The sequence below is a fragment of the Nesoenas mayeri genome (genome assembly GCF_963082525.1).
Source record: "Nesoenas mayeri genome assembly, chromosome: 17".
NCBI lineage: Eukaryota > Metazoa > Chordata > Aves > Columbiformes > Columbidae > Nesoenas > Nesoenas mayeri.
In genome coordinates, this window is record NC_137565.1 from 9,004,271 (window position 1) to 9,115,613 (window position 111,343).

Genomic DNA, 111,343 nt, shown 5'->3' on the forward strand with positions numbered 1-111,343 from the left:
CTCTCTTCCCCCTTCTCATTTGTTTCCTTTCTTTCTTTTCCCTGCTGTGAGTCAGATTTTGAGAAAGATGAGAATGTAGATGTGAAGGAAGAGAGCAGCCCTGTCGTGGTCAGCAGCGGATTCCCCTTCTGGGTCTCGGAGCAGACCGGCAGCCATGCCTTTCCTGCAGCATCGCCTGTGCCAGCTGACCAGAGGGAGGGTCTGGCCAGAGAGCAGCAAGTGCCTACACCATCCTACCAGACATACCGGTGAGCCCCACCTCCTGGTCCTTATGTGCAAAGCCACCGGTTGATTGGTGGGATTCCTCCTCCTCTACTGGGTATTTTTGAAGAAAAACAGCCAGTGGGAGTGCGGAAGGATGCGTTGCTATTGATCAACATGCCTTGGGTGATAGGTGCTGGGTTAACGTAGAGATATCTCCACAACAAAGCCTTCTGCTCTTTATTTACCTGTCCTGAAATGCTCTCCCAGGCAGCTCTGTGTACCACTGGGGTTCCCTGTCCTTTGAAGGCAGCGTGTTGTTGGAGGAATGGCAGAACTCCAGTGACTTGTTTTTTTTCCCTCCTTATCATTTCAAATTCAGGTATGAGTTGTAGTGAGCCCAGACTAGAACTGAGCCAGAACTAGAGTAATCTGGGCTTACCCTCTCTGACATTTATTTGTTTCTGTGTGAGTGACAGCGAGGCTTGAACTAAAATCCACACTAGCAGTAAGACGCAGCAGTAGGCAAGGGGAAGAGGGCACGCTCAGAGCTCGCCCTGCCTCTCCCCGGGGGATCTGTGTGGGTTTTCAGTGGTTTTCTGCTGTGGTAGGTCTGACTCGCTCTTCTCTCTGCCCTCGGGGATCAGGTTCCATGAAGCTGGGGACAGCCAGCAGCTTCCCACCCGCGACGCCACCACCTTGAACGAATTCCGGGCAAGGTGCCACCCCTTGGATCTCGCCACAGTGCCCGAACACGACTCCAAACAGCTCCCAGAGGGCTTCACCAACCTGCCTCCGCTCCCCCCGCCCCTGCCTCCTCCTCAGGACTACACAGGGATGGTGAACATGGCTCTAGACTCTGTCGGGAAAGCCGGGGCTCGAGCGCCCATGTACAGTCCGTACGGCAGCGAGCAGGGCCTCGGGCAGTGGATGGTGCCTTCCCACAGCCAGTACAGGGCAATGAGCTACTCAGCCTTCTCCACGGAGTACAACGCACAGGGGGCTCCAGGACATGCCCACGGGACCATGGCGGAGTGGAGCCAGTACCCACTGTTCCCATACGCCTGCTGGTGAACGGGGAAGACCCTTCCCAATGAAAAGACTGAAAGAAACTTGTAAATGACATGATACTTGCTTGGGAGCATTGATCTTGAAGCCTTGTCTACACTAGACAAAGATGCATTGCTGCAAGCGGTAGCATGGGACACCTCCGCTCCCTTGTCTCCTTGCACAGCAGCCTTCACCATATTTCACAGGCAATGGCTAAACTGGTGGCTGCCCCAGCCATGTCAGCGTGGGTCTGTCTGAACTGATGTGTTCTGCAGGGTGTATTTCTTCCAACAGGAGCAGGAAACCACAGGAGCTGCAAGAGCAGTATTTAAACGGCTGCTAAACTCTTGGTCCCAGGCTATTCGCGTCTCACGTTTGGCAGTTTCCAAAATCCTTTCCTCCAGGGCTTGTGTGCAAGGAGACAGAGGCTGAGGAGTTTCAGTAAGCTGTCCAGGTGGCCAAGCTGTAGAGAATTATTGCAAAGACAAGCAAAGCAACCAATCTGGGTGTCCCCTTGACAGTTTCCTCACTTAGTTTAGTCAAACAAAAGCTGGTCTTGCTTTTCTTCCAGGAGCATATGAGAGTAAAATACACAGCAACACCTGCATGCCAGGAGTGCAGTGGTGGGTCCCACAGGCAGGGAAGAGTTTGTCCTGTGCAGGAGAAGCAGCAGCAAGGCTGTGTGTTGTGTCTGCATGTCCCCTGTGCCCATCCCTCTCCCGTCACCCCTAGAGTCAAGGTTAGTGAAACGCTCTTCTTTCTGCTGGTGGTTACGGGAGGTTGTTCACAGAACGTGGGGGCTACTCTGGGGGTTTCCAAAGGCCTGTGGGTATCAGAAAGAGCCAGCAACAGTGGCTGTGTCACTCTGATCTCTTCCTTTTGAGGGAAAGGAAATCTCTCACTGTGAACTTCTTCCATGGTTAGTTACCAGAGCAGTTTCACCTCCCGTACCTCTGGTCCGTCGAGGGGAGGAGCTGGACGGCCTGGGAGCAGCCTGGGCACGGCCTTGCACAGAGGATTTATCTTCATCTTCACATTAGAAGGGGGAAGCATCTCCGTTTGCCCAAGTGGCGGAATGGAGAGGTCTTGTTTGAGACAGGCTCTTTGCTTCTCAGGGAGAACAGATGGGCTGCTAGGTGTTATTTAGGGAATGTTTTCTTGTAACACTTCAAGTAAACTGCTGTGTGGCCTGTGGCCATCAGCAGGCAGTGAGGTGTGTCATTTAGCATGTGTGCCAGATGGTTTTCTCAGTGTGTGTAGCAAGATGCTCTCTATGAGCAGAGCTGGGCGGGTTTGTGACCACTGGAGCATCGTGTCGGGCGTGCAGCGGCACTGGGAAGGGCTGTGCACGGGTCTGCTCGGGCACCGGGTCAGCACTGTGTGTGCACAGCATCGAGGTGTCGAGCTGTGTTTGTTATTGTTAAAATTACTTTGGAAAGGAGCCCTACAAATTCATGAAACTCAACTACAAGGATGACTTCCTTTTTAAAATAGTTTCTGCTAACAGCTTTTGTACCACAATTATGATCTGGACAGAGCAGCCAGGCGCTTCCCCTTGGCTTCGCAGGGCGGGTGTGAGATGTGCACTGTTTAAATCAAGGTCAGGCTCCCCCACGGCGTATGTGCTCAGTACTCTTAGCCTCTTCTCTGGCAGCACCCTGACCAGTAGTCATTGGTACCTGCTGTGCATGACACATGTGGCTGCGAGTGACTCACTAAAAAGAAATCTAGTTAGGGAAAAAATGTGGAGGAGATTGTTTTTAACCCCAGAATATTGTGATTTCCTGCTGTCCAAATGACAGCTGCATGAAGGTGGGTCAGTTGTGAAAGGCTGTCCTCTGTGGATGAGAAAAATACCCTGTCCCTGACCATTACTATTTGATCTTCCACATCATGGAAGTGGGATGAGAAGCCTGGATAGGGCGTTCGGTACCGTGAGCCCTGTGTGCGGGGACCCTGGGGGTGCTGTGTTGTGCCAAATCTCTGCACTCCACCCCGCCGGTCGCTGCCAGCACCACGCTAATGAGAAAAGAGAAAGTCACGCACCCCCCCAGCTACAGGTTAGATCTCTTTCTTTATTTTTGAAGTTGGGTTGTATTTCCCTCTGTCACAGGGTGCTAATGAGGATGAAAACCACGCTGTGTTGAGTACGAGGAACTGAGGAGATCTGAGCAGCACAGGGAAACCCCTTTGCAAATATGATTGTAATGTTATTTTTTCCAAACCTTGGGAATAGCATTGCGAGTGCTGCTGCCCCGTGAGCCTGTCGCCAGAGCGGGTTTGGCAGGCGGCTCTGCACCGGGGTCAAAGACTCAGCCTTGTGCCTGGGACGAGCCATTCGTTACTCATCAGCCTTCTGTTGCAACAGGACTCCTTGCCCTTCTTCAGTGAATCATCCGGCTTATTAGAAAAGTACCTTTGCTTTCCTCGCCTGCCTGTCTCTGGTTAAAGACTGCGGCTTGGCTGGTTTGTGAAGCCTTTGGATATTTTGCCCATAGGTTTGTGCTCTGGGCTCTGCTGCCGCCTCCTCACTTTGCAGTTCCCGCTGTCTTGTTTTCTTCAGCTGTGGCATTTAAAAGTCTGTATGAGCTTGACTGAAACACTGTTTTTGCACGCATGTGAGATAATGTAGTGCCTCTCTGCCAGCTTCAATAAAAGGAAATGAGACATGCGGAAGGCAGGCCATTAAGAGCAATAAAATAAACTTTAAAGCGTGGGTTTTGTCCATCTCTTTCAAGCACACCAGTGGCTCCGCTTTAGTCGTGTTACCTGGGGCCAGTCTCTACATGCACAACACGCTGCTGATCTCAGCGTTCGTGGTTCTGTGCAGCATGTTCAGTGAGCCCCAGGTTATTTGCTTGCATCGCTAGGTGTGACTCAGGCTCTTGCACTATTTGCAGCAAATTGTTTTATTTTCTCTGTGTTTTCTGCTCCTCTCCTGCAGGTGAGTTACATAAGGATGAGGGCAAATGGCCTATAAATGGGATCTAGGTAAATTTCCTGTGGGAAATAAAGATCCTGATTTATTTTGGTTTCTCCTGGTTTTTGCAGCCTTGAGCCCTGTCTGACTGCCTCAATGCAGATGGGAACGGCAGAAAGTGCTTTCTTGCCAACGCTGCAGTTTTTGCACAGACAGAGCTGTCTCTGCCAGCAGCCGCAGGCTCGGGAGAGGCACCTGTGACGCTGCTGCCCTGCAGCACAGCGGAGAGCCCACCCCTCCCTGTGCCTCCCAAAACGTGGGGTGAGCTCTAGGGGTGCAGGTTCCTTCTTGCTTGGCCCAGGATGTGTCCTCCGTGTTTGTCCCTGCTTGGTCACCTTCTGACACTTCAGAAGAACCGACCAGCTGGTTTCTGTAAGAGTTTATCTGATTTCCGAGTGTTGGAGGGAGAGATGTGCTCAGCTGGTGAAACCCAGTTTGCTGTGTGGTGCCATCAGATGGGCATCCCTGGCCCAGCTCAGCCCAGCGGCATCACCGCTCACTGTCACCCGCAGTGAGTCCTGGTGTGGGGCAGGGTCTGTGTCCCCCCGGGAGGCTCTTTGCCTGCAGAGAAGCACAGGGACGCTCTGGGGAGCAGCGTTTCCGTGCCCAAATAGGCCGGGGCACTTGAATCACTTTGTAGCTGGACAGCTGGGCTCAGCTGGACTCGTTGCTTCCTTCTGGGTTGACCTGAGTGCCCAGCATGGAGGTGTCTGTCGTTCGGTCCTTGGCGAGCCTGCCAGGAGGCTCCTGCAGTGCGTTGCCGTGGTCAACATAGGCACTGGGTCACCTTAAGCGAATGCAAGCACAAACACCCTTCCAGGAATAACAACATTCTTCAAGTCAAATGTTCTTTTATTGCAGAGCTTAAAAGCCACTTAATTTGTGCGCCCAGGCTTGGGATCCCATACGGAGCACGGAGCATTTGGCTGACAACAACAAACAGCAGCTGTCACCCGCCATGTGGGGCTGGACGAGCACGAAGCCAAACACCCCCTGCCCGGGAGCTGCAGGCAGCTGCCAGCCCCCCCTCATCAGCTGCCAAATGTGTGGGGTGCAGGTGTGTCCACTTACCTGCTGCCTCACCCTCTGCCTCATTTACTTTGAAAATGGCCAAGAACAAAGAGAGGAGGGTAAAACTGTCCAGGCTCAGCTGTGAAGGGAGGATTTCCCCAAAGCATGGGGAAGGGGTGGTCTATGACACTTTCCCCTCTGCCCCAGTGATCCCTGCCCCACAGCCCCCCGGAGTGGGCTCAGCGGCACAGCTCTGCTGCGGATTTGGTGCGGTGGGGGGTGCCTGGTTCTGCCTGTTTCTGTAGGGCTGGGTGTTTGGTTCCCCCGGCTGTGAGGAGCAGGCGGGCTCCTGGCTTGGCTCCCAGCAGCTCCAGGTAAGCTGGTCTTGCTGTTGTGCTTTGCAGGGAAAAAGTGAGGCTTGAATGTGGCTTTTAGACGTTACAGCAAATCTTGCTTGCAGGCTCCCAGGACGGAGTGAAGCAAGTTGGGAAAGCGTTTCTCCTCCGCAGCCGCCGTGTGCACTGCCCAGAACAAATGCTGAAGTGTTCTGGATACCTGGGCCCGAGCAGCAGCATCAGGCAAAATTTTAACCAAGAACAAAGCAATTCTTCAATACAGGGGTGAGGAGAGCTACTGTAGCTCACCTTGATTTGGTGGTGTTCCTCCTTTGTTTTTCCAGGTTATGTGGGTCTGTTTTATGGCATGAAGTACTTTGCTGTAGTGTGCTGAATTGCCTCTGACACTTCTCTAATTTTTCTAATTTCTACTTTTTATTGGAATGTGCAGGTGTATGACTACGGTGTTCCTGCTCAAATAACCCCCTGCTCGGTGAGTGCAATGGATGGATTTAGTTTCCATCTGCTACAGTTTTTTGGGGAAATACTGAGATTTTTATTTCTTCCTCTCCTATTTTTACCGAGGAGGGAAAATTTTGTGCCTTTGTAAAGGAGAGCAGGGGTAGGTAGCTGTCACACACCGTCAGTCACTCGGCCAGGTATAAAACCATTTTGGTATCTCTGCTTTGCATTGAAAAATAAGACTGTGCGTGTAAACAGAGCAGCTGTTCACAGGAGGGACCCCCTGGGTGCTGGCACCCTCGCTCTCCAGCCCCATCCGTGGGGCTGTGAAGCGCCAGCACCTGGTAATCTGGGTTAAGGGTAGGTTTGTATGGAAATGCTGGTGCAGAGCACAGGGGGATGGGGCAGGCCTGATTTCTGTCACACAGCGGGGTCTGTCCCTGTGCTGGCTCTGTTTGCGCTGAGCAGCCAGCCCTCTGCTTGCTGATTTTGACTCTTGTTTCACTGTCTAGAAGGGGCTCTGTGGAGACAGAGCCATCCAGAGCACCACCCACCAGTATTCAGGTGAGGGGGAAATGGGAATCAGCTGCAGATGCAAAGTCAGTCTCCCTACATCCTTCAGGGCATCCTCATCCATCATTCTCCAGGAATAAGAACAGTGGACAACTGAGCGGTGAAGGGATATGATCAAAACCTTCCTGTTCACCAAAGGGGTACGCTGAGCATCGCACTGACATGGGCTGGATGACTCTAATGTGCTCCTGTAGAGCCCCCAGGGGCACAAGAACATTTTGGAAGTGGCGGCTGAGCGCGCTGGGCGGGACAGCGAGGCATCCAGCTCCTCTGGCTGGGCTGGCAGCACCAGCGTTGCGTGCGGCCGTGCCGCATGTTTCGCATCTCTCGCCTCATCCTGCCCGTATGTCTGTTAATGGCCCTGTCCTGCCTCCATCCTCAGGGACTAATTGCCTCACACTTGAGCAAATGTGCTCGTTGTTTAAAAGGGGTCTATTGATCTGTGCGTATTCCCGAAAACCTCACAAGGCCCTGTTTCCTTTGAAGTGTAAAAGCATCTGTCTGTCTCTGCTTCTCCAGCATCCTCTTGCTCCATTTGCATCTCCTCTCTGGCTTGCAGGGGCAGCCCAGGGAATCCTCCCCGCCGGTTTGGGCTGCTGAGAGGGCTCCCTACTGCGGGAAGATGGGGCTCCAAGGCAAATTGCAAAGCTTCAGTCTAGGCCAGGGGCTGAGCTCAGCTTGCAGCTCAGGCTGCTGAGGATCGAGCTGTTTCTGAAGGCCAGTTTCCAGCATTCCAGACTTTGGGAATGCTCTCACTGCATGTTTATCTGTGGTGGGTTTGTTGATTAGGAAGGGGAGGAAAGAGCAGAGCCCCTGGCTTCTTCCCACCATGGTACGTAGCTTCTTGTACCAGGCAGCTCTGGTCAGCGAGGAAATAATATCAGACCTGGATTGCTCTGGATAATTCGCCATCCAGGAGCTGAACTGGACGGGGTGACCAGCACCTGTGGTGATTTTCTGAGCAAACGCTGCTGAAATGCAGCTGAGCCCCTGCTCTGCGTGCGGACAACTGGGCCTGTGGTCTCCCCATCCCACGGCCCCTGGGCAGTGGGACTGGCCCTGGACAGGCTGCTCATCCCCACTGGGGCATTTTCATGTGGACACAACCCTCCAGGAATGACTGAGCTTCTGGAGCCAGGACTGAAAGCTCTGACGCTCCTTGGTTATCGCTGGTTTGGTGGTGAGAGGCCAGTACCGATAAATCCAGGCCTGAATTCCAGGGGCTGCCTGCAGCCACTGCGGCCCAGCACCTCCCAGATGGTGCGTGGGGTTTCCAATTTCAATGGGGCCTCAGGGGAGCAGCAGTGGCACCTCACTGCTGGAGGCAGTAAATGGGCTCCCATCTGGTTTTAATGATCAGTAGCACTTCGGTGCTTGTTTATTCCCATGTTTTATGCTTCAGCAATAAAATACTGCTTCAGTTTGTTCCATCCATGCTGGTGCTGGATGGAGATGAGTTCACAGCCTCTGAGAAAGAGGTCCCAGCGGTATGCAGGATGTTGTTTCTTTTAGACATCTGGGCAGCATCAGATGATGTAGTGGCAATTAGTTTGAAATACAAGTGTCGGTGGGCAGTATTGAAGGTAGAGTGGGCAGCTCGTCGTGTACCTAGTGAAGAAGTCTTGGTTTGGATTAAAGGAGACTTTTGGCTGTGGAGCTGTGCTCCGTGCTGTCTCCCACAGGGTGGCACGGAGCTCTGCTGTCGAGTCCAAACGAAGTTAGTCCCAACTTCAGAATGAGGTACTTGAGGAAATGTTAGTCCCAAAGTGCTGCCCATGGTGCTCACCCAGCTGCAGGGTCGTGTTTTAACCCTCCCATCCTGCTACAAGGATACAGTGATGGTGGAGAGACCAGAAGTGCCAAATCTTGCTGGCAATGGGGCACTCAAGGCAGCTACGGCGAGGCCGGCAGTTGTTGTAGAAAACTCTGTGCAGTGAACACATCTAATATGAAGTTAAGGATGGAACTGTTTGTAAGGGGCTGCTGGGATTGCTGGGGTCGCTCCCTCAGGCCAGCACACTTGAATCATTTTGTATCATTTGAGTCATTTTTTCAAATGCTAGTTAAGCTTTTCAGCACTTCTAAACGTGACTCTGTCCCGTGGGGTAGGTGGGGACACTAAGGCAAGGAGAGGTTAAGGACAGTAAACCACAGAGGGGAGAAATGGGCTTTGTCTCCCTTCTGACTTTTATAGAGACCTGGAAGCCTTTTGCTTTTCCATCTCCCATTTGTCTTCTACCTGAAAGGCAGAGGAACAGTCTCCTCCACTGTATTTCCCAACAGTTATTCTCCATAGAGGATCTTCATCTCATACTTCTCAAGAGCACTGATCTTCAGCAGAGATTCTTTTTCCCAAATGTTTGCCAGGTCTTGGAGCTATAGGTGGCAACTAAAGAGAGAAGGATTTCAACAAACTAATTAACCCCCTTTCAAGTCGTTCAGGGTCCGTTCCCTTGGTGCCACTCATGGTGCATTTGTGCTCGTTCTCCCTGGAAGGTCTAATGTCGGGGGAGCAATTAAAGGAAACTTCTCTTAGGCTGCTTTTGTGCCTCAGGAAGAAGGAAGGTGAGCAGCTGCCGCTCCATTTGGCTGTGGTTCTCCCCAAGGTTGGACATCCAGCCACTGCCGGAGCCAGGGCCGGGCTCCCTGGTGCAGGTTTCGGGCTCGTGTACACTTGGAGCGCTGAGATCTGTCGGGTCCTGGCAATGTTCAAAGCAAAACTGATCCCTCAGACGCCCAGGTGCCCTCCAAAATGGGGCTCTGGGTTACACCAGATGTGTCACCTCCAGCTTCCCAGACAAACAGGGACATCATTGTCGAGGAAAGGGACTTTTACAGAGCTGAGCGGGTTTTGCCATCATGGTGTCAAGACGGGCTGTCTGCTCCTCCGCAGGCCGAGCCTCCGGCTTTCAACTGCAAATGAAGCAAAAGGCAAAGTGTTTACAGTGAAACCCCCTGGCGCAGAGCTGGCTCTGGGCTCTGGGCCCTCGGCTCACGCTGATGGTGCAAAAGCTCTGGGAATCGGCGCAGGGCTGTGGCACAGCGCCCTGGGAAGGAGAAATCCGCAGCCCCGCGGCTGCCCCAGGGGCCTCGTGCAGCTGGAGCCGAGTGGGGCTCGGGGTGGCGGGAGAGAAGCGAGGGCAGACGGGAGCGGGGCACCGCGCTCATCCTCACCCCGCTGCCAGCCCGCGGTGGGGCACGGCGGGGAGGAATAGCACTGGGATTCCTGGGATTTGGGGTTGGGACGGCCTTTGAGCTGCGGCACGAACTCCTCGTGTCCAGATTATAAAGTACTTCACGGCGCTGTCCCAATTGCCTGGCCTATTAGTTTTATGGAGGAGGATATTGTAAAGATGCAGTTGATCTCCTTTTGCCACAGTCATGAAACTAACCATAGCGGGGAAAGGCAGGGCGGCAGCGGGAGCCCGTGTTTGGGCACGAGGGTCACCTCCCTGTGGGCTCCTGGGCATGGTGCTGTGTCCACGGTGGCTGCCGTGCGTGGGTGACTTTGGTGAGCAGAGCCCAGCCTCAGCCCCCGGACACCCTGGCGAGGATGAGGATGGAGCTGGGCGCTGCAGAGACAGGGGCACAGTGCCACCCAGTGACAGCGTGTGACCTGCGAGGGGACAGCTGGGGCAGCCTGCTCTGGGTTTGCTGCAAAGCTTTTGAGGCCTGGAAGCCCCAGCGAGGTATCAGAGAACGTGGAGAAACCCAAGAACTGGTCCGCGTTGCTGCTGCGTGACTGGAGCTCCTGAGGGGCGAAGCTCCCGCGGCGCCTGAGCGAGGGTTTCGCGTGACCGGTCTTGTCGAGGTGCTGACGGAGCCGAGTCTGCGGCAAGTTGGGGCTGAAGCAGCTCACGTTTCGGGAGGGACGCTGGCAGCAGGACGGGGCAGGAGGAGCTGGTTACCCGGGAGGAGCTGCTCTCGGCAGGGAGGACGTGTCTGTGTGTGGGGAAGCACAAGAGGGCTCCGCTCCAGGGCAGCGTGGCCCGTCCCACATAGACCAGGCTGGGAGCCGCTCGGCTGGACTGGGCTGGACCCCTTGTGTCCAAGTGTCTTGGGCGTTAGATGGCAGCCGCGCATGGTGGCTTTCTGACTTGCACCCCAAGGTTAATGCAGGACCTTTCCTCCTTTCTGCCCAAACCCTGCCAACATGCCCCACTGGATCGAGCCCTGTGTCACGTCCCCAGCCTGCAGCAAGTGCCAACAGGCAGCTTGAATGGTGGGGGAAAGGAGCCAGGGACAGCGGGGTGCGGTGTCAGCAGCTCCCGAGGTGACTCCCTTTGCTGTAAATCGCTGCCCCAGCAGTGCCCGGACACGTCTGCAGCGGGACCGTGTGTTGGAGGAGGCACAGAATACGGCTCTATTTTGGGTGTTGACTACAGAGCCCACGGAGCATTTGGCAGCAGGGAGGGGTGTTAAACCAGCCTGTCCTTCCCCAGGTACATCAGCTCTTACCTCTGCTCCCCTGTTTTCTGTCGCTGTTTCGGTGCCGCTGGACTGCGACATGCGGCTGAAACCAGGGCGCTGCGGCGCGGGAGGCGTGAGCCCTGCGTGTTTGACAGACGAAGTCCAGTGCCTTTCCTGCCCTCCCAGAGATGGTGCACGCTTTCTGTTCCCAGGCTGCGCTCCGATCTCTTTACTTTTATCTATTTAAATTTAGGCCAGCGTTGATCCACAAACACCGCTGTGGAGCTCTGGGACGACCGCTGCTGTACAGCGCAAACCCAGCGCCTTGTCGCACCCTTGGAGAGCTGTTCCCATCCCATCGCCTGCCTCTGCCTCGGCCAGCTGGCCACCAGTGATGGCGAATGTGGGTCACCCAGCCCCATACAGGCAGGAGCCACTACTGACCACTGGAAGTAACCTTAGTGTTGCTGCTGGGGTGCGTCCTGCACTTTGGGGTGACTTCAGTCTAAGGTTTCCAATAGTGCCAATATCCTGCGTGTGTTGGTCAGACCTGTGTTAGCAGAATCCCTGACTGGAGCCAATTTTAGCCTTTCTGTTTCAGATGCAACGTGTCCCACATCCAGGCCAAGGTGCTATTGCAGGGAAATTATCTTTGTTCATTTTAGATCAGTTCTCCGAAGTGCTGAGTAGCCATAGCTATTCCAGGTAGTTGGGGGCAGTGGGAGGCGTTTGGTCCCTGAGGGACACGGCTCTTTCTTACGTTAAGAATCCGATGAACCGCGTGTTCTTTGTGGCGTGCAGCGCATTGGGCTGGGTGCTCAGTGGGAACCCAGCCCAGCGCTGTGTGTGCCAGTTGTCACTGCAGACTCGCAGCCAGATCACCAGCTGCGACACCTGGAAAGAGAAAAGCTGTTTCTCTTTGAGGTCAGTGGATTAATGGTATCACTGGTCACAAGATGAGGGCAAAAAAGAGATTGGTGTTACAGAAATGGATTCAGCATGTGGAAGTCCCAGTGAGAGTTCCTGTACTACCTTATAATCCAGATCAAATTAGTAGAGTAACATAAAATACCTTAAAAAAACCATGGGATTAGAGTCTGGAAATGCACAGGCTCATTACTGCACTGTGATGAAAAATGGGCAAGTTTGATTTTTATGTGTTTAATGCCAAGGATAGTGAGGGTGTGCTCGGAGGGCGGGCTGGCTTTGTCGGTTCTGTCAGGACCACCCGGGGGTCCCGCTGCCTGGCTGGGCTGCAGAGCGGTGGGGGGGCTGAGCGGGAGCTGAGTGCCAAGAGTTTCAAACCAGCTCCTGTTGTTCACTTATGTCAGTCCCTTCTGTCTTTCCAAAGAACGTCCTCTCCTCTGACTTGCTGGTCCTGCCAAGTCGGCTGAATCTGGGGTGCTGGGGCAGCCGGGGATGGCAAAGCAGCTCGTCCAGCGCTGCGTGACACGCAAGCGAGAGCGGCTCTTGCCCCAGGGTCTGTGAGAATTCATTGGTTAATGCAGGTCAGGAAACACAGTGCAGCGGAGGCATTAGTGGGATCCTCGCCTTCTCTTGTGCTGTGCTGCTTAGTTTCTAGACTAAATGCAAGTGGAGGATTTTTCAGTGCTGACTTTCAGCTGCCCTTGTTGGACCAGCCAGGACGCACAAAGCAGGAGCCTGTTCCCTGCGGAGACCCCCGATTTAGCTCTGATCCCGATTGTCTGCTGTGCCAGCGGCAGGTTAGACTAATAACTCGTGCAGGGAGGGTTCTGGTTACAAAATGCCTGGAATGAAGCGAGCAGGTGCTGGGGAGGTTATCTGAGGAGACGGCTGCGTTAGTTCTGTGTCCTCCCTCGCTCCCCCGGCTGCCTCAGCGGCGTCGCGGGTGACATCTCCTGCAGGTGAGGCTGCGTGTGCCGCACCAGGGGCTGCCGGTGCCCCCAGAGCAGCTGTCACGCGGCTGAGCAGGGGCAGCAGCTCAGCTTGTAGCTCCCAAAGCTTGTGCTGGTATGGAGACAGGTCCGAGTCCCGGGGTGGGTGCTGGGTTCCCAGGCTGCTCCAGTGGGGGGTCCCAGCGCACTGATAACCTGACCCAAGGTGGGCACACAAGTCGTGTTAATGAGCTACAGTAACTGGTGCAACTCGGGCTGTAAGCGAGCTCTCCGGGCTCACATTTCAGTGCAGCAGGCTGACTTTGGGACAGCTGTGATGGTTTCTTGCCCTGCTGCAGGCCTGTCCCTCTCGGACTCGCAGTCCTGCTGCAGGAAGGCTCAGCTGTTTGCTCAGTGACTGCCACAGTTTGCAGCTCGGGGTATTAAGGTAACCTGAAATTGGAACTGCTGTACCTTACCCTGCTGAGCTGTGACTTGTGCTTCAACAGCTGCTACGAGAGCAGCTGATCTGCCCCCTAGAAAAAGGCAGAGGGGACAGCAAGAGACAGAAAGCGCTACAGCTGCTCCAAGGTGAGCCGTCCCTGATGGCAGATACAAACCTGAGGAGCTTTCCTACGTGCACAATCACACTATCATAATAAAAAATTACAAGGAAACATGTTCATTTGCTGTGACACCATTTTATTTGAGCATATTTAGGCACATTTCCTGCTGGTGTAAGCTCAAGCAAGGATACATGTGGTTGGCTCTAAAGGGGTGTTTGTTATTCTACTGGTTTAGAAATAAAACCTTTTGATTAAATTAGGATGAGAAACTGGTAAACCCAGCTCATCACAGCTAGCTTGCACGTAAAAATTACGGCTTACACTGCCTGTTGTTGGACTGACCTAACTAAACTAGTTCAAATTTAAATTAGTGAAAACCTGCATGCAGGTAAGCCAGAAATAAACCCAGCTTGAGTTACTGCTTGTTTCTAGTTACCTTTGACTTTTTGCTGAGCCAGTTTGGCTGTTGCGGGAGCTTTAGGTACAAAACCCGAGTCCTGACTGCAGCGAGAGGGCTGTGCCGGCCCTGGGAGAAGCTGAGCGTTGGGAGCTGCCGTCCCCAGCTGGAAGATCACCCAGGAGGTCAGTGTGAGGGGTAAGAAGCCAGGGAGGGAGGATGAATGAGCTGTGGGTGCTGGATGGCTGCACTGCTGGGATTCACACGAGGGCAGGCAGGAAACAGCTGCAGTTTAAAATGCAGAGACAAATCCCAGTCCCTTGCAGCCCCCTCTGACTGTGTACTTGTCACTACTGGTAAATGAAACGTGCCATGGTAAAGCAACCCACTCCTGGTGCAAGTGGTAAAGGAGTCATTTCTGAACACAGTGTGAGATAAGGAAATGTAGATTGTTGTGGCCTCACTTCAATATGAAGTGGTACAGATTTACACTTGGTGACACCTGATGCATTTTGAGGTACAGATAGTTTTTCCTGTACAGAAGACAGGCATTCCAAACCTGCCCAAGCCCCCGGCTATGAAAGCACTTTGTGTCCCGCTGCTTAATAAAAGTGGCTGTAGATGCTGCAGTTCAGTGTCAGAGAACTCTGGGTGTTACCAGCACAAAGCCCAGCCCAGGCCCCTGTCTGATGCAATTGCTGTTCCTGCTCCACCCCTGCAGCACCATTTGAATCGTACGCATCTCAGCACAGGCAGGAACAGGCTGTAATGCAGCGTGTAGGAAGCAGACGGCAGGTATAGCAGGGGATGCTCAGTTTTGCTACTTAAATAGTAAAGGAAGAGCTACTGAAGATGTCAGGAGGAGCTGCAGTAACCTGCTTGTACATCCAGCTGATGGCATACACAACAGTTTGAAATGGGGTTATCAGGCCTGCTACACGTGCCTTCCTTGTGCTTGCTTATTTGAAATACTACGGCTTTTCTCTGAAATGTAACGTGCTAAATGTGACTATTTGATGATAAAACGCTATGCAGAGTTGGCTATCAACGTTTATTAACATAGCAGGGAAATCTGCACTCCAAAGACGACAAACACAGGCTGTGAACGTACCCACAAGGAGTCCACGGAAGCAACACAAGCTGTTTAGACTTTGCCTTTGCAGCAGCTGAGGGTGCAACGTTCCTCTTCAGTTTTTCTCCTACGTAAAATCGTCTCAACTTTCAACCCATTGTTAGTGATTTAACTGAATGATCCTAAATATTGAAGAAACTGAAGTTCTAGTTTGTGCTATTCTTGATTCGGATTGACTGTAAAAAGGCATATTTATTTAAACAATAACAAGCTAAACTCAAACCATGTGCATGAACCGGTCATTCACACAAGCACCATCAAGGGTATCCCAGTAAACGAAGGCTGTGGTTCCTAGAGACCTGTAGAAGCCTGGGCAGAGGAGCAGTGTTAATATGGTGACAGGAAGAGCACTGAAGTGACAGGGCTGACAATCTGTGTAACCAGAGATGCATCTTTTTCAGGTGACTCTCCGGAGCGCAGCAGCGGAGTCTGAGAAGAGGCGTGAGGATGGAATAGGAGAGTATCCGTTCAGCCTGGAAACAGCGTTTTCTCTTGCTTAATCCTCCCCTGGATTCTGGAAAACTTGGATTTGCACTGTCACGCACCACAAACCAGGGCAGCGTCATGACAGAGTAAGGACTTAAATGCTTTGCTGATATTGTCAAGGTTTTAAGACTAAAGACAACAAATAATGCTGCAAGTTGAGGCAAGTTTTATTTAGACTGTACAAATAGGGCACTGGGAAAAAAAAATAACAAACAGTGGCTTGATGTTGGGACCAGTTCTATGAAATAAGTGGAGTAAGAAATTAAAAAGGCACTAATCTTAAGAAAAGACACTCCATGTATTCTAAGAATATAATTCATTTAATACTGTTAATCTTATAGCACAAAAAATAAAAGAAGCTATAATCCCCCAAAATAAACTTTAAAAGCTTACACTTAATATTATTGCCTGAAGATCATGGTCTTTAAATTACATATTGTGTTTTAAAGTTTACACAGTGAAGACTGTCTCAAATACAAGGCCACCTTTCCCACTGCAATAATTGTATCCTTGTCCCAAAACACACTTTCATTTAGCACAAGTAAACAGAAAATGACAACTACACAAGAATGCTTGCACTGGTCCCCCAAGGCAGTCTTTTAGGCAGGTCTCACTTTCAAATGCAGGTTTTGAGGAAAATGCTTGAAAACTTGACTAGAAAACAAAGGCAGCCCACTCATTCCCCGGATGTTAATACAATATAAAAAGTTACTTCACAGGCACATGAAATGGCACAAAGAATGCTGTTTTTCCCTTTACAAAAATAATGCTCAGGCTCTTCAGAGCCCCAACCCAAATAGGATATTCCCTTTTGTTTATTCTTTCCCAATTTGTAAACAATCATGAATTAAATTAGCGCTTATCCAGTGATGGACACTGATTAAAACAGGTTTCATTTAACCTTTCAGACTGGTCAGAGGCTTTGATGTCTATATACACGTGTACACAACAGAAGGAAGTCGAACAGCCTTTCAGGATAGTTAACTACTGCAGCACCAGGTAATTAAACCAGCTCCTAGTTCAAAAGCAAGAACAACTTTAATGGTGCATAGATTGAAGCCATCACTTGTAGGCTCTCATGCTTCATATTAAGTATTACCTTACACACCCAAGGAACATTTACACTCAAATTTAAGAGGCTTCATAAAGCAACGGCACACATGTAAGCAAGCAACAGGCGACTGAGGATCCGGAGTCCGTCAGAGAGAAACACAACTGATCAAATGCAGTCTTTGTAGGAAAATACTTGTCTCGTAGTAAAACAGCAAAGACGCACTTTGAAGCAAGGTCACGATCAGCTCGGGCTGGGCAGGATGCTACACTTAAACCATTTAACATACCTGACCCGCACCGCTGCGACTCAGAGAAACACTGCTCATCTGTGGCCTCAAACCAGGTGCACAGAAATTTAAGAATTTCTGTCTTTGCATCAGATGCCACTGCACACAAATTTTGCATAGTTTTGAAGGTAAAATATTTTGCTTTCCTGCAGTATCAGAACATAATTAGACCTAAAACAATGCTTGTGTTCAGAGTGTATACCTGATTCAATGAGGGGATGAGTCAAGACATTTATTTCAGTGAAAAAAAATCCAGGTTAAAAGCCGTGTTCAAGATGTTGAACCTCTCAGTATTTATTTACCATGCAAAGGAAGAATTCCACAATCAGTCTTCTGAAGAGCTGCCTGTAACTAGGTCAGGTCTGAAATAAGATTTCTCTGCAGCAGACTGAGTTTAGTGCAGTTTCTGTATTCGAAAGATGACTTTCAGTAGTACAATTATGTAGTAAACTTACAAGTATCTAGTTGGGGCACAGAAAAAGCATGACCTACTTTAGTTGAGAGAGCTGCATAGCTTTTCCTTGCAAGACAAAATGTCAGTGCCTATTGTCAAGAATTACTCTTACAGCACCAAACACTTCAGTCAATGCTACTCTACTTCACAGTTAATTTGGTAGTAAAATGCTCTACAAGAACTTCTAGGCTGTCAGCCACTTGATCAATACTACAGAAAACAGCTAATAGATGAACAGACAGACTTCTTTTAAAAAAAACCGGCATTTTGAATGTCTTGTTGCAAACACCATTTTTGCATCTCATCAGTGCCTTCCAATTAAGGATCTCGTAGCACTTTCACATGAGCTAAAAACAACGTGCTTTTATTAGGATCAAGTGACACAAATCAACAAGAAAACATGCTGGGACTTAAGACAACAACTTTTATATAATTTGACATTGATAAGAACTGGTGAGATCCTGCAGGTGTCTGGCATTTCTCATTTTGCTACAACTGACAGCCTTCCAAAGTTGAAAAATGGGGGCTGCTGTTTTCCTGTCAGCTTCCACAACAGACATTTCTCTTTAACCAGGCCAGCTGAAAAGGGAGGTTTTGTAGCTGTAGTCTTTGCGGGCGCGTATTCTGTGAATTCGGTGTTCACTTATTTTTAAAAGAGCATTCCAGTTCACCTACAAAACACATTTAAAGAAGGTGGCACAGGATATCACTGTACGTAAGTTCTCATAGCCTGTACACAGGCTAAGGACCTAACCTGTGGGGCGTGAATTGTACTTATTTACCTGCAGCCATATAGTTCCCTACTGTAAGTACAATTACAGCAGTATAGCTTATATACAGAAAAAGGAAAAGAAGCTATACTGATAATAGACACCTTTGTGGCCTCCTCCAGCCTGAGTGTTAATTTCTCACATGGGGAACCCAGGCAGCTGATTCCAATTAACCATTTTCTAGAGGATGCTGGGAGGGGGGCGGGGATCTGGGGCATATATAAAGCAGAGCCGACTCAGTTAGAAGGGTAAAATAAAGATAGCATGCAGAAGACTTGGGATGCAAGCAAGGAGGGGGCAGAAATAAGATGAAAGCAGCTCTGGAGAAGAAGTACAGCAATGTGGAGACACCCTGGAAAAACGGTACTGTGTTTGAAAACAAGCTTTCAACGAGCTGAGGCTGGCATAGCTAGGAAACTTTGGAGAGATAAGGGAGCCTGTAGAGAAATGGGTATAAAAGGTTTATGTTTAAATAAGAGGATTTTATCAGTATTTACTAAGTTCTTCTGTCCCACTCCTCTCCTACCTCTCCACACCATGGCAATCTGATCCATCTGTCTACCAAGTAACAGCTCCGTGACAAGCACGTCTATACTAGTAAAACTACACTTTTAACACTGCAGAAGAGCTGTATGTAGACCAGGCCAAAGTGTTTCCCTTTAAATCTAACTTTCTACAGTTAGTGCTTGCAAAAATCAACAGAAATGCATTAAGTATGTCAAAAACAGGTTACAAGTTTCAACCCCTCCTAAGTTTCCTTATAAATAAATGCCTCAGCTTCAATACAGCTCAATCAATGGTTATTTGCATTTAACACACACTGTTTCAGGAAGGTCAACAACAAGCTTAAGAGTTAACAGAAAAGAGCAGCTTCTAATACAACTGCTTAGAATACATAAGCTTCAATTATTGTCCTTTAAAGAGACCATAATTTTAAATGTACTACCTTAGGACAGGTTCTCTTAAAACTAAGTCTTCTTCAGTCCTAAAATTGCATTTTTGTTGTTGCTTTTTGTTGGACAGTAACGCACAAGTTGCATGTTTGATCTAAGATTAGGGCTCTTCCTACTGAGCAAGCCAGAAAAGGTCCGTGGAAGTCTCAACATGAAAGGTTTTCTTCCCATACTTCTCTGCTATATACCAGTTCAGTCTTCTCCAGCTTAAGGCCCAACAGAGTTTTAAAAGTGAAATTAAATTCTGGATGATGTAACTATGGTATGAAGGTCAGGCAGTGACTTCAGTTGTATGTATTCCAAATGTATATTAAAAGAACCGTCAAACTGCAGCAAGCTGGAAAACGGGCAATGCTAGCAATGTGCCATTAAGTCATCATCCCACCTCAAACAATGCTAACGGTAGCCAGGAAAATGAAGCAGCAGTGTAAATTGGGCAGAGGGAATCATTCATTCTCATCAGGGTTTTGAGGGTCAAATATTTTGACATGCGTGAATGGGAAGAGCCCTTTTCGACCGTTGACTTCTCCTTCCCACTGACCGTTTATATTCATCCTTGTAACCTTCACAATATCTCCAACCTGCATAATTAAAAAAAAAAAGTTATCAAACATGGAAATCTCACCTCCGATACTCTGAACTAAATGTACATTTACATATTCAGGCAAATTGCTGGACTACACTTTTTCCTACAGGAAAGCTTACACCTTCATGCAGCCATATATTTAGCTTAGATATCATTAACATCACAAAGGCCATAGTTGCAATATCCATTCAAAAGAGCACAGTACTCATACTGATTTTAGCATCAGATGACTTATTTCGGAGGAAATTTAGTTTTTCAAAGGGAGATTCCTTTGGCAAACAAACCATTACTTGAAGCTCTAGTTCCAACTACCGCAGTGCAAGAAGCTTAGGTAGTTCCTAAAATAATGGTACACTTCTGGAACAGGCAAAAGCAATCTCAATTTTATTTAAAGTATTAGATATACAGATTCTAGCATTATTTGTTGTTTTCACCTCTACTTCCTGTCAGTGACTTTGACAAAGGAAACACGACATGTCAGACCTTTCCTACCATAATTGTGTCTCTTTCTATTTGGCAGTGGAAGATGAGAAGAGCTAAACTATGATCAAGAAGAAACATCAGCCCAAATGATACTAAGTTATATTCTTACTGTAGTTCAATGCCTGTACTTAATTTGGATAATTTACAAAGCAAAATATCCAATATGACGAGCAGCATTTAATATCAGCTAAATAGTAATTTCTCCCTTCAACGCTTCAGAATAGCTGAACGTGTGGTCTGTTGCAGCAGCTCTCTGACTTTACACCTCCCTTCCTGTTTACTTCACTTGCTCTGTGGCAACTATAGTAAATATTAGAAAAGTGACACTAGCAGCAAATAACGAACTTCACAAAAAGTAGAACCAGCCTATGACTAATGGCCAACAGTTCATAAGTTTTCTCCCTAAACTAGGCCCAAGCTCTTCGCAGTTGAGTCTCAGCTTACCAAACCACTTCTGTGAAATCCAAAGCTTTCATCTTCTTATTTAAGGAAAAAACGGATGTTAGTCCTGATACAGTGTGTGTAACAATTTGTCTAGGTTATCTGAAGAGTATTACAATTTAGAACTGATGCAGATAGTTTAAGGACCCTGGTCGAGGGCCTCAGATTAAAACTTTTCACGTAAGACCTGTATATTTTCCATTAAAGAATGAAACCCTGAGTTTGCAAAATAGCGTGTGTCACTAGATGATCATAAGCCTGTTTAAACCAGTTACCATTACTCCAATAGATTTTTTTTTTAAGATCACTCAGAAGCAAGAACCCTTAGGTGAAGATTAAGATACTATAATAAACTCCTTGGCAGTCACTCTGTGTTATAGCTCTTAACAATTTTCAAACTTTGAAACTCTTTGTAGGGATTTGAGCTTTATGTTGCATGTTAGAATGAAATTAGGCATTTAAGCAAAATGTGTTGCTGCTCCCTCACTTTTTTCTCCACTGCTTGTGGGACTGACTGTATCCTGTCTGCCCCTCTTCCCCCTTCCATTTGAAACTGTCACACTTGGAACAACTGTAATTTGGTGGTTTTTAGGAGAGGAGAAAACCCTCAGAATTCCCATAAGTTCTAGGGATATAATTGAGACCATGTTACTTTCTTAAATATAGATATTTTCTTATGCCATTCCTAAACTCAAACATGAAGCCAGTATATACTATTCAGTAGTTATACACTGCCCATGATGGTTGTCACATACATATAGCATTAATTTGACTGGTTTTCATCTCTTCACATACTAGTGCAGCATGCTTCAAAAACTGTGTATTTGCTAATAAGCACAATTTGTCAGACTTTTCACTGAATAGAAAGCCCACAGAAAGCTTTAAACAGTAACAAGATGACCTAAACAGGAACCTAACAAATGTCTCTTTAGGAAAAGCCTGATAACATCTATAAATACTCAGTGTTACATTACATTACTAAATTTAAATAACCTTTGAGGACAGATTCAAGTACCAAGTTTTAGACCCAAATTCAGGAAGATGCAGCCAACATAACAACAGTTAAAAATATAAGAAACTGCATTTGCACTGCACCCGAAAACCAATCCACTCTCAAACACTTTAATTTTATTCATGAAAGAAGAAAACACAAAACATCTTTAGTACACTGGATCAAAAACACTGTCTTGCATTTTCTGAGTCTGACAATTTAATTCTGCTCATGTGCCATAGAGATGAATCCATTATTTATTTTGAAGCTCTAGAAAAAGATATCCTTCAATGTGACTTCGAAAGATTTCTAGCACATAAATAGGTTTGGGAGTCTTGCTTCAGCTAAGTAAAAAAAAAAAAAATTACAACATAAATGTGTTGCATTGCAACAAACTACTATATAGATTAACAATGTAAAATGTTCTTCAGGCAGCTGAGTGGGCAAAGTTGCTACAAATCAGTATCTAATATTTAATACACTATTTTTTTCAGAGAGCTTTTTAAGCCAGTCAGAAGGATTGCCTTATGATTAGGCACAGGACAGAGTCAGGAGACCTGGTTCTATTCTCATCTCTGCCACAAACTTCCTGTGTGACTCTGGACAGCTCATGGCCCTTATCTGCAAATTAGGATAATGCTTCCTTAGTCTCAGCATCTCTCAGATACGTTAATTCCCTTGTAAAGTACGCCAGCATCACTGGATGGAAGTATCAACTGCTGAAATGAGTAATACTCCTGAAATGCAGCCATTTGGTTCCACCCAAATGATAAAAATCAAAATGTATTTTAGATGGCATCCTTTCATTATGTCCCTGTTACAGCATGAATTCAAAGCCCTGGGGAAACAAGCCATGGAACGTGCCAGTCAGAAAGGTTACTTCACTCACTCTAGACTCTTCCATACCTGTCTTCCATTTGAAGCTGATTCACACACTGCAAAAGATTTCCTGCATGCCATTTTAGTCACACAGTCAACCAATTCAACATGTTTTACAGATAGTCCAACAAAGGTATGTTAACAGTTCTATAGCTGGTAGAGTTCTGTAACATAAGTTTAAGGAGAAAAAAATGCATTACAACTCTAAATCATCATTTTAGTCCACTGGGTCAATAGCTATAGAAAACATATTGCTTTTTGGAATTTATGGGGTGTTGAATCTTGGCCATTACCCTAATTAGTGTAACAACTCACCTTCCTTGGCAACACTAATATTGGTACCAAAAACTAAACAGTTGTTCAGAGCAGCCGGCTGTTCTGGAGAAGAACAAACAAGGCTCAACACTAAGAAATTACCTGATATCCCACTGTCCCCAAAAGGTGTAAAGCTGAGCTACAAAAAAGAGGCAGAGTTTAGTCACACTGCAACAGGATAATGTGACACTGAAGTAGCTGGTGCTTTATGTATTGGAAGATTCAATAAACCAACAGGCTGAAAGCACAGCTTAATTGTCCTTCACTTCTGAAGCTGTGTGCCAGAAGACTAACAGCTGATGCCCAAACCTGAGAATCAATCAGTTCAGAGGACTTTCAACCATTCTTGAGACAGGAAAGCAGGTCAAAAGGTAGCACAGAAATGTTGAAGTCCTAGATACTGTTAATCTAGCCTCATCTAGGAACAGAGCAAAACAATACAAATTTGCATGTCAAGTATAGCTAGGACAATTGCCAGAGCTGGGGTTGCAGCACTGTGGCCAAAGTGCTGCTCTTCATTAAATGATGGTAGCCTGTCTCCATCTGATGAAGCTCGCTGTCATGATTGTACAGAACTCAGAAAGCTCTAAGCTCCCACAGACAATCATTCTTCAGCCACACTGAATCTCAGTGTAGCACAGGATCTTGTCTAGGTTATCCATATCGCTTTCAGTTTCATCTGCAAACAGTTCTGAATGTGCCTGTGTATTAAATTGTGAGAGACTGAGCACTGACATGATGAGAGCCATAAATAACTTTGACTGGAAAAGGAGGAAGTTATAAAAATTCAGACTGCACACAAAATATCCAGAGTAATTGTCTGTTGTACTTTCAAAGGTCACATACTGAAAAGCTGGTGCATGTCAGCACAGACACAGGAATCCTGCTGCCAGTGTCACTTTCAATTCAATAGTTCTCAGAGCTAAAGCTGCCTGATCAACACTGCACACAAGTATAGGCTCAATATTTTGCTTAAAATCTACATCTTGTGGGTCAGATGTATTTTAATGTTTAACACAGCTTGGCTTAAGAAAAGCACAATGCTTGTTGTCTAGTGAAAGAAGTAGCCTAATTTCCTAATTAAGAAAGTTCAGCTACTAGCACATTTTGGCCTACTTGTCTCAACTTGCCTTTGAAGAGGAAAAGTTAACTGTAACCTAATTGTAACAAGCCCAAGAGAAATATTGTAAGTCAGTTATAACTATGGTGAATGGATATTTATTTCACCAAAACATGTCAGTGACAGGTTAACTCTGTACAAGCAAACATACATGTTTGATACATCAAGAACAGATAAACTAGTTAATACTGTAATGCCAGCACAGGTCTAGAAAAAGCCATGATTGGTATAAACACTTTGCTATAAAAATACAGTGAAGCTCTTGCATTGGGGAATAGTGTGGCCAGCAGGACAAGGGCAGTGACTGTCCCTCTGTACTGGGCACTGAGGAGGCCACACCTCAAACCTGGGGTCAGTTTGGGGCCCCTCACGACAAGAAAGCGCTTGAATTGATGGAGTGAGTTGAGAGAAGGGAATGGAGCTGGGGAAGGGGTTGGAGCACAAGTGTGATGGGAGCAGCTGAGGGACCTGGGCGGTTCAGCCTGGAGAACAGAAGGCTGAGGAGAGAGCTTCTTGCTCTCTGCACCTGCCTGAAAGGAGGTTGAAATGAGTGGGGGTCAGTCTCTTCTCCCAAGTACCAAGCAATAAGACAAGAGGAAATGGACTCAAGTTGCGCCAGGGGAAGTTTAGATTGGATTTCGGGAAAAATTTATTCACCAAAAGGGTTGTCGGGCACTGGAACAGGCTGCCCAGGGCAGTGTCTGAGTCACCATCCCTGGAACAGTTTAGAAGATGTGTAGATGTGGTGCTTAGGGACATGGTTTAGTGGTGGACTTGGCAATATTAGGTTCATGGTTGGACCTGATGGTCTTAAAGGTCTTTTCCCACCTAAACAATTCTATGATTCTTGTTTAAAAAAAGATCTTCAGACTCCATAACACTGTCATGTCAAGTCTGGAGATGAACTCTAAGACTACTGTTACTGCCTTCAAAATGATCTAAGACACTTAGTACAGTGTTTGCAATGTATTTAAATACCGTTTTTCAAACGCATGGCAGCCGTAAGTCTAGTAGCTGCTGCTGGTCTCCAATTTTCTGGTTCTTTACACTTTCATTTAGTTTTATAAGTGAATTTGGAATTTGTTGTTCACGTCCTAAATCAGCCTTCAAAGAGTTGGCTAATTTTTAAGGGAATTATCCACCGTTACTTTATCTACTGACTATGCTGGACATAATGAACTTTGTTGTGTAAAAGTTAGCAATCAATCCAATCAATCAGCTACTCTGGACCCAAACAAGATGTACCAATTATCAAAAGATAAGCTCCCTTGAAGTAAAGCATGGCAGGTCTTAGTCTGCTGGGCACTGTATATACTTCACATGCTGGTTAGAGCACGCCAGTTTAAAACAAGGTTTCAGCAGCATATTATTGTTAACAGGCTGGCTACAGAGCTACAAGTTATTACATGCTGAGAAATTTTAAGCTAGACTTTGCTGCTTTGTATCACAGTAACAGTGCCAAGAATCTCTGCTCTTACAAAATTCATCACCTTATTAAAAGTGCTATCCTGTATAAGCTTTGAACACAGGACTGCTCTCCTAGTTTTCCCAACGAAAAGCATGACTGAAGAACAGCAGTACAAAACTGTAATGTATGGTTCTAGTCCAAATAAATACAGGACACTGTATCCCTGTCCTTCATATTCCTTCCTCTAGAGCACCAGAAAAGAAGGAAATTGCTCCTTGGCTAGAAGCACACAAGTAAAGAAACAGATCTGGGTGGCTGGGGTTTTTGTTCTTGTTTTGTTTGGCTTTTTTGGTTTGCTTTTTTTGTGTGTGTGTGGTTTGGTGGTTGTTGTTGGGCTGTTCGTTGTTGGGATTTGTTTGTTTGTTTTAATGCAGTATCCATGAAAATATTTCACACATTAGTAGAAAGTTAGTTGTGATGAGAAACTGCAGACAACACTAAATCCGCACTGCCAAGGTAACTAACTCAACTGACAACAGTATATGTAAATCTTAGAAATTCATTTAATCATCACAGGCTTTACTAATTGTTCACTGGTGCAGGGAGATGCCCACAGTTATAGGTATACCAATTGTATGCTTTGAAATAGTAGCTATACTTAAAACTTTTATTTTAGGCTACAAACAGATTGCTTTTTTTTAATTTTAGAGAATAAAGTAGAGGATATAATGAAGTAGGACCAAGTCAACATTTAGATGTTGGTCACATCAATAATACCAATATGAATGCTACATCATTTGAGGCCAGCAAAGTCCAAATCGTAGTAAATGCTACATTAACTAGTATCCTTAAAGGAACAACATTGTAGTTGCCCTTAAACCGCCACATTCTAAATACTATTTAAAAGTTAAACAATCATTTTTCAACCAAACAGATTTTGTTTCAGATTTCCAGTAGAATATTCACTTGTTTTACAAGTTACATTTTTCATATGAGAAATTAACAAAAAATAAAATTGTATCTTCCTTACAAAACAAACTTCTCTGTATAGTCTATGAATCTTTCTTTTCTCAAACAAAACTGATAGTTTCTGTAAACAATAGTGTGCAACAGAAAAACTGGACTTGCAAGCAGACAGCTTGCCCCATTTTCAAGCTGAATCCAGGAGAATGACATCCCTCCACTTAAAAGGAAGTTGAGCAGATTACTACGCAATAGCTTTATTTACTCCAGATGATATTCTCTTCCTTTTAAGTACTGTCTGTATGCTGACCACACAAAGCTAGAACCAGCAAACATATTTTGTTCTCATATTGTTTTATCAGTTTAAATGAGATCACACAACCAGGCACTGTATAATTGCACTAACAAGTGCTCTACCTGTCCAAGCTGAACTGTCATTTAGAGTACACCTATACTAAGGGGGAGTGCTGTCAAATACTATTATTTTCAAAGAACACCATTAACTTTCTTCACCAAAACATTCCCATAACATGTTCTTTCTCTACCACTAGCTAGTTCAGTGCTCTTACAAAACAGAACCTTCGAATGGTCCAGATTATTTAGTGACATGTAGAACCCTAATAAGGCTGGGATTAAATACATCATCAGGGCCCAGCAGGTGTGAGGCAATCTGAAGGAAGTTCATTAAAAGAAGCTGGATTTTTTTCCTTCAGAGTAGTATATGTGACAAAAAAATATTGCTATAATAAGGTTGCTAAAGTTCCCTATGCATGGATATGGAGAAGCTGTAATCACTGATTTTCACGAAAATGTAGATCACATCCCAGAATTCTCCTTCTGAAGCCTCTTGAAAAGGCACAGCATGGTTAAGGTGAGCTTGCAAAGACTACATAGGAAGACAAAATATGCCAACAAGACACAAAAGACACAAAAACATGAGACAGTAAGTGATTAGAATTTAGTGGAAGAGAAGCATCTCTCAAACAAAATTTGAAGGTTCAAAATAATTCAAACCTACATGCTGGTCAGAGAATTAATCCTACTGGTATACTACAGTAGCTAAAATGATGGCATTAACTAGGTCACAAAAGAGCAAGTCAGAAAAATCTATTTGTGAGGGCTATCCTTCCAAGCAGTTCTGCTACTCTGCAGCAAAGCAAGTTGCCTGAAGTAATTCCATGACGCATCGATAACCTAACAAAATCAATTGCGTGCCTTGCTTTGTTTTCAGAAGCATGAGTAGTTTTGGCAGGAATCTTCTGTACAGTGCAGTTGGCAGTGAATTTACACTTTGCTCTATAATAACTTTCACACACTGTTCACAAATAACAAGCTGCTAGTCTTCATAAGGCTCAAGAAAAATCCAGTGATACATATTTAACTTTTAACCCTGTAAGAGTAATAACCGGTAGATGTTTTAAAAATACAGGAGGAAAAACATTTTGGGAAACTATTATGAATAACTGGAAGTCACAAATATAACCTTTCAGATTTCAGGCAAAAGCATCAGCTAGAGGTAACAGCTTTAACTTGCAAAATAATTGAGCAAAGGCAACAGGAAAAGTTCAGAGGTATTTTTAAAACCATTATTATTTTACTTGCTAAAATGCTCTTGCTTCCTTTGGTTATTGCCTTGCATTTGCTCCTTGAAGTATTATAGCTTGTTCACATTTCATCTTTGAGACTGGTACTTTTTCCAGGTGAGAACTGGGTTAACTAGCCTTCAGCATAATCTAAGTGTAAAGGTAACAGTCCCAGTGTTCTGGATGTAGCTTTAAAAACTTCTTCCAATCCATCATTTACGCAGGTTAAACTAGAATTGTAACAGGAATTCTTTACCATCTAAAGAATAAAGCTCTGAAGTCTTGAAGACATACCTAATAAAAAAATGCTTTGGCAAGCATAGGAACTTATTAAAGGCTCAACACAAGTTTAGAGGCTACACTACAGCCTTTCATCGAACCCCCTCGCCTCCAATTTATGTCTTAAGGTTTCTCAAATTCCACTTTTGAAAGCCAAAATATAAGAGACTACAGTACTTCTGGACCAGATACTCAAGTGCATCTCATACTGCACTCAAGGATCAGAAAGACAGTGTTAATCAGCAATCCTTACCTTTCTCTGAAGGATGCTACTGCCAGTTCTCAACCTGAAATACTGCAACAGTTAATAAAACATCTTTTTCCTTCCCCCAGATTAGGTGGAGAAGCAAAGTCATCCTCTCACTAGCACTTCCACAGCACGATGTATACACTCCACTACCCTTGTAGCATATTTACACTACTGAGTAGGCACAAAGAGAGGGTAAATTCAGGTCCTGAAGTAACCTGGTCACTTTCCTCTAAGGAAGTGGTTCAGATGAAGCAATTTTTGTAGTTCTTTCTTCAGAATGTAACCTAACTTCTTCTCAGTCCTCTAACATAGATATGCAGACTCCATATTAAGTCAACCGCACCATCTTTGCCACTGACAATTTTTAGTTTATCATTTTACAAAACAATCAAAAACCATAACACTTTACAGGAAAAACTTACCTCTAATGCCAGTGCAGTCTTGTCATAAGCACAGGGTACTCTCTTTTGGATAGCTTTGGCATAGACTGGTCCATTCTGTGTTGATGGTAGAGGATTGATCACTGCTCCAGGCGTACTGGATACCGTGGGAAGGGGACTTGCGGTTTGAGGCTGAGCATAAGCATGGGCAGGTTCCGGAATACCATAACTGTTGGAATTCCTGTTTCCGTGCTTCCCATGAGAAGATCTGACTAGCTTTTCTACATAAGGAACGGGAATCATCCCAATCCGACCATCCTTGTTTCTGGCGCTCCACCACTGTTCTTCTGGCTTCTCTATAATTACCAGTATCTCGCCCTTTTTAAAGGGAAGATCCTCAGCATCGTTGCCAGGAAAGTCATAGAGAGTCCGAACATACTCCACATTTTCTTCTGCAGTGGACAAAGCAGGAGCAGATCCAGATCCCATTGGTGGACTTGGATACCTGAGTTTAAAACAGATTTGATGTTTGGATTTTTCATCAAATAAGACTATTTTCACAGCAATCTATTTTCATCATAAATTGTAGAATTTTATTCAAAGCAGCTGTCAGAAATCTTAATGTATACAGGCCAAAGCAGATACTTATTATCTAAGCTATGATAGCAAGAATGCATGTCATTAGCCTACTTTGATTCTCTTTTACTACTTGCAAAATAAGATGGAAGTCAAATCCCTCTGATTTTTGCAAGATATGCTAGAATCCCTAAGCAGAAAGATATATGCTTCTTTAAGACACTCTGCTGCAGCCAAAGCTGGGGGAAAGAACCCTTTAGAAAGCAGTCACTGCATAAGCAAGAGCTCAGGAACATCTGCAATGATGGTCAGAGCTCATTATAGACACAAAACAAACTGTTTTGCAAGTTTAAAATGTCATCTCCAAAAGGTGAAAGTGTTGTATGGCTATGTACCATTAACTACTTGATCCTACCACAAAAACCACCTCTTCATACTGTACTTTATGAAATTTAAAGAATCAACAACCTTGAAAAGCACAAGCACCTGAGTGTGATGTTCCCCTGAAAATGCCAGAGAAATAAGAATCAGTAATTACACTTCTAAAGCACATACCTTCAACCTCTATCCTAAATCTAGTCCATTAACTAAAAATAAATTTAAAAAAAAATCCGGAAATGCTCCCTCTCATCCTCCCTCTTGCAACAGGAAGTCTCTTTCAAACAGAATTTCAAACTATCAATCATGCCATTGATTTTTCTAAAAGAGTTTAGAACAAAAATCATGCTAAGGAAAACCATCGAGTCAATTTCACTTGTTGCTTTATAAAAAAGCTTGTCAATTCACAGTAGGCTAGATCACATCTGTCTCTGTATGCTGAGAGAACAATATGCAACCAAAACCTTGAAAATAAGGCAGTATTTAAATGTTCATAGAACATTTCACACAAGACTCCTAACAAATACCAAGTGAGCAAATGGAATGAGCTACGTTTTCAAGTGTTTTGAGAAAGCCAAGTCAGTCATTGTCATAAAGGATTAAGTTTTTTGCATCCAGAAAGGCACAACAGTACCCAGGCTAAGGAGAACAGAGCATAAAGACTGCTTCAGTGTGGACTTTTTTCCTCCCACCTGTCCACAAGTTTAAACATGCACATAACACTGGGCAGCTCCATGTTCCTGCAATGGTGAAAGTTGTTTGGGTTTTTTTGTTTGTTTGGGGTTTTTTTTTGCATCTACCCATCTCTCTAGCCATAGCACCATCACTACCCAGAAGACTTCTCAGCCTTTGAGTTCTTGAAGCTAGTGCTTCCTGCTACATCCTTCCCATCACCTGGCAGCTTTACAGAAAGACTTTCCTTGACCACTTAAGTCTTCCAACTTGACAAGCTATTGTCAGCCTTTGATAAGTTACTGATTGTTACTAAGAACTGCCCTATGCCAAGGTTAAATTGTGACTATAAACCTCAAAGTTTTTTTTCCCCCCTAAGAACTTGGTAATCTGCAAAACACTGTAAGATTTTAAATGGCAGAAATCAGACGTGAACCAATTTGAATTTTCTTCTCTAATGTGTCACTATTTTTCTAGCTTTTCTTTCACTTCATTCTATCCAGAAAGCTCAGACATTTTGAAATAAGATACTGGGCAATTTTTAAAATTAATAAGGAGTATGTTCTAGAATTCTTGATAAGCAGCTTACTGATGCAAGTTGCAGGTATGTCCCATATTGGGAACAGGACAAAGAATGAGCTCATAGCCAATTCACATTTTCCCATCCTCCTAGAATAGCATTTCTCAGTGTCATGTATGCAGATATAGATGAACGATGTCATAACCAAACTGTGAGAAATAAATACATTTTTTGGAGGTGGAAGTGCCACTCTAGAAGTTTGGGAAATGCTGTCCTAGAATGCATTAAAGCTGACTTAACAGCGTGAAGCAGTCTAACCACACAAAGGCCTGCTCTGTCGTAATCGGTGTGGATACAGGGCCAGACAGCAACTTAAGCTCAGAGGTTGTACTTCAATCACTGAGACCACCAGTGAACCAGATTCTCAACCATCATATGAACAGAAGGACAATACCAGAAGAATAGGTTGACACAAAGCATGACCACACCCTCTCACAAGGCAATTGTAACCAGTAGGAAAGATGCAGAGGGTACCTTCACACGTGCCTACAGGCACTGTAAGGCCAGGCCACACACGTTATAGGGATGATCTGACTCAAAGAGCAACCCGTAATGGTCACTGAGATCCAGAGTGCTAAGATAGCCCACTGTTAGAAACAGCTTCAAACAAGGGCCATAAACAAATGTTTCCCTAGTACACAGAGCACGGCCTTACAACTGTGAGGATCCTGGAGCTGCTAGGCTGGACTTAGGCACCCCCGCCTCGCAAAGCTGGCAGGGGGTGGGGCGGAGGGGGTGGCACTCACCTGGGCGCAGGCTCGATGAGGGTGGTGGTGTCCAGGTAGTGGATCTTGTAGAACTCCAGCAGGGCGGGCAGATGCTCGAACTCCTGGTCGCCGATCTTAAAGCGGCGGTTGGGCAAGGAGTTGATGATGTAGTGGGAAACCCGGGAGTTCTCGGACACCGAAAGCACGTAGTCTCCCGGGCAGGTGGACGAGTCCCGCACCAGGAACATGCCGTGCCGCTGCCCCTGCAGCCGCGTCTGCGCCTCCGCCCGCGACACCGGGCCCACGTACCAGCTGGAGCGGTCCGACGAATCGAAACGAGCGGCGGAGGACATGGCTCCGGGCGGGGAAGGGGAAGGGAGAGGGGGAAGGAAGGTGAAGAGCCCGAAGGCCCAGGCGGAGGAAGGGACCCGGGGAAGAGAAGGCCTGCGAGGCGGAGCGGGCTGTGGGAGAGAAGAAAGCGGCGAGCGCCCGGCCCCGCGTGGAGGAAGCTCCGGGAAAGGGGGATGCTGAGAAAGAAGCTCCGTGCCTCTGGAGACGGAGGACCGAGGGGCGGCTGGGGTGGGGCTGGCCAGACGCGGCGCTCAGGGCCCCCGAGTCTCCCTCAGCGGCGGGGTGTGCAGGGCATCCTTCCCGCCTCTCTCTCGGGCCTGCGGCTGGCGAAGAGCGGCGGCGGTTGACAAAGACAGGCGACCTGGCAAAGGGGCGAGGGCAGCCTGCTACGGTGCCTCAGCGTCGGAGCCAGTCGCGGAGGAGGCAGAGGCGCCGGGCTCCCGCTTTCTCCTGTCGGTTCCCTCCCCTCTCAGAGCCGAGCACCAAAATGGCGGCGGCGCCGGGCGGTGGGAGTTCTCCCGAGACACCGCCCCGCGCACGCGCGCTGGGCTCCCGCCGGCGGGCGGGGTGGGGGTGACCCGGGCCGTGCCCGCCTCAGCGGCCGGGCGGCCGCGCTGGGGGAGGCGGCGGGCTGGCGGGTTCCGTGGCTCGGAGCTCCATCCTCGCGTCCTTCCCCGGCCCCTCCGGGCTCGAGTCACCCAGACCTGCCCCAGCGCGCGGGGTGACCCCGGTTGTGGCGCGGATGAACTTGTTGAGTTAGCGGGGGTGCGGGCCCCCCGCGCCTGCCGTAGCCCCTCAGAGAGCGGAGCTGTGTCCCCACACACCGCCTCCCCGGCGTGCTGCACGGACGACAGATTTACCACAGGTCGCTGCCAAAAAACCCTGCCTGGTTTTCGGGCTGAGGGCGCCTGAGGGGAAGCCGCCAGTGTACCCCCTCCATCTTCTCCCCACCCGTCTCTCAGCCCGTCCCGTCCCCGCCGTGCCGCTCTGCCCCGGCTCCCCGGGCACGTCCCGCTGCCCCCGGGGTCCCGCCGGCCCGACCTCGGGCCTCCCTCCCCGCTCCGCAGCTCCAGGCAGCCTGACCGCGGGCAGCTTGGAGACCGAGAGCACCTTCCCCGCGGTTTTATTGTTTGATTAGTTGATTACATTTTTTTTTTAAGGAACAAAACGGACCGCTGCAATAACCTCTGATCTCGAGATAACCTCCTAGGCACCCAACGAGACAGCTTCCTGTGTTCTTATGGCCTTGTTCCCAGATATCGGGTCAAAGCCCCGTCTGCCTCAGGGTGCAGGCTTGAGGAAAGATGGTGTTGCAGCCGCTGAAGAGGAAGGAAACCCCGGAAAGGACTCAGCAGCCTCCCGGGCAGCGCCTGGTGCGTGGTGCAGCGTGAGCTGTTTGAATTTTAGAGGGAGGTTGGCTGGGTGACCTCAGGCCGGGCCTTGGCTGGGTGACCTCAGGCCGGGCCTTGGCGCAGTGACCTCAGGCTTGGCCTTGGCGCGGTCCCAGGCGCGTTCGGAAGGGCTGGCGGTGGCCATCGGTCTGTCCGGCTGCAACACGAGAGGGCATGAAAAACTAACTGCGCTAATTCCCCAGGTGTGCTAGAAACCTTTGCAAATAGTGTGATTTTAGCACAGTCTTGTGACTTTGTTTAATTTGTGCTTTTGATTTTGTTGGGGTTTTTTTGTTTGTTTTGCTTTGAGGCTGGCAATGTGGAATGAAGCAGCACTTGAAAGCAAAAAAACCACCCATTTGAAGTGGATAAATAGATTTAAGATGACTGTCTTGAAGTGCCTGCCTGGACTGTTGTGGGGTCTTATTCCAGCTTTGCTTTTCTTTCATGCTCTGCCTTTTCCGAAAGCTCAGTCACAACACGGTCATTTTTTTCTCTTTGTTTTTCTTCCTACGTTGGCAACTAGTGTCAACTTGGTGTTTGGATTGGACATAGGGGCTGTGTCTCCATAGACATTTAGCAGAGTTCAAATAATCTAAAACGGAAGACACATCCAGTGTCATTCTTATATTTTACACAGTATCATCCTGGAAAGTCTCAACATCACTAACATGAAATGATCTTAAAGTAGGCTCTGAGTACAGGTATCACTTCACCAGCTGAAATACAGCTGTCTCCTGGGTGGAAAACAACAGCTGTTTAGTCATGGACAGCAATACTAGCAGAATAGCAGACCCAGAGATGAATAATACCATCTGAAAATTCACGTCTATGCAAAAATAGTTCATCCATTGTTAGGGAAGCCTATTTAGTAGCTTTGATCCATTTCTACTGGTTTAAGTGCTTGTATCTGCCAGTGAAATCAGTTTGAAGCACATATGGGCTACAACAGCTCGTGAAGGTTGTTACCTTTTCTTCTGTCATTTGAACAGGTTTGGATTGTTTTCTGTTTGGCCATGGCCAAAATACAGATTAAAAGATAGTACTTGGACTTGCAAGAACATGCTAAATAATGTTTAAAAAATATTACAAAAGCCACAAGTTAGCAGCAGAATAAGTAACACATAGTATATAAAAAGGAAATTAAAATTCCTACTGCTGCATTTTATTGAATTATAATTTTTGTTATAATAAAAATCAAATATATGCCAAATACATAGTGATTTTGCCTCCCTTTCATATGGATAATACTAACATCTTCAAAGAGCTGAAACATGTCAGGAATAAATAGTATTTAATTATAAAGCATTTTTTGTGCAGTATTGCATGGGGCTGGACTGATGTCGGAGAACCAGAACACCCACGTTCCCATCTAAGGCACCGCGGAGGTTTTCAGTTTGGAAGGAGCTGCCAAAATTAGCTGTTCAGAACTTGTATTCATGCAGGGTGTGTGCATCTTTCAAGTAATTCCCTCCTCAGTTTCAGGAACTGTGGATGAACTAGACCAGATCTTCTAGGTAAACGTCCTACTTACATATCACAAAAAGGTGGCTTGTTCAAGATCATTAATGTTACCTGGTAAGACTGGGCTTCAGCTTCCTAGACTACAGACAATCAGGTGTATTACATCCATACAACTGCATTTGGTTTAGGAAGATGGATAAATGTATGGTGCCTTTTTATTACATATAAATTCATTTATGCTCTTTGTCTTACCTGTTGGCAGCTGCCACCCTCAGAGCATGGCCAGATAGTTATAGCACAACTGAGGAGGTGGGGAGCTCTGAAAGTGCATCAGCTGCTGATGAAATAAAAACTCAGTTGGCAGAATATTCCCCTGAGAAGGTCTCATCCCTCTTTCCCCATTCCCAGCTGCTCCTTCGTTTTGCCAGAAGCTTCTGACCCCATCAGTTGGGCTGAATGCCAAAGAAATTGTACATGTGGCTGGTCTCTAAGTGAGGAGTAGTAGATTTCTGTCAAGGGTATAGAATGAGAATCCTTATTTGTTTCTAACCAAGCACTGGGTATCGTTCCAATGCAAAATTAACAACCCTAATTTAAACCATGAGGAAATGGGAAAGGATGTGTTGGATTTGGAGGTGGACAGCTGGAGAAGAAATACGTTAGTGAAAGCAGTTATGAAACAAAAACTGAAGCGATCATAATCACTTCTCCAAATGTGGAAGTCTGAAATACTTCAGGATACAAGTCCACTAATTACAAATCTAGCAAATATGCCTGAACAGCTTTACCTCTGTGCTGGCAGGAAATAGGAAAATAGATCATCAAGAAACCTAATTATTATTCTTCTGGACTTCCTAATGTATTGGCGGTTTAAGTGTTGGTATTTTGATCGCTCAGTTCTGGAAGAGTTGTTTGGCTGTTCTCTGACAGACCAGAAATAACTTAAAGCTTTCTTAGTTCATTGTCCATTGTCTACAATGACTTGTGCTACACTGTCTCTGAGGACTCGCTGTAAAAAATTAATGCTTTCTACTGTAAGATACAAGACCGACATATTTAGGAGATTAGAGAATTTATATTAAAAAAATAGCCTAAAAATATCCATATAAGTACATGTATTTCTTGAGATAACACAAAGTTTAAGTGGGCTCCTGAAGGCTGAGTTCCCGAAGCATCATTCTTGATAGGGAAACTATTGATAATTATAGCTCTGTGTATCAATCTGTAATATTTCCTGCAATTAATTTATAGAGGTAGCTAGGAAACAAGAAGAACAAAGTGCTTTATGTCTGCTGAGTTAGATAAAATTGCCAATTTTAAAGCAAAGCAATTTTATTATTGTTTAGCCTATGTGTTAGTTTGAAAAGGTACGTGCTGGACTAAAATGAGCTGCTGATAAATTATTAGGATGGTTTGAGCTAAAATAAACTGTGTTTTTTCACCTGAACAAAATACATGCAAGTAAGATAGTGCATACCATAACTTTCAACAGTCAAATTATGCTCAGATGAAATTTTAGGGGTGAAAGCAACAGAAGTTTTTATCAAATCAAAATATATAATACCTACCCTTAGGTTTAGTTTATGTTACTTAGGGGTATTATAACAGAAAAAAAAAAAGAAGAAATAACAAACCAAACAACCAACCCCTCTGAAAGGTAGGTGATCTGCTTTAAGGAAAAGTAGTTTCCTTGTAATTGCATTCTAAGCCTTATATTGATTTGCTGTGCACAGCATACAGCTGCAACATTTAATAAATAATGCAATCACAGCATTCTTATAAATGGAAATACAGATCACCTGACTATCTAAAAATCAGTATTCAAACAAAGAAAGAGTGATAGGGTAGAAGCTGGAAAAAAAAACCCAAAACAACGCATGAGTGTTCTCAAAAAGTTTCTTTAGCTTAATAATTACTCATGCATATCTTATATTCTCCTATGTAATCAAAGAATTAGCCTATCAGCTTGGTTATTTGTAATAGTAAGTAATACCCTCTAGTGGTATACATAGGAAAATAAGCCAGACAATGAACGAACACTTTTTTTTTTAATTGTGAAAGAGGCCAAATAACATTTTCTCTTGTAGAAACATAGGGTATCTCTGGTCTGTTGAGGAGTGGAAATGGAAAAATGCAAGCATTAGGCTTAAGTTAGATGTCTGGGTTTAATTAGAATAACTGCATCTAGACTATGACCTGGACCACTAGAAGTCTTGAATCACTGGTTGTTTGCAGACAAAACAAATTGCCACTGCAACACTCGAAGTCTGAGTGTTTCTAGTGATGTCCAGGTCAGAGACACCTGTCCTTACGTCTGATGGCTATGCTGCGTTCCTACAGGTTAAAAGGAACTCTGTATGCAAAATAGGAATATTCACCAGTCTCCAATTTTGCAGTGTAATAAAGTCTGTATTTCCAGACTCCACATGCAGTTCAGAGTTTATTATCAAAAAAAGATTTTCTGAAGAAGCTCATAATTGGAGTTTCCTGCAGTTACCAGGTCTTTTACTTGCCAGTTGGCAAAGGTTCAGGAATTGAGGTGAGAGCTGGTTAGTGTTAGGAAGAAATCTAACAAACGCCCCCTTTACCAAGAAAAATCAGTTGGGCTTATTAAACAAAGTGTGCAAAACACTCTTGAATCTTTTCCAGAAGCCCAGACTACTAATGCAGAGTCATCTAGCTCTGTTCTGAAATCATTCCTGTTTTCATAAACAAAATATCCCTGTGTAATGGTGATATCCAGCAACTTCTTCCAGTTCTCTAAAGTAGCATGTCAGTGTGCAGTATTTGTTGTGATGTGATGATACTTGACTGGTATCATATCATTCTGATTGTCACTTTGGTTTTGTCCTTCTCCTGCAATCCCATTACAGCTACAAGACTTAAAAGCTCTTGGTAGTTTGTCATGGGTTTTCTGTGGCACTGATAACTTCCTGCCCCTCCAAGAGAAAGGATCCCATACTATTCAGGCATCGCACTGGTTCAGATTTTAAATCAGCTTCTAAACTAATGTTAAGCAATATGGTGATCGGAAGCCAATTATTTTAAGGCCTCTGGAAGGATTTACTATGCCTTATCTTTCTCAGCTGTAGTAATTCTGTATTATGTTCCTGGCATTAGTTCAGCTACTGCAAGGCCTTGGACCAGTGTAATCTTCAATTCCTCTAGTTATCTCATTATTATTTTTTTTTTCTTATGCTGTGACAAACCAATTCCACTGTCTTTATCCTCTTCTAAGGCATATAATGAAATAGTGGAAAAAAATTGCCCATCTCCTAAGCTGGTGAAACTTCACTGCTGCTAATGTGGTACTATAGGACCTAATTAAGCTCAGTAACTTTCAGACTCCCATCATGGTTAATAAAACTGAGACAGTAGTTAAAAAGTTCTGACAAGGATTTATTAATTTATGCTTCTGAACAAATGTGTCTGACAGTTGAATGATGAGATTGTCATACTCTGTACAGAGGGTTTTTTCTAGAAATCTTCTTTCCACTGTGTTGACAGAACTTGCAGTATAGAAGTTCAGGAGTGGGTGTCAGTTCCCAAACTCTAACCCAGTTACAAAGATGGCTGCATGCCCAGATGAGATGAAGGTTCAGACTTACTCGCTACTGTTCCTGTTTCTGTATGTTCAATCTTGCTGAAAACCCAATCAAGCTGTCTGACACCTGGCACAGGAGGGAGACATGAAGTGTCACCTTCCTGTGCTAAGCTGGCTAGGAAGTTTTATTACTAAAAAGAAAAGGAAAAAAAAATCTCACAAAGCTATTTCAAGCTAAAAGCCGGAAGGAAAGAAGCTGGTCAAGCTGAGCCTTCTGTGCCTTTTTTTTTTTCCTGTCCATGCTGAAGGTTGAGAAAAATCTCCTTCAAAGGAAAAGAACCTCTGTCCTTTAACTGGGGGGGGAAATGGCAGTTCTGTGGTTACTTTAAAAATGCTGCTTTCTGGCAGGCAGGCAGATACTGACTGTAAGTGGCATTTTGTGCGGAACAATTGCAGATCGGCAGATATTGACTGTGAATGGCATTTTGTGCAGAACACTTATTTTTGAAACCTTTAAATACTGATTTATGTATATAGGAAAGACATATAAAATCTCTAAATATTTTCTCCAAGCCTTAATTTCTTCATCCACTGGCAAAAAAATAAATAATAAAGTCTTCTAATCTTCACTTGAATTGTCAAATTCCTCCCAGTCTGATACGCTCATAACTTCCGATGGAAAGTCAAGGTGATACTTCACGCGGTCTGCGTGCCATTCTGAGAACCATTTCTCTGTTTCCATTAAAATAGCCCTGGGCAAAGTGAGGACGCAGGCAGCCATCCCAGAAATATCATCCTCCAACTGGGGTCCTTCCTCCCAACAGTCTCTCTCTGCATCGTAAATGTGGACATAGTCCATGCGGATTCCTCTGTTGTGGGATCTGCCTCCCAAGACATAGATCCTGTTGTCTAGGACTGCAATTCCTGGCTCTCCATGTCCTGCAGGAAGCGGACATACATTTGTCCACTGATCAGTGCTTGGTGTATAGCAGGCAACCTGTGAAAAAAAGAGAAGAGATTAGCCAAAGATGAACTTGTATCTTAGTGACAGAGCTTGGCCATATGGCAAACTACGTATGAAGCCATGCGATATCATCAGTCTTTTGACAGGGTGTTGATAATGGAGAGAGCATATTGCTGTGTAGTAGAAGTACAGTACTCAGCAGAAAAATCTGCACAGTTGCCATATAGCTTTGAATCACAACTTCTGACGCTGCTGCTGGGCTAACAGCTGTATGCCATTCAAAAAATGTACACAAAAGTGAAAGAGATGGGGACGCATGGTAATATAAGCTCAGACATAATGCATCTGTTTTCATTAGGAAAAAATGTGCTGGAATGTACAAATATGACAAATCTGCTAAGCTGTCTCTGCACCATATGTTGGGAAGTTTTAGATTTCACTGGGTACCTAGTTAGATAACTGCTTCTCTTTGTAAGCACCTTTTTATAATTCAGATACACTTTTCAGCTAGATTTAATTCTGCCATCTTCATTGGCTTTACAAGAGCAGTTACTTTTTGTGTCTTTTTTTTCATGTCTCTAGCAGTTCTAGAAGCTGGAAGAAGACTGAAGAGAATTCTCTTCAGACATCACTTACCATCAGGTACTGTGTATTTAATTGCATTATACAATCATTATCTAACATATCCTTAATAACTCTGTCCAGCAATTACACATTGGTAATCTAAGTCTTCAACTTAGAAAAAATTGCATGTGAGAAGACAATGTAAAGTAAATTTAGTTGATGTGCTACTTATTGGGTATGTGTACACCAGTGAATGTTGTCTATCAAAGTTGTTTTAAAATTGATAGGAATTCCAGGTGCTGGAGCTTTAATTCATTGTGGTTTAGGCAATGTGTTCAAGACAGCAATAAATAAATCATTGCAATTGAGTGGGGGAGAGCTGGTGCAGGAGCTATGCTGGGCCATTTTATTTGCTTACTTAGTAGCAGAAAGACATTATAACACATCAGAGTGCAAGCATCCATAAGAAAGACTCTTCCAGGAAAGACACAGGTATGACATGCTCTCACCTGGTGAACATCCCTTCTGTAGCCAGAATCATTATTGCTACCTCCAATCACATAGAGCTTTCCCAGCAGTGCAGCCATCCCATGCCAAGCCCGTCTCACTGGACCATCTGCTAAAACTTCCCAGCGGTCAGTCTTTGGGTCGTAACATTGTAGCTCCTTCAAATAGTCTTCTCCTCTCCTCCCACAGGTAATATACATCTTCCCATCCAGTGCTGCTCCAGCATGTGCGTATACCTGTATCACCACATGGGAAAGCAAGAGGTTGAGGTCTGGATTTATGTATTTGTCCCGGTTTCAAAGTATTGAATAGATATTAAGGGAGTGACATTCCTCATGAGTTACACAGATATCAACATCTGGAAGGATTTTCTTATAGACAGTTCCTTTCTAGGTGATTAATCTGTACATGTGAATTTCTGAATTAAATACACTAGATTTTCTGAAGCTTCCAGAACTGCAGTGGGTTCTCATTCTTTATTCTTGCTTGGTTAGAATATAATTCATACCATTACTTTTCTCCCTAGAATACTTGGATACCTTTCTGTTTGGAGATTTTTCTTATACAGGCAGTATTATCAGGAATGCAAGTTATCCTACTTAGTAACACTCAACTGGATCTTATGTCTTTATAGAAAGACTCAGCATTGACACACATTTATTATTTTTGACCTCACGCAAGTTGTTTATCCTCTTCTGCCTCTGCATCCCTCTTGTAAAATGGCAGTAATATTTAAATTTTTAAGGTGTCCTGAGATTCTCAATTGAGAGGCATTATGAAATCACAAATATTATTTTATGCTTGTCACTTGACCCAAAGCTTTTAAAAGGTGTGGTAGAAATCAGCATAGTTTCTTGAAAGATTACGTAGGATCTTAGTTTTCTTCCCCAACCAAGAAGGATAAATGGTACTGGTGACACAAGATTGCTATTCACTCACACATTTCAAATGAGTAATGGTCCTGTGTTAGCTGACTGAGATGTGATTCTGCATCACATAAAGTATTGTCACCAGAACTTGTTACCCGATCCCAGTTGTGTGTCCAGGAACTAAGCAGTCTATGGAAAATGATGTGCCTTCGTACTGGGGCATTATCTCTTCTGATCAGGAGTAAAGCATCTTGTCAGGACTGTGGCTCATAGTTTACCTGCCAAGGAGGAATGGGAGCTTCCTGTTCCCAGAGGTTATGTGTTCAGTCTTGAATCATTTTAATGATTAAGACAATAAAGGTGCATGGGAAAGCAACAAGCAAACAGGAAAAATAAGCATCTAATCTCAAAATGGAATTTACATATATTATTATTCTATGTTCTTGATATTCATTTATCCTGTATCCAAAGGCTACTGCTTCCAATGTGAATATCAGCAAATTTAAAGCTACACATGAGAAAAGCATTTAAAAATATGAAATCAGGAACTGGGGAACTGTAGTAGCATGTGTGGCTGAAGTACTTCTTACCTCCTTCTTCAGAGGTGTGACATATTCCCAAGTGTTGCTTTTAGGGTCATACCTCTCCACTTCCCTCAGGTCTTCATGGTAGTCTCGGCCTGCGACGGCATATATATAGTTGTCCACAACACAAACACTGAGGTCAGCGTGCTCTTGCTGCAGGGACTGGATCTGGAACCATTTGTTGTGTCGTGGGTCATACCTTGTATTAACAGAAGAATGGGATCAAAGAAAGTTATTCATACAGCCACAGAATCATTGCTGGAATACCAGACAGCACCACAGATGTGGGTTATTGTACTGCCTTTGGCTGAAATTGAGCTCAGCTTGGCCTGTCAGCATTTTATTACCAGCAAAGTTGCTTTATTCTATTTTTAGAAGATGTATTTTAGCTGATATAATCATGCTATAAAAGCCTACAGTTTCCATTATCTTACGCACTGCTGTCAGGTTATGTATCAAAGTCTCTGTTTGCACAAAGCCATTCTACAAGGTAAAACAGTCTAAAAATAGCACAAAGACTGAATCTCGATCTTCAAGAGTCCAAGAAAAGCTTAAATATGTGGTGGGTTCTTTGATTCTTTTCTCTAAATATCTGCTGCTCAAAGTGAACCTCATGATTCACTTTCAGATCAAAATATCTCTCTGGTTTGGAAATTTTAGTTAAAGAGAAAATTGGTTTTGAAGAGAAACTATGCATGCCATAAAATAAGGGCAACCTAGCTAAAACTAGTAAAAATGACTACAATGTAAAGACAAAATGGTTTATATGAGTTTTGTGATGTAATGGGCATTAAGATCTAAAACTGATCCTTCCTCCTGCTCTTTTCCCTGGCACAGAAGCATATAAGAGGACCCTGGAATCCTGCTATTGTGCACACAAATTCTTGATAATCAACCAGTAACAGCATTTTGTTCAAAAATCACTTTTATTAGCTAAACCCCTTTGTATTGGGACCAAAACTACACACAGAGGACTTCTAGAAAATACTAGTTCAAGAGCATCTAGACAATCAAGAGTTCTAGGGCATCCTAGTTCATTATGGCTTCCCACAACTTCAATACTTGCCTGCTTCAACAAGGCAGGAAGGTACCATGTGAAATGCTCTGGAATGAGGAGCTGTTTTTACCCTGTCAGGCTTGGCTTTGTCCCACAAGCACTGCTGGAAGCTTCCTGTTACTATGAGGCTCATTTCTTTATGTCTAGTTTTCTTTCAGTGAGACCCTTGCACGGTTCCTAATGTTTTGGCTGGCAAGCGCACAGACTGCACTACTGGCTTACTGATTCAGAGATGGGCAACAGGGTGGTAATAAAAATAACAGCAGGATTATCCTTATCTTACCTCCAACACCTTGACTCTGCTCGAAAACCACTTACATTGTTGTCTCCACCAATTAAATATACAAAATTATTGAGAACAGCAATCCCTTGGTTGGACATTCTGGGAGCCAGCGCAGCTGTAAAGTGCCTCCACTCTCCCAACAAGGGGTTCAGATACTTGGCTTGATCACTGAGGACAATGGATGGCGTAGAATGCATCCCTCCAAATCCCACTACACACTGGAACTCTGATCTCAGCTGTGTCTGTGAGCTCTGAAGCATTGGCTGAAGACATTCATTCTTGTGGTACATTAATGCATCTGCGACAGTGTCTTTTAAAGGACATGGACTTAATTTGTCATGAAGTCTTTGCAGGATCTGGGGTTCCATCAGAGGAAAACGAACTGTCTCAAGTAGCTTAAGGGGCTCCATCAGGGAGACCTGATCTGTCTCCAGTTGCTCTGGAGAATAATGATAAAAAAGTGCTCCATCATAAACTTCAAACTCATAGTTAACCTCCAATCGGTTGCTGCTGAGAAGGGAGTAGACTTTCTGCAAGGGTAGCTGTCGGTACACTTGTGTCCTTGAGAAAGCTGCAAAGTTCTTCAAAATGTAGGAGTCCAGCTGATCACTCAAGTGTCTCAAGTCATAATGGTCAGCTAGTTTGTATACGTCGAGGATGTTCTCTTCATCTACCCAGGACATGAGAAAATCACAACAGAACTTAATGACTTCTGGAATCTGCAAGAGAGACAGAATTTTCATTTCAGATACTACTTGTCTCACACTCAAGACAGATGACAGAAGCCTGGGATGACTCTTAAGGAAGTTGTGCACAAGATGACTGCTCTCCTCACAGTCTGATCACCATGTTCACTTGCACCCAATTCACCTTTCTCCAGAAAAAAAGAACAACTCAACGTGGGTGTGCAGATGAATATAATACAGATCTTCTGCACTTAGTGCAGAAACCTTAGTGGTCGGATTTCCTCTGGTGCTGGGGTCAGGGGAGGTTATATGCCTGTGGACTCAGTCTGGGGAAGATCTTGGCAGACTTGAGCAGCACAACAATTTCTGAGCAGCAAGCCCTGTCTTTTGCCATAGGCCAGAGGTATTCTGTTCTAGGGAAGCTTTTATACGCAGATCAGTGGAAGTGAGTGCTGTATAAAATGAGAGTATATATAAGGAATAAAGCCATTGGCACAAATAAGATGTGCACTGTTCCTACCCTCCCATAGTTAGTTCCAGTGGATACAGCATCCCAAAGAAAGTCTCATCAGACCCATGCTCTTTTTCACCCCCTAACCCTCCATTTAACAAGAAATCCGTGTTTACTTTTTCTTTCATTGTTGCTTTTTTTTCTTGCTTCTTTTCTGTCACATCTCTCAGTACCTCACCTGAAGCTGACAGGCTGCAGCTAAGGTTTCCTGTACACTGTTCACACTGAGTTCCAGCTCAGAAGTATAAATGAAGTTCAAGATTTTACACATTGCATTGTAGGAGATGCCATGGATATGAACTTCTTCTTGTTCCATCTCTCTCAGTCCTCCTGCAAACATTCCTCTGTAAAAAAGACAATGGCACATGCTGTGGCAGATTTGCATTGAAGCTATATTGTTTGGTTATCTTGCATTGTCCTGGGAACATAAGAAATATTCAGAAAAATAAAAACCTAGCCAGACACTTGTACGGGATTGCCTCTTCTCTAAGCCAATATACAAAGAGTACAGGCCTTTAGGATGTAATAAAGTAATACCTTTCATTCTGCAGAACAATAGTAGGGGCCATCTGAAAGGTAGGATTTGCGGCTGAAGGACTTACATACAGACCCAGTACATATGGATGGTCAATGGGCAGATACTCTGCATGTGGGGGAAGAGGGAAAACAGAGAAACTTGGGACTGTAAGAATTTTTTTCTAAGCTAGAGCAATTCTTCCTCCCGTTATGAGTTTATCTGAATTGCCTCGGAATTTGTTTGTTTGCGCTATGAAAATAAAGTCAGTTCAAGAAACTGCTAGTCAAATTGACCAGGGAGTGCCTGATTTAATGGACAGCAGGTCACACTACAGGCACCAACAGAGGAGTGACAGCTTCCAGTGGCTTTTTGTATATTATGAAGTGATCACCACAACGGGCAAATATTACAACGCTAAGGATATGTTAAAAGCCACCCAGAGTGCATTTATGCAGAATACACCTGTTCAGATAGTTGCTCCTCTATATATACCTCCAAGTACTACGTGCAGTGAATTTAGTGGAGGTAAGCTCAGTGTCCTGGAACAAGAGCTTTATTTCTGTAGAGACATAACAGAGAGGTGAATAAAGCCATACTTAGTATTTTGAAATACATTCAGCTCCATCTTATGGGTCTAATTTTACATCCAGAAGCCATGTGCCAAAACAGTACATTGGATGTTGCAGGTTTGAGTAACATTCAGACATATGGATGTTACTGCTGTACTGAAGTGTACCTGAAATAGTCACAGGATGCAGCCAGAAGGATGCGATGAGCCTCAATAGGTTTCTCTTCCACTACCAGAACTACATCGAAGAGGATGCTGCTGTCTCGGAGAGATACCAAGCCACTGAGCAAGGCCTGAGAGTGCTCTGCGCTGCGGTAGGTGTTGCTGGTGCGCTGCTGAAGGGAGGGCTCGAGCTGAGCTTTGTGTGGCTGAGTCAGCTCCTGATCCTCCGCCATCCCAGGCAGAAATGCTCAGCCACCAGCTGTAGCAGAATGAAATCTGTGAGACAACAGAATCAGCAAAGGTTTGTGCCTTTTGCTTTACAAATAGTCCTCTGAATTCCGCCTATCACAGTAAATAAATCAAACCAACTCCTCAGTCAAAGGACAGACAGTTCTACCCTGCAGAAATTATTGAGTCATGAGACTGGAAATAGACAGGTGTATATCAGCACATCAAATTGGTAGAACATGTTTTTTCAAACAGGTATTCTGACTTTCGGGTTTTCAGTCCAGGCATCAGAGGATTCTTTTCTTTGTTAGCAAGAGTTTCACTTCCCAACTCACTACAGAAAGAACCCCTTGTTTCCTTTGCATTTCTGCATAATTTGTAACAAAGAACAAAATTGACATAATTTTTGCCAAATTCCAAGTGGGCTAATGTACTCAGATAACTTTGCTGCTATATAAACTGCACCTTCACTCTTTCTCTTGATATTTTACCCAGAATCTGAAAGGTCTCCTCTCTCCCTGTCTTTGCTTTTTCATTTTCCTTAGCGGAGCACATTTCCACCTATCATCCTATAAAATACTACATGAAACTGTAGGCTTCAAAGTCAGTTTCTTTATTGTGACAGCTTCAAGCTAGCATGCACAACTGCTTTTCACTTCACTGTGGTTCCCGGCAGAGAGGGTATTTCCTCCAGTGTAGGCACCATACAAGGCCTATTCTGTACCTTTTCCTGAGGCTGCCATTGGCACTGGAGAAAGGTCCCCTGTGACACACGTGGAAACGTGTAAAAAGCTGTCTGGAAGTGATTGTGTTTCACGTCTATGGTTAAGCTCTCAGAATCTCATGAGCCCTCTTCTACTATCCTGTAATTTACCCTTTCCATTGTCTTTGAAGAATGTGAGAAGTTGCAGCAGTCAGAGCTCATAGTCTCTATCCAGTTGTCAGAGCACATTAAGAAAAAAACCCACACATAAGCAAAAGGAAATAACCTGGCTGATACAGCTGCGGAAGACAGTTGTAACAGGTTCTCCGCCAGCAGCCTGGGAAACAGCTTAGTGGCACAAGGGATGGTCACAGGGGGTTAGCAGCAGTCAGAGAAGCAAAAGCAGAACAAACCCAGTGAACCGAAACAGACAATGAAGAAAGGGAGCCATTGTTTAATTGTGCCAGCCATAGAGAGCGAATGCAGCATTGGAAATCTCTCGAAGTACTCAAGGTATTGTGTGTGATCAGTGAGGAAGGAGCTTTCTGGATGACACCAAGAAATATGAAAATGTTTATCGCTTTGCCTGAGGAAAGTTACCCTACACTGTCAAAAAGAAAGGGAAGCTAGGTGGCATTGTATGGTAAATGTGACGAAAAACAAAACTGAAAAGCATATTAATGGTGTTCTGCTCTTTGCCAGCAAAACCAAATCAGCCAGCTCCAGAAGAGGAGCTCTGATAGGACAGCATTCTAGGGAGCACAGTCAGGTTGATAATACAGGAGAAACTCTCCATCATCAGCTGAAGAGATGAGTAATGGATTATTTTTCATGGCAAGCAGATGCTTTTCCTAGAAATAAGATGACTGCTTTTGAAGCAGACAAAACACTACTGTATGATTTGAATACTAAAAGTGATGGATTGAGGCAAGGGAGATAAGATAGCATAATAAGAAAGGCAAGTGAAGGAGTGTTTCTAGTTGTTCATCAGAAATTTCCCATTTCATTAGAAGGGAATAAATGCAGCAAAAACAAAGTAGGGTGAGGTATGGTCCAAATGAGGAACAGATTCAGATGAACCAGATTAAGTCTGTTGATGTGGCTTAATGTAGTTAACAATCCAGAACTAATGCGGTTAATGCTCCAAAAAAGGTTACATCTTTTCAGCTACTTGGAGAGCTATGTCAAAATAAGTCTCTTTGAGAGTAAAATCATTGCATCACAAAGCAGAAGTAAATGTAACAAATGAACTGTTTCCTGAACTCAAAGACTTCTGTTGGGTAAGGCAAACAGCATGACCTTTGATACAGTATTATAGTGTGTCATACAGTGTAGTCGGTGGAAGAGAAGCTAGAGAGGAATAGGTGTGATATATTAAACTACACAGGTCATTGAACACATGTAACAAGTGTTAGCAAAGAAATGTTTTGTAGGAGATGTGGCTTCCCAAGAGAGATGGAGGGTAGAGTGGGAAACCTCTATAATTATGCCACGCCTTTACTACCTTTAATCCAACTGTAGATGGCTACTATTCAAAATACATTCTGCATCCAAATAATGTTAAAAAGGAACAGAAAGGGGGTGAAGCTTCCAGCAAGCAAAGCTCCAGAAGGGATCCTATCTTACCAGTATGGTAACTGGAACCAGGAACATCAAATAGTATTATGAAAAAGAGTAAATAAAAAAAAATCAGGGATTCTGAAGCCTGCATGAACATTAGTATTTGCAGAGCTTTCAGTGACAAATGGGGCTGTCTCAGAGGTCTGCAGGGACTTTATCTCACTGCTAGGTCTACTAGATATGGACTGGAATTATCCCACAACTGTTGGCAATAGGTGAACAAACCAGCCCTTCTAGCAGACCTGTGGTAAGCCCAGTGTGGTCAAACACAGATGCTTGGAATGGCTGAACTATCCTCTGCAGCTGATTTTTGGCTGGTCAACAGCTGAGCCAACGAGTATTTTGCTTTATTAATATCTTCTGAATTTTGGCAGCCCCTATTTCTTGTGCTCAACTTCTGTCCCTGGGTTGTATCTTGGCTGTCACTGGTGAGCTGGACTGTACATCAACACGAGAGCTGCCTCATGTGTCTGGAGCACAGAGCCACTATGATATGGAAATTCACCGCTCTCTGTAGCAACCTGTGAGTATTTTGCCATCCACAGTTTTCTGCTGCTAACCAGTTTGGGGTGTATAGGTTGATAGTGATGACTCTCTGCAAAAAGCGTAGAATGCTACTGAGCAGGTACCTGGTCTAAAACTTGCCAGCACTCATAATCTCTTTTTGTACATGGATACATGAAGTTTCTCAGTTATACTGTGGCTACTCAGAGAACCTCTATGCTGTCATGTGTACCTCACTACTCTCCTAAACAGGGCTTTAAGTATGTGTGTCTGTTGTCATAGTTTTAACCAATACTAACTGACTACTCTAGAAAAATTCTTGCTGTAGTGATTTTCATTAATTGTTGCCAACATATAAAATTGCAGGTGAGTGCTTGTGATATTAGTCTATGATGTCTGACTGACATAGGTGATTAAGTCCTCTTCTTTGAGCCAAAAGCCAAGGAAAGCCTCTTAAGTCCTACCTAGGTAGTCTTAGGAGGTGGTAGAAAAGACCTTTAAGACAAAGAAGGGTAGAAGCTCATGGGGGATGGCCAGCAAGATTCATTTAGCTGATTACCGAGTGTGCTCAGCTTTGTAACAGCTGTACAAAGAGCAGCTGGGCTTGGGTGGGAAGTTACAAAAAGTGGTCGCTGAAGTAGGGTTAGTGGGGCTGTGTTGTGGGCTGCTTTGAAGGAAAAGTGGGGTGGTTTTCGCATTTCAGTTTTCCGAATTAAATGTGCTGTGCTTGGTGAGCTGATAGTTTTGTGTACTTCTCTGAGTATTGTTCTAAATTCTGATTAAAATTCGTTGGGGAGGGACACTGGAGTTAGTACCTTGCTTCCCAGGCTGTGTGCTCTGTGTGCTTTGTGCCTTCATTACTGTCTAAAAATCTGGTAGCATAAACAGTGGAAGTGCATAATTTTGGGTGGTGTACCAGTTGGGTGGGGGAGAGGTGACTGTTAAGGTATTTAGGAATCATTATGACTTTTAAGTGTCCATCAGTCTTTAAAATGGCAAAGAAATTTATTAAATAACCTCTGTATGTTGCAAGCTGAAAATAATTTAACCCCATCTCCTCAAACTTTTATTTTGCTTATTAAAAAAAGGCAAAATGTAGCACAAGCAGTATGGTTCTGAATGGAGAGACAGGTTTGTTGAGTCTTTTGCATGCTGCAGAAAACCTTCTGTTTACTGTTTTTCCTTCCTAACCACTTTGGAACTTTACTAGAGACACCATTTTCACAGGCTGGAGTTTCTGTCCTGGTAAATAAAGGAGCTGTACGCAGGCCCTTGCTAATGTGAATGCACAGTCCCTTGAACTACACAGCCAAGTTCCCTTTGTCCTGAGCCTCTCTGCTGTCAGCTTCTTGCTTGTAGGATGTTCCTCAGTCCTCTCCGTCCTCTTATTTCTGTTATTGAGAAACTACCTCTGTGACTGAGCCAAGTTCCTAGAAACCTGAGTAATTTTTGTTTTCCTCTCATCTTGTGCAAGTTTCTCTGTGCTGGTCAGCTGTTAACAGGGGGATTTGGTGGCTGAGTATTGCAGGCCTGACCCTAAGGTGGAAGAGATGAGGGACTCTTTCTGTTCATTGTGCTTCTTTAATGGCAGTGAAGCTAAAAAGTGGTGTCCCATGTGCTGTGGGTGCTGCCTCCAGAAACAAGGGAAGGCAAGTTCTTGTTCCAACCACTTTGAAACTGCAGAGAAAATTGGACTAGAGATTTTCTTAACTGGCTGTACAAAGTATTTAAGACTGTAGATAAGTTGATTTGCATTTGTGTTTTAGAGGACAAGGGTTAAGGTAATGATTAATTTTAGGGTATTGAGTGCCCAGCACATGAAGAGGAAGGAGGTGTATGAGCTGCTCCAGTAAAGAACATTTTGGGGAGTGAAAATTCATATGGCGTACAGCACACTCTTCCTCAGATGAAGGGCAGAGTCTTGCTTCACTAAGAATATACCTGAGTTGTACCTGAGAGTACCTCCAGGCAGCTGGGTCAGGGCATATGTCCTGGATGCATCCTGCTGCCATTATAGATATACTCAGCCTTTTTTCTCTGGTGAGATATGCACTGATCCTGTGCTTTAAACATAGTGTAAATAATTTACAGTGCTGAAGTCTGTTATTGGTATTGCATGGTACGAAATACACCTAGATAATTATTCACCCCTTCTGTAACTAGCATCCATGTCATATAGTGATGCTAACTAGTGTGTGGGTGGGTTGTTTATTTTGGTTTTTTGTGCAGTTGTGCTGACAGCCTTGATTCTCTACTGTAGAGAAATGGCTGCATACAGGAAAGATTATCCAAGTTAGTTTCTATGGAAACGCAGACATTTTTGTATTGAAGCACTCATGGCTGTCAGTTACATCTCTACAAAGAGGTGTTTTACGCAGATAGTGATATTTTCTTGTGCATCAGCTGTGCCCAAAATAAACTAGAACTTGCTGGTGTCGGGTATCCAAATCTGTTTAGCCTACTGTCACATGGACAGGTGGTTCAAGCTTGGGATGGGTCCCATGCTCTCTTAGAATTGTGGAATAATTGAGGCTGGAAAGAAGCTTGGGAGGTCTCTAGTCCAGTCTCCTGCTCAAAGCAGCAAAAACTTCAAAATTAGGTCAGGATGCTGAGAGCCTTGTCTAGTCAAGTGCAGAATCTCCAGCTTCGTCAATAACTGGAAAGCTGAGTGCTTAACCATCATTTTTTTTTTTTTCTTTATTCTGTCTGAATTTCTTTTCCTGCAATTTGTGACACTTGTCTCTCACCCTTGGCACTGTGCACCACAAAGAAGAGTTTGGCTCTACATTTTTCTGTACCCATTAGATAGTTTAAAAAATGGCAACTGGCTCTGCCCTTAGCCTTTTCTTCTTTATGTTGAACAAACCTTCTTGCCTTGCACGTGCTTCTGTCTCCTGCCCTGGACGGTGGTCCTCTACAGAACTCACAGGCTTTTCTTTCCACATGGAGCTCAAAGCTGGGCATGGCATTCAGGTTTTGTGGGCTTATAAGTGCTGAACAGAGCAGGAAATAATAACTTCCCATGACCTGGGTATGCTTTTGCTAACACAGCCCAGTACAAAGCTGGCCCCTGTTGGAGGAATCATTTTCCACTTGGCTGCTAATCAGGATGCTCAAGCTTTCTTCTTGCAGAGCTGACTTCTAGCTAGGCTTGTCTCCAACCCACTCTGCTATCTGGAGTTACTCTGATCCAGGTACATGACTTCACTTTTGCTATTAAATCTATGTGGTTACTCTTGGTCCACTCTTTAAGTTTGGGGGACCCCTCAGCTGCAGCTCTGTCCTCTTTCTAGCAGGGCATCTTCTTCAGAGCTTTTTCCTAATACAGAGCAACCAGTGTGGCTTGCTGATTGTGGTCCAAATAGATTAGGCCATTAGAAGGCTTAGTGCATTGAAGGAAGTTTAAAACCTGTGCCCTAAGGCTTCCCACACCTTCCTCTCTCCATAGGGAGTAACAAGAATTAGGATCTAAGCCAGGCTTCAGCGGAAAGCCAGACACGAGACAAGACTAGAGCAAAATGCTATGATAGTTATCCTGACTCTCAAAGGTTGCAAATGCAAATAAGCAGAACCTGGCTATGTACCAGCATTTTGAAAGGGCAGAGGGCACACAAACAAATAGATCAACTAGTCAGGGCGCGTACAGAATGGGGAGGCAGCTGGATGTCTGCCAAAATAGTTCCGAAGACAGATGTGATGCCACAAACAAACATAAATTAAAAAGCAAAACTAATATTCATTCTAACTGGAGTGCAAATACTGGAATAATTCACCAACTGTATAATAATTTGTAACAGGCACTTGTAAGCCTGTTTGCTACACAGAAGACAATTGAGTTACACCATTATGTGTAGACAAGACTTAAGCCAGTTTCATGCTTTTTGAAGAAAATGGGAAGAGCGGTAAAAGATAAACAGAAGCTTTGCCTCAGCAGTGCTTCTTTCAGAATGATCCCACTACCCATTAACAACTATGTAAAAATATATAAATATATATTCCTGAAATACCACTTCACTTTAGAAACCTTCTACAAATACAGGAAACAACCCAAACAACTCATGTTGACCAAGGCCCCCACAAAAAGAAATGCAGACATCTGGTAGTGTATAATATCTCAGCATTAGTTTTGATTACTCATCAAATGATGAGATGCTTTTGCTAGGTCTATACACAGCAACTCTTAGAAAGCCCCTCAAAAATCCTAAAGACTTCTATAACAAGAACAACGCCTTTTAAAAATTAAGCTTCTACACAATCGAGTTATCTCAGTAATAACTGTGCCAAAAGTGACAGTTTATAAATTAGTCAATGTTCCATGAACCTTGAGAGACTCAGCTAAGTAAGACTTGAACTGGCTTTGTTGAACTGCTTAAACCACATCATGAATTTTTGGTGAAAAAAAAACCAGAAAGTAATTAATTCTGTGCCAAATACAACAACTAAGTGACCTGGAAGAGAGCAAAGGGTTCTTCCAGCACGTTTCAACTCTGATTTCTTTACCAAACATGAATTCATTCATATTATTCACCACATTAATTTTGTTTCTGCAGGGATCTGTGGGTTTTTTTCTAGTTTCCTCCCTGTAACTTACCCACCAGGAACACCGAATGAGGGGTTTTCTCTGCATGCAAAGGCAACTTGGGAGTTGTCCATCACCAGAAGAGACAGCCCGACTCTAGACTAACTCTGCGATGAAGCGGTGGAAGCCGGTCCAGGCGCACCTGGGGTTTTACTTTCTCTTCCCCTGTTGCAAACGCCTTTGCAGCTCCTGTCACCCGCCGTCCTGCTCGCTCATCCCACCCCCGCGCCGGCAGCCCGGACCGGGGACGCGGGGCTTGGCCTCGACCTGGACGGGGCATCTCGGGGCTTCGTGCGGGGCTTGGGCTCAGCCCCCGCCTGGCTGGGGCGGGCTCGGTGGCGCCGGGGCTGCTGGGGCCGCAGACCCCGCTCCGGTGCCCGCACCGGGCACCCCCTGCCCTCGGCCCCCGCGCCCTTGCCCGGGCATCCCTGCGGCGGGCAGGGGGAAGCGGGACACCGGGACAGGATCCTGCATGCGGCCCCGGGGCTCGCCGGGCCCCCTCTGCGGGAACAGCTAACGGGGCCGGCTAGGGGGGCGCCGCCTCCCCGGGAGCACCGGGTGGCCTCACCGGGGGCCCGCGCTCCCTGTCCCCGCTCCGCCGCCGCCCCAGACACCTACCGAGAGCGGCGGCGGCGGCCTCCGCCTGCGGCTTCCGCCTTCATGTGCGACCCGGAAACCACGGCCACGCGCGTGACGCGCCCGCCCGGCGAGGGAGGGGCGGCCGGAACCGGGGCGGGCGGCGGGGGCGAGAGTCCCCAGGGTCACCCGGTCACTCACTAGCCCGAAGGGCCCCGGCGGCCCTGCCGTGTCCCTGGGCGCGGGTGGGCCCGGCCGTGCGCAGGGCTTGTCGCCCCGCAGCGGGGCCCGGGGCTGCGGTGCGGGTACCTGGCGCGGGACTACATGTCCCAGCGAGCGCCGAGCCGGAAACTGACGCGAGGGTCGGTGGCGCTGGCGTTGGGACTTCATTTCCCACAAGCCTTCAGCGCGCCGGAACTGGGTTCACGGCACTTCCGGCGCGGCGTGCGGAGGAGCAGCGGCGGCGGGGAGCGCGGGGGCGGCAGCGGCGGCCGCAAGGATGGACGTGACCGGGCCCGAGACCGACTGGCGCAGCACTAACTTCCGGCAGAAGCTCGTCAGCCAGATGTGAGTGCGGGGCCGCGGCCCCGGCGCTGGGTAGGCCGCGGGCGGGTCTCGGCCGCTGCCAGAGGGGCTCCCGTGCCCGTCCGTGCCCCGGTGGCTTGTCCCACCCGTCCCCGCGCCTCTGCGAGCCCTTTCCAGTCCTCACCTTGCTGCCTGGGTTCGCCCGGCGTTTCCTCTCCCCCGGGCCCTTCCGCCGCCCCCTGTGCGGGGCCTCGTTACCCAGGTCCGCCCCGACCCCGTGCGGGGGGCAGCCCGGCTGGTTCTCTGGCGTCGTTCCTCTGAACCTCCTTCCCTTTCACTTTCCTTTTCCCCGGGAATACCGGTTTCCTGCCCCGCTGGACAGCATCTGCTGTGAGAGCTCCGCTTTGGCGGTGTCCGTGGCATTGCCGAGTTTGACATGTTCCATCTTAGGAAACCCACACTTATTATCCTGCATCTGATTTATTTTTCTTTTAGGGAAAAAATGGAATAAAAATATCAGTGACTTAATGTTTTGGTTATTTTGGACAGGGATTTGCTTTCTCGCTTCTAGAGCAAACAACATCAAAATTGGCATCTATCTGATGCTTTAAAGGCTGGTTTTTTTTAAAAAAAAGTTCAGCTTATTGCCTTTTCAGTTGTCCTTGGTGAAACAATCACTTTACTTGAATTACTTTGCTACTCTGTGTGTTCTGTTTTATGGGAGGCTCTTTTACTCTACAAAAGATGGCTATTACAGAAGTGAAAGCACTGTTCAGTGCTTCTGAAGTAGTGTTGAAATCCTTACTTATGTATGCTTGAAAAGCTTGATCTTACCTTGCTGCTTATGAGAGTCAATATTTGGAAACAGATTGTCTTTTTTTTTAGTGTATGTAAGCGGTTTACACTGTTTAACTGTGTGTGGTTTTACTGCCTAGCTGTGGGCTTTATTTACAGTGCTGTTTCAGAATTAAACTGTTATGATATTCATTAAGGAAATATAATGATATGTGTCTGTTAGAGCTGTGCAAACTGTCTTGGTGTTCAGAACTGATGTTTTGCTTTCTAAACTTTCTGCAAAGTTATCAATCTTGTTAGATTAATCCCTTGCCTTTTCTTCTCCTCTTCTACTCCATCAAAACAAGCAAACAAAAGTACTCTTGAATGCTGTGTAGGTTGTTCCTAACAGTTATGAAAATACACTGTCTTATATTTATGTATATCTTCCAGTTTATCCTGCAAATAACAAGTGGTGTTTCTCAAGGCAAATATTAACACTTGATCTTAAATTTTAACTTAAATGTATGGAACCATTCACATAACTCATTTTGAGTGCCTTGTTACGGCTTCTCGATACAGAAGTGTTAATTTGTTGCTATTTCACACTTAGGTTTACTTTACAACACTGAATTTAAGTTTTGAAGGTTTTTTGGGGTTTTGTTTTTGAGAGGGTGGTGTTATGTGGAGGAACATTTTGGGGTGCTCTGTGGTATCCTAGTGTGTGTGTAAGTGGTCAATGTGTATGATGGGGTTGTCACTGAGAGAACACTGCATTTAGTGATCTGAGGAGCCTCCTTCAGTGGTAGGTTGTTGTGTGACTGCAGGGCCAAGCGGGACTTTAAGACTTGCAAGATCCAGGAAAGCGTGAGCTCAGATCACTGAGTCAGGCAGTAGCTTTGGCTTCTCCCAGGTTGTTCCAGGAGACAACCATGATGTAGGAGTGTGACTGTACACTTGTGCTTGCAGGGCACCCCTTTATTCTGGCCTTTACAGGGAGCAGGCGCATACTGGTGCCTTGGGAGTCTCCTTTCTAAAGGCCTTTCCTTAATATGTTTTTAAATGTTGGTTTTGCCTGAAGGCCAAAAGTGAACTGGGTTGTGTGGTGATAAACTCAGTACATGGTTGTGTAGGGTTCCTGCCCCAGGCTGCTTGTAGGTTGTATTAGAAGGAGTCGTGTTGAGCGTAGAAAAAGGATGTAACTTCAGTAGTGTGATGGTCTGTTAATTTTGTGTTCAGTTTTTTACTTGAAATTTGGAAATGTGTGTTCTCACTTAAGCTAATGCTTCAGCTAGATTGGAAGAAAGCACACGTGTGAGCAGAAATAAGCATGAGAATGCGTAGAGCTCTTGAAAGAAGGTAGAGATGAAGACTGAGGAACAAGCAGGCAGGAGATGAGTGGGTCAGCTAAAGGTTTTTGAGTGATGAGGGGAAAGAAAAAAGAAAAGGAAAAATCACCTGCGTTGCTGGTCTGTATGAAGCGCTTCACAAAACCAGTTCTTAAAGCAGCCGTAATGTTCTATTCCTGCTTAGGTTGTCTGATGAGAATTCAGGTAAAAAAGGCCAAGAAGGCAGATGTTTCTCCCTTCCTGGGATGGTAGAAAGCAAGGAGTTAGTTTTAGAAGAATGCTTATTTTGACACAACCATGAACTGAAGAAGCTACTACCTCTACAATATCTCTTCTTTTTAAGTGTTTGGGTGCAGTGAACCTGATGGGGAAATTTCTGAAAGTTAAAAATAACTCAGGAAAAGTGGTTATTTTTAACCTGGGTTGTTCTTCAGTACTGCTGATGGCACAGCCACACAGACAGGTGTACTGGCATAACTTGGAAGGGAGGCTTCTTTCCTGACCGTCTCTGCTGGAGGATGTGCTTGTGAAGCTATGAAGGGGTGATGCTGTGTGCAATGGGAAGGGTTGTTTTTTAATCACTGCAGAACTGGAAAGAACAGCAATGCTAGAACAAGACCTTGAGGAGGCCGGACAGTCCTTTGCTTTCCCCTCTATAGCTGCAGGTGGTGTTCTGGGGACCAAGGCCCTTCAGGCCCCTATGTGTTCTGTCAAGCAAGTGTGAATAAAGTCATGTAGGTGATTCCTGGTTGCGTGTTCTGCTGGTCTGGGTCATTATGTGGGTATTCCTGCACTGAGGGCTGCTATTGATGAAATTTGTTATGTCTGATCTGCAACTAACAGAAATATTGTGTGGGACAGCATCATGTGCACAACGCCAAGTGATGAAAGTTTAATATATTTGTCGGTGTTTATTTGGAGGCTTTTAAACCTTGAAATGTGGATAGATGTGGCTAATGGCTTACCAGCATGCTTCAACCCCTGCCTCAGTTGTTGTTTTAAGCAGGAATGGTTTGTTGAACTGAGTGTCTTAACGGTCAAATAGTCTATTTCTTAAAGCAGCATTTGGTGATGTTCCGTGGGTTGATGTGGTGTTGCCCCTGGAACTCATTGCCCTTTGGTTTCATTGGAACAAGTGATTCATGCAGTGGTGGTGCGAACTGGCCAGGGGAGCTGGGACAGTTTTGAAGAACGTGTTCTGCAAGTTTTTTTCAAGTAGACCAGCTGGCCCCAGTGAGAGATTGCGTGTGGGGCTGGAAACAAGCTTATTGGGAATGGAGGGGAAATTCCTGCAGCTGGTAACAGTGTTGAATGCTTTGTCTTGTGAAACTGCAACTTTGAGTGTTCTGCATGAAATGAAAAAGGCAGAGTTTTAATGAGTGTCTTATGATGCGTGTAGTAAGTGCTTATGAAGCAGATAAAGGTTGAATTGGCTGGTACCATCACGTTCTTAGAGTTTTGTTGAGTCTGATGTTCTGCAAGGATGTCATACTTTATTTGGTATCCTTAAATATGTGCTGAAGCGATGGCTTTTTGTTTTTTTTAGTGACTTTCCCAGTCTTTTAATGTAAATATTTTTATGTTGATTGCAGATGAATATGTAAACAAAGAACAAGTAGTGTGGTTGTTTTCTTCCTCTAGTCTAAACCTTTGGAGTGCTAACAGATATGCCATGGAGCACTTGGAGTGGCACTATTGGTAATGCAGATCTAGTAATTATAAAATCTTTTTTGTGTTCTATAACATCAAAAGGAAACAGTAGATACATATAAAAGTAGATAATTTCTTTGTTGTGGTTCCTGATACCACATTGATCACTGTCTGTATCGCTGCCACTCAGTACTACCTACATGTCACGTCCTTTGCTTGCCTCTGCATAATCTCTTTCTTGTTTTTCTGCATGCTCCTGAGAAGCTAGGGGAGGGTTCAGAGAGGGGTGTGGATTGACAGGCAGCCTGCCTGGAAGGAAAAGCATTGAAGAAGGGAGGTGTCAATAAATAATTGGATATAGCTTCTTCCTCTGTAGCAGAGCTCCTTTATGAGCAGCTCACTTTAAAGCTTGTTTCCACATAGAGGAGTAGTTATTCTGCTTCAGTTTAAGTAACAATTGTCATGGGATAAACCTCATTTTTTTGTGTCTACAGACCACATGAAGAAGTTATGATGAGAGAGCCTTACATTCCATTGTCTGCTGCTCTGCAGTCTACAGCAGGTTAGCTGGATGCTACTAGTTTGAAAGGTCAGGATGTGAGTTGTGGCAGCCCAAGCTCCTGCATTTTAAGGCTCCAGCCTCTGCTCTTCTCTCTTCTGTGGCTGTGTTACTGAGTTAATTCAGGAAATGGAACCAGTTTATGGCTCATGCAAGCACCGCTGCAGCTGCATAGGGGGTGCTGGAAATTCAGGGGGAACAGAACAGCTCCTCTGCAGACTGGCTGCAACTTTCAGGGGTCGCTACTCTGCCACACATGTAGTGTGGGGTAGCTGCTCATGCAGCAGCAGTTACTGGGATATAAGGTGCTGAGATATTAATTACAAGGTGAAAGTATTTCCTGGTAACTTGTTTGTGGAATTAAGGCTGTAGCTGCTGGGCTGCTTTACAACAGAACAGGTTTTGCAGTGAAATGAGATGTTTCCGAGAATGAGAATGACCAGAGGATTTGCATAGGGCACTTGAGTGAACTCATTTTAGGATGGCTTTACCTTGTTGCATGTTTCACAGTTGAGTTGCATGCTACTTTTTGATGTACTGAGAATACCTCTTCTTGTTTTCATCTTGCCTGTTCAATATCTCATCCAGAGGGCAGATCTCAATCCATTTTCCCAGAGTTGTGATGGAGAAAGGACAGCAAGTCTGGTAAATGGGAAAGAAGAGTAAAGGAATTGAAAGCTTTTTATTACCAACCCTTCTCCCCCCAACACCCCCTAACATGTCAACAGGGCATTCTTTTCATCTTATTGCTTTGTCTCCTGCTTTTGTTGATTGTCTCCTCCCTGCCCATCACTGCAGCTCTTGCTCTTTGTCCTGATCGGTGCTTCCACTTGTTATTCTCACTCATTGTTCAAACTTCCATACATTTAGGCTTTTTTTTTCTTTAATCTTCCACCTTATGTTTAGAGGATTCTTTTGCTAGGCAGGCTCAAACCCATTGTTCTCCAAACATGGATTACATTAATCCTGTGGTTCAGCTTTCCTAAAATGAACAGGTGCTGCTATTTTGTCAAAATAATACATCAGGTGGTAAAACAATGAGTTGCGTAGCAGTTCTTTGATTTCTGCAAAGAATTTTTGTTGGCTTTTTTCTCTCCATAATTTGAAGACATTTTAAAGAGTGGCAAGTGTCAGTTATATATGTTGTGTTTGGTTTTTTGTTTGTTTTAATCTACAAATGAGAGTGGAGTAAAAACCTGTTTTACAAATCTTCCTAACTACATAAAGCATTTTCTGATGTGCTTGATTAATATCCAGCCTTGTTTTTTCCTCTTTTTTTCAGTGATGAAGCTATGAGGAAGGCTGGTGTTGCCCATAATAAATCCAGCAAAGATATGGAGAGTCACGTGTTTATGAAGGCCAAAACAAGGGTAAAGCATCTCTATTTGTTTCCAGAGGTTACTGAGGTGTCAAAAGAAGTTTAGAACCGTGCACAGAAATAGCAAACCTAATGCACTTAGTTAACTGTCTCTGCTTAGAGTACAGTTCAATTTATGTGTGCTTCTCTTAGCCTGAGGGGAAGTGAGGTGTTCTGCATGCAATACATGCATCAAACTGGACTTCAGTCCAAGACAGCTTTGCTGATGCTGCAGCATTGAATGCATATATGGGACTACACTTAAGACTTATCTGAAGACTTGCGTGTAGTGAATTGCATAGGATTTCCTTGATGTTTGGAGTAGGATGAAGGGAAGTGCTGTTGCCTCTGTGAAAGTTTGGTCATCATGTACAATTCTAGACTATCCCAGTGTAAACTTCTTTCCTGCCATTTCAGCCCTGGGCAGTTTCTCTTGCGCATTATGAAACACACTAATACGATGCTGCAAAGAACATTTGTCTTTTCACTTCTGACACTTCTATCGTATGCTAGTCCTCAAAGTTTTTAACCTATTTATAATACTAACTTGTCTTAAAAAAAAGTTGTTGTAGTATGAATGTGCCATAGTTGAAGAACTGAAGTAGGTCAATGTAGCAAGTAAGCAGTTTCAGTCCTTAAGAAAAAGGAATTTGAGTGGATAAGAGGTAGAAAATGGGTGTATTGGTTTGCAATTATGTTCACGTATCGTGATCCTATTAGTGTGACGGTCACAAAGGCTCTTTCCAGTTAATTTTGTGGTTTCTTGGCCTTCTTGTACCATCAGCCAAAATGTCTTGTTAGTAAAAAGGTTCACAGTTAATGAAGAGGCTGTTCCTTGTAAGTGAACTGCTCTGGAAGGTTGAGAGACATAAAGTAAAATCTGTTGTGTTGAGTAAGAATATCGAAGGACCAGAAGGTCATAGGTGCTGTTTTTATTTCCTATGGTAAAGTACTTATTTTTCACCTTTAGGAGGAATATCTTTCTCTTGTGGCCAGACTTATTATCCATTTTCGAGATATTCGTAAGTAGTTGTTTGGTGTGGGGTTCTTTTGTTTGTTTTGGTTTGTTTGTTTGCTTGTTTTTTTATGTAGCATTCTTGTTACCAAATTGGCTTAGGTTAAAGTATTTTGTTTGAAATACAGTAGACAGTGATTTTTTAAAATTGTTACGTGAATATGTTTATTGTAGTGAGTATATCTAAGGTAATTAATTGTTCTTCCTTTGCAGACAACAAGAAATCTCAAGCCTCAGTCAGTGGTAAGAGCTCCTTTTCTTTAATTTTCTTTCTTTCTTTCTGCTTTTTTTATTCCCTCTGCCCTCATTTCTAAATAGAACAGCTTAGAAATCAGGGCTGTGGGGTACTAGGAATACCAAGGCTGTGGATTCCCTAGCTGGAATATTAAAGTTACATGGTAGTCTTGGAGTTGTTCAGTGATGAGAGCGACAGACTTGGGCAGTGTTTTGGATGTAACACAGGAGACTTATTTGTACTTTTGTTAGCTCACAACACTTAGATTCTTGAAAGAACAAGAGTGACTGAAAATAATCTGCTGAGCAGCCCAGTTTTTGCCCTGGTACCAGCTTTGGGTTCCTCAGTGTGTTGCATCAGAGGCAGCGCTGTGTTTGTGGGGTGTACACACTCCGCTTCTGGCAGAGCTCAGATCTGATCGTGTTTTCTGCCTCTGTGCTAATTCTTACAGCCGTGGATGTTAGGAACATAGCATGATCCTCTGTTTTTATCCCTTGTAGGTTGAATATGCAGCATCTGCAATTAACATCCACCCTAGACAGTTGGAAGTTATTTTATAAGTATTCTTAAGAAAGAGGGGATGTTGTGTTCTGTACATGATTAATATTGCTTCTGCAATAATGTGTTTTGCCCTCTTGAATTGCCATTCCCTCTTTAACTTCACTTTTCTGTGTGCCCAGGATTCAGATTATGACAATTGTCTTGAAAGGCACTGAATTTATCCACTTAATCAATCAATGTGATGTTATGGGGGAAGCTGTATAGCAAAGTCCTTCCTCTGGTCTGAGCAATGCTTCTCTGTGTTGACCTCAGGAGGAAGAGACCGATTGGATCCACAGTGGGACTCTCTCCTTGGGTTTTGAGGTTACAAGCTGTATATCTGCACAGAGTTATGCTGGCAGCTTGTTTTGACTTGCATACCAATTCAGAGGTGGCTAATAAGTTCCTTTTCTCTAATGTATTTATAATCTATGTGGAACTTCGCAAATCTGAAGCACTTTAAATAATCTCCACGCTATTTACAGAAAGGCAAAGATGTACCAGAAGCCTCCTGTGGTCTCACAGGCAGAGCAGTGAACATTAGATTCTCAGGGTGTTGGATCTAGTCATGGTCTGACGCTGACAGGTCAGAGGGTAGATGATGGAGAACAGAGGATTTTGGGGAGACAGTTGCATGGCTTGCTGCATATTGGTAACTGTTTTCTTTGTAGATCCGATGAATGCCCTGCAGAATCTAACCGGGGGTCCCCCGGCAGGGGCACCTGGAATGGGCATGGCTTCCCGAGCTCAAGGAGCACCCATGAGTGGGATGAGTGGCCTTGGTCCAATGGGGCAACAGATGAGTCTCCCAGGGCAGCAGCAGCCTCCTGGAACCTCAGGAATGGCCCCTCATGGCATGCCTGGTGTCTCTACGGCTACTCAGCAGAGTAAGTGTTTGGTTTGCTTCAGCCACTGAAATTATTACATGAGCTTTTCAGTCTTGTCCACAAGGAAAGGGTGCTGAAGAGGTTTCATACTTGTGGCAGAATCAGCCAAGTGAGCTGCAGGAAGAATTTATTTCAAATACTGCTACCTAATGGGACAGGTGTCTTCCTTAGTATAGTAAGGAACAGTTTAGCTGTTGTATGAGCAAATGCTTCTTTCATCCTATAAGTTGTCAACTTCAGAACTTTGTTTTTGTAGAGCTCACCTGTGTTTTCTGTGGGTACAGTGCTTCCTGCTTATGTCCTCTGTGCGTATTTCGTCTTGCACGTTTTTACATTCTCTGCCTAAGCTGCTGATTCAGTATAGGCACTGAGAATTTGAGATTGATGGTAGGAAGTGTCATGAATTCTGCTGTTAATGTGCCTCATCCATTTGAGGAAGCAGAAGTGCAGGAAGCAATGTGTTGCTTATGAAGAGCATTAATACGCTTTATGGATTATTTTCAATTATTATAAGTTATACTGGGTAATTGTCTCTTGCACTGCTTGGGTCTCATGTTTTAAGTACAGTCTACCTTCTTTTTAGCCCAACTTCAGCTTCAGCAAATAGCTCAGCAGCAACAGCAGCAGCAGCAACAATTCCAGCAGCAGCAGGTGGCTTTGCAGCAGCAGCAGTTCCAGGCCCAGCAGTCCGCCATGCAACAGCAGTTTCAGGTCCAGCAGCAGCAGGCAGCAGCAGCTGCAGCAGCCCAGCAGCAGCAGCAGCAGCAACAACAGCAGTTGCAAGCCGTCCAGCAGCAGCAGCAGCACATGCTGAAACTGCAGATGCAGCAGCAGCAAAACCAACAGCAGGTGATGACAAACAATTACAATGGCAATTGAGGTGCTCTGTGTTCAGTGACTTGTCCAAGTGAGAATTTGACTTGCATGGAAGTACTGAATATCAGCACTGTTATTAAGATGTTTCCACTTGGGATAGGACTTCAGCTTAGACTTTCAAGTAATCTATCTCCTCGTATGGCTTCATGGTGTCCGTTTGTCACAAGGTGACTCTGAGAGGTGTCACCTCAGAGGGAGATGGAAGGTGACAGACCTCTGCAACCCTGGGGAGCTCAACAGGCCTTGCTTAGGATCACTATTTATAGGGTCATGAGATCGTTGACTTTAGTCAGTGGTTTTCCTCTCTGGCCACACTGAGGATGAGGTAATATTCTGGTGTTTTCTACCCTTTGTCTATGTCCAGAACTTTTCTGATTGTATAGTTCTGGAACTGTCTCATTGGGCAACGATCCAGGTAGCAGGTGAGCCACAGGTGCAGCAGGCTGTTGGGAGTGACTGATCATTGCTGCCTTTCCAGGCAGAAGGAGGTCTTTTCCCACACAGCAGGAGTTCTGAGAGCATGGAGGGGGTGCCTTAGTGCTTTGACTCACTGCACTTGCATAATGGGAATTGTCCTCCCCAATGTGCCTGACCTGCCCTGGTATTTAAGTGGCTGGAGGGGGGACATAAGCCATGGCAGTGAGTGAATAAAAAGGTTGGGCTTTCCCTTTGGGCTTAAAACCTTAGCCTGATATATTAGGATTTGGTTTGCTCTTGGTTTATGCTATAAAAATAAGGCTGCTATTGCATTGCTGGAAGCTTTAGCATCCTGGCCTTTCCTGCTTTTCAGATGCAGCAGCAACAGCAGCAGCAACAACTACAGCGAATTGCCCAAATGCAGCAGCTGCAGGCAGCACAGGTTATGCAGGCACAACAGCAGCAGCAACAGCAGCAGCAGCAACAGCAACAAATACCACAACAACAGATACAGCAGCAGCCACCTCAACAAGTAATGCAACAGCAGATGCAACAGATGCAGCAGCAACAACAGCAGCAACAGCAGCAGCAACAACAACAACAGGTTGCTCAGGCACAACAGTCTCAGCTGCCACCACAATCCCAGCCTCAGCCCCAGCCCATGGTTTCTCAGCCACAGGCAATCTCAGGACAAATTCCTGGTCAGGTTATGCCTGTCACTCTTACACCTCAGCAATTAAAAGCAATGCAGGTAAGGGCTACTGACCAGCTGAGGGTTGGTTCATTATCATCCTCTAGAGAAATGAAAGAAATTCTTTGACTTTTGCTAATAATGGAGTAGGAAAAAACATAGCTTATTAAAAGATCTGTAGTTAGCATGGTATGAGTATAGAGGTTTTAAAGGTTTATGTCTGGGCCTGCTGGTAGAGAACAGTTCTGCATCCAAGAGTAGGACTTCTGGAAATCTGTGAAAACCATTTATGAAGCTGATATTTTAAAATAATTTATTGACTTGCTCTTGAATGAACAAGTAAAAAAGAAACAGAAACAAACTCTGGGTAAAGAAAAATCACCTCCATGATATTTGCTCTTCTAGAACATAAGCAAGTGCTTTGAAGTGTCTGGTGCATGTCACTGGAGCCAGTGTTGGCTCTCTAGCATGCTGGCTTTGCTTCTGCTGCCATGTGTAGAGGTTTAGTCAAAGTTCAAGATACCATAGTTCCTGCTTTGAAGAGAATGTGGGCGAGACAATAGTTTTACTCTGGATCTCTTGCAGTGTAATCCTCTTAATGGTGCAGCTTTTTGAACTGTTACATTACAGTCAGCACATATGTGTCATTAAGCAAAAGCTCAGAAATAATCCAAAGGCCTGCTTTTCTTTGGGCCTTGCTGGGGAGGAGTGGAATGTCAGCCACACTTGAGAAATTATTGACCCCACATGGATGAGCTGGTAAATCTACTTTATGCTCCTACCAGCCTAAGCCAGAAGTTGTTAGATGTCATGTACATCACTCTGCCAGTCATAATGAATGTATAAACATTTGAAATGCTGGGCATTGGTGGGTGCTTAAAACAGTTTGCTCGAGGAAAATCAACATGTATGTGGTTAACTACATTTATCAGGAAGTTGAAATATCTATTCTTTTCATAGGAAGACCTGATAGTGCAGGGAAGTAGTTGCAAGAAGAAATCTAATCTTGTGTGCATAGTCTACAGCAAGACTATTCTAAATGTTAGAAACATGGGAACTTGTTTTGATAAAGAAAGCTCAAAAACTCTAGAAAGAGCACGTATGTGAGGCTGATCTTGTCTTCACACCATTTTGCATGAGTATAGTTGATACTAGTTGAAACAGAAGTGTCACACCCTAATCAGATACGTATATTTACTCCATTCTCCCTTTTCCTACTCCAGGTAAGAGCTCAGCTGGTCCAGCAGCAGCAGGCGGCAGCAGCAGTGCAAGCAGCTCAGGCCCAGGCTGCTCAGATGGGAGCGTCAGGGCAGGTAAGGGCCCAGGAGCCAGTGTCACTGTTACAGGCCTGTAGCAAGTGCACGCTAGAGATGAGCATGGAAATGGGTTTCTGGTGTCTTTCTGATGAGAGATCTTGGCGTCGGTCGTCGCCTTTGTAAAGGGGATATGGGCTTTTATGCTGTTTCTCCTTTGCCTGGAGTCAGAGGCAGGATTTCGTTGACAACCTCCCTGTGCATGCTCTCTGTCCCAAGTAGGTGAGATTGGCCTGTAGTGACACAGGAATGCACATCAGTAAGACGGCCCACTGTGGTCATGCTACAAATTTGACTGTTGGTACCCGGAGTGTATCACCTCTTCTTTTGTTAAACTTTCTTAGGTGACTGCTTTGTTGTGTAAACTGATTTCTGTACTGTGAATCTTTGCCTGCTATCTTTACTCACATGTGATTTACCTTCCATCTCCATGTATTGACCATAAAAAATAGTATAGACAATGAAATCTCTTTGCACTCCCCTTTCATTCCTTTCATCTTTCATTTTTCATCTGAGTGAAATGGGCAGTAGATATAGATTGCTCCTATTCTGGATGTGAATTGTGAAGAGCAAATGGCATGTGTCTCAAGTGCAGAGTTACATTTGAAAGAAAAAGTGCTGGGTGAAAGCTTATTGTCTTACAGTTTTCTTATCCCGCAATACACTTGTAGCCCAAGTGGTTGTTCCTTGATGTGTGTCTGGTATGAAGGAGACATGGGCAAAAAATTAGGAATGGCTTGAGCTGAACGTTTCATCCCATTTTCCACAAGCATATGAAATAGTCTTTCGTGGCTTACCTCTGTAGTGTTTCATATTGAGGCATTTTACAGACATGGGTAAGTACAATTGTCACCACTTTGTAGATGAAGAGGCTGAGGCAGACAGATGAAATGATGTCGTCTAGGATTAATGCCATACCCAGACATTCCATGTCTGCACACACCATTTTCCCTTCAGTGCACAAGTAATATTATAGATTCACTAAGACACTTGGGCGCTTTTTACATGGACTGTGATAACAATTGGTTCTTCAACATACATCTCCCAGGCTTTTACCTGGAATAGTGTCTGGTACCATCGTAACTCTCATGTGGCCAGCATCCCTGTTGGTGGCCAAGTTCTGTTTCTGTATTGGTCCTTTTGTTTGTGTCAACGTAGCACAGGATGTAAAATCTGAGCAGTGGTAAGTAAAGTTGGTACAGTACTGGCAGCAACACAGAATTCTCTTTCTACGGTTGAAATGTGAATTAAACCTGCTGTTTCTTTCTTGGATAATTTCCAGGTGGGAGCTGCAGGGTCTTAGGCTGACTGGAAGGAGTCTCTGACTTTTCTTCTTTTTACTAACTTAATGGTGCTCTTTTCAACTCCTAAGCAGATGGATTGTGCATATGTAGAGTCAACTTCATTCTTGCCCCATTTAGTAAGTTCATATGCCAGTGGCTTAACAGCACAGTGCATTTGAAAAGATTCGGGTGATGAGATGGTTGACAGCAAGTTTTGTATTGCAGCGTTATTCAGACATGTAGTAAACTCAGGAGTTGCTCATCTGTCACGGATGGAGTTCAGAAAATTCCACATGCAGGCTTTACTCATTTATGTTCATGCCATTGGAATATGAGTCTACTAAAATTCCCTTAATGCTGTGAAGTCAAGTAATTAAATGGGTTTTTTGTACTTGTGTAAATATTTCTGTATTTAATATTTAGTTTCAAGATTGTGGCTGTGTACAGTATTACAATGCAGCTTCAATGTTGAGAGTGTGTGTGGATTACCTTAAATTTACAGGATGTTTCTTTTAAGAGTAGAATTTGCTTTGTATTTAGTATGTTTTTTACTAGCACTGACATTTTAAATAAATCTACCTTGATTTCTTCATTTGATTCAGGGAGGCTTTTGTTATAAACAAACCCCTTAATCTTTGCTTGTTACATTTAAAATTAGTCTCTAGGGGCTTTCAAACTGGGAATTTTCATTGATATGGCTGCTTTTATTCTTTTTCCGTAAAGTTTCTGTTCATCCTTCCTACATAAAAATAAAAGCAATCCCATGTTTAAACATGGATCCATGTGAGTTTTAAAGCTCTTCTCTGAAGTGGTAAAGACACGGTGCAGCTCATTGCTACCCTGCTTGGGTATCTAGTCCTTGTGAGCATGTAACTCACAGGTGAAGCTGGTAAATAAACAGAGTAGTGTCCTAGTGACCAGCGAGTGCTGCACAAGTGCTTGCAGCACCACAGGAAAATCTGTAATCAACCAGAGTTAAGTATAAACAAAGTTTAAATCACCGTTCAGGTGCTCAGAATGCAGATTGGCTCTTGCTCTTTGAAAGTCAGAGCTGCCTTTTGCGGAGTGACGGTGACACAGTACTTACATGTGCTTACCAGAAGCTGCAGGTTTATGGAATTCTGAATCTTTCGATTTTAGATGAAAGAAAAGTACTGGTGCAGGATTCTAATTGTTATCTTCCACCTAAGTTTTATTAAAAAAATGAGGTTTGTGTTTTATAGTAGAGGGAAGCTCTCTTCCTCTGCTTGCTCTGTGTTTTTATGGGGTAAAATTCTGTAAATTGAGGTAAACCAGTTTCACTTGTGGAGGAGGATTTCCTTTTGGTTTAAATCTTTTTTCCAAAGTACTTGAACACATCTGGTTGTCTTCTGGTTTTAGATTGACAAGAAAACTCCTTCATGGATATATTGCTTTGCATAACACAGCTGCAATCTTTGGAACCTCCTTTGGAACTCGACTCCTTTGTGAAAATGTCACAGGTTTCATAAATATAAATCAGCTGGACAATGAGAAAAAGAGATTACTTTTGTTAAGAGAGTGGAATTGGTGTCACATTACATATAAACACTTTCTTTCCAAAGCACACATTTCAAAAAACAAAATATCTAAAAAAATCAAAAGCAGAACAGTGTGCATGTGCGTACACGTTTGACTAAACACAATACAACAAACAGCTGAAAGCCTTTGAATCAATGAGCTGGTGTTCAGTGGTTTGCCAGACACTTAGGTTGTGAATAATGCTTCTAATTTGCTTGACCTTGGAGGAAATCATCTAAATCTTCACACTTTGGTGGTGTGGCATGAGGAACAGGACCAAGATGGGGTCACCATAACATCCCTGGGATTTCACACCCTCCAGAGATCCGTGTGCATTCACGAGGGTCTAAGATGGGGTGATTGTGCCTGGAAGGATATGTTTGTTTGGTTTGCCTTTTTTTTTCCCCACCCCCTAGCAATTTCCCTTTTTTGTTTTTGTTCGTTAGGGTTGTGTTGCTTCACCAGCTCTCATGTTGATACTGTAGCTCTTCACGGCACTTTGTAGCATCCACCTGTGCTTTGTGCCAGTGCTGGGTTGTTGTGTTTGCTCGTGGCGGCTGTTGCATGCTGTATGTGTACATGTGCATGTGTGTGTGACGTCTGAAGTGCTCTCATTTGTTTCCCGTTTGAAATCCTGTCTCTGACCATCCCTCTTTGCCTGGATGGAAAGGGACTGCATTGCTCTGATGTTGTGAACTAACAGCTGTGCTGAACTTGACACCATTTTCTTTACCAGTTATTGCTTTCCTTTTTCAGTCTTGCTATGTTGTATTTAATTTTATTTATTTTTAATAACTGTAAGCACATGCATTTTCTGACTTTCTAGAGACATGTTGCTGGCTGCTTCAGTCCATTTACATAGAATGCTAAGCAAGAATGCCCCCAACCATTCACTGAAAGGAGACTTCATTAGCTTGTAGATTAGTTAGGACCTGTGTAGGTTCCTTGGCAATATGATGCTGGAAAAAAAAGTAGCCCAGAGGACTTTACTGTGGATCTTTGCAGTACCAAACACAAGCTCTTTTACTGATAGGTGGGTCTGCCCAAGTTACCTGAATACTGCCTCAAAAATATGCTATTTGCTGTAAAACCTCAGAATACATGCTGTAATATCAAATTTTAAGTAACAAAGAGCTATACAGATATATGTGATTTAAATCAATGTTGCTTGTGCAGGCTGATGGTTCTGAAACGCACTCTAAACACTGCAGAGTAGCATAGTCCCCAATACTATTCTAAAATGCACATCCTAATGCTAACCTTCATCACTAGTCCCAAACGATTGTACCTCGGTGTGTGCTCAGTTTAGATGTCTGGAGAGTCACATAGCGCATGAACAAGCTTGAGGCAGACTGTGATCTCAGGATATCTCAGCACAATTTAGTAATAGAGGAATGGTAATTTGTCAAAGTGATGGAAATTACAAGGATATATTTGACTTATTCTGTGGGTTATAAAAGGAAGAAAACAGCTTTTTCAAACCCAGAAGTCCTTTTTGTTGTCTTTGGCATTATTATAGTGTCATAGGTTAGGCTGGTCTGAAGTTCTGCTCGCTGTGAAGCATTCCAACTGACAGTTGCTGTTGAACTGTCTGACAAATTCTTTTATAATCAAGGGTGACGTGTGTAAATTCTGCTAAATCCTTTGAGCCCACAGTGGGGGACAGCACATCAGAAACCTGTGGCATTATATAGCTTCTTATATGGAGCATTCTTGCCAACAGTCTTGGAGTACTTATTTCCAAGAATTCTCAAAATTGAAGATGTTATGCAAAATTAAGGAAAGGCCCTTCATGCAAATGATAGTATAATCAAGCCTTGACACATTAATCTGAATCTACATATCAGCTCCCTCAAGATAGCATCTAATAAATTCTAGGTATCTAAAAATGGATAGAAAGGGTATAAAAAGGAGTTTGATTTATAAGATAGCATGCTAGGTTAAGCTTTAGAGAAAAGCTCACTAACCTTCCCTTCATGCTCCCCTTCCCCTAATTCCTGGAGGTTGCATGTGCTTCTCATCCTGCCAGTGCACTGCATTTCTTGTTTTGCGATTACTTTTGTCTGTTGTCCCTCTGTCCTCAAAGATGATCACCGCACCTATGGCCCGAGGTGGGATGCAAATAAGACCACGGTTCCCGCCTACCACCGCTGTGTCTGCTACGCCGCCAAGCTCCATTCCTTTGGGCGGACAGCAAATGCCACAGGTATTTACTGAGTCAAAGCACATTGTGTCAGGAATTGTGCAAAGCATTCAATACGTGATTGTATAGCACTCGCTTTCCAGCGAGGGGAAGTTCACTTTCATCAAACAACTAACTTGCTGTTGTTATGCAGGGTATTGGGCTGTTTAGGTTTTTTATGGATCCTTTTAAAATAATAGGTCTTCTGAAAGCGTGTAATAGCAAATAAAGCATTTTTAAAGTGGCATAGATCTTTATTTTAACACTTAAAATGTTTCCATGTTCATAATCGATTCAAGTTTCAAATGAGAACTTTGTGGTTTCTTTTTGATCTTTGCCTATACTCCACGAGTGTGCATTTATGAGAGTGTTGCAAGTCAGTACTGCAACGTGCTCGCCGAGCTGTGCTGGTGGCCTTACATATAATGGTGTTTATGCTCTGTACAGGTGCTTCTTTCATTAATAGTGAACTTGGCTCGTTTCAGTTTGAGTAGCTTCTTGGCATGGTGTCAGGGGCCAAGGAAAACAGAGCTGTTCTCTTCTTTCCCGGTGGTGTAGCTGCCAGCAGGATTCCACTTGTCCCTGCATCAGAGCAGAGCCCGTGCGGGCAGCCTGGCAGTGGCTGGCCAGCTGCTGCTGGAGGATGCGTGAGGTCAGAGCCTCTGCTTGGTGCAGGTCTGCATCTGCTGAAGAACTCACAATCATGTTTTGCAAGCAAAATGTGTCATTCTGGGGGAGCGGGAATGGGGAAAGCAAGAATGAAACAGAACTGAGTTCCTACCAGTAAGTCACAAAACGAGGCACTGCTCTGCTCTGCAGCAATTTGCTGAGCCTTACGCGATTGGTGTTGGTTTAAATATGTATCATATTATGATGGCGGAGCAGCGTTCAACTGCATTTTTCTGTTAGTCATGAACCTCATGTCTCGTTCCTCTAGCTGCTAATTGTAAAATCTAATACCAAATGCAGTTTTAGTTCTTAATACTGCTGCATTTTGTTGACAGGTTTAATGAAAGTTTCTTCACTCTTTGCATTTTTGTTTCCTTTGCAAGCTTGTCGTGGGGCTGCGGAATGTCTGAATCTCTGCTTCCTAGTGCTGCTGCATCAAGTTTAGTAGGCACAGCCTTTTCTTCTCAGGAACTTGCTAAGGTAGACACAGTGACCAGAAAGATTCTGCAGACCCAGGCAAACACATCTGGTTTTGTTTCTGGTTTAAGATGGGTGGTCATTTCAGTCCGGGTCATTGTTTATATGTTAACTGAAAAATAAACCCAGGCATATCTGTTGACTCAGAAGAGAATTTACTTTGAGCTTTATTTGCTCTAGCAGTTTATATTGAGAAAATCATCTCCCATATGAAGTATTCACAGTGTTTGGTTTGATGAGGCCTTCTGACAGATATTGAAGTATTAGACTTATATTTAAGATTTGAGTAATAATAAAGACACGTAGTTTAAGCATTCAGTGCCATAGGCTGATCTTTTTAGTGCTGTCATGTTTGTGGTTATTGAGGAGCTTTGATTTCTGACACTATGTGGGTTAATCATGAAGCACCAATGCTCTCAGTAGCATGCCACGAATTGAGAAACTGATGTAGAAGACTGAACAATTAGAGAGGGCAGTAGAAGAAAGGAAATTCCTTTATGAACAATGATGGGGGTGAAAATGGCTCCTAAGCAGGTGGCGGGATGAGTGAGTCATGGTTTAACGGTGGCAGGACACATGTTTTGAAAGCCAGTCTGACATGTCGTACACTTAACAGCTCTGGATCAGCGTGAATCTCTAGTGCTGTCTGCCAAAATACTTTGTTCAGGTTCTAGGTGAATTAGAAATTAGAAATGTTGTCATTTTCACCTCTTAATTTCATAAAATGCTTAAATAATATTGCCTGTTGGATATGTTATAACTTCTTTGTCATCAGAGCCCTTGCAATAGAAGCCTTCACAATAGGAGTAAAGGGCTGTAGCATCTATCTGGTTATTAGTCATGTGAGCCTGTCATGTCCTTGACAGTATCAAAAGTATTATAGAGATGGTGATAGGTAGTTCAGACTGTATTTTCTCTTTAAAAAAAGAGTCCTGGTATTGCACTGAAGAACCTCTTTCAACAAAAAGACCAGATGTGATACCAATACTGTGTGGCTATTTACTTTTACCCCATATGACACAAATGTCAGTCTGTCCAGTTTTATCACAAGGAGTCTCCTGGTCTTTTGAATAGCCAGAGAATTATAAGTGACTGGTTTGTTTGTGCCTGAGTAGTCACCAAAGATGAACTACCATCAGTGGCACTTTTTCAACAACTATGAGAAGTTTCATATGCCATGTTTGGATTGGCTCAAGAAACCTTCTGATCTTGAAATGTTAAAAGATTAAACTAATTTGATACTTAGCTTTTGCTTTAGCAATTAGATAACTGATATACTAATACCATTCTCCTGTATTTCTAGTGTCAAAATCTTCAAGTTCTGTCTACAAATTTATTACAGTCTGCAATAGTATGACTGTCAATTTATTGTTGGCACAGAAATCTTCAGTAAATTGAAAATACAGGAAAAAAGTAAGACTGAGTTGATATTAAAATAAAGCAAGTGATACTGGCATCACTGGGAATATGGAAACTTGCATCTGAACTTAGTTGAAGCTCTACAGAGTTTCTGTTTTGTCAGTCAAGCAGCATCATGGTGAATATTAAACCCACTTTGCAGCAGAGTAGGCAAGGCTGTGCTTACTGGCTTAAAGTTGAAACTGTAAGTATAGTGGTGCAGATGCTTTCTAGAGTCTTCCTTTAGACTAGAAGTCTTTCTACTGTTCCCATGACTTCCTTGTTGCAGTCTCCTTTTCCTTGCCTTTGGCTTCTGCTTATTGTACCCTCTTGCTGCTGGGAGCTCCTGAAAACCTCTCGCCAACCTTATCCTCTGGGTGCTGTTCCTTGCCTGAGACTCAGCAAACTGGAGGTGGACCTCATAGCTGTTTATCTTCCAGCACGGTGTGCTCTGGACACCAAGAGCAGCTTTGATTTAGTGGCTATTAAGTGCAAACATTTGTCATGCAAGCCTAAATATCTTTTGACAAGACTTTCAGGGCTTGATGTCGGAATCAGGTCACAGCAGAGTTGCATAGTGAATTCCTGTTCAGTGGGCTGTAATGGCTGTCCATGAATATGCTTGTAGATCCAAAACCTCTCATCCTGCGGTGAAAAATACATAGTTGATTTTCTTATATATGTTGAAGGGTATACAAATGGCCAGTAACCATGGCTTAACTCTCCAGTTAAATGAGGAGCTAAATTAGTTTAATGGAGATAAAGCTCTAGAGAGAGTTTTCTTTATTCTTTTGGGTTTATTGTTTGTTTGGTTGGGATTTTTTTAAATATTTTAAGCCTTTTTAGTGGGAGTCAGTTGAAAAGAACATTCCTTGTAAGTTAAAATTTCATTAAATTGTTATAATCTTAATCCATATCCTGTACACTGTGTAGAAATCTGAAGCTGAAAGTGTCTTTAGATCTGTTCTGTAGAAAGACATCTGAAATTATGATGTAGCAAATTCACTGCTTTCGGAGAAAAGTATGGCAGCAAGTTCAGAATTGCAAACTTCTGAGTACATGTTTTTGAAACTTTCTCAGTTTTGCTTAATATGAGACATTAGCCTTTGGTATTTTTAAATGAAGCTGCCAGAGAGCAAACCTGTTGCAAGAAGCTTTTTCCCTGTGCTCCTACTTAAATGAGAAAGGGTAATGCAAAAAAAGATCTAATTCATTCCAGGCTTATGCGCACAGTAGATGCTGTGTGTTCTTCTCTTTGCTTTTCTGCAATATTTAAATTAATGTGAAGGGCCCTTGATGTTGAAGGAGATGCAGAATCTTAAATCTGGAAAAAAAACCCCAACTTTCTCCTTTTTTTCCCAAAACACCAGGATTTAAGTTTTCAGAAGTAGTTTTATGTAACCAACTCGAGACACTTAAAAGGGGCCTGATTTCCAAGAAGTGATGAACCACTCAAAAGTGGTCTTAGATTGACTCTATGAAAAATGGGTGCAGCATCCATATGGGTGAGTTCTATATTGCTTGCTGTTAAATAGAAACGTAAACCAATCAGGGAGTGCTCTTTGCAGCATTCATCTGCTTCCTTCCAAACAGCGCTGAGACGGTTGGTTTCTGTGGGAGGCAGACTGTGCTTTTCAACCTCAGAAATGCTTTCCCAACTGTTGAGGAGACATGTGCTGTTAAAGAATCAGACTCCAATGAAAAACAGTAAGCACAGTCTCAGTATTTGCTGATTATGGAGAAAGGGAAGATATAATAGCTGATTGAAAACATCATTTCAGCCTCACTTGTTCTATATATTATCTTTGTACGAGAGGCTGCAAAGGTAATGGGGTTATTGAAGATTAAAAAAAAATCAGTACATCAAGCTGCATTTGATTTTAAATTATCTAATGGATGATAAATTAGGATCTTAATGTTTAGTAGTTTTACTTTTGGATCTAGTTGGGGATTTTGCCCTCCGCCCCTCCGTTTATTTTTTTTTAGTGGAGTGTGACCTCTTGCATATTCAGTACGTACATGGAGAAGTAGACCAGGCAATACTTACTTTTTAATGTGCTAAATATTTTGTCCTCTGGAAACAGCTGTATGATTTAGGTGAATATTTAATGAGTGAGTGAAAGACAACACCAAACTGCAGTGCCCATGAAGTGCCTGGAACTTGTGGATTTCCTGGGACCTTTGCTTAAAAATGGTTTCGACTGAGGGAAACAGAGTTGTTAATTCATAAAGGTGCTAATCAATGATTTACAGAATGGGAGCATGGGTTGTTGTCACAATCTGTGGCCTCTGTGGTCTAATTCAGTTTATCTTTGTATGTACTTATTTTTAGCCTCGGCTCATAAGAACTCTGCATGTGCCTTCAATAAACATCATCACTTAATATTTGCATTACTATCCCATGCTCCTGGCCATGATACAGGGTTTTCTTGTTTGGTTGCTTGGTTTTAAGTAATCAAGGGGAAAAATGTCCATTAGAACAAATGTGAGAAGTTGCTCTAATTTGAGCATTATCTGGTTCTGGCATTTTGGAGTGTACAGAATAAACTTAGTTGTTACCAAGAGTTGGGTGCTGTTCAGGAAATGTTCTTATTTGTCTTTTTGTCCTTCAGGCATCCTCATCCTTCTCCAAAGATCAGAAAGCTACTTTGTTGTTTTCTACCCAGCCATTCAGTTTGGAGTGTTTCTGTCTGCACCCAGATTTTCAAAGCTGAATATTTAAACCAGATGATGGTGGTTTGGCTTACTCCATTTTTTTAATTCCTCTTAAAGAAAACCAATTGGGAAGCTACAGTCAAGTCTGGAAACTGTAATTAAAATGTCAAAATAAGGAGGGTTTTTTATGGCTGTTAATTCTCAAGTTAGAACTGACTTTTCTTCCTGCTCTTCTTTAGTTCTAGTAAAGTGTAGGTTTTTTGAATGGCACTTCTGACATTTTAATTGCAATATGTTGGTTTGGGAAATGAAGAACAATTATTATATGGTTATTTGAATTATGTGCAGTTTTAATGTTTATTTCTAGTAAAGCTGATACAAAGTACTGCCCTGGGAGCCTCAAGAGCGACACAGGTGGAACTGTCATTATGGGGGAGAACAGGAAACTAACACTTTCATTTCTCTTAGGCCTGAGGATACGTTTCTCTCCATAGGTAAATACTTTTAGTTAGGTTCCCATCCTCTACTCCCTTTTGTTGTTACTGATCGTATCTTTTTCCACGTTTCAGGTCAGCCAGAACAATATTACCATGATGTCATCCCCATCTCCGGTCCAACAAGCCCAAACACCCCAGTCGATGCCTCCGCCACCACAGCCGCAGCCATCTCCTCAGCCAGGCCAGCCAACTTCTCAGCCAAATTCAAATGTCAGGTGAGCATGACTTCTTGAGGACCTTTGTCAGTGCTGTAAGGGTGAGGTTTTCAGAATCATTTAATATACCTAACTCTGTTTCCATTGAAGTGAATGAATTTTAGCGTGAACTTCAGTGAGAGCACAGGTGGGATTGTGCTGAATACACTCTGAAAACCCCCATTTTAAATAAAGAAGCTGTGTACAAAATTCTCGCCAAGTCTGCTGGCAGAGCTACAGAGTGCCATAGCAATGCTTACTAAAAGCATATCTACTCACAGGCTGACCTTGCTTCCTTGTCAGATTCTGGCAGGTTTGATTTTATGCTTGTGTTTCAGCTCTGGCCCAGCTCCATCACCCAGCAGCTTTCTCCCCAGTCCATCTCCACAGCCATCCCAGAGCCCAGCAGCTGCACGAACACCTCAGAACTTCAGTGTCCCATCCCCTGGTCCTTTAAACACTCCAGGTAAATGATCTGAGAACTGTACTGCAGACCCTGAGTTGGGGTGTGTTTTGGTAATTGTAGTAGTTCCCAGGAAGCCTGTTATTATTTGACATGGTGTAAAGAGATGCAGCCAGCATCGTAAGGAGTGAAACCAACAACATCTCGAATCAAAATCAACTGAAACCTCTTTTCTCAGCTCTGGACTATCTAATAGTTTTTTTTCTAACTTCCTCAATCTTTTGAAAAAAGAATGATACTTAATTTAATGGAGCAAGTTTCTAGAGGCATAGTTCTTCCTTAGTTGCATACAGGAAGGAACCCTTAGCAACAGCACGCAATTGTGAAGGATGTATAACCACTTAATCACAGGCCGCAGGCTGCTCTGCTCCAAAACCTCTTCCTAGGTGTGCTCGGACACCTGGGCTCTTCTCTCTCCCAGATGTAACAAGCAGTTTCTATTACTGTGAATGGAAGTAACATAGTGGCTTCTTCTCTCATACCAGTGTTGTGTGCTCTGCAGTTTGGAAAGCATCGACTTAAGGAAAACAGCAGCAAATTCAGTGTATTGATTTAGTGTTTAATGTACCAGAGTGAAGGGAAAATGAGGACCTAGAAAATGGGTATATGAAACTTTGGATCTTTTCAGAAAAAAAAAATGTGTTAAATGGGAATTGCTGTTCTGTCCACAGAATACTTTATTTCTACACAAAGATTAGAGGGTTGGACAAGCACTAAAACTGTGGAGGGCATCCATTACTGGATTTCAATATTTGATGTGAACTGTATTTTGAGAGTGCAGCATTTCAGATCTAAATTCTGAAATGTGAGAATGCTGTTCTGCAGTATCTTTCATCATTCCAGTGACATTCAGTCTTTACTTCTTGCCAGGAAATCCCAATTCTGTCATGAGTCCAGCCAGTTCTAGCCAGTCAGAAGAGCAACAGTATCTGGAGAAACTGAAACAGCTATCAAAATACATTGAGCCACTCCGGAGGATGATCAATAAAATAGATAAAAATGAAGGTGAGGTCTCCTATATTTAGTCATGCATTTCATTCTGTCAGCTCTCTCTTCTGATGAAAGCAGTACCTTGCCTTTTGTAATGGTTTCTATTCCAGGGATTTAAAGTGACAGTGAAAGTTAGTTGCTCTTTCTTGCGTATGTTGCGGTTTGATTGTGGGGTGACAATAAAACTGTGGCAAATGTATTGTTAACCCCCTTCAGCCACTCCCTCTCCCCCCTTCCCACTAAGGACAGGCAATTGGGAGGGAAAGAAGGACAGAGAGGAGAGAGTTGGAAAAGTTAAAAATGTTTTACTAATGCTACCAATAAAAATAGAGAAAATAATACAGAATATACAAAACCAACCTTGAAAGTCCCAGCAACTGCAGAGCCGGCACCCGAAGTCCTGGACTGGACTCTGCAGCCATTCGGAGTTGGATTCAGTCTGTCACCAGGCCTCAGTTTGCAGGGATGACTAGCAAGGTCCTCTCCTAATGTCAGCCATGAGGAAAAGGGACAAGATCCTCGTGATCTCCCACTTTTATATGAAGTACAATGTGAATGGGATGGAATACTTCACTTGGTCAGTTTTTTGGTCACCTGTTTCTCGTTGCCCCTCCCGTGAGATGTGCATCCGTTCTCATCCATTCTTACCAATGACCTTGCATACCATTGCTATGTCTACCAAAACATCTATCTGGCTTTTCAGAAACATGCAGCTAATATGAAGCTTTAGCTGCCAGGCAAATTCACTAGAAGAGAAACTTGTTTTTAACAAAACCAGGACAGCGTACCACTATAAAGGTTTCACTGTGAAGAGTAGGCAAAATCTTCATCTTTAAATTCCTACCACTCTTCCTTCTGATGTTTTTGAGACACATAGAGCTTATGCAATGGATATACTTCTGCTTAGATAAAAGATGTTTGATCCTCACTACTTTCTTCAGTGTCGGCCTGTGTTTTCACTTTGAACAGTATACTGAATTTCTGTCTGCAAGTATGGAAGCTATTCTTGTAATCAGTGTTTGTGTCTCTGATGTTATTTCAGATAGGAAGAAGGACCTGAGTAAAATGAAGAGTCTCTTAGATATCCTGACTGACCCTTCAAAACGGTACAGTAACTTTGTTTTTCTTTTGGCTGGACATCAGATTCCCCAGCTCTTCCAGAAACGTGTTGTTTAGCATCCAGCCATGCTGGCAGTGAAGCTGTCTGTGGGCTCAGCCAGCAGGAACACTTCAGCGATGTGACTGTTTTGTGATGATGAAATGTTGCCTCTTCTGCAGGTGCCCTCTCAAGACACTGCAGAAATGCGAAATTGCTCTGGAGAAGCTGAAAAATGATATGGCTGTGGTATGTAACGCTTTGCGCTAGCAACAGAGAAGCAATTAATTCCAAAAGGTTTTTCTTTTTTGCGTTTCTTCTTGTTCATGATGTTAAGACTTGACGTAAGGTTGGCCAGAATAAGAAATCAGGAAAAAATGGGTAAGCATTTACTTCATTTAAGTCAGCTGTATGTATCTCTTAACTGAACTTTCGAGTTCTCGTGCTTTGTGCAAAGACTTAAGTAATTCCTTGTGTGAACTTTTGCAGCTGATTTCAAGACAGGCTTCCTAGATGAAAACTGTGGACTGTGTGGTTTTGTTCTGATGCATTTCACACATTGGAAGTTTACCGCTATAAGATTTTGCAGAGTCATTAGTAGAGATTTCTTTTTTGGTGATGATTAAAAGAAAAGGGACTTCTCTTGTGTTTTAGCCTACTCCACCGCCTCCCCCAGTGCCCCCCACCAAACAGCAGTACTTGTGTCAGCCACTTTTGGATGCCGTTTTGGCCAACATCCGTTCACCTGTCTTCAACCATTCCCTGTACCGTACATTTATGCCAGCTATGACTGCAATTCATGGACCACCAATCACGTATGTATCATTGTATCATGTATCATTGGCTGTCTTAAATGTTCATTACTAAAGGGAAAAATATTTATTAGTAGAAGCTATTGAAAGACAGATGAGTTTATGGATGGGAGTGCATTACGTATTTCCTTTTTAGATTTGTAAAATATTTGACAAATGTGGTGTTGGCATAACTGTTTCACCTCGTACCTTTGTGGACTGTATTTTACATAGAGCCCCGATTGCCTCCCCTCGAAAACGGAAATATGAAGAGGATGAAAGACAGACCATACCAAATGTCTTACAAGGAGAAGTTGCAAGGTTAAATCCTAAATTCCTGGTGAACCTGGACCCTTCACACTGCAGTAATAATGGCACAGTTCATCTCATATGCAAGCTAGGTAAGCAAGAAGAAACTAAGAACTGAATTCAGAAAGAAATGCTGAGCTCGATTGTGGAAATTTGAAGAGTTTTTTGCTAACAGCCTTGAATCTTGCCATCCTGTGACTTCTGCATGACATCTGTACTTAGCAAATTCATAGCACTGCCTAATCAGTACATTCTGCACAGCCTGCTTCAGGGTACACCTGGACATATCATTTACACTGATTGATCCTTTCTTTGCACTGAAATTGCAATTGGTAATCTCTTTCAGTGTCTACAAAATTACTTGCTGCCAGCAACAATCTTGATTCCTGATTTTGACCTAGGTGTTAATTATTTTCCCTCCAATAACTAGGACAGAGCTAGAGAAATGTTGAGTTAGTTTTTTGAAGGGTCTGTTTCAATTTGTCCTAATGATCGCTAACAATGTGTATATTCAAGAAAAAATTCAAATTGCATCTTTTTTTTTTTTTCCGTCTCAGCTGAATAAGCATAAATATGTGTTATAGTCTATGAACTTTCCAGTGGGGAAAGGAGATGCTTTCCTGCTCCCCTTGGTTTGAGAAATCTGAACTGGTTTTGTTCTGAATATTAATACATAAGGCACTTTATTTTCAAAAATGAGCTGTCTTTAGTGAAGTTCAGCTAACAAAATGGTGAGGCTGGCTAGGTGCAGGAGTGTGTAAGAGATGGGGCTACGTTTGCCAGGCTTTTCTTCCAATAAATTAAGAGTCTTAAAGTGAACAATGAGCTTGCCTTCCAGTAAAACTGGAAATGGTTCCTCTTTGGGGTTCAGAGGCTAGAAACCAAGCTGAACTATGCACAAATGCAGGACCCTCCATCCAGCAAGGAATGCTTTGTTCTGATGGGAAGTGTGTTTGTGTTCTAGATGACAAGAACCTTCCAAACGTCCCACCACTACAGCTCAGCGTTCCAGCAGACTATCCCGATCAGAGCCCTCTGTGGATAAAAAACCCTAGACAATACGGTATGAGGATGTTAGCATGACTTTTGTTGAGTGTGTACGTGTGGTAATGGTGGGGAAATGTGTGAACTCCTGATGTTACTTTTTTATTATTATTATTTTTTTTATTATAGCTCCGTTTATCTGTTATCTCTTGTTTTCCAGCAGCCAACCCCTTTTTGCAGTCAGTGTATCGGTACATGACTTCAAAACTATTGCAACTTCCAGACAAGCATTCAGTCACGGCGCTCTTAAACACCTGGGCACAAAGTATTCGTCAGGCCTGTCTCTCTGCTGCATAACATCTTGCTTTCTAAATCCTGAAGCAAGAAAGAAGGTCTCACAGCTGGCCTCTGCCACATGCCACTGGAAAATCACATTTTGGAGAGGGTACTTCAGAAGAAAAGAAGCCTGATGTTGTTTTGTTTCTAGGTGTCGGGTTCAGTAGAGAACCTGATGTTAGATTTAGCTTTCATGCTTTTTATCTTCTGCCTCTGTGGACTTTTGCCAGCATTTTGAAATATACAAAGTGTGTATATATGGTTCTTGAGACTGTATTAGGATGAGTTTTTATTGTCTTCTTAGAGAAGAAATTATTTGTGGACTTCCATCAGGGAGTCTGGTATAAGAGGGAATAGGGAGAGAATGTCCTAATTTGCTTCCAGGTTTGCTCCGTGCCAGTATTTCTTTCACACTGTATGTTTTGTGACCTGATACTGCCCCAGAAATAAATCAGCTGTAACTAGAATGTGCTTGCAAACTTCTCACTGGTTGCAGGAATCTTTTTGCCTATTAGCTTTGCCCAGAGATGGGCTAAATTACAGCCTTTTAAGGCATCCCTCAAATATGTGAGATAAATCTGGATAATTATACTGGGGGTGAGGGGGGAACCAAACAGAGGGGAGAAAACGTATTTTATAGGTTATTTTAAACACTACTTCAGATAAATGGTTTTTGGTTAGCATGGACCACATGTTTCTTACTCCAAAAAAGTGAGGTGATTAGAAAGAAGAGATATTAATGCGCACGCTGACTTCTTCTATAAACTCAGTAAACATGTACGTAAAGGTGTGTGGGGGTAGGGGGAGGAAATAAAGAGTATGAAGCCCGAGTAGGACAAATCAATCCAGCAGGCTCGTAGCTATGTTTCTTCTTTTACTGTCTCCCTGAGGCATCTGGCTTCATTTGAGAGTTGATGCAGTTCAGTGAAAATGCTTCTATGCTACATCAGTTTGTTTAAAAACAAAAGGAAAAAGCCAACATAGTCCAGGAGTCGAACTGACAACCAATATTTTGTGCCTTGAGCAATGCTGGGCACTCAAGTCAGTCATCAGCTGCCTTAGTGTTGGGCACTTCTAATGGAAACAGTTGCCACAAGTAACTGTTTTCATGCATAGTGTGTTTTCTATTTTCCCGATGCTTATAAGAAGTTGCTCACTCTTAATTTCCTGGTGCAGAAGAATCAGAAGTTGTTTCTGTTCAATCCTGCTCCATCTCCCTGTATTGTGCAGCAACCCTTAAAGAGTAGCTGGGCTCTCTTACAGTAGTGTCAAGAAATTGCTATGACCTTCGTAAATCTGTGCCGTGTCATCAATTTTAGGATATTTTTAAATGTGGGTACTTAGTAAGCACTGACTGAGGCAGCAGAATGCTATCAGTATTTTGTACATGAACTAATGCATTATCTGTTTGTTTCTATTGTAATAAATTTATTATTATTCCTGTGTTGGATGCTAACGTTATACTGCTCTTCCCATGCTGATCCTTAGAAACCAGTTCTGTTGTGCCCGTTGGATGGTGGTTACTTTGTTCTGTGGTAAGTGAAAACTCATACGCTTTGAAGGTTAGGGGAAGAAATCATAAATGGCTCTTAATCCCATGGAACACTATCTTTACTGTCCTCATAGGGGACTGGAAGACCTGTCAAGAGGTTAGTAATGGTATCTGCAAATGAAAGATGTATTTTTTTTAACTCGTAGTGTGACATGGCTGGCTCTTTTCTTGTGGCAAAAGAACCAGTGGCACCGATACAGTTTGTGTTATGTAATTAATTCATAATCCACACCTCCAGCTTTGCCCATTCTGCTGTTGCTGTTTGAGTGGTGGTTTACTGGAAACTGTATTTCTAGACCAAACTGAGTTTTGTAAATGACCCTCAGCTATTCCATTTTTCTGTATAAGCTGGCAGGAGCGCTCTTGATTAAAGCAGCAAGTACAGCTCTGAGTTACTGAGCATAGCTCAACAACTACGGCAGGGCCAAGGGCCACCGCAAGAAAAGGTGACAGGTTTTGAAGACTTCCTTGCAGCTCAGTCTTCCAGTTGTGAGTATTGATGGCAAAGTCATGGGCAACCTCTGCCACAGCTTTTAATCCATCCTGTCTGCAGCAACAGAAAAACGTGGCGTAGCAATCCCTGATCCATTCTGAGTTTAATGAATAATGAGATTAATGAAGATCGTCTATGGAGGTAGAAGACATGAACCTGCTTGGGTGGAGGAGGCCTCAGGTAGGGAAGAGGAGGTTTAATGAGATGCCATTCTTGCTGCCTGCCCATCTTCTGGGTTTTTTTTGTTGGTTTTGTTTGTTTGTTGTTTCTGTTGCTTTTGTAACTGCTCTGCCTGTAAGCTCAATATGTAGGTCCTACAGCTAGTTCTTGCTTTAGAACAGTGTAAGAGGCTCCAATGGACTTACTGCTGAAGCAAAAATGTTTCTACAGATGGCATGGATCATTGCCATATGATGAGTACTGATGGCTTATTCTTCCCCCCTCAAAAATAAAAGTCATTCACTAGATTCCATAGGAATACTTTTATAAGAATAAAATTTACATTGATTTTCTCCACAAGTACCACATAATTGTTTATAAAACTCAATTAATTTTAATATTTAAAAAATACCATAGGAAGATCTGATATGATAATTCAAACATTTTAGTCATTGAATCCCAGGCTCATCCTTAAATGTTTATTTTTACAAGTGTAAGCTGAGAGAAAGGAATTAGTGTTCATGTGGTTTCCATTCTTCTGAGAAAAATGTCATTATTACAGCATAAAGAAAATATCCAATCAGGATAATGAATGTGCAGCCCACTGGCCCAATGTAAAACCAGGATGCAATGAAGTAGATCATCAGCAAAGACACGAGAGTCCTGTAGCTAGCCAGAAACCTCAGGCTGATCCTTGGTCCCCAGTTCTGGCTTGTTCTGTCCCTTACCACAGGACTGTGCCTGATTTTCTGTATGAGGCGGGGGTTGGTAAGATGATAGCGACAAAGTCTGCCAAAAAAATCTTGCCTGGAGCAGAGCTCATCCATCTGATCAGCAAACTGAGGTAAGAGAAGTTTAGACATTAGTATTCTACTGCAACTAGTGTCATAAACTGTAACTTATTTTACAATTGTCTTCATTTATAGGAAATAGAGGAAAAAAAACCTCACAAAACGCACTTTTAACTAGTAACTTGCTTTAGTGCAGACTTGCCTTTATCTATTATAGGAAGAAAAGGATTTGGTTTTCTTTTTTAGAATCTTCCATTCTGAATGATATTCCCTTTGTTTTTCAAGCATAAAGAATACATTTAAAATGTTCTTTATTAATGTTTCGTGTAGGAAAAGTAGAACAAGAGTTAAAGAAGCAGGCCTGATACTATTCACAAACACCCATCTGGTCCACAATAAAGGAGACATCAAAAACAAACTAAGGTGTTGCATGTGCAGGTGCAGTGAAGAACAGAGATTTGCAATGGAAAATAGAAAAGGAGGCAGTGCTGTACTTACCCTTTCATTAAGCACTGAGGATAAACGAAATAGGAGGCGAACAAGAGTGGCATTTTCGTAACTTCGGATGGGCTGAAGCTCAGTGTCTCCTTGATACCGCACCTCAAATCTACGTAAGCCATTTATGATCTAGAAACAGGAAAATAAACCCCTTATCTTCTTGCTCCTGTCTGAAATGCTTTTATGTGGGCACCTCTCTTAGCCCCAGATAAATTGCATTTCTCTTGATCTAGAAAGACAACTTGTTTTTTCATGAACAAGCAAGGGTAGCTTTATAGAATGTTCTCTCACCTGGTACCTGCCCAAGGGTGTAAGAATGAGGCCATCCTCACTTTCAATGCAGTCTGGAAGCTGGTTCTTTCCATTCTCATCTTGAGCTGTCCCACACTTCATCATCATCTGGGTCAGCTGGGCTTCATTCAGCTACTCAAGAATAGAGAGTTCTAATGCATATGCTTGATCTGCCCCCTTCTTCTATTTCATTTATTTCTCCGCAAACACCTTAGCAATGGAAGCCTTTGACAGCCAGCACAGATACCAAGAATTGCTTCATAGCACCGCAAGTTAGACATTAAAAGGAGATAGAAGTCTCCAGATTCTCGTCTGTGCTCATCAAATCCACGAGCTGTGTTCTGGTTTGTGTGTCCCTTACTTCTTGAGAGCTGTCAAACAGCTGTCTTCTCCTAGGTCAATTCTGCCTAAGGGAATGTGACTGACAAATTAATCTGTTAAGTTTAACCGAAGAAACAGCATACTTCTAGTTCATCCATCTATAGCTGCAGTTATATGTTGTATTTTTATAGTGCTCTACATATAGAAGACATTTTAAAATTTAAGCCATGTCTGGCCTATTTGTAAACATCAGAATAGGCACAAGTAAAGAGACAGGTTTGGTATAAACGACACAGTCCAGACAAGTGGTCACTTTAAACAAAGTCAGCTTGATATTTAAAAACTAAGAACATTTGGTTCTATCTATACTGAAAGCAGTTTTCAATTTTTCAGGTAAAGTCAAGCCTAAAAGACGTTTACAACCAAATTTGCTAGCAGGATCTCTGGATGGCTTTGTGCCTCCACAAAGTGCAAGAGTGACTGAAGTACAGTTGAGGAATCCTGACTCTTGATCACAGCTGCCACATAGGGAAGGTTCTTAGAAAGATGTTACATACCTTAAAGATTTGGCACAAGTATTCTAGTGCCTTTTCTAAATATTCATCTGTTTTTTTGATGCTGTCTTGCCCAATTTCATCAAGGTCATTGCCTGTGTAGGAACCATTCATCTCAGATGATGTAAATCTAAACCATGAGAAGAAGGACTGGCTGGCCGTTGTCTCTGAAGAATGGTCTGATATGGATTTTGCCGTCTGCTGTGCCTGACAAATTAACTGAGCCAGTTTTAACACCTACAACAAAAAATAATTGTGTGGGACAAAGATGAAGGACCACTAAGCATCAATACGTGGATAAAACTGTGCCCTGATAAATGGATTTGCTCTCACTGCTTTAGCTCCTCAAGCTCCAATTGGGCAAAGGTAGATCTTTGCTGCTGAAGCCTTCAAAGAACTTGAGTGCTTTTTAGGTTTTTCAGCTGCTTTTTTAATCTCCTGCTGTTTTCATCTGACTTGTTGATAGGTACTGATCAATACAATGAATCAGAAGTTCACAGTAAGCATGCTTGAGAGGAAATACTTGCAATATACTACAAGGCAGCAAACCGTTACATTAACTTCTTATTTAGCAAAGAGCAAGCAGATTTTTACAGCTGTGCTGAATTAAGACCCCTCATGTTCCACAAGTCACCATCAGTGAACTTCTCCACTATTGTATATTTAAGTTCTTCACTCTTAACTTCTCATGATATGGATGCTCAGCATTGAGAAAACACCTGTCAAAGCAGAAAGACAAGGTGACAAATTCCTTGCTTACCAAATTTCTGACTTCTGTGCCAAACATCTGTTTATACTGGAAATCCTGTCCTTCCAGGCTGTAAACATGACTCTTCACCTTAAATGAGGCATCTGTAATAGCTGGAGGCCATGATGATAAGAAGCCTCCACCAACTGTGGGGCTCATAAAAAGTCTGTGCTGACGATGGGGAATAACAAGTTCTGGCTCCAGGAATAACTGTTCTCCTAGTGTGAGAAAAGTAATGAAAATGGTGACATAACACTCCTGGTTTTGCCTGGGGAAGGTCTAGCTGCAAAGCTGCTTAAGTCTGCTGGGCAACTGGCTTTTAGATAAGCAGGAAGTTCTAGGGAGAAAGAAGCCTTAATTACTTTTTTTTTCACTTAATCCTCTCTGTCCACAGCAGAAAATGTTGGAGTGCATTTAAATGCAGACCATACAGACATCATTTTAAGTCTCTAACTTGATTTCAACAAAGCAATAGAGAAATATGACACTTAAGACATTGATACCTGCCAGAGATCTTGCCTCTCTCAAATTTACGGTATCCTGATTAGTGCATACATGACTAGCTGACTAGCTGTTTTGCTAAGTATAGATACCTTTAGAGATGTAAGAAGTTTGAATCCTGAGTAAATAACCAAATAAGGCAAGTGTAAGCAAAACTGATAGTGTGTTCTTTATCGTTTAAAGAAAAATTGTGCAATTAAATCTAGACAATGGTGGTTAGAAAAGAACTATAGACATTAAAACAATATGACAAACATTAGTGAAGACATGCAGACTTTTGAATGGTAAAACAGCAAGCAAAATGGGAGAGTAAGTCTATTCACCTCAGTGTTCCTGAGGTAAGATGTAGCTGTTATGAAGAAAGATTGAGACAGGACAACATAATATGCCAAAATATCCATTTACCTTTCAGGATCATTTCAGCTAGATTGGGCTGAGCAAAGACTTTGGCTACTCGGAACACCATCAGAGCATTCTTTGGACTGACCAGGTCTGTTCGAAGAGCTCTGTTCAGAAATCCTATGAACAGCTTAGTATACATGAGTAGGTTTTCTTGAATGAATGCAGCCCTGTCAAAGTGAGTACAGGATTTGTAAGTACAACTATCGAAATAACTGTTATTTTGTTTTCTGCCAAACGAGTCACTAAAGGAATGCTTTATACTGTCTCTGCAAAGACAGTCTCTTTGCACTGAGGCAAAAGAATCTTCCTCTCAAAACAAAAGCCTCTGTTCTAAGAAATGATCTCTAATCTTGTACAGGAAGATAATTCAGGTTGGATGGTTCTTAAAATCCTGCAGCTTTACTCAGGATCTGCACAAACTTGAGGTTTGGTTCAGGTTACTCACAGCTGCTTTCCTCCTTACCATTTCTCCGACACGCTGCGAGGCAAGGGCTCTTCACTTTGTGGCAGCTTTTCCGGAGCGTACCTCCAAGGCTGCAAGTAACTTAACCACATCTCAAGAACCTACAGAAGAACATCTATCAATACTTTTTGGAAAGGAAGACAGAAAGGGGTTTTTGTTTCTTTTAAACCTAGTGAATATGATCTTAATGACACCTAAAAGTTTTTAGGAATAAAGCTGTCTCTGGTAATCTGAGTATCTTTGAAAAAGAACTGAAAAAAACTAAGGGTGTGTTCATTGGGACCAATCTGGATTTTCTGTAATACCCAAATGAGATGGCACTCAAGCAGCTACTACAGAAAAATATAAGATATTAAGACATTGGGACTATAAGAATGTATGTTTTAAGAGTAACACCTACTTCTTTTCAATCAACAGCCATTTGCAGTGTCAGGAAAATCAACAACCCGTAGTAATTATCACCAAGATATATTCAACTTCCCTGTTATGTCTAATTGACATAAGTGTACATGTTGTATAAAGAATATTAAAAGCCCAAGAAATAGTTGCTAAACAGCAGTAACTAATTACTATTTCTGTTGAGTACAGACTTTGAGAAGCAGGTACGTACTGCTCTGAAAGAAGCATCCAGAGGCCAGTGACCAAAACAGTGTTGCAGGAAAATATAAAGTTTTTCCTGGACGAACCGAGGAATGACAACCCTGCAAACAAAGACAGGCATGTGTATAAACCAGCAGCAAATTTCAAAAGCAAAAAGCCCAACCCAACACACTACCACTAACGCAAATACAGAAAGGACTGACCCAAATTTGTTCTTTCTTAACTGAAGCTACTTCAACTCAAATACATAAATATAACATTTTCCATTACCCTTGGCCAGAATACTCTGGTAGCATTTTCTTTTCTCTGGCTTGTGCCAATATATAAACTAATGCAATAGCAAGACATCCCCCATCCTGAAGTTACTCCCCCCCCAGCATCTAATGGATGTGAAAAACGTAATTCATTAGCTCTCATGTACTTTTAGTAACACGCTTCTGTATTTACCATCCAAACAACCTGATTCAACCCCTTGGTGAAAGCAGAGCTCTTTAGGGAGAAGCTATACGTCTCAGAGCCAGGCTGCTCATGTACCTACCTTTTAAACTCCTCGAGCGGGCTGGCTGTGTGGGAGTGGGCGGAGGGGGACAGAGGCTCTGGTTTCAGGCTGTTGCTGAAAGCATGCAGGTGTTTCACTAGCAGTCTCACCACTAGCACGTGCTCTTCAGTGGGCTTAAATGACTCCTGGATTCAAAGCAAAAAAACAGGAAGATAATAAGTATGATGTCGTAAATGTCCAGCAGATAATTCAGGAAAATTATATTCTTAGATCAGAAATCAAAATACAAGAAATGCTCTCTTCCTTCTACGTCCTTCACTGTAGTTTGGTGCCACTTGATTTTAGACAGGCTTGCTGTCCAGGACAAGCTGCATTAATTTTCTGCCACCAGTTCACTGAGAAACAGTACTGTATTTTTGATAATGTGATTGTCAGAAAAAGTATCGACAGTATTCTAATATAAGAAAAAGTATCTACAGTACTCTAATGCATTGAATTTCAGGCTAGCATTAAAGAACAGAGTAACTTGCACACTTGGACTTACCCCTTTCTGAAAAAAGAACATTCAGCCTTTCATTATGGTTAGAAGTTCATTGCTGTTGACAGCACGACAGATCCTTAGTTTATGCTTCTGGCTGGCTTTACTGAGTTCTCCTTCCTATGCTCCTACTCATCCGCCTTTATAAGAAAGAATAATTCTAAAAAGAGCTATGGTGAGAATAAGAACTGCTGCAAGTTCTGCATGATCCTGTCGCTTCTAGCATCGCTATGGGTAGAAGTAGAGGCAGCCTGGGCAGGAGCAGTACAAGGAGCGATGGTGAGCCAGTGATGTTACTAATAACCCAGTGGGTGTATGATCTAGCAGGGAGATGAAGGAGGTAAAAGAGCAAGTTCTTCTGGGTGCCCACCACCCAGGCTGGTCTGCTGCAGAATCTGAGGACAAAGCACTAAGCCCTTTGCTACTGTAAACTACTTAAGAGTAGCGAACTAACCTCAAACCACTACTGAAAGTAGATTTTAAGATATTGTTTGTATTCCAAGTTTCATGTCTCTTGTACTTCTCTAAAGTCGGGAAGAATGTACATGAAACAAAAGTTACAGCTGCAAGTGCAATGGAAAATGCTGGAAGAGTGTGTTAGAGAATAGCTGCCAGATGTTTCAGGATGCCACACGCAGCTGTGCTGAGGTAAGGTGCTAAATATGACTCAAGCGGACTGGCAGGCATTTTTATACAAAAAGCTACTTAAATCCATTGAACAGTATTTCCAGTGCTGGGGGCGGGAAGCGGGGGTGCCCGTGTGCGTCTTTGTGTGTCCTTCCTCTGCAATGCTTGTAGCAAAGCAGGTGTGTTTTTACAGTCTCTTAAGATTTTTAATATACTGTAAAGTTCACTCCAGGAAAAGATTCAAGGCTCGGTGACAGATGTAGTCATGTAGTACAGCCAGATCTGAGACCCTTCTAAGAGGGAAGATAACCTGTTACCACTTCTAATGAAGGCTGCTCTTGTGTTCTTCACACAAGCGCCCCTAAGTCAACATGTTTTCTACAGTCCTGAGGAGAGTTTATAAATGAGGTTAGAACTCTGAGAAGTTACTCAGTCCTAGAGTTCACATAAGAATCTCTAAAAACAATTCGAGAGGTCAAACACGCTGCTGTAGGCCTTGAAAGGGTGTAATTAAAAAAAAACGTAGGCTCCCCTTGAAGGTACCATTTGAACTTACAAAACTGCCAGTACCACTATTTCAATACCTTGTTTCAGGTGATGCTAGTGGTTTTTCTCCTTAGTAAATCTTGTAATTTCTCTTAGCCCAGAGCAGCACCATTAGGAACCCTACCAGTTTAAGAAGTAATTTGGTTGCGAAACCTTAGCTTACAGGATGGATATATGCCATTCTTTTCTTAACATAGTAATTAGATAAGCACAATAGTAAAAAGGATTTAAAAACAAGGAGTAGTTCTTGTTTTCCTTTCTAAGCAGTACCTTGATATATCATAGCACGTTATAATAAGAGCTTTATAGTACATATGCTCAGCCCTCCCCTTTCCCAAAACGAAGACCCAATGAATAAAGGGCTGAAGTAGGGAAGGAGAAATCAGCAATCTGTTCCAACAGGAATGATTTTTCGCATGCGCATTTCCTGAACAATCTGCAAGTGTACCACTTGTGTGCTTCTGGAAAACTGGACAGTCAGGTTCACATTGCTACAAATTTAGTACTATCCAATGACATTTCACTGACTAAAAAACCCTATATGTTACCTACCTTAATTCTGGAGGACAGTCAGGCAAATTCTGATATTCTCTTCCATGCAAGGTTTGCTTAAATGACCAGTGTGTGAGGGGCAGAAATCTGCCATCTGTGAAGCCAGTTTTGGTGTCAGAAAGTGTCATCACAGATGATAAGCCTCTTTCTACAATGCATCACAAGAATGCATCTCTAAAAATGGAGTTCCTGTTCAGTCCTCATAATATCCTAGGTTTTACCTATTTTCCTCCTTGCTAATACCTCTCAGTATCTGTTTGCACCGTCAGTTTAGTAAATCTCAACACATTGTTCTCAGTTACTTTGTCAAACAACAATTTGGCAGAAAAAGCTGCTGTCCAGCCAGCACCAATACACTTTGCAGATTATATGATGGAACAAGATTTTTAAAAAGGAAACAAAATGAAAATATGATAATACTTGGTATGCGTGGAGGGCCTGGTAGCTGGATTGGGCAGGACTACCGTGGTGTTTACTGGAGATACTGAGTCGGTAGTGGAGAACCTCCAGCTGAGACAACAGAAACAAAAAGGGGGGGAGGGAAAAAAGGAGAGAAGAGAGCAAGAGAAAAAAAAAGTGAGAATGAGCCCAAGGAAGAAGGGTGGGGGGAAATGAACATCACAAATACAATCAGGGACAACATATCACAGTAACAACTGCAGCCACAGTATCCTCTTCTTTCTGGTGTTCAGTAGATCAGAGCAAGTGCAGTAGGAGATAAGGAGCGTCTGCCAAATAAACTCCCCAATTCAACTGACCTGCAGCAACAAGGATTTACACACTGTTACAGTGTTTTATTAAACAATGGAGTAAAAGCATCCAATATTCTGCAAACTTTTTAAATGCTATTTTGAAGTAGCAGGGTTTGCATACTGGGAAGAAACTCAAATTGATACTTTCTTCTTCCCAAGGAACAGGAAGAAAAGACGTTTGGCTTTTTATAATCACTGTGAGCCTGTCCAGCAAGTATCCAGTTCAGAGAAACCCTTTGTCTTCTCTTTCCAGTTAAAGACCATTTGGGAAGGCTGCAGGTCTTCTGAACTTCCCCAAAAGAGGAAATTACTTTTACTATGAGGGAAACATCATGTATATATGAAGGCAGAAGACGTACCTACCACCAGTGTTATATGCTAATGCGAAAGGCATCTTAACATAAATCCCTGCCAGCTTCAGCCAGATCCCTTCTTGGATGAGTAAGGGAAAAGTGTTATTTTTTGACTATGTGATGGTGAAGAGGATACTGTAGTGACAGCGACACACATGTATGAAATTAATGAAAAAACATAAAACAAAAAATGTACACTACACAGATCCCAATGACTATTGTCAGGCATCTAAACTAACTCTCCAGATTCACACCTCTGCTGTTTTGAACAGCCCCTACCCCATCTCCTCTAGCGCCAGTTTGGTATCTTTTGGTTTTACACTCTCCTAGGAGTGGTGGGGTCGTTATCCAAACTCCCCAGCAGCTCAAACATGTTGGCTGCTTCACCAGCAACTCCCCTGCTGCAGGAATCAGCAGGAGCCTGTAGCCTAAAGGGTGTCCCACATGCAGGGCTGGGGCTGTGGCACCTGGCATTGGAAGGGCAGGAAGCGTTACGTGAAGCTTTATCAAACAACTCCTTTTTAAGGGTTCATTGTGAATTACAGCAGAAGGGAATAGGGAAAGAGATGCTGCACGCTTGGGCTCTGGATCAGCTGAGAAAGAGAAAGCAAATAGAAAATGAAAAAGCACAGAAAAATAGTTTAATTAATGGGGAAAACAGTGAAACTTGGCATAGCAAATAGCATCAACCTCAGGTTCACACCAGACCCAAAGAGAAGTCAAAGCAGTAAAGAAGTACATCTTGTTGAAAGAAAATTATTTACTATTCATTCCCATTCCACCTCCTTCTGCTTGTGAAGAGAGATCTGTGATGACGTTAACAAGGTTTAAGGAAAATCCATAATTCTTTGAGGCACTTCACAGGAAAGTTACATATCTGGGATCTGGTTTGGCCCATTGAAGCAAACAAGTTTGGCTGCTGGACAAAGGAAGAACAAGTTCTGTGGAATCTCATCCCACCTTCCAATACAGGTATGGAGCCATTTCAAGCCACTGATGGTCAAACAGGTCTAGATCCAGGGATGAATGATCACTAATTATCCCTCCTTCCATACACATAGAAGGCTGAATTGAATCAAGTGAATCTGCACAATTACTAATTATTTTAAGCATAAGGTTTAGGGTGATCTTGGGTTTCCAGTTAAGCCCTTTAGCTCTTATGTTAAAACAAAACTTGCATTTCTGCATATTCTGCTTCCTCATTTGAGGAACTATGAAGCAGACTGTTCTCCTTCAGCCCACCTTGAGACCAGTCTACAAAGCTTAAGCATCAAGGCTTATGAACAGTCCTGTCCCCAGCTGATCTGCTGCCTTTCCTAAGTCCTCCAGGAGGGATCCTTCATCCGTTTATGGATGTCAGGTGGAATTGTGGTCCCCTATTCAGGTGTTCTAACCCCAAAGAGTAAAGACTTACTTTTTACATGCCCATGATTACTTCCATCAAAGAGGAAACTAAAATATCATCAGGGAGTTATGGCCTCAAGTTGTGGCTCAACACACCTTGTGGAGGATCCTGAAGTGATGATTTTAGAGAACTTTAAGCTCTGCCTAGGCCCTATTCCACCATAACATTCACAGTCATTGTCTAAATTGCTGCTCCCCAGTGTTAGAAGAGAGCATCTGAAATACAGAGGGTGAACAGAGGAGAGAAGTTTAAAGCAATCATTATTTCTGGCCTAAGCACAGCGCTTGATGCACAGAGACTGGACAGACAGACCAAAGGTACTTCAAGCAAAGCCTTTCCACCACAGGTGCACAGCCATGCTGCTGGGACTCCCAAGTGGAGACTTTGCAACATCAGTAAGTTTGCATTTTGACCTCAACTTTAAAAATAAAACACATCACATTTAAGTTCTGCAATGTTTTTCCCTAGCAAAATTTAAATAATTTTGTTATTTTATAGCCTCTGGAGTGAAGGATCAGAATATCTCAATCAGCTCTCATATTACTCTTTCACACAGGAATAAATCCCAAGTAGCTTTTACATTGCTCTCCCCTTCTGTGAAAGCCCCACTGTGACTCAGAGGGAATTCAGAGGATCAACATTTTCTCCTTCAAATTCCCTTTACATTTATAGTGCTTTGACCTCAGCGACCCCAACACGTACTTAGATTTTACATGCAGTAGTTTGTTACTGAACAGGCCACCACAAACTGCTTAAAACAGTGTATTATCCACACAAGAGCTTGTAAGATATTCTGAAGTCTGTAGCTACAGAACTGCTGCTGACACCATGATGGTGAAAAACATCTTTTGGAATATGGTTTATTTTCTTAAAAATGAAGGACAGTTTAATAAGATTTCCTTTTTTGATTTGGATTTATGCTAAAAATTAGTTACCAATCTTAGAAATCATTAATTGGTATTTCAGTAACAGTTACTACCACTGCTGGAAATTAATTTAGATAATTTTTAGCATCCATAACGTCCCAGTGGGATTTAACATTATGGTTTTATAGTGGCATCTCCCGCACCATTAGCACTTTGATTATTGATGTGCAGATTGTTGTGACCATCCCACAAACTTGTCTTTTACAAAAACAAAACACCACAACTTCTGCAATGAAGGCAAATCTGGATGACACACGTATTCCCAACATTCTTCATAATTGGATTAGCAACTTTGACACACTCATGTAGATAACTCTGATAAGTTATTTCTTTCCTTTGCACCAATATAACAAATAAATTCTCCACAGAACAGGAGATGTAGCTCAAGATAAGAGGTCATGAATGAAGTACAAACTATTACCTTGACATGAGGGGACTGCATTTTCTGATACATTTCCAGTGAATAATGATGAAGCCACATTTCAACAAAGACCTGCAAAACAAATATTTTCTCAGCTAGTGAAAATAGATAATCCAGGAGTTGTCAGTCACAAGCTGGATATAAGGGAAGGCCACAGTACAGAATTTGAAAACTAAGCTCTACTTGTATTCTCCTTTCCCTTCCCTTCATGCTGCACAGAATCAACTTCTCTGTGCCCAAAGTTTGCTCATAGTATAGAACTGATGTAAGATTAAAAAAAAAACAGGTTTAGAAATTTTTCTGGAAAAAACTACTCAAATGCTTGAGGTCAGTTGTTAGATATGCAGTCTAAAAAAAAGATATTAAGTGCCTTTCTAAATTACAACTTCACAGTTTCACAAGAATTGTTTCACTAACAAAAACCAACAGCTGCACTGCTCAATTCCAAAACCAAGCTAAAGCAAAATGGTATAACTGTCCCTGGTTTATAGAGAAGAGACTTTTTTCTTCTTGAAATCTAGTTTACCTGAAGCAGTGTTTCTGATCTCCAGATCTCCTGGGAGGCTGGGTCAGCGTTCACCGAAGGCTGATGGGCGATGTGCCGTTTCAGCAAGCTGGTGTGGTGCATGCCGTAGGACGTGAAAGGCACTGCTGGAGACCTTTAACAACAAACCAATGGAAATACTGGTCAGTAAGCCACAGGACAGGGAAATATACCATTGCTTCTAATCACCAGTTTATTAACTGGAGAACAGTCTTTAAGAAGTAAAACTGCGTAGTTGATGATGTATTTCAAACTTCTGCAGTGTGTTATAATTACTAGTCACTTTGACTCTAAACAAACACTACATCACTACTCGTACCGCCTTGAACCAGCTCTGTACAGCCTGATGTTACACTACGTGGCTTTTTACTTTCTCCAATTTGTTTTCTTTCGCTCTGCCCTCCATATTCATAATTCACCTGGTCTGCATTTTTCTAGGTATATGCTAAGGCTCAACAGACTGTGGAAATTGATATCTGAAAAGTATTTAAAATGCAGCTCTATAAAATATAATGGCTATTTATTTTTACATTTGTATAAAATTGCTAATATTGATAACATTTTATAAATTTGAGTAGCAAAATCAGTTTTGAAAATGTGGACTTTCACACACTTAGCCAGTACAAATGACTGGGTGCTTGTATTGGAGAATTTTCACTTCAACACTGTGAGTTTGTTTATATGCCATTATCACGTGGCACACAACTGGAGTTGCCGAATTGATGAATTTTTGTTGCTTGTACATGTCTTTTCTGCTCCAATAATAGCTACCTGTCAGACTTCCAATTTAAACCTTTATGGTAAAATTAAGTGAACATAAATCTATTTAATTTTTGTAATGACATAATGAGTACATACAGATCATAAAGAGCAGAGGTGTTTTCTACTTGTTAGAGATTTAGTTCCAACAAGCTGTATTTTGTAAGCAGCATTGCTGCAGTTTGCCCTTGGCACTGCAGTCATTACCTGGGGGCTGGGGATGGGATGGCTCCCCCCGGGTTTGAAGAAGGTGGAGGAAGGACACTGCCCTCTGTGGGGAGGAAACACTTCAGGTACGTGTCCACCAAGATGAAATACGCACTGTTGGAAGGACTGACGTGATGGGTGACAGGCGAGTTCTGAAACGGCCACAAGGATATATTAATACTTGCAGTTATGTACTGTTGCTTTAAGGCCCTTCTGGGGAGCATCTGAGACACAGCTGGACCCATTTAGTCTAAATCAGCAGAGCCCAGGGGGTGATAAAGGGTGACAAAGGCACTTTGGAGCAAAGGTAAAGCAACTAGCTGTAAGAAAACTATTGCTGTATTAGTGAGTCTAGCTAAGTGTGAGAAGACTTCTGTGTTATACAGCACAGGTAGCGACAGCAAGAGGAACCAAACAACCAGATGCTGCAATACAATGCTGCAGTTATGACTGTATCAATGGTGTTATTGGATAGAGGGGTAGGAAACCCATCTGGAATCCATTGCCTGCTCCATGTTGTTGGACAGACTGCTTACTGGTTTATCTAAGGTGGGTATTTTGTTTATTATTTAGTTTTACATTATCTCCTTAAGAAACCGAAACAAAGCAATAACAAATTCTAAAAGTACAGATAAAACCGCTGTTAATTTAGCTGCACAACATCTCAGCAGGCTCTTAAAGCATTGTGAAGAAAGGCTAATGCTATTTTAAGGGAAAAACTGTGAAAGGTACTTACCTTCTGTGTAATCAAACTAATTGCAAAGTAAAACATATAATATTCAAATGGATCTGGAAGAGCATAGTCAAGGATCAGATAAAAAACCAAGCACACCTGTTAGATATCTAGGGATGATGTCTAGCCACTAATTTTTTATTTTGTCAATGCTAGATTAACTTGCTAGAGCTTAACAGCAAATTCACCTTTGCCTTCTTGCTTTCCAACTGATCAAACATTGGTAACTGAGGTTTTCTTCGTGGGGCAAGGTGTGTTTGCATTGCTCCTCTTAGCACATTTGGCTGTCTCAAACTGAAACGAGCACAGCTGCAGCTGCTTCCAACAAGGCAGCCAGCTGCAAAGTTAACGTGCCCTTTTTCTGTCACACTACATAAACTATGAGTAGTTACAAAACAAAAAATTGTGAAATACAGGCTCTACTGAAATCACTGGGAATTTTGTTGTAGGACTTGAATGAGGCCAGAAATTCCCCTGCAAGGGTTTATATGAAGAGGGTAGGTTTTCTTTCATTGGAATCTAAACATTTCTAATCAGCCCAAACTCTTCAGCACAACAGCAATTTACCATAGATGCATAATAAATACACAGCAGAAATGCTTCACAATCTCTCCAGTTTAGACATTTAAAGGGAATTAAATATCCAGTAGTTAAAAGGATACTAAGAGCCAAATTCAAACCTAAACCACCAGAAGAAGGAAACTGGACCTTATTGTGGTATAAAGAGCATTCAGGAAGGACTTGCTCTTGTATTGAAGCCTTCACAGGGCCCTGAAAGAGAGTAATGAAACATTAATCAGGCTGCTCAGCATACTTGCAGATATGTTCCACTGCATTCCAGCATCCTGGGATGACATCTACATTCAGCTCAGTGGGGTTCTACTGCATTGCAGTGGTTGCTTGTGCAAATGCATGCTCCTTAGATAACTGCCAACTTCCTCACAGAAAATGAGTTTTCAGTATAAAAAAAACCAATGAGCCTTCCCCAAGGCTTTCCAGTTGGAAAGAGAGCAGCAGAAGGCTGGTGTTTGCCTGACGGTTTTGTCAGGGTAACTGAGCTGTGGACCAGCAATTGCTATATGCTTAAATGATGTTTCCTTTTGTGAAAGACAGTAGAAATATCCAAAGCAATTTCTAGATAGCAGGTAGCTGGCAACATTGGAAGAAACATAGTGAAACAATTCTGCAGATAAACATTTTTGTTTGAAATGTCATTCTCCATGTCCAGGATAGTGGTTAGTCTTCAAAAACATGGGCACAAAGTGCTGCCAGGGAAGGTGTTGCTCTGTGATGAGCTTGGAAAGATATTTTTCAGTCCTGCAACTAGTGGTAACCAAGATAAAGCACACGACTTTCTCTGGGGACAGGATAAGAATCACAGTGAAGCTTTCTTGGCTGAGAACAGCACAAATATCTAGCTGCTAACAACTGTCGTCTCCCACCAGTTATGGCGGGGAACTCTCCTCTATCAACTGTTTAAAGAAATGAGAATGCTCTAAACCTGGAGCACTGAGGATACACTTTGGCCTATATTGATCTGTACATGTAAAGTGTGTGCAAAGTTCCAGTAGCTGCAAGAACTACATTCTATTCTTACAAATTTTTCAGTTACTCACTGGAAGATATGAGACTGGGAAATCATATCTGTACTCTTCAGCTTGGAGTTTGTAAACCAGCTTCATCATTGGGCCACTGTAAACAAGCATCAGAAAGAACATTCGTGGTAAGTAGCTTCTCTGGTCTCATTTTTGTGAAATATATTTGCACAATGGAAAAAGGTTGGTTCTCTGTTCCCTGTACATTTTTTTAAATCTATGCTGAAACAAATGAGTTTACCTGGGATCCAGGAAATCCAAAGCCACAGAATATTCAGTAGGATTTGTTCTTCCTTGCAAGCAGCGAAGATTCCACCCTACAATGATGCCATCCAGGCTACCAAAAATGTTCTCCACCAGCCATGGGAAGATGCCATGTAGTTCCTTTAGGGAAAACAGACACAAATAGTTATTGTCCACAATTCCTCATGTGAACAATTGCTATTGCAGATCCAATCTCTGGAATGCACAAAGATACTGTCTGCCAGCTGCCACCAGCACAGGGTTAGTTAGTGCCGTTTCCAACCCCTCTCTGGGCAGAACTTCCATTCAAAAGAATGTATTATAATAAGGCAATTACAAGAAATCTATCCTGATTTCTGATCCCACACAAGTTACAAGGATAGTTATCAGCACTGCACATGCCACATTTTAAAAACTAGTTCTCCCCATAAATCAGGGCTGAAAGGTATAAATGAAGTGCAGTCAACTGAAACAATCTCTTAATGACTAGAAAACATTTTTAACTTTTGGGGAAATATGGGATTCATGCTGTTTCACCTGGGGTCCTCAAAACTCTTGGTAAGAGAAACAGCAACAAAAAAATAAGAATATGGAAAAGGCAAGTTCCCCTGCACGGTGCCAGGCGGGGCGTTGCTGAAACCGCTCCAACCGCTCACCTTGGCAGGAAACTCCTCGATGATGGTCTCCAGGTCATGGCACCTCTGCACGAACGGCTTGTTCACACAATCTGCTTTCAGCGTGGCCTGGGACAGATCACAGGGGAAACCACATCACCGGGGCCAGAAGAGACAACATTTGTCATGGCTGTGACTTAAGACCCCCCTACACAGCTCTTCCCATACAGCGTGTCCATGGGTATGGCTGGAGTTATACCGACTGACCTTACAATGATACTGTAAAATCGGCAAATTGACAAACCCTTAAAAACACGTTTTAAAGTTTTAAAAGTAGCATTTCTTATTCAGCACTGGGGCTGGACTGGGTGTGTCCCTCCATGCATCGCTTATATTGACATAAAAATTAAGTACTCATTACAATTCTTGACAACCATTAACTTATTCCATGCCTATTCTAACACAAGCTGTTTAAGCAATGCTAAGTAACATTCACATGTTTCTCAGTTACCTGTTTTAAAAGAATACGTTGTAAATCTATGTAAATTTTAAGAATATGGTATGATAGGGTACAAAGGTTCTATGGTTACGGGGTTTGTTAATCTTTAAAGGAGAATACCTTAGTATTCTCATAAACTATGAGTTCTGTAATTCCTTAAAACACAGTCTAATAATTAGAAAATCGATACCCCCTCAGGTTTAGAACAAAGCTGGTTACACTGACCGGCCCTATACCCCTTCAGGTTTATAACAAAGCTGGTTACACTGACCGGCCCTATTCCCCCTCAGGTCTATAACAAAGCTGGTTACACTGACCGGCCCTATACCCCCTCAGGTTTATAACAAAGCTGGTTACACTGACCGGCCCTATTCCCCCTCAGGTCTATAACAAAGCTGGTTACACTGACCGGCCCTATACCCCCTCAGGTTTATAACAAAGCTGGTTACACTGACCGGCCCTATACCCCCTCAGGTTTATAACAAAGCTGGTTACACTGACCGGCCCTATACCCCCTCAGGTCTATAACAAAGCTGGTTACACTGACCGGCCCTATACCCCCTCAGGTTTAGAACAAAGCTGGTTACACTGACCGGCCCTATACCCCCTCAGGTTTAGAACAGAGCTGGTTACACTGACCGGCCCTATACCCCCTCAGGTCTATAACAAAGCTGGTTACACTGACCGGCCCTATACCCCCTCAGGTCTATAACAAAGCTGACGCAGAACCGAAACGCAAACGCCGCGGACCCGTGAGTCGCTCGGCGCCTCCCGCGCCCCCCGCCGCCCCCACGCACCAGCAGGAAGCTGGGCTGCTGCAGGTGCGGCCCGGCCATGCCGCTGTCCCGTCCCGCTCCGTGCCCGGGCCGCGCGGCAGGAAGCGGAGCGGAAACCGCCGCCACACTTCCCGGCGGGACCGGCGCCCGCCCGGACACCGCCTCCCGCGCTCGGCGCAGCCCTTAGACGTCACTGCGCGGCGCGCCGCGGTGACGCCACATCCAGCCGCTGTTGCTATGGTGACGGGCCCGGCGCGGTTCCCCAGCATGGCGGCGCTGGGAGGGCCGGGGCTCTGGAAGTTTGTTTTGCGGACACACCTGGGCAGGTGTTAATGATGAACGGGAGCGCGGTCAGACAGGCCCACAGCAGCGTTGGGAAGCTGCAGCCATTTTCCCCTGTATTGGTGTGTGCAGGGAGCATCTTGTGGGCAGGTGAATGCGGTGTGGACAGAGACCCCGCTGGAAATGCTTCCTGACCGTTCAAAACGGCAGATTTTGTCCAAATTATGGGTGAATTAAAAAAAAAAGAGCGTATTAGAAGAACACCGCAGTACTGTAGAGGAAAAGTAAGAAGTTTTAAACTCAGTGGCCAGAAAACTATGTCAGAAAATGAGGCAGATATGACATGAAACTCTTAGAAATGAGAGCTGCATACGTCACTTGAGCTGTAGGAAACAGTAATTACACATTTTAAGTTCAGAGAATTGATAAGGGAGCTGAAGACACCAGGAAAAACACATGGTGCTAGAGGTAAGAATAATCAGCTCTCAGTGTGCAAGGAGAGTGAAAGAAATCCTTGTGGGGGTAATATCCCACCAGCAGGGGGGCAACGTAGAATTGCTAATAATTCAGAAGAGTGTCTGATGCATGCTTATGATTCATATTTAAAATGAAGCAAGATGATACGTTTCATTCCAAAGCCTCAGTAATTTGTGTGCAAGGAAAATAGATGGGCAGAAAACTGGTCTGCTGCTCTTTTTTTCTTTCTTTTTTTTTTTTTTTTTTGAAAATTTTGGGGGAAATCCATAAAACCAGAAGACCGCTTATGTTGTGCCACTATTGAGAGAATTCCAGTCGGATGTCTAGAAAAGAGTAATTAATTTTATAAAACACCAAAACCAGCTATATAATTAACACAAGTAAACACAATTACAGAAAGTAATCCTGCTCAGATGAGTTTGGTTTGTTTGTGACAGGATTTACATGTTTTGTCAGCAGAGATCAGAGTGTTTTAAGTGTAGTTTTTCTTGATAATTGTTATTGTTTATGTGAGAAGGTGCAGGAGTAGTGGTCTGGTTTAGGTTGTGTAGGAGGTCAAACAAAATCATGTGGCCTTATATTCCACTGCTGTAATTAACACCGAAACAAAGCATAAAAAATTGTGTTAGAACAACAGAGGAATTCCTTTTGTATCGTCAGCTCTGACCCTGCAAAGTGGCTTTATTAATCTAGTTTAATAGGATTATTTTGCAGTGTAAAATGATTCAATATTTACATAAGCGTTTACGGGATCAGGATTGAAAATGGTACCTTACTTCTTGGTACTGCCATGTGCTTTTGCTCCAGTCTGCTTTTCCCAACTGGATCTCAAAACTGCTTTTGGTCTTGGTGAGTAAGAGGAGGGAAGGCAGCAGCTCCAGGGGCAGTGGAGCAATCTCGTTCTGACTGCTGAAATTACAACAGCTTTTCAGACCGCCCGGTCTGGGATTCAGCCAGGCAATAATCTCCTTATTCCTTTCCTTTTTTGTATTACATATGTTTGGGTTTGGAGGTTTCTTTCTTTGTTTTTGGTTTGTTGTCTAACAAATGTCCAGTTTTTGAATGTAGCAAGCTGGTACCAGATGACAAGGGAATTCTTTGACACATACAAGTGTGATTGAATAGAACTGCTTGAGCTATATTTGCTGTGATGTGTATACGTGTTCGAAATGCGTGTCCTGGGTGGGATGCTGGCCGTGTTTTAAAAGTACATTTGCAGATGGAGACTGTCTCTGCCGGTTCTTCCTCCAGGTGGGGGTAAAGAGCTATTTTAGCCCCAGAAGAAGCTATTGGGACTTGATGGCAAAGCTCCCACAATGGGTTTATTTAGCTATAAAAATTATGGGTATGGTTGCCAGAAGTTAAGGAAACAGTAGACCCGATGTATTTCCAGTGGGTGATAGAACTGGAGAAAGAAAACAACACAAAAAACACGATTGTTTGAATAAGTGGAAACAGAAATATGGAGGTGCTTGAATGGCTCAGTAATACTTGTGCAAGTTAATAAAATAGTTGCATGGGAGAAATTTATCAAATAATTTTCAGAACTAGGGGAACTTCTGAGGAGAACTGTAGAACAGCAGTTTATTTATAGTTGTAGGTCTGCTCTGGAACTTACTGAAATCAGTCCGTTATCGCTATTACATGTAACATTTTCAAATATGCATATCAGGATTGCACATGTATTTTTCCCATTTTGCAGATGGAGAGACAGATGCTGATACGCCACTTACCCAGGTTGCCTCTCTCACTTTCTCCCAAATGACAGCTGTCCTCAAGCCACGGCAACGAGAAGGTATTTTTTTGTTTTGCTGTTGTGTTTGTCCTGAGAGCAATATTCCTGAGATAGCTGGAAGCTGAGCTGTTTTCTGAAAGTATGAATTCCATTCAGTAATGCACTTTGGTACTTGTTCTGTGTTTTTGTAATTTGTTTGTGCTAGAGGTTTCTGTTAGACAAAGAAGGACACAGCTGAAGTGATCACCTTCAGCTATGCTAACACTTCTCCTGGGTAGCTTCCAAGGTAAGCCAGCATTTTGACACCTTGGTGTAATCGCTACAGCATTACAGGTTCAAACAAACTCTACAGCGGTAGTTAAGTTCATACAATTGCTGTAAAGATGAATGACTCAGTAAAGCACAAGCAATTTCTGCATAGTAGAGTGAGTTAATACAACACTCAGTACCAGAAAATCCACTGGGAAAAGAGACTCTCTGTATCAGGGGAATCAAACTCATTTTCACCAAGACCACAGCAGCCTCGCGGTTGCCTTCAGAGGGCCGAATGTCATCCTAAAATGACATTCGACCCTCTGAAGGCAACCGCGAGGCTGCTGTGGCCCGCAGTTAAAGTGAGTTTGGCAGCCCTGCTCTGTATCCTTTGGTAGCGGCTTGCACCATTACTGATATTCAGGTTAAACGTTTGGGATATGTAAGAAAGCAGCGTCTCTGGAGCTCAGCCTTCTTTTCAGAAAGCAGTCCTAAAAAACTTAAACCATATGGGGCCTCCCCTGCATTTTACAGACCTCAGTGAGAAGTTTGGGTACAGAAGGGACATTACATCAGTGCTTTAGTAACTTGGCTTACCCACTTTAAAATGAAGCAGTGTTTGTAGTGAAAGATGCCATCTTTTGTAAAGCCAGTGGATGTCAGAGGGAGAAAGAGAGAAGCTTTGGGGCACTCTGGCTTCTCTTGAAGTTTGACTCAGATGTAGCAAACAGCTCCAAGCTGGGAACAAGTTACTATAACTTTAAACTGATTTTGTTAATCAGTGAATCTGAGAGAAAAAGATAAATAAGAAATAATCTAATTTAAAGAAACAGCATAAGTTTCTGAATAATTAGACAGATGTTGTTGCTTGTGCAGAATTAATTTAATCTCCTCCTGTAAAGACAGGTTAGAGTGTCATAACACTGAAGAACTCTGTCAAATGTGTTCTTTTGGCTGGAGAATTGTTTGGGTGTTGATTAGAAAACATATATTCTGTTCATCTGTGGTGGGTGCAAAACCAGATTACCAGTTAATGAGAATGCACCTGGAACAGAGCCTGGAGTCACATAGGTGAGGAGAAAAGGGGAATTTTCACAGCTGTGGTAATGTTTCTGGTCCAGCTGAAACACCTTCTTTTTCTAAAAACTATTTAGCTCAGGCAGACATCAACATGATGCTGTCTCTAACATGCACAGACCTGCTAAGGCTACAAGTCAAAATTTCACATGGATAAAGATGGGATTTCCTTTGTAGTCTGAGAAAACATTAACCCGCTTCTCTGCTGAACGAAACATGAGCAGGCCCTCAGGATGTGTTTGGGCATTGCAGGGCACTGTGTCTGCATGTCTGCCCTCTTTCCGTGTATAGCTCTTTGAGCAGCCTGTTGTACATTTAATTTATGTAGCCAGGACAAAAATTTTAAATATTAAACTTGTTGGAGTAAATAAATACATATCTAGTAGCAGGATCTTACAGAAAGCTATGGATTCTCAAAGGACAGGACTTTCTATGCATTCCTCTTTGGTTTATAGAAACTCATCCTTAAGAAATATGAGACTATTGCACTTGCGTGCTACTGATGCCAGGACGCTCGGGCAGAAACAGAAGGCTTCATAGAAATGCTGCTCTAGCTTATCTCTTATGTTGCAGCTCTTTTATGAGGTCAGAGAGAGTTTTCTTTGCCTTTTAATATGAAGCAAAAATTGCAGTAACTCTTGGTTTGACAAGACCCAGAAGCAGAGACAGTGGTGCGTTGGGTTGTGTGCCTGCTTCAATGTGACATCTCCAGGGGTAGATGGAAAGCAACAGGACAGCTCTATAGGGAAAATTGTTCGTTGAAGTCTTCCATCATATATAAGAAGGAGAGAAAAGAGACGCAGGTTTTTTTCCATATCAGTTAATTTCTGTTGGGGTATATGAATTATTTTGTCCCAACGATTTCTGCAAATTTGGCACATTTTTGCCTAGCTTCTCCAAATAGAGATTGCTTGACAGCATGATATTCTTGCTTGTTGCATGACAGCATGATATCAGCAGTCCCAACTCCAGCTTGCTGCCCACAGTCTTGAGAGTACTTAAAAAATAGTCTGATTTAACAAGCAGTGTATTTTGTGCCTTTTTATGTGTACTTTGAGGTTTGCAACTTTAGCCGTCCCATTTTGAAGATTTTCTTCTCGTATGAAGTGCTAGAAATTTGTTTTCAATTAAAACAGGATTTCTTGCATAATGTCATGAATCCAGGAGCTTGAGACATAAGTAATCTCAGCATTTCAACACTTGGGATAAAATATGAATACTGGTGGCAGAGCGTATTAACATAATGCATTATGCAGGGAGCTAAAGCAACTCTTGGATGCAGAGTTTAAGGAAGTTTGAATATGATGAGCATTTCTACTGAAACTGCTTTCTGTGTTTTGCTTTATTAATGTAGGGGTTGAGGTTTGGGCTTGTAGAAGTAAAGCAACATTTAATCTACTATTTTCCATTCTAGTTGCTGGTGATCTGTATTCTGATTTCTAATTTAGCGAGGTCAGCCTGGGGGGAAAAACACTTCGTTCCATTTACGAGAAGCTTTTCCTGTTGATTTGGAAGGAAATGGCACTTCAAGCTGAGAACTATGGTTTTGTTTTGTTTGTAGCTATTTCCCCGTTTTTCTAAAGCAAGATCTTGATGCAGTAAGATAAGCATGAATTGCTCAGCATTGCCTAATAGTTGAGGCGTGCAGTTAGTGCTCCGCTTGCTACTTATGCTTTGCCAAATGGGCATTCCTGTTTCGCAGTTCACCAGGTTTCTGCAAAATGCCATTGACCGCAATGTCACCTGTTCTTCTGAGAGCTACAGTTCTCTACTCAGGGCTAGATGTGGGTGCTGTGAAGAAGGGGGATTGCCTTTGGCTGCCCCTCCATCATCCAAGTGGGTGTGGATAGTGCACTGTGTAGCTCTAAGGGGAGGAGTGGGCTCCTTGTGAAATGCTCTTCTGACTGGGGACTTTGGTACAGAGCACAAAATCAGCCTCTAAATTCTGCGTGTTTCCAGCTGTGGAGTCTGGGCCTTACAGAAAGAACCTGACTGATGCTGGTAATCATTGTTCTCATTTCAAACAAATGTCTCTTTGTGTCCTCACACATTTCCTAGTGTCTTCCATAACTGCATGATACACAACAGTGTGGTGAGAAGCCTCTGTCCCTCAACAGAGGAGACAGTGACATTCCTTGCCAGGCTCTGTGGGGTACCTGCAAACATGATTGCTCTTTTGGTGTGCCTGAAAGGCTGCTTCTCTCTCGGCAGGATTTGTTGTAGGTGAGTTGTTCCCAAGGATCCTACGTAACTATCACCATGGCAAGATGTCCTTGGATTAATTTAGCATCCGTGTCCTTTTATAACCCTAGTAATCAAAAAAATCCACAGAAAAGTGAATGCAGCTCTAAGCTACTTAATACATGAAATATAATAAAGGATAAATAATAGCCTTAGGAAGGGAGGCAGTCCCATAATATAAATGGAATAAGCTGTAGCTGTTTGCTTTTGTGGCTGATACAGTAGTTCATGTTATTTTTATCCTTCCGGTTAAAACTAGATACTGCTGTTCTTAAAGAGCAGTAAATCTATTTAATGATACCTTTAATAATCTCTTTCCTTCTGAAAGCGGTATTTGGGAAGCAGAATGTCTCTCCCACTAATGGCTGTCTGCCAACTGGCTTTCATCTTTATCCTTTCTGATTCTGCAGTCACCCATGTGAAGCATTTGCTCTTAGAACATGCCGTTTTTAGCTCCTGGCAGTCAAGATGAGAGGAATCAATGTAAATTGCTGAGGTGAGTGACCAGGAGGTGACGGCCAAAAGCCTGGGATATTGTGTGCTTCAGCCTGAAAAGCAAGATGAAGTGTGCATGAATGGGAAACTGCATAGAGCTCGTGGAGGAGGATCAGTTACAGGACCTCAGAAAATCATATTAAAAAGAGCAAATTAAGATCCCCTGAGGTAGAAAGAAATTATTTCTTGAGACTTGTGTACGAATCTTTTGAAAATACTGGAGAGGGCTCTGGGTTTGCAGAAGCCTGTGGAAGAAGCTGGGTTGTCCTCAATACCGGGAGAACATTGTCTTCAAAACTATTTGCCTGTGGACCTTTTAAGATAAGGACTAAGGAAGCTACATATTCTGTGACAGAAGTTTCCTTAAGTAAAAAACTGTTACTGAGCAGCTTTAGAAAGCAGAGCCTTGAAATGGCTCCTGGAATTTCTTTGCTTACAATGATCTACACCACTGGGATTTGGGACTAGACTCCCTGATAGCTGAAGAGAGATGCTTTATTTTGACTCTTGATTTGGTACTACCAGATGGGAGTACTGCAAGGCAGGTGAGCATTTAGGAGGCCTTTTTAAGAAAGTGTTGATTCTAGATTTTTTAAAAATTATGTGCAACAACCCTAAGAGAAATATTCTATATCACACATCTTGCAATAAAGTAATGGAAATTGGCATTACTGCCGGTCAGCTGAAAGGGTACATGGAAAGGACTATGAGCAGACTCTGTGCATCCCAAGACATCTTTCTACTAGGAGAATATAGATTCAGTTAGTACAAGACTTCCAGTGAAATATTGGGAGTATGTGTGTATTCGACCTAAGAATGAACATCTGTCATAGATAATTGCTTCACATAAGTTTGAATATAGTCTTTGAACTTGGACTCTGAATCCCTTTGAGTTTGTGAGATGGATGCTCTTGATTTGACTCTGTCTTGCCCCAGCTGCTCCTCTAGGAAGTTCAGCACTGCATTTCAGAACTACTTCTGGTCTTGATTCACCTTTCAAAGTTTTACACAAGTTTATTCTCCATTCTGTTTTCTTCATTTAACCTGACTGTCTGTGGGGGAGACCACAGATTTGCATGAAGGTGTTTACAGAAATGGCCTGGACATTTGTATTCAGTCAAATACATTTTTAAAGATAGTTTGATTTGGTATAATCTTTAATTTCTTTTCAGAAGCTGACACTTTCTTGTTCCCTGCATATGGAAGATGGATGTGTTTCCTTGCAGTACAAGAGAAAATGCGCTTTGAAGCTGCTTTTCTAACAGTGGTTATGTAACACTATTTCGAATGCATCAGATTCCCCATTATCCATTTTTTGCTTCTTTAATATTTTTTGTTTGTTTGTTTCAAGTGCCCAAGTCTGTAAGCAAAATTGTCACTATAAAACTTCACAGTCATATGGGACTGGTACTTGCATAACAGTCAGATGGAATTAAGAGTTTCTGCTTTGGATGCAGAGACAAGTATTCAAGAACATTTGAAATGTTGAGAGGAGAGAAACTGTCTTGGAACAGGCTGTTCTTATCCTGAAGCAAAATTTCTGGGTGTATTTCCAGAAGTACTGAACATAACTGTGAAATGGGACCCCATTGCTTTGCTCCCATTGGTGTTAGAACCAACCTAAAGCAAACTGCCTGCCAGGCACATCACGTTTATGCCTGCAATGACACAGGGCTAGCTGGAGCCAATAGATTACCAACCAACAATTTACCTTATGCACGTGAAGTCCGCAGTTGCCAGATTTCCCAGGCTGAAGTTTACTTTATACCGCAAGACCACATTTAAAATAAACCCTGCAGTTCTTCATTGAATATCAACCTGCACTAAATGTAGGGAGGTCAGTGGGATCATATCAAGTGCAGAGTGGTATCTAAGGGCTTACAGCAATATCATAAAAGTGGTATATGACATTGTTCTGTTCTCCAAAACACTAAAACTTTATAATCTTGCATGAATTACTGAATAGTGAATACCACAAAAGGTACCTTTTAAATCATTCAGGTTTGGAGAATAAGTAAAATGTTTGCCTGAGGGGAAACATAGATTTTTATTCCCACTTTAGTGGGAAATGAATGTGATTTGTCAGATTATCGTTAGTTAAAATAAAATATAGTTTATTGCATAAAGATGACGGGATTCAGATGGGTTGCTGTGTGCGGAGTTATTTCTGTTGTGCAATATAATTATATGGCTGTTAGCTATCAACAGCTCCTGTTCTGGGGAGCTCTTGTATATGAACTGGGCTGTCTTTCAAGGAGGACGGAGTTCTGGCTGTGTGGGCACATACCTTGTGTCTTCCTGTCCTGTTCTTATATCCTTCATATTCAGAAGCTTAGGAATTGCTGAATAAGCCACAATAGAGGAAAAAATACATTGGCAACCATGGGTGTCTAAGGTGATGTTAGCTTGAAGTTATTGCAGTGCTGTTCCCCAAAGCTATGAGAGGATTGTAGACAGTACAGTCAGCTCAGTTTCACCCTGCCAAGATTTGTGCTCTCTAGTTTGCATGGAAAAGCAGCTGAACCAGATCTGCTTCCTCTGACTGCCTTATGCTTTGCACCTTATCTGAACATCTCCAAGGGCATGTCAGCTTTCCATGAACAAGGAAATCAGAGCATTGAAGCATGTGCTTAAATTAAGTATGTAAGGAGTCTCATAGAAGGCAGTAAGCATGTGTTTAAATGCTTTGCTGGATTGCCACTAGTCATGTAGCTTTTTAGAGACTCAATTTCCCCTTTCTGTAATGATGGTTTCCTACTTCATAGGAGTGTAGTGAGGAGAAACACTGAACACTGGAAGATTGCCCTGGCGTTCAGGTGACTGTATAGCATAAACACCTTCAAAAGAGTTTCTCTGGACTTCTGTTTTTCTAAATAGACAATTTCCATCAACCTCTGAATCTTATTTACATACATTATTCTGCAGCTGATTTAAAGAGCAAGCCACACAGTATGCTTTGAGGAATCTAAAGT

At 43.1% G+C, this 111,343-nt stretch overlaps 5 protein-coding genes across 10 annotated transcripts in view; 2 read left to right on the forward strand and 3 right to left on the reverse strand.

Moving 5' to 3' along the window:
* LOC308046886 (T-box-containing protein TBX6L) overlaps positions 1-1,275 on the forward strand; it is a gene marked incomplete at both ends in the record, with an annotated part of 7,286 nt that extends 6,011 nt beyond the window's left edge. Inside the window, 2 exons of the mRNA XM_080354983.1 lie at positions 56-248; positions 849-1,275. Coding sequence (XP_080211109.1) covers positions 56-248; positions 849-1,275 — 620 coding nt within the window. The remainder of the gene's footprint in view (positions 1-55; positions 249-848) is intronic.
* Positions 1,276-15,608: 14,333 nt separating this feature from the next.
* On the reverse strand, positions 15,609-32,384 carry CRKL (CRK like proto-oncogene, adaptor protein). Of its 2 annotated transcripts, none has more exons than XM_080354970.1 (3): positions 31,607-32,384; positions 28,697-29,159; positions 15,609-19,557 (listed from the first exon to the last, which is right to left on the reverse strand). In XM_080354970.1, the coding sequence occupies exons 1-3, from the start codon at positions 31,918-31,920 to the stop codon at positions 19,423-19,425; spliced, it is 912 nt and encodes a 303-aa protein (XP_080211096.1). In that variant the 5' UTR covers positions 31,921-32,384; the 3' UTR covers positions 15,609-19,422. The 2 variants fall into 2 exon arrangements, with proteins under 2 accessions (XP_080211096.1, XP_080211097.1); XM_080354971.1 differs by lacking the exon at positions 15,609-19,557 and adding an exon at positions 26,625-27,048.
* A 5,751-nt stretch (positions 32,385-38,135) lies between these two features.
* KLHL22 (kelch like family member 22) lies at positions 38,136-53,976 on the reverse strand. 2 transcript variants are annotated; one of them, XM_080355506.1, is made up of 7 exons: positions 53,842-53,976; positions 45,596-45,848; positions 44,521-44,686; positions 43,146-43,864; positions 41,812-42,004; positions 40,355-40,588; positions 38,136-39,314 (listed from the first exon to the last, which is right to left on the reverse strand). In XM_080355506.1, the coding sequence occupies exons 2-7, from the start codon at positions 45,820-45,822 to the stop codon at positions 38,937-38,939; spliced, it is 1,917 nt and encodes a 638-aa protein (XP_080211632.1). In that variant the 5' UTR covers positions 45,823-45,848; positions 53,842-53,976; the 3' UTR covers positions 38,136-38,936. The 2 variants fall into 2 exon arrangements, with proteins under 2 accessions (XP_080211632.1, XP_080211631.1); XM_080355505.1 differs by lacking the exon at positions 53,842-53,976 and having other exon boundaries at positions 45,596-45,855.
* A 273-nt stretch (positions 53,977-54,249) lies between these two features.
* Positions 54,250-83,151, forward strand: MED15 (mediator complex subunit 15). 3 transcript variants are annotated; one of them, XM_080355221.1, is made up of 18 exons: positions 54,250-54,366; positions 59,939-60,026; positions 60,984-61,035; positions 61,242-61,271; positions 62,475-62,690; positions 63,274-63,539; positions 64,357-64,734; positions 65,898-65,987; positions 70,896-71,015; positions 76,760-76,902; positions 77,220-77,347; positions 78,215-78,349; positions 79,377-79,440; positions 79,613-79,679; positions 80,085-80,245; positions 80,456-80,622; positions 81,495-81,593; positions 81,735-83,151. In XM_080355221.1, the coding sequence occupies exons 1-18, from the start codon at positions 54,299-54,301 to the stop codon at positions 81,869-81,871; spliced, it is 2,409 nt and encodes an 802-aa protein (XP_080211347.1). In that variant the 5' UTR covers positions 54,250-54,298; the 3' UTR covers positions 81,872-83,151. The 3 variants fall into 3 exon arrangements, with proteins under 3 accessions (XP_080211347.1, XP_080211348.1, XP_080211349.1); XM_080355222.1 differs by having other exon boundaries at positions 81,738-83,151; XM_080355223.1 differs by lacking the exon at positions 70,896-71,015.
* A 1,367-nt stretch (positions 83,152-84,518) lies between these two features.
* On the reverse strand, positions 84,519-101,926 carry SMPD4 (sphingomyelin phosphodiesterase 4). 2 transcript variants are annotated; one of them, XM_080355284.1, is made up of 19 exons: positions 101,834-101,926; positions 100,580-100,666; positions 99,922-100,064; positions 99,702-99,777; positions 98,748-98,856; positions 98,089-98,141; positions 97,353-97,504; positions 96,369-96,501; positions 95,843-95,914; positions 92,406-92,495; positions 89,762-89,907; positions 89,234-89,324; positions 88,624-88,724; positions 88,164-88,327; positions 87,270-87,475; positions 86,513-86,746; positions 85,635-85,766; positions 85,344-85,472; positions 84,519-84,893 (listed from the first exon to the last, which is right to left on the reverse strand). In XM_080355284.1, the coding sequence occupies exons 1-19, from the start codon at positions 101,870-101,872 to the stop codon at positions 84,567-84,569; spliced, it is 2,484 nt and encodes an 827-aa protein (XP_080211410.1). In that variant the 5' UTR covers positions 101,873-101,926; the 3' UTR covers positions 84,519-84,566. The 2 variants fall into 2 exon arrangements, with proteins under 2 accessions (XP_080211410.1, XP_080211411.1); XM_080355285.1 differs by lacking the exon at positions 92,406-92,495.
* Between the last annotated feature and the right edge of the window lie 9,417 nt (positions 101,927-111,343).

What these genes read in the sequence shown, in the direction of transcription:
- CRKL (XM_080354970.1), bottom strand. Translation starts at nt 31,920, where the DNA reads ATGTCCTCCGCCGCTCGTTTCGATTCGTCGGACCGCTCCAGCTGGTAC. An exon ending in CTCATCGAGCCTGCGCCCAG is followed by an intron (nt 29,160 to 31,606) that starts GTGAGTGCCACC and finishes TTTTAAACTCAG; the next exon opens with GTATCCAAGTCCACCAATGG. An exon ending in AGACTGCACTGGCATTAGAG is followed by an intron (nt 19,558 to 28,696) that starts GTAAGTTTTTCC and finishes TTAATTATGCAG; the next exon opens with GTTGGAGATATTGTGAAGGT.
- KLHL22 (XM_080355506.1), bottom strand. Translation starts at nt 45,822, where the DNA reads ATGGCGGAGGATCAGGAGCTGACTCAGCCACACAAAGCTCAGCTCGAG. An exon ending in GCATCCTGTGACTATTTCAG is followed by an intron (nt 44,687 to 45,595) that starts GTACACTTCAGT and finishes TCTTTTTTACAG; the next exon opens with AGGAATGTTTGCAGGAGGAC. An exon ending in CTGCAGCCTGTCAGCTTCAG is followed by an intron (nt 43,865 to 44,520) that starts GTGAGGTACTGA and finishes TCTCTCTTGCAG; the next exon opens with ATTCCAGAAGTCATTAAGTT.
- MED15 (XM_080355221.1), top strand. Translation starts at nt 54,299, where the DNA reads ATGGACGTGACCGGGCCCGAGACCGACTGGCGCAGCACTAACTTCCGG. An exon ending in CAGCCAAATTCAAATGTCAG is followed by an intron (nt 76,903 to 77,219) that starts GTGAGCATGACT and finishes CTTGTGTTTCAG; the next exon opens with CTCTGGCCCAGCTCCATCAC. An exon ending in TGAAAAATGATATGGCTGTG is followed by an intron (nt 79,680 to 80,084) that starts GTATGTAACGCT and finishes CTTGTGTTTTAG; the next exon opens with CCTACTCCACCGCCTCCCCC.
- SMPD4 (XM_080355284.1), bottom strand. Translation starts at nt 101,872, where the DNA reads ATGGCCGGGCCGCACCTGCAGCAGCCCAGCTTCCTGCTG. An exon ending in CGCAGCGTGTCGGAGAAATG is followed by an intron (nt 88,328 to 88,623) that starts GTAAGGAGGAAA and finishes TCACTTTGACAG; the next exon opens with GGCTGCATTCATTCAAGAAA. An exon ending in CCTCAGTGCTTAATGAAAGG is followed by an intron (nt 84,894 to 85,343) that starts GTAAGTACAGCA and finishes CTCTTACCTCAG; the next exon opens with TTTGCTGATCAGATGGATGA.